This window comes from Solanum dulcamara, chromosome 12 (genome assembly GCF_947179165.1).
Source record: "Solanum dulcamara chromosome 12, daSolDulc1.2, whole genome shotgun sequence".
Lineage (NCBI taxonomy): Eukaryota > Viridiplantae > Streptophyta > Magnoliopsida > Solanales > Solanaceae > Solanum > Solanum dulcamara.
The window spans coordinates 7,481,009-7,625,187 of record NC_077248.1 but is presented as its reverse complement, the minus strand read 5'-3'; the positions used below and the strand labels follow the sequence as shown (position 1 = coordinate 7,625,187).

General features: G+C 33.8%; 12 protein-coding genes, 1 long non-coding RNA gene and 1 pseudogene across 20 annotated transcripts; 7 read left to right on the top strand and 7 right to left on the bottom strand.

Moving 5' to 3' along the window:
* The first annotated feature begins 5,585 nt into the window (after positions 1–5,585).
* LOC129877266 (F-box protein PP2-A15-like) lies at positions 5,586–9,498 on the top strand. Its single transcript, XM_055952753.1, has 3 exons — positions 5,586–6,104; positions 6,818–6,936; positions 8,788–9,498. Exons 1-3 carry the CDS (start codon positions 5,796–5,798, stop codon positions 9,233–9,235), a joined length of 876 nt encoding a protein of 291 aa, XP_055808728.1. The 5' UTR covers positions 5,586–5,795; the 3' UTR covers positions 9,236–9,498.
* A 14,843-nt stretch (positions 9,499–24,341) lies between these two features.
* Positions 24,342–26,287, bottom strand: LOC129876240 (cytochrome P450 76A2). Its single transcript, XM_055951614.1, has 2 exons — positions 25,272–26,287; positions 24,342–25,153 (listed from the first exon to the last, which is right to left on the bottom strand). The coding sequence occupies exons 1-2, from the start codon at positions 26,184–26,186 to the stop codon at positions 24,548–24,550; spliced, it is 1,521 nt and encodes a 506-aa protein (XP_055807589.1). The 5' UTR covers positions 26,187–26,287; the 3' UTR covers positions 24,342–24,547.
* Positions 26,288–39,588: 13,301 nt separating this feature from the next.
* Positions 39,589–42,735, bottom strand: LOC129876677 (60S ribosomal protein L24-like). The gene is made up of 5 exons (XM_055952166.1): positions 42,637–42,735; positions 41,342–41,417; positions 41,112–41,213; positions 40,764–40,912; positions 39,589–39,994 (listed from the first exon to the last, which is right to left on the bottom strand). The coding sequence occupies exons 1-5, from the start codon at positions 42,645–42,647 to the stop codon at positions 39,838–39,840; spliced, it is 495 nt and encodes a 164-aa protein (XP_055808141.1). The 5' UTR covers positions 42,648–42,735; the 3' UTR covers positions 39,589–39,837.
* A 3,575-nt stretch (positions 42,736–46,310) lies between these two features.
* Positions 46,311–52,868, top strand: LOC129876382 (putative disease resistance protein RGA4). Of its 8 annotated transcripts, none has more exons than XM_055951805.1 (9): positions 46,311–50,153; positions 50,428–50,507; positions 50,762–50,840; positions 50,921–51,093; positions 51,481–51,564; positions 51,708–51,801; positions 51,900–52,170; positions 52,301–52,419; positions 52,536–52,868. In XM_055951805.1, exon 1 carries the CDS (start codon positions 46,417–46,419, stop codon positions 50,149–50,151), a length of 3,735 nt encoding a protein of 1,244 aa, XP_055807780.1. In that variant the 5' UTR covers positions 46,311–46,416; the 3' UTR covers positions 50,152–50,153; positions 50,428–50,507; positions 50,762–50,840; positions 50,921–51,093; positions 51,481–51,564; positions 51,708–51,801; positions 51,900–52,170; positions 52,301–52,419; positions 52,536–52,868. The 8 variants fall into 8 exon arrangements, with proteins under 8 accessions (XP_055807780.1, XP_055807779.1, XP_055807781.1 ...); XM_055951804.1 differs by having other exon boundaries at positions 51,881–52,170; XM_055951806.1 differs by lacking the exon at positions 51,708–51,801.
* Positions 52,869–56,609: 3,741 nt separating this feature from the next.
* LOC129875552 (uncharacterized) lies at positions 56,610–57,872 on the bottom strand. The gene is made up of 2 exons (XM_055950861.1): positions 57,270–57,872; positions 56,610–57,188 (listed from the first exon to the last, which is right to left on the bottom strand). The coding sequence occupies exons 1-2, from the start codon at positions 57,870–57,872 to the stop codon at positions 56,610–56,612; spliced, it is 1,182 nt and encodes a 393-aa protein (XP_055806836.1).
* An 11,476-nt stretch (positions 57,873–69,348) lies between these two features.
* LOC129876530 (putative disease resistance protein RGA3) lies at positions 69,349–73,122 on the top strand. Its single transcript, XM_055951985.1, has 2 exons — positions 69,349–72,746; positions 72,977–73,122. Exon 1 carries the CDS (start codon positions 69,357–69,359, stop codon positions 72,594–72,596), a length of 3,240 nt encoding a protein of 1,079 aa, XP_055807960.1. The 5' UTR covers positions 69,349–69,356; the 3' UTR covers positions 72,597–72,746; positions 72,977–73,122.
* An 8,013-nt stretch (positions 73,123–81,135) lies between these two features.
* LOC129876626 (CBL-interacting serine/threonine-protein kinase 14-like) lies at positions 81,136–83,433 on the top strand. The gene has a single exon (XM_055952110.1). It carries the CDS (start codon positions 81,500–81,502, stop codon positions 82,796–82,798), a length of 1,299 nt encoding a protein of 432 aa, XP_055808085.1. The 5' UTR covers positions 81,136–81,499; the 3' UTR covers positions 82,799–83,433.
* Positions 83,434–90,409: 6,976 nt separating this feature from the next.
* Positions 90,410–96,474, bottom strand: LOC129876228 (uncharacterized). Its single transcript, XM_055951597.1, has 6 exons — positions 96,319–96,474; positions 95,092–95,201; positions 93,757–93,953; positions 92,392–92,589; positions 91,254–91,313; positions 90,410–90,735 (listed from the first exon to the last, which is right to left on the bottom strand). The coding sequence occupies exons 2-6, from the start codon at positions 95,198–95,200 to the stop codon at positions 90,574–90,576; spliced, it is 726 nt and encodes a 241-aa protein (XP_055807572.1). The 5' UTR covers position 95,201; positions 96,319–96,474; the 3' UTR covers positions 90,410–90,573.
* A 1,388-nt stretch (positions 96,475–97,862) lies between these two features.
* LOC129877253 (protein LURP-one-related 10-like) lies at positions 97,863–100,230 on the bottom strand. The gene is made up of 2 exons (XM_055952743.1): positions 99,714–100,230; positions 97,863–98,443 (listed from the first exon to the last, which is right to left on the bottom strand). The coding sequence occupies exons 1-2, from the start codon at positions 99,981–99,983 to the stop codon at positions 98,069–98,071; spliced, it is 645 nt and encodes a 214-aa protein (XP_055808718.1). The 5' UTR covers positions 99,984–100,230; the 3' UTR covers positions 97,863–98,068.
* A 9,722-nt stretch (positions 100,231–109,952) lies between these two features.
* LOC129875550 (probable fatty acyl-CoA reductase 4) lies at positions 109,953–111,757 on the top strand. Its single transcript, XM_055950860.1, has 8 exons — positions 109,953–110,133; positions 110,224–110,327; positions 110,448–110,612; positions 110,728–110,790; positions 110,876–111,090; positions 111,196–111,357; positions 111,456–111,521; positions 111,694–111,757. Exons 1-8 carry the CDS (start codon positions 109,953–109,955, stop codon positions 111,755–111,757), a joined length of 1,020 nt encoding a protein of 339 aa, XP_055806835.1.
* A 1,384-nt stretch (positions 111,758–113,141) lies between these two features.
* On the bottom strand, positions 113,142–113,540 carry LOC129875549 (uncharacterized; annotated as a pseudogene).
* Positions 113,515–115,678, bottom strand: LOC129876094 (splicing factor Cactin). Its single transcript, XM_055951407.1, has one exon. It carries the CDS (start codon positions 115,565–115,567, stop codon positions 113,540–113,542), a length of 2,028 nt encoding a protein of 675 aa, XP_055807382.1. The 5' UTR covers positions 115,568–115,678; the 3' UTR covers positions 113,515–113,539.
* Positions 115,679–122,033: 6,355 nt separating this feature from the next.
* LOC129876093 (uncharacterized) lies at positions 122,034–124,403 on the top strand. Its single transcript, XR_008763306.1, has 3 exons — positions 122,034–122,277; positions 123,062–123,112; positions 124,082–124,403. It is a non-coding gene; the product is annotated as an uncharacterized LOC129876093 (long non-coding RNA).
* Positions 124,404–128,661: 4,258 nt separating this feature from the next.
* LOC129876008 (uncharacterized) lies at positions 128,662–143,806 on the top strand. Its single transcript, XM_055951288.1, has 24 exons — positions 128,662–129,155; positions 130,178–130,249; positions 130,685–130,728; positions 130,820–130,931; positions 131,049–131,120; positions 131,574–131,636; positions 132,256–132,333; positions 132,419–132,511; positions 132,684–132,803; positions 133,961–134,047; positions 135,000–135,209; positions 135,289–135,336; positions 135,915–136,157; positions 137,407–137,510; positions 138,472–138,716; positions 138,981–139,049; positions 139,143–139,207; positions 140,103–140,272; positions 140,372–140,450; positions 141,703–141,958; positions 142,261–142,306; positions 142,495–142,603; positions 143,399–143,461; positions 143,577–143,806. The coding sequence occupies exons 1-24, from the start codon at positions 128,838–128,840 to the stop codon at positions 143,655–143,657; spliced, it is 2,847 nt and encodes a 948-aa protein (XP_055807263.1). The 5' UTR covers positions 128,662–128,837; the 3' UTR covers positions 143,658–143,806.
* Positions 143,807–144,179: the final 373 nt, after the last annotated feature.

Below are 144,179 nucleotides of genomic sequence, written 5' to 3'. Positions count from 1 at the left end.
TTCGACTCGACCTCAACTCTAGTCAGTCTCCAGTTCATAAGATTTCAAGGTGAGCTATCCTTCTAGCTGGCGATGGGCATGGTGTCCTTAGTTTTCGGATACGTTATGTTATTTATTTATTTGGTGTTTGATAATTCGAGACTTAGTTTTGGAATTTAGATGTCCTTCATGTGATGACTTTCAGGTTTTGGGGAAAATGTATTTATTTGAGCTTCCGCGTTATTGTCATATTTATTAGTTGGGGTTTGTATCGTTGGTTCTCCCACCCAGGAGGTTAAGTGTAGGTGCCACTCATGGCCCATTTTGGGTCGTGACATTATTTTCATCCTTTTCATTAAATCTTTATGTGATTATGAACATATTTTAGGGTATATTGGTGGAGAAATAACGCTAAAATAAGAAAATATGACCCTAGGATTCTTCACATAAAATCTTAATTTGGGGGGCGAAGATTATTCTTTCCTCCTCGGCGAAAGAGGGCAAAAAAGGTGTGTGGGAGAAAGAATTCAAAAAGGAGATTGCCCATTTGCTTCCACTGACTTACGTCGTGAAAACCTGAATAAGAATCCGTTTTAGCTAAAATTTGACAGGTGACTTTATTTTATCATAAGTAAATATAATCGGAAAAAATATTTTAAATTTGACTTCAATGACTCGGGATGACTTTTTGACCCAATTTTTGATTCAAAAATAAATATAGCAATATGGGTGTCATTGGATTCGTATTCTTATGAAGATTATATATTTGAACAGATTTTGATCGTTCAAAAGCGTTACGAAAAGATCAAGTTTTAAAGTGATTATTCAATTTAATTGAGGTTTAACCCTAGTTTTGAAATTCAGAAAATATGAGAGTTGACATGTTAAGTGACATCAAGATTAGAAACGTGTTTATAGATTTGCTTAATTTTTTGGGTTTATGCTAGACATATGGTAATAAGGGTGTTAGTTTCGAAAATCTTATTGTGATTATTTATTTGACTAGATTACGTTGATTTGGAGGCCCAACGAAAAGGGAAGGCTCAAATCCCGGAGTGGTTGCTTGATTAATTAAGGCAAGTGAATTTCAAAATCTCAGTTTAAACTTATAGATGCTTGTATTTCCGTGTTGTGTGTACTGGGGAGTAATGAGAATTGGACTGGGTTATTGACTGTATGATTGGCCTTAAAAATGGAGATGATGGGTATAAAATGGTGATCTAATGACATGTATTGGTGGAATTGATATGTTGTGATTATGAGTTTATTTTGGACATGTGAAATGACTATGTTGATGTGAGATATAAAAAATTATTATTGTTGTCATGTTATTATCGTGAATTATATGAACATGAATTGATTGCATTGGTTCTGACATAATGTGTTGAGACTAAAAATGATATGAAATAAAAGGGGTCGGGCCACACGCTCCGTGGCAGGTATTATGAAACAAAGGGGCCGGGCCACACACTCCGTGGCAGAATATGTATATTGAGGGGACGGGTCACACGCTCCGTGGCAGATTACATGGATAGAAATGCCTCCCATGGGTTCCGAACTATAATTCAGCGGATGTGTACTGATAGGACAGATATGCATCTTCTCATTGCATTGCATCGCACTTTGTTGATATTTGTGAATTCGTGTTTACCCCTTTATTGCTCTGTATATGCTGAACTTGACTTGATATGATTCATTGATGAGACTATTAATGAGTATTCGTGGACTGTATTACTGTTATTATTGTACAAGTGGAAAGTTGGACTGGTTTTATGCAGCTTGTAGTTAAGGAGGTTCGGTTGGGAGGACAAGAATACTTGTATCTATTGAACTTTGCTTAGTTTTAGTTGTCCACTTGCTGAGTACCGTGTTGTTTGGTACTCACCCCTTGTTTCTACACTTGTGTAGGTTGTGAGCTCGGATCTGCTTGATCTCTTAGTGTTCTCTACCACGTCTGAGGCTATCATTTCGAGTGTTGAGATAGCTGTTACATCCATCTAGCGGACACCTCTTACTCTTTTAATATGTTTTAGTCCTATTCTAGAGACAAAGACATTGTGACTGTATTTTTCTTTCGTACTTCGTTAATGTATTAGTGACTTGTACACATGACAACCAATCTTGGGGGAGTTTGAGTTTATGTTACGTGTTTTCGGTTAAGGTAAATTTGATTTAGTTTCTTTTCTTCCGCATCTACTTTCCATTGGGTATTAAGCTGACTTGTCTCGGTGGATTGAGATGAGTACCATCACACCCGAATTCGGATCGTGACAAATTAAAGTTCAACACTAGCTTCTAATAAGATAACCACTAGGACGGTTAATTTTTTTTTTTGGGGGGGGGGGGGGGGCAGACTCTAGCTATAGACTTCCATTATTATGAGACAATACTTATTTGTTAAAGAATTAGGACCACAACTAGTCATAATCGTTTAACATAATAAATATGTAAACAAAAAGAAAGGAAAAAAAGACTGGTACATAATTGGTCAACTTATATAAAAATAGGCCAAATTAACGTACTTGTGAAAAATGTGTAGTGGAGTAGTAAAAGGAACAACGTTTAATGTTCTAAATCTTATAATTAAAGAATTTGAAACAAAAAAGAAACGAGTGATATTTTAATTTGTTAGATTAAAAATAATACGTATTGTATAATTTTTAAATAATATTAAATAAGATGAATAAGTATAAAAATACTTATTGATATTATTAATGTCATAATTTACTATGTATAAGAATAATACTGAATAGAATATATAAATAATATATATATATATTATATAAAAATAATATTGAAATAGAATATTACTATGTATAAAAAATAACATGCATTTTCTTACCTTGTAGTATTAAGATGTAATTTTATTCTAACTTAATTCATCTTAATATCTTATGATAGATAGAAGGAATAAAACGCATTTCATATATGCGATTTACATGTCTCATATGCTTTTATTTTTTTAAGTTTCATTATATATAAGAAGACTGTGATGGATTTTAGGAAAGTTAAAAGGTAAGTCGATATAATACAAATTATTTTAAAAAAATATTATTTTTCCGTTAAAATTTCTTACTAAAAAATATTTGGTGCCTATTCTTATAGATATTTTGATTGAATTAGTAAAAAAAAAATTAGTACTTTTTTTGTCCTAATATATACGACTCATTTTTCTTTTTAGTCAGTCTCAAAAATAATAATACATTTTGTATATAATAACAATTTAACTTTTAAATGTTCATTTTACTCTTAATGAAATGATTTATAACCACAAACATCTATTACTTATTTTACACCACAAGTTTCAAGTCAAACTACATCACATAAATTGAAACGGAGGGTCACACGAAAAAATTAGAAAGTTACTCAATATTTCAGCGAGAATGTATTTTTCATCGTACATTTTTTCAGTGAGCTATTTCGATAAAAACGAATGAAAAAATCAAGTTAAAAGTTTAGGACCACAATTACTCGTAATCGATTAATATAATAAAAATGTAAAAGAAAAAAAACTGGTACGTGATTGGTCAACTTATATAAAATTACTAAATTAGGCTAAATTAACATACTTGTTAAAAATGTGTAGGAGTAATATATATACACTAATAGAGGAACCAAGTTTACTGTTTACCATTATTAAATCTTATAATTAAAGAATTTGAAACAATTGTTATCTTTGATTTTGGCTAATAATCATCAACAAAGGTTAAAGGTGTAAATAAAAATAGGCAAATTGGGGCGTAAAATATTTTGTATTCAGGATCATACTTCAAGGAATGTGATGTAAACAATTTATCTTAATAAAAGTATTAATGACTGCTCCACGACTCAAACACAATACACAAATATTTAAGTTTATATCTCCTTATAGTATTTGGTTACTTTAAGATAATATTAGTTTCATTATACAAAGACAAAATTAATTTTGTTTATCTACAAAATACTAGTAATGTACAATGTATATTAGTTTCGTTTATCTACTAAATACTATGAATGTACAAAGTTCATCGCGTATCATATCTGGATTAAACATTAAGGTCTAATAAGAAATTTATACATATCCCTTCTGTCTCAATTCATGTGATACAATTTATACTTCTCTTCTGTCTCAATTCATGTGATACATTTTGTACTTCAAAATTTAAACGAGTTTTTTTTAACGTAGTATTTTATATATTTTCTTAAAAATATTTTGATTGCCATTTATTATGATACGAGAGGATCAATCACTTCTTTTTCGCATAAATTACTGAGAGAGCATGTAGAATAAAAACTTTGCGTTAATTGGAGAATTAGTTTTCTATGATATATTAATCTTTTATATTCACATTATCATTCTTCGTAAGCATCGAAGGACCCGTTCTTTAATTAATTGAAATTAGTCCTTTTTTTCTTAATTTACGTTTGACTTTTGATTTTTGAGTCCCCATAGCATTTTTAAAGATATTTTAAATGAATCAACGAGAAAAATAATAATAGTATTTCACACAACAAAATTAGAAATTTTTCACTATTTCAAATCAATTTTTTAATTGATTCAATAAAAAAAAAATTGATAATATAATTTTTCTATTAATTCGCAATAGAAAATATTTTTATTTTCAATTGTAAGCAAAACCTACTTAATTACATCATTTTTCAATAAGTTTCATGTGATGCACGACTCACAAGTTCTTTTCAAATAGGCTAGTGTTTGTTTTTATTGGAAAAAAATTGAGCATCCAATATAAAATTAATTAATTACTACTGTTACTAGCTGTAACCAGAGTGTCCCTTTTTGTTAGCAACTTTATATAAGAGTACTTATTACTAATTAATTATATAATATATTCTTCAATGCCAAGCAAAATAAAAATAAAAACTTGCACATACCTTCTTAAAATGAAAATTGTTAAAATAACTAAACGATATACTATGACTTAATTATGAAAAGACTTTCAATATTATAATATTTACACCTCCTGTATTATTAAAATCATACACTTATACCCCATTACGATGTTGTTTCTGTTTTTTTCAAAACATTTGGGGCTCGTTTGCCATTACGATATAATACCATGATTTGAAATTAAATTGATTTGAAGTTAAAATTTATTTGGATATGAAATTTAGATTTTTTAATTCTAATATAATCTTATTAAATGATCAAATTATAGTTTATAAATAAAATATTAAATATTCTAAGACGCCGCATTGATGAATGACATATCTCTACGTTTCTTTTACAAATAAATTGCTTATGATTATAAAATTCCAAATTATCGAAAGTAATGAAAGGATTACACAAATCTCATAGTGTTAAGAGTTAATTATATTTTATCCTTATTATTTTTTAAATTATAAAAATCTCTTAAATTTGGTGGAATCCTGATACATCACGTAAAATAATATATTCGATTGATATATCACGTAAAGTGATGTATGTATTCAACGTTTTGATACATCACGTAAAGTAATGTAGTGACGTATCCAATTAATATATCGCATAAAGTAATGTATAGAAGAGAGTATTTTTTTAATTTTTTCAAATGATAATATTTTTTTAAAAATATAATAAAATAAATTGTGTATTTAGAAATTTATTCCATACAAAAATTTAGATAGAAATCTTTACTATAAGAAAAAAAAAAAAGAGTCTTCAATAAGAAAAAAAATTCTCGCTTGATCCATTCCTTGTTAATCACCTCCACACTCCGCCGTTCTCCGCCTTCACTCCACCACTCTACCTCACCGGCGGCCACCGCATCACCACCGCTACAAACCATGATTTGACACAATTGTCCCTGCCCTCTCAAAGGTAAAAGTTCCATAATCGCATGGGCGCATCATTATCAAACCTGACGGAAAACGGGTCAGCCAACGGCTGGCCGGGGCTCGGTGACATACCGGAAAATTGCGTGGCGTGTGTGTTTATGTACCTAACTCCACCGGAAATTTGTAATCTAGCTCGGCTTAATCGTGCTTTTCGTGGTGCCGCTTCTTCTGATGCTGTTTGGGAGTCTAAACTTCCTTCTAACTATCACCACCTGCTCGACCTTTTGCCTCCGCAAAATTACGACGGTCTCTCCAAGAAAGATATATTTGCTCTCCTTGCTCGTTCCGTGCCGTTTGACGATGGCAATAAGGCATGTATATATTTGTCAAGTTCGTTATTTCTGTATATTTATATATTTTTTTTCATTTTGAAGGTTTGAAGGATTTTCTGCTTTGGTGGTAAATAAATACTTGTTAAATGGGGGGTTTTGGGTCAAAATTTATGTTGGGTGGAGACTGTTTTTGATGTTATAGCTGATATATAATGTAGTATTCAAGTTGAGCTGGAGTGAAAATCTATGTTTAGTGGTTAATGTTCAAGTTTTAGCTTTCAAGTTTGCTTCTTTTTTATTGTGAAACAGTGTTATCACTTATTATTAATGCATTATTGACCCACATCGTAATTCTTTTGGTAGTTCCTTCTTTCCCATGTCTTTTATGAGCAAACAGGTGAGTGGTGTTGGCTAACTTATAACTATGTTTTTTTTTCCTAAATTGATAATGACTAGGTCAGGTTGCTATGATTATAGTTTTTTTGGGATGGTATTTTCTTCCAATTATTTTCATTTGCTTGTATCGGGAGGTATTGTGAAATTTGAGGTTCGCATGGTTTAATTCTCTGCATAGTGCTTTTCGCGTCACACTTGCTCTTGAGGTCTGGGAAGGGAAGTTTGAGGAATAAGTTGATCTTTTTTATGAAGTTGAATTTGTTTTGTTTTGTGAGTTGAACTTGTAGCAACAATATTTTTGAGTGAAGTTTGATTTCACTAAGCTGTATGTTTTTGATGGGGGGGATGAAATGCAGGAGGTATGGCTGGACAGAATAAGTGGAAGGATTTGTATGTCAATCTCCTCGAAAGCAATGTTGATAACTAATGTGGAAGACAGAAGACACTGGAACTGGTTTCCTACAGAAGAGTCAAGGTTAGATTAATTGGTTGAACTATGTGTAACAATGTCATTATTGAACTTATTGTTGTAGTGATAAAAATGATTTTGGAGTTTTAAACTGGCTGGACATCCTCTGATGAGATGATATTAATAACTAGTTTCTTTCCCCAGTGAGCATTGGGATTTCCCCATGCATCATCACAGGATAAATTTTTTATGAGCAATACATGTGAAAATGAGGTTTTTTTTAATGTTCTTTATTTGATTTTTAAAAATACTTTTCATGCTAACTTACACACCCCTTGTCTAATCCACTTGGCAAACTGTTCAGCCCACAAGCACACGTTGCCAAAGTAACTATCCCTAGTTAGGTTGGACCAGATTGGCTCAAACCAAGTGTTGTAGAATGAATTCGAACCTAAAACTTCCAAGTTGTTACTCCCTTGCCTCAATCACCAGACCAATCCCTTTGGGACATATGAAAACAAGGTTTATACATCCAGCATGAGGTGTAAATGAATAAAAGATAACTCAATTAGAATAGTAGTTATTTAACTTCCAGCTCATTCTCTCACTAAACCCGGCAAATAGACAATGCAGGAGCGGATTCTTAAGTGGAAAACATTCTGATTTGCCTTCCAATATATTGTGTTGACACTGCTTGACTTTCTATACCCTCCTACTTGTATGCCTGATTTGAGTCATTAGTGGATTGCTTTTAATCTTTTTTTCTACCAAATGAGATTGTACTTCGTAATGAGTTCTAAGGAAGGGCGTAGTTTAATCAATCTTTTGTAGTAAATATACAGAGTGTGTGAACCTATGCTCTATATGGTATTAGTTGGATGCAAATGTGGTAATGGATTAGAATACTCGGTGCATGCATGCCACTTCCTCTTGCTTCTTCTTTGCATCCGATAGCCATGGTATATTCCTAAATGACCTGAAACATGAAATGAAGTTATAAGATGCCATTTTGCATCCATTTGAGAAATTTTTGAAGCAATGTTCTCAAAAGGATCTGAAAGTGTTTCCCCACCTGAAGGAGACTAGAAAACAGCAAATCCATGCACTGAACCAGTCTTGTAAAATATTCTCCATTTTCCCTCTTTAAAGAAATCATGCACCCTTGCCTCTGAGTGCATTTACATGGATTTTCTTCATCAGTTGATATGTTGGTGTAGTTAGATCTGAGACAGAAATGTACATAATAGGGGAAAGAAAGAAAAATGAGCTAGAATGTTGGACCTAGATCATTATTGCTTGTGCTGGATAGTATGAGTTTTAATTCTTGGCTGTAAAAGAGATGATATATTGATAAGTTTATCAGTTGTAGTTAGGATGTTCCTAGCTGCATGACTTTTTGACTAAGCTCTGTTAGGATTTTATCGGAGCATTTCTCTGTTCAAAATGTCCTCTTATTTTTATGGTTAAAACTGAAGTTGACCTACTTTTTGCTTTTCTAATTTTGATTGATACTAGCTGATTGAGTAGCGACAACAATTGGCTTCCATGTCTCAGCCTTCTGTCAATCAGCTTTCTTTCTTGAGAGTATGAAACCGAACCATTGGTATCAGATTGTTACTGCTTGCAACAGTATGCTAATTTATAGGGTGAAATATATGGTAATCTCATGGATATGAGACGTTTGTCCTTTCTATTCTCTTTGTTGCAATGTATGCTAGTTTATGAACTCCGAGCTTTCTTCTCTCAGAACTGTTCATGTTATTCTTTATCTGTGTGTGTGTGTCTTGGGGTGGGGAGGTGTTACAGACCGTCGTGCTCAGCTATTGTCTATACATGAAGTACTAGTTTTTCCCTCTTTACTTTTGCACAACTGATTGTTGTTGATGATTAGGGTTCGCAAATTTTGAACTGTTGCAGATTCCATGTTGTGGCGTATTGCCAGCAGGTATGGTGGTTTGAATTAAGTGGCGCAGTGAATTTTCCTTTTCCTCCGGGTATATACACTGTAACATTCAGAGTTCACCTTGGGAAAATATTTAAAAGACTCGGCCGGCGTGCTTGCAACTTTGAGCATACTCATGGATGGGATTTAGGGCCAGTACGTTATGAACTGTCTACTTCTGATGGGCAACACGCAGTTAGTGAGTACTTTCTAGATGACATTGGGCAAGACGACCCAAATGGGAATATCAGGCGTGGGAGCTGGATTGAGTACAAGGTGGGTGAATTTATCGTCAGTACATCAGATCCTGTGACGGAAGTTAGATTTTCAATGAAACAGATTGACTGTACACATTCCAAAGGCGGGCTCTGTGTTGATTCTGTATCAATTACTCCCAGTGATCTGAAAGTCTATCCTAGATAAAGGGGTTTAAAGTATCTGTAAGTGACATGTTTTCTTGCCAATGCTCCCAGAGAATTTTATATGGTTCCATTATACCGCCTAAAAACATTACATTTGTGAAGGTAGTCATTGTAAAATTCTTTTTTTGCCTTAGTTATGTCTTCTCTCGTCATGTAAATGTTACTGTTTTGTACTTGATCCAGTTTTGTTGCATAGAATACCGTCTGCAGAAGATTAAGAAAAGATAGTTTGCTCATTTTTTCATTAGAGAAAAGGTCCAACTATTCTAGTTTTTTCTTGTACAGAAAATATGGTTCAATTCTTCCATGAGAAAAAGGACCAAAATTGTCCCTTATCTTTGCCTTAAGACTCAAAATGATCCTCATCCATTTGTAGGGAGCACTAATAGTCTTTTTTTTTGTAAAAATGGTGCAGTTATAGTCTTCCAAACATTTTCCGTCTAAATTTACAACGTTTAGCTCCTTTTGTCCATTCATTAAGCAACAATGAAGGTTAATTATTAAGGTTAATTTTGAGCGGTAGGATTCATTGTATTCACAATTAATATCAGCCTCAGATACTGATTCGACTTATCAATTTATAGATATATTAAATCATTATAGAAAATTAAGATATCGATTATTAATTTAATTGTTAATTTTTTTATTAAAATGAACATTGAAACACAATCAAGGTAAATAACATCTGTGCAGTATGCAACATCCAAAATACTATATATTATAAAGCTAATATATTATCAATATCCAAGTTAAATATGCATATCGAGAAATTCTAAAGAAAAGATAACGAAAAAAACTCAATGTATAATATCAATATCCAAGTTATTCAATATGACTATTGATATAGCACAGCAAAACATGTAAATTGTCTAGAATTTTAGAAACACACTTCAAGTTGAAAATAAGAGCTTGTTATTATAGATTAAGCGTAAAATTATAATTTAATATTTATTATCGGGTTATCGATTACTTGTTAAGAAAAACCATAAATCGTTATAGAATCGATAATTCACAAAAAATAATAATAATTTAAATCTTTTCCGAATTGTAAATTCTTTGAGCTCGTGAATCTTTCGGAAACAACATTTCTATCTAAGAAGATAAATGTAAGATGTGTGCATATTCTATCCTTTCCATACCCCACTAATGAGACTATATTGAGTATGTTATTATTTTTACTGAATCATAAATTTAATTACTTATTATTGATAAATCAATAATATTTTATCAATTTGAGTTATTGATTTTGATTGTGTTTAATTTAAACAACTCTACCAAAAGATTGGACACAACATCAATATAAGTATATAACTATATAAATAAATCTGCTCATAATATTATGGAGATTATGGATAATGAGGAATTTTTTTAATTTAATTTAATGGATGATACGCAAGTGAGCGACTTCCGTTAGTGATTGACGGAAAATATTTGGTAGACTAAAACTGCACCATTTTTACAAAGAAGGACTATTAGTGCTCCATATGTAAAAATGAGTATCATTTTGAGTCTTAAGGCAAAGATAAGGGATAATTTTGGTCCCTTTTCTCACCCCCTGAATTCTCTCACTTTTATAGCATGTTTTACGATTTAGCTATGTTGTTTGGATTGTTCAAAAATGTTGCCACATTCTTATCCGATCCTCCAAATATATAGCTTTTTCGATGATCCGCCACATTCAACAGTAATTTTTATTAGTCTGAGCAACATATCATTCCGGTGCTTTAAAATCTCAACTTTGGTAGAATCCTGTTGTTGTTTACTATAGTCTTTTTGTTGCGTGGTCTTTTGTTATTATGACATCTTGATCTTTAACAACCTTTTCTATGTGCCGTGGACTCTGTTCACTTACATTTTTTGGTAAGTCAATGTGTTTTGAACTACAAGAATATGCTGTCTTTGATTGTCACATCAGATGGTGATATTTTTGTGTTTCTTTTGTTTTTTTCTCTATAGAAGTGTACTGTCTGTCTGAGATGAAGTTGAGGGAAACAACAACAGTTGTTTCTTTTGGAAGTGTGTTTGGTGGAAAGAGATTGGTATCAATGAGGCAAAATTTATTATTGATACAAGGAGGGTTGATTCATTTTGCTTTTAAAACTGAATCAAGTCAAAGCATTATTCATCATTTAAAAAGATTGAATTAAACTAGGTTGGAAGAACATGTTGAATTTTGGCTTCATACATACATTAACTCTTTAAATTTGTAAATAAATTTTATTTAGACATTCAAATTGCAGCTTGTTATTAAATTTAGCATCTGAGCACATGATAAGATACTTTTATTAGACACTTTTAACACATGATAAGGTGCTTCTATTAGACACTTTTAATTCAAATTTTAATTATTTTTGTTTGCGCGTATCCTCAAGTGTCGTTTAGGTAATTATGTTAACTACTTAAAATATATCAATCATTTTTAATTATATGCATTAACCTCAATTGAAACAAGCATGAGATTTTCCAGATTACTTATGCTAATGAGTATTGTTAAAGAAGATAACATATTTTTAAGTGTTTAACTTATTTACATAATATGCCATTGAAAATATAAACAATAGTTTTTTCAAAATTTGAATCGAAAAGTGTAAAAGGAACAATTTATCCTTGTTAGATACTCAACTAAAATAATGCACCTGAAAATACCATAGTTTTTTTAAAATTTGAATTGAAAATATCTATAAAAAATGCACTTTTGTTATAAATTAACTAACTTGAATCTTATAAATTAACTAACTTGATAATTTTATAAAGAAAGAAGAGCAAAAGAATATATATATAGAAAGTATTAATATAGAGAGAGTAGTAGAAATTTTCTTCTATTTTTGTGTGTATTCTTACATTGCAAGTGATGGTTTATTTATAGCCAAAAAAAAAATGAAGTAAAATATCACTTAAATTAAACAAATATTTCAAGTGGACAATCCACACAAATAATTCAAGTGGACAATCCACAAATATTTCAAGTGGACAATCCATTAGTCCATTTGTTCTTTAACACTCCCCCTTGGATGTTCACGTGAAATGTGTCTTAATTTTTTTTCTTTACAAGAAATATTATACATAGTTATTCTGAACATCCATGGATGTTGTGCCTCGTTAAAACCTTACTAGGAAAAATTCAGTGGGAAAAAATCTAGTGAAGAAAAAAGAGTACACACATCTGGTAATACGTCTTGAGTACTGCCTCATTAAAAACCTTATCAGGAAAACCGGGTGGGATAAAACCTTGACTAAAGAAAAAAGAGTAAAACGCGTATTTTGCTCCCCCTGATGAAAACATCACTTAACATCTCGAAGACGACGCATTCCAATTTTGTATCTCATTTTCTCAAAGGTTGAAGTTGGCAATATCCCTGGATGAGTGGACGCTAACGTGGCAAAAGAGCTGAAGATAAGGTCTAATTAGGAATTAAAAATACCGTAATTCAAATGTGTATTGAATAAACTATGACAGTTCCGGGGTCCTGAGCAAGGCAAAAGTTAGAAGTCTACATCGGAATCGATTGAATCCAATAACTTTAATTTAAATTAGGAGTGTCAAAATGAGCTCAAATATAAGTAATCTATTCAATCCGTCTAAACTTTTATGGGTTGGGCTCAAGATAATTTGTATTGGGTTCAATCTCAACCCATTCAAGTTTTAACCCATTTTAAAAGAATTTTCGAGTCCAACTTAATCTCCAATTTTAAGTTTCTTTATTTGCATTGGTATAATATATGTTCTCATATTAAAGATATGAATTACTATCTATTTTATATCTTTTAGGATTAATCTATCAATTTGTAAATTTTTATTTTTATTTTCTTTAGTTGAAATTCAAATTGTGGTTATACAAGGTAAATAATAATATGTTAAAATTATTGAGACTAAGAGGGTCAAATTGGGAGGGTCATGACTCAACCCGAATTTTAGCCCAATTGAGCCCAACTCATTTGAGCCCAAAGTAAATTTGAGCGGGTTATGACCCAACCAGATTTTTATTTCAACCCATTTTAATATTCTCAATTTCAACCCAATCCGCCCATTTGACACCCCTAATTCAAATCATATGTTTGTGTTAAGAAACTCACCAAATATAAACAAAAAATAATTTTAAAACTCCATTACCAGTATCTATATCGTTATTCTAAAATTTATAACCTATAAAGTTAAAATTTTAATTCCATGCAGCGGCTATGGTTTCGAGCTATATGTTATGTCTGTGTCAAGTAGATATGACCTTTGATTTTTCTTTTTGAAAAGCGGCTATGCTTGTACATTTATGTTAGTTCAAAATTCTCAATGCCTCACTAATATTGTCAAAATCTGATAAATTTACACAAAACTTGTTTCTTTGCTTTACCGTACTATTTATTTGACATGATAACAGACATACTTAGAACAATTGCGATCACTATTCATAAAGTAAAATGATAAGAAAATGTTGTAAATTGGTATCCAATAATTGGCACTTGACACAAATTTCTTATGCTTAAATCTATTTTTGAGATACATATCATACTTATTTAATTTTCATTACGTAATTTGATTTGTCATGAAATTTAAGAAGAATCAGCTTATTTGATAGGCCAAAATTCAACCCAATCTGCCCATTTAATATTCCTAATCATATTCTATTTGGAGGAAAATTCACACCAACAAACACTTGGACCAATTTATTAATGGGATTTTTCCTCCCATTTATTATCTCAACTATCCCAAATTTAACTCCGCTCATTTAACACTTTTAGTCATACTCAAATTCAACCCACTCGGTTAACACCCCTAGACTCGTAGTCTATTCAAAATTCTATTTGCAGGAAAATTCATAACAACAAACTCTTGGATCAATTTATTAATGGACCCTTTAACATTAATATTGGTAGGGGCACGCCAACGCAAGCCCCTCTATCATAGATTATGACATAGGCTCAATCATTTGGATCGACATTAAGTTGGTAACATTCCAAAGTGTTGGAAAAAAGCATCGACTAATTTTCGTCCCTTCCGGATCACCTTCAAGCTGAAAATAATAACAGAGAAATTTAAAGAGAATAACAATAACACAAGATTTAACGTGGAAACCACGGACCACCCAAAAATATATTCACTATATGAAAAATTGTTACAACCATATAATATACAATATTTCTCTCACACGCTCAATTCCTAAAATACTATTTCCAAGGAGATCTTTAAGAGAATTAGCTCTAAACCTCTCCTATAGTATACAAAAAAATAAATTTTTGGTGATGTTGTGTTCATGGTGGAGATGCCTATTTCTAGGCAATTTAGAAGCATGATTGGTGCTTATGAACACATTTATGCCACCATATTTGACAAAATGTATGAAAATAATTAGCCTTCTTTCTTGACTTTCACCAACGAAATGCCCACAATTTTGATATTTTTCTTCTTTATTGAAACAAATACAACAAATCTTCACCTTTGAAAATGAAGAAAAATATAACTCGTTGGCTTTTGCAGTTGTCCAACTACACATAACAGAATCAGTTCTTCACCTGATTCTAAACTCGGCCAACCATGCGCAGTTGCAACCTTCTCATTATCTGCTACCGAAAATCATAATTCTAATATCAAGAATTATCATACCCCGACCATAAAGAGTACATCCACTAAGATTGAAAAACTAATTCAAGAATTTTCACTTGAAATTACTTCCCAATTTCAAGAATTTCAATTTCGGCTCATGTCGAAAAACTTGCTAATAACTTATGGTGCAACCCTCTTGTTGATTTCTTGAGAATTCATTAGCCATCGATATTTTTTCCACCATACACCTTGCATCACCTATCAACCAATACCCATATGCAAACTTGTGGACCAACTACCAATTAAGCATCCTCTTCCATGGCAATTCTAAAGGTAGCATTCATGCCATTAGATTTTCATCTTTCTTACAAAAGAATATCATCCCCATCTTCTAGGGAGACAACATTGATAGCATTTTCTTTGGAGCTTCCAGCTGAACTAGCCCCATTATTTGGACATTTACTCTTAATATGTCCCGGTTGACCACAATCCCAGTAAATGACCTTCTCTTTTGAGCTTTTATTTTGCTTCTATTTTTCTTTAACAACAAGTAGGGCTGAACACGAAAAATCAAAAAACCGAACCAAACCGATAATCAAACCAAACCGGAAAAAAAAACCGACATTTATTTGGTTTGATTTGGTTTGGTTTTTAAATTTAAAAACCGACTATATTTGGTTTGGTTTTGGTTTCAAGTCTAAAAAAAACCGAAAAAACCAAACCAAACCGACTTTATATATACATATTTTAAAAATTAAATTTGTATATATATGTGTGTGTTTAAATTTTTTTATGAAAAAAATACAATTTATATTGAGTTTTTATATTTTTGATCTTGAGCCATTCTTTTGAATTATACTAAATAAAGTAAAAATAAATAAAATATAGACTTCATACGCAGAAAAGCTACTCACAATTACAAATAGTAAAACTTTAGGTGAGTCATTCTCTATTATTAAACATGTATGCGTCAATCTTGGCTAGTAGCTACTAGCTACAATGAAATTTATAATAAGAAAATACTTTTGAAATTTATTTTTTGTTTATTCAAATAGTGACTACAAGGTATTTTAAAAACCGACAAAAACCGACAAAATCGATAAAAACCGACAAAAACCGAATAGTAAAAACCGATATAGTTTGGTTTGGTTTGATTTGACAATTTGAAAAACCGACTCAATTGGTTTGGTTATTTTTTAAATAAAAACCGATCCAAACCGAACCGTGAGCACCCCTAACAACAAGTGCTGAATTTTTTTGAGATTTTTCCTCTCCATTCTTCAATTTTTTTTCCTCAGAAATTAATTTGCTCGTCATTTTCGAGAAAATCACAATTTCCTTTTCATACATTAAAATGGATTGCATGTGCTTATAGGAAGATGGAAGAGACCAGATGAATCGAAGTGTCTTGTCTTTATCATCAATTTTCACTCCAGTAGATTTCAATTCAGAAACAATCTCATTCAAGATGCTTAGATTATCAGAAATAGTTGTACCTTCATCCATTTGCTATTTATGAAATTGTTTCTTCAAATATAGCCTATTTGAAATACTTTCGATTTTGTACAATTCTTCAAGTTTCTCCCACAACTCCTGTGTTGTAGACAATTCAATCACATTAGCAAGAATATTTTTAGCTAAACACAAGCGAATCTGACTTGGCGCTTTCATGTCTAGCTCTTCCCATTCTTCATCACTAATTTTGGATTTTTTTGAGTCTCCGCTGCTTTCAGATTTTTCTGAACCCTTGTCATCTTTTCCGCTAGTTGGTCTCCCTTTCAACACCTTGTGTAATTTAGATTGGATTAACACATCCTTGACTTGCACTTGCCACAAGCCAAAATTAATTCTCCCATCAAATTTCTCAATCTCAAATTTTGTCCCCATCTTGCTTATTAGTACTAATAAATGGACAATAGCAATAAAAAGTACCCACTAAATTAGTTCTCAGGAAAGAGAGGTGGATCACAACGGATACACTTAAGCACCAAGTTTTTCCTTAGCCCGAACCTCTTTAGATTCTACTTATTTTCACCATTACCAAATATACAAGTACCGCAAAGCAGCTCCACCAGAATAGCAAACTCCACCAGAATTAGACTCCACTTGTTATTCCACCAGGACAAAACATCTGCTTGAAAATAATAATTCTAATTGAGAAATTTTTACTAATGTGGAAGATCAGACAAAGTTGCAACCACAGAACATACTAAAATTTCAAAAGAATTATTCTACACCTAAGGCTCTGATGCCACTTGTTGAAAAAAAGCACAGACTAATTCTCATTCCTTCTGGACCACCTTCAAGCGGAAAATAGTAACAGAGAAATTTAAAGACAATAACAACAACACAAGATTTAACGTGGAAATCCAATGCGGAAAAACCCACGGACCACCCAGAAAAATATTCACTATATGAAAAATTGTTACAACCATATAATACACAATATTTTTTTCACACACTCCAATTCCTAAAATATTATTTTCAAGGAGATCTTCAAGATAAAAATATCTCTAAACCTCTCCTCTAGTATACAAAGAATTGAATTTTTGATGATGTTGTGTTCATGGTGGAGAAGCCTATTTATAGGCAATTTAGAGGCATGGTTGATTCTTATGAACACATTTATGCCACCATATTTAACAAATTATGTGAAGACAATTAGCCTTCTTTTTTGACTTCCACCAACCAAATGCTCGCAATTTTAATATTTTTCTTCTTTATTCAAACAAATACAACACAAAATGCAATGAAAGTCACCAGCCTAAGCTTGGATTTTATTGATCGCCCATTAACCTCGTCCAGGTTAGTATGTTTCTCTATTAGTCCAGTCCTTAATCCTAATCACAACAGGCAAAATCCAACGTATATAAATCAGTTCACGGAACTGCAATATGATATTTAGGATTAACCATGAGAAAATCGAAATAAGGTTTGATTACGCAATCAATAAATTCATATGACAAGACGAACATACCTAGTTGCAACTTGCAAGCCTAATATGTTGGAGGGAGGAAGCACCACAACTAAAGTTTGATATGATGAAAATAATGAAAATAAATTAGACACGAGAATTTTACGTGGAAACCCCTCTAACTGATAGAAGGGAAAAACCACGGGGTAGAAGGATCTCACTATAAAAATATGGAGTACACAGCTCTCAAATACAAGGAGAAAACAATAATAAACACTTCTCTCTTGTAAAAGGAACAACTACTAAAGAGGACACTCAAAAAGAGCAACCTTCTCTTGTTTGTGCCCGAGCTCCTCCAGTAACATCTGCATCCATATTGCCTCTTTGCTAGCTTGTGTAGCTGCTGCATATTTTGCTTCCGTCGTAGATGTAGCCACGATAGATTGTAGTTTTGAAACCCAGCTTACAGCTCCTCTAGCAAGAGTAAACACATAACCTGTGATGGACTTACTTTTATCAAGATCACCTGCATAATCTGAATCAACATAACCTTTAACAGTAAAGTCTGATCCTCCATAACACATTGTAACATCTGAGGTACCCTTGATGTATCTCAGGATCCTCTTAATAGTATTCCAATGCTCTCTTCCAGGATTAGCCATGTACCGACTAACCACTCCCACTGCTTGTACAATGTCAGGTCTTGTACATACCATGGCGAACATTAAACTTCCCACTGCTGATGCATACGGTACTCGAGACATCTCCATCCTCTCTGTTTCATTGCTAGGACTCATACTTGAGGATAACTTGAAATTAATAGGAAGTGGGGTAGAAATTGACTTACAATCTTGCATCTTGAAGCGTCTCAAGACTTTCTTCAAGTAGTTCTTTTGAGAAAGCCAAATCTTCCTATTATTTCTGTCTCGGTGAATTTGCATCCCTAAAATCTTGTTTGTTGGTCCCAAGTCCTTCATTTCAAACTCCCTAGCCAACTGTGCCTTTAAATTTGTGAGACGATCTTTGTTGGGGCCTGCTACCAACATGTCATCAACATACAACAGCAAAATAACAAAATCTTCATCACCAAATCTCTTGTAATAAACACAAGGATCTGAACTATGTCTGTTATATCCAAGGCTTATAATGAAGGAATCAAATATCTTATACCAACATCTCGGCGCCTGTTTGAGATCGTATAGAGATTTGTTCAACTTGCAAACCAAGTTCTCTTTTCCCTGTTCTTCAAAACCTTCTGGTTGGAGCATATAAATTTCTTCTCCAAGTTCTCCATGAAGAAATGCAGTTTTGACATCTAACTGCTCCAAGTATAAGTCAAATGTAGCACACATCGCCAGGCCCACTCGAATTGTTGTGAGTCGAACCACCGGAGAAAATATCTCGTTGAAGTCTATACCTTCTTTCTGAGCGAATCCTTTCACCACCAATCTTGCACGATACTTCTCCACTTGATCATTACCATTGCGTTTGATCTTGTAGACCCATTTGTTTCCAATGGTCTTCCTTCCTTGTGGTAATTGAACAAGATCCCATATTTTATTTTTATGAAGAGCTTTAATTTCTTCTTGCATTGCTGCCACCCACAGAGATGATTCTTGGCCTTTCATAGCTTCTTGAAAGGTTGAAGGCTCTCCATCTTCTGTTAATAGACAGTATGCAATATTACTCTCCATAGAATAATCTGAGTGCCAAGTTGGTTCTCTTCTCTCCCTAGTTGACCGTCGAACTTCTGGAGTTTCGATCTCAGCTTGCTCTTGTTCTTCGTGCTCTGGTGCTGCTTCAGAAGCAACTGGAACTTCTTCTATTTCTTCAACTTCAACTGTAGTAGTCTCTGATTTTTCTTTTGAAGTGCTACCTTCTTTTGCTTGTATCTTGTTTTCAACAAATACAACATCCCTGCTGATTACCACCTTGCGGGCTGTGGGATCCCACAAGCGATACCCCTTGACTCCATCAGCATACCCTAAAAAAATGCATTCTCTAGATTTTGGATCCAACTTCGATTTTTCTTGGGTGTTGTACATAACATAAACAGGACTTCTGAATATATGTAAGCGAGAATAATCAGCTGGTTTTCCTGTCCACATCTCCATTGGCGTTTTCAGATCAATTGCGGTTGATGGTGACCGATTGATCACATAACAGGCGGTTTTGACTGCTTCTGCCCAGAATGGTTTTTCCAACCCTGTAGTTGCCAACATAGCTCTTGTCCGTTCCAACAAGGTTCTGTTCATCCGCTCTGCTACTCTATTTTGTTGTGGAGTATATGCCACCGTGAATTGCCGTTTAATACCTTCTTGTTTACAGAAGTTATTAAATTCATCACCAGTGTATTCTCCTCCATTATCTGTCCTCAAACACTTGATCTTTTTCTCAGATTCAAGTTCCACCCGCGCTTTGAACTCTTTGAAAACTGGAAAAACATCTGCCTTCCTCTTGATTGGATACACCCAACTTCTCCTGGAGTAATTATCGATGAATGACACGAAATATTTCGCTCTTCCTAGAGACTCCACCGGTGCTTGCCAGACATCAGAGTGAACCAGATCTAGTATTTCCTTGCTTTTAGCAGAGGAACTGCTAAACTTCAGTCTATTTTGCTTGCTGGTAACACAATGCTCACAAAAGGGTAGTGAAACCTTTTTGAGCCTTGGAAGAAATTTTTGCTCAGCAAGAATCTTTAAACCTCGTTCCGACATATGGCCAAGTTTACGATGCCACATCATCGTTGATTCTTCAAATGAACTTGCTGACGCGGTTGATGCTTCTCCTTCTTGGTGTGTTTCACCTTTAAGCACATATAGATTTGCCGCAAGTTTTTCCGCTTTCATCACTACAAGCGCTCCTTTGGATATTCTCATGACTCCACCATGAGTCTTATATGAACATCCATTATCATCTAATTGTCCTAAAGACAATAGATTCTTCTTCAAGTCTTTTACATGTCGTACCTCCTGGATGGTGCGAACCGTGCCATCATACATCTTTATTTTGATGGACCCAATACCAATAACATCCAAAGCATGATCGTTTTCCATGAACACAGACCCTCCTGAGATAGGATTATATTGATGGAACCATTCTCTTCTGGAAGTCATGTGCCATGTTGCTCCTGTGTCCATGATCCAGACATCAGCGAAACATTTTCTGCCTTCATTATTTGATATTGCCTCACTACATAAAATATCGCCATCATTCGAGGTACATGCAACATTCCCTTGAGCATTTAATGGGCTCAGGGTTTTCACTCTTCTTCTTGAACCGACAATCTTTCTTGAAGTGCCCTTTCTTGCCACAGTTGTAGCACTTGATATTCTTCTTACTTCTTGATTGAGATCTGCCATGATTGTGACTCCCATTAGGGCCACGTTCCGTTGGTCTTCCTCTCACCATCATCAAGACTTCAGCTTGCTGCGAACTTGCTTGTCTGTCTTCCTTATTTTTGCGCCTATTTTCTTCTTCCAAGACAGCGGCTGCAATTTCATCGAAAACTAGACTGTCTGTATTGTTCGTCAGGTTGATGATGAGTTGATTATACGAGTCAGACAGACTTTGAAGTAGAAGCTCCGCACGTTCAGTACCCTCTATTTTGCAACCCATTGTTGTAAGTTGCAAAAATAGAGTATTCAAAGTATTGATGTGTTCAGTAACTGACATGGACTCTACCATTCGAAGAGTATACAATCTTCTTTTTAAGAAGATTTTATTATGCAAAGACTTGGCCTCATACAATCCCTTAAGAGTATCCCATATTTCCTTCGCCGTCCGCTTTTCTGCCACACTAGACAACACTTGATCAGCTAGTGCCAAGTGTAGATCAGCAATTGCGTTGCTGTCTATGTCGTTCCACTTGCTGTCATCAACAAAGTCTGTGGGCCTGCCTTCAATTGCAGCTAAGCAATTGTCTTTTCTCAATATCGCTTTTATTTTCATTTTCCACAATGAGAAATTAGTCTCATTGAACTTTTCAACGTCAAACTTTGTTGTACTCGACATTGTTATTTGCTTCACACTCTTCTAGATTGTTTCTGAATATTTTTGCGAACAATCGTGACAAACTGTACCATCACCGAAATTTACTATTCACGTGAATAGTACTATTCACCGAGTTTTACTATTCACGAAAAGTAACTATTCACAAATAGTATCTTCGCATAAAACAGACAGAATAACCGAGGGCTCTGATACCACTGTTGGGGGGAGGAAGCACCACAACTAAAGTTTGATATGATGAAAATAATGAAAATAAATTAGACACGAGAATTTTACGTGGAAACCCCTCTAACTGATAGAAGGGAAAAACCACGGGGTAGAAGGATCTCACTATAAAAATATAGAGTACACAGCTCTCAAATACAAGGAGAAAACAATAATAAACACTTCTCTCTTGTAAAAGGAACAACTACTAAAGAGGACACTCAAGACTAAAATATTTATCTTGGTGTATAACTCTCTTTGTATTCTTACTCTCTCTTTCTGGGATGGGATAAATGAGGGCAAGAGGTCTTCTATTTATAGGAAACTAAAAATGCGTAAAATCCGCGTATTGAACCTTCCTTTTTGACTACGTGTTCAAAACGCGTTTTGTTCCTTTTTTTTGACTACGCGTTCAAAACGCGTTTTGTTCCTTTTTTGACTACGCGTTCAAAACACGTTTTGTTGACTACGCGTTAAAAACGCGTTTTGACTATCTTGCATAATATACTCCTCAACTTTGTTATTTAGAGCTGATATATCATTCATTATAAAAATGATCCACATCTATCATTATAAAATTGACTCACATATACCCTTTATCATTACAAAAGTGGCTCACATACACCCTACCTTTATGAAAGTGACAAAAATTAACTTTAAATTAATTTTTCAATTTTTTTTAAAAAAATCATGTATTTAATCATTTTCACGCATAAATTATTTTTTGACTTTGGTTCTTATTATTTGAGTTTCGTATTCTTATTTTATTTTTTTCTTTAATCTTTAGTATAAAAATAAGAAAAAAAGTGTGAATGAAAGAAGAGAAAAAAAAATTAAACTAATTTTCTTGCGGCTATATTGTAATTTAGTTTTTATAACTATAAAAAAAATTGGGGCATCTATGATAACTTTTATAAGAAAATAAGTGAAAAAAATAAATTTGATCATCAAATAATAAATTCAAATTAGCCGTTGAATTAAAAAAAGTAAAAAAAAAACATGTGAGAAGGATCAAATATACCCCTACATGAACTATTATTTTTAATAAAAAATAACAAAAATTAATTTAAAATAATTTTTTTTTTCATTTTCATTAGAGGAAAATGGTATATATGAGTTATTTGTGTAACAATAGAGATATATATGAACCACTTTCCTAACAAGGGCTTTAAATAGCAAAGTTAAGGAGTATCACACCCTTTCCCATATATAAGTTATAAATAAAAGATACAATAATTTCCCTACTTTGTGAGATTACACAAATATGTTATCGTAAGATACAGTCATTTGTGTTGAATTACTGTTTTCGTTTAATACTCTATGACCTTCATTACTTCGTCTTCTTAATCATGATTTACGTAGAAAAAGAAGATGACTGAAATATACTGAAATATGTCAATTGTTTAGATGATTTTTTTGAGAGTTAAACATTAGGCATAATACATAAATAGGACTTTAAACTTGGCTTTAAATTTTAAGTTGGACCTTGAATTTTCATAGTGCACAAGTAGGCACTTAACTATCCCACGCTTAAACAAAAATCACTCGACGCCTGCAGCCTAAACGCGTGTAAGGCAAACGCTGTGACGTGGATTTATTAGCCATTCAATGGCTGCCAACTAATTTACACGTAGATTTTAAAATTTAAAAATAAAATAGAATTATATACAAGGGTAAGGGTAGCGTAAAAGACTTAGAAATATTTTTACTTTTTCACTCACTATTTTCTCAAAATTGCAAACCCTAACTATAATTTCTTCGCAAATCAAAGGAAAATTTGTCCAAGATTTGTGCTTTCAATTGATATTCTTGGATGTTTGCCTTTTCTTCTTCATCAATTTAATCCATGTATGATTAATTTTTTTCTTTTGAAAGTTTATTATTGATAGATTGTAGAATCTTTTTGAGACCATAATTGTAAATTCGTTCCTTCTTATAGCTTTGGTCATATAGGTCATCTTTATTATAGCTTTTTTTCCACAATGACAAAAAAATTAGAAGCTATTTTCATTTAAAAAGATCAAAAATGGTGAAAAAAAGAGAGCAAAAAAAGCTTGAGTATAAAATTAGAAAGAAGAGGAAAAAATGGGATTTTGATTTGAATAAATAAACGATATATATAAAAGGGATTCATTAAGGGCAAAAGTGTCAATTCAATTTTGTTTTTACTGTTGTTGGCCTCCAATTTTACTCCGAATGCGCGCAAATTGAGTGCCTTACAAGCGTTTTGTCAGGTAGGATTTCAGTGTTTTTTTGTTTAAGCATGAAATAATTAAAATGTCTACTTGTGTACTATGAAAGTTCAAAGTCCAATTTAAAATTTGAAGCGAAATTTAAGGTCCTATTTTTGTATTATGCCTAAATATTAACATGACCAACGATTATGTACATGTTAATAGTATTAGGAGTCTTGTAGAATCTGTGTCAAAAAAAATAAAATTGCTTCAAGAAATTGATTATTTATTACTTTATCATCCACATCGGATTCCTCCAAATTACAATCTTATTTAACAAAGATCTACATCTATGATTTTGTACTAGCAGAAACTCCAGTTAGCACTACAGATACTTACTATAAGGAAAATATGCAAAAATACATAATTATAAAGACAAATACTTGTTGGCTAGATTAGATTGATGAATTCTCAAGCCTTTTTTGGTATCACTTTCAAAGAGTTGCGTTTTCTAGCTGTTACTCCCAAGCTTTCATCCATATTGATAGATTTAGGAGAGACACCATCAGGAAGCTCCCAATCGAATTCGTGAAGCAACGATCCCAGAGCAAAATGCATCATTCGATTGCCTAAAGGCAAGCCAACGCACATTCTTCGTCCAGCACCAAATGGAATTAGCCCATAATGCTGACCCTTCACGTCTATTTTCGAGCCAAGAAACCTCTCGGGCTTGAAACTCATAGGTTCGTCCCAGCATTCAGGATCTCTTCCAATCGCCCAAGCGTTTACCAAGACTTGAGTGTATTTTGGTACGTCGTACCCCATGAACTTGGTGTCTTGAATTGTCTCTCTTGGAATCAAGAAAGGGAGAGAAGGATGTAAGCGAAGTGTTTCCTTTATTACAGCTTGCATATAAGGGAGATTGTCAATGTCTATTTCTTCAAACTTGCTGTTTACTCCAATTACTTTTGATATCTCTGTTTTCACTTTGGCCATTGCTTGTGGATGGCGCAAAAGCTCTGTCAGTGCCCATTCTACGCTGCTGCTCGTCGTCTCTGTACCAGCTAAAAACAATTCCTGATATGTGTAATCCATTTAGTATATAAATTATTGATTGACATACGACTAATTGAAATGAAATTATTAATGTTGAAACGAGAAGTCTAGAGATTTTTTTTAAAAAAAAAAAACTTACCAGCACGAATATTTTGATCTCATGTTCTGATAATTTAGCTGGTTCATCTTTTCCAGTGCCCTCAAATTCAAGCAAAACATCCAAGAAATCTCTCTCCTTCTCCATACCTTTGTTTCGTTCTTCCTCGCGTTCCTTGAGAAACATAGAAATGATCTCCATGGCCTTCCCCATGTCTCGCGTCATCTTCTTCCTCAAATTTTGTAAATCGAACTTCCTAAGAAATGGAAATATGTCAGAAACATTAGCAATACCTGTCCATTCATTGATTCCCTTCATGGCATTGAAGAACTCCGAGGCCTCCTCTGATTCTGGATCAGCCAGGTCTTTCGACAGAATCAAATTCCCCAGCATATTAAACGACGCAAGGAACACAAAACGTGTTACTTCAATCCCACTTCCCTTTTCAGCATAATTCGCTGCTTTCTCTATCCATTTTAACATATTATCCACACATTTTCGCCTTACTGGCACTGTTTCACTGATTTTTTTGTGTACAAACATTTCAACAGTACATATCCGCCTTTGAAAACGCCAAAAGGAGCCATATCTGCCTAAAGCCAAGGACCCTTGATAGTAACTGTGTGCCTGATTTACATCAGGTATGAATCGATCCGCAAATGAAATATCATGGTTCTTGAATAGTTCTTCAGCAGCTTGAGCTGTTTGAACAACCATACTGTTGGATGTTCCAAGTTTTAACCACAAAACAGGGCCATATTTCTGTTTTAGAACTGACATATTTTTGTATGGCTCTGTTCCTAGTTCAAACATGTTACCAAAAAATGGTAATCCAGGTGGTCCTGGAGGGAATTTGTAAGAACTTTTAGTAGTCTTTTTCCGAGAAAAAAATAATAGGATGAAAGCTGGTAACAAGATGATTGAAGAAAAAAACAGATAGCTCCATTCCCATTCCATCTTTTTTTTTGGTGACTTATTGGTTTGCTGTAAATTATGGGATGGAAGCTCTTATTTATAATGTTATATTGCTTCCCATTTGAACTGTTGGCAAAACAAAAATAGTTCAAATGCGTACCGAATTGGAGGAGCTAGAGGCCGCTGCACCAAATCTTTAGCGTCAACGCCCAATAAACTACAATAACTTAATTATCACTAAATATATTTTTTTAAAAATAAATCGACAATTACCACTGACAATTGTATTTTAGTACTCTTTGTAAACAGAGGCGGAGCCACATAGTGGCAATCTTCTTTCGGCGAAAAAATATACTATTTATATACGGTTAAAATCATTTTTTTTATGTATATATAGTAGATGTCGATCCTCTCTTCGACTAATTCATGTGTCTACTTCTTTAGATTTTGAATCCTTTTATTGAAAATCATGGCTCCGCCACTATTTATAAATGCTCCTAAAACTTACAACGTCATTAGATTAAATGACAATTAACTAATGATGGTAAAAACTTTAACACTTTTTATTAATATGCATATTTATTATATTTAAATCATGTATTTATATTTAAAAAAACTTATTAAATATGTATAATAATTAAATTCAAAACTCAATTACTAGTCTCCAATGTCATCCTAAAATTTAGAGCCTTCAAATTTTGAGTTCCGTTGGGCGGCTGAGCTCTCTAAGCTATATAATATATATTAATGTCTCTGTCAATTAGATATGACCTTTCAACTCGTTGCTTGTATTATCATTGCTAGTTTAAGTGCTTAACATTGTCAATGCTTCGTTAATGAAAAGTCAATGATAAATTATGTCCACAAAAGCTTTAGCCATTTCCTAATATTTATCTCACAAAATAACAAACAGTACTTAAAATAATTGAGATCACTATTCATTAAAAAAAGGATGGCAAAATGTTGCAAATCGGTATATCTCCACTAGCACCTAACAATGATATGATAAAATTAGATAAGCACTAAAATTTCTTCATTTTAAATCCATTTTTTTAGATCATATCAATACTTCTTTTATTTCAGTGATATAATTTGATTCATCATGAAGTTTTCTTTAGAAAAATGAAAAACATGAAAAGTTTATGATCTTAAATGAATCATAATATTTGTATGACTATTGAAACTTCTCACTGAGAAATAAAATAACAAGTTTTAAATTATTCAATATAAAAAATGTATAATTATTGGACAGATCATTAATAAAAAAAAGTTAATTGTCTATTGGGTGATTTTTTTTTTCTTCTACAAATAGCAAAAGGACTCGAAATCCTTCTATTAAAAGCAAATCGTGAGCAAGTCGCTTTCGTCGATTGCTATGTAACTAATGTTAGACATGGCCTATGTTGAAGTAAATCCTTTGATAAGATATTAATTAATTCATAGAAATCGTTGACCGACAAAGGTTATGATAGGCTGAATAGAATTGTTTCATTTTTAAATTATGATTTTGAGATTGAACTTTGAATATATAAAAAAAATAGCCACCTGAATTCGAATTAATTAAAGCTTTAATGTGTGTCGAGAAATTAAAAAAATAATCAACGAAATATTACACGTATCTTCTTTGAGATTTTCACATATATATACTAATGCGTACTTGCTTCGTTGTTCAAAATCAAGTAAAGATCTTTTTCTTTCCTTAAAGGGTTAATAATATTTTTGATCCCTCAATTCCTGATAAATTCTTATTTTAATTTTTATAATATTTAATTAAACACATTAAACTTTTAATTAACTGAATAATTCAATTTAATCCATTTGCTTCAACTAAAGACTAAAAGTACTACTATTCATTTAATTTACAAATTTGAGCTTATGGCAAATCTATATTCTTATATTTAATTGGATCATCAATCTAATTATCATCCACCATTCAAACTCTTTCATATGATTTTTGTTCCCTTAATTAAATTTAGTTGTGAACACTTATTTTAGTTTAACGATAAAAGATCATTACTATTTCAAAGGTTTAAGATTCGAACTCTGAATATAAAAAAATTTATGTTTAAAAAGTACTCTCCTTAAACGAATTTTATGCAACATAAATTCGAATTAGTCAGAATCCCGAGAAGCTAAAAAATTTAAAATAATAAATTAGCAAAAAGAAGTCCATCAATCTTTAGAATAATGCTGATATGTTTAGAAGTATTCAATTCATGGGGAACAATGATCAGGCGTGGTTCTCTATTATCCACATAAATTGAAGTTCTTCTGGAAGGGAAAGGGAAAGGACAAGTCGATGATTGCTTGAGGTTGTTTTTTTCTTCTTTGTTTTAAAATGGAAACTTACCTAAATATACAATATTAAAAAAATATTTACTATTTATAACAATAAAAAAAAATTACTGAACACTTATAATACAGTTTTAATACATATTGCAGAGAACTATTTATAAAACATATATAATATAAGTTTTATAGATGAATAATACATTTATCACATATTTTAATAGACTTATAATACATTATGTCAGTTTCTTACTATACAAACATAATATATATTTTAAAACACTTATAATACATTTATATTGTATGCATAATTCACTTTTAATACAAGTGTAGATTTATCATAATATTGTTATGTATTGCTATAAATGGTAATAAATAAAAAATATCGCTAAAATCAATAATTAATTTTTTAAAAATATTCAATCAAGTAATTTTTCTTTTTAAAATCTACTTTTCCAGGCCCAAGACCATAAAAATGAATACCATGTTTGGGCCCCCAAATTGATCATAGAGATCCCATCAGCATAAAGTTCCTTTAGTGATGTCAATTTATCCAGCTCTGTTGGTAAAAATTCAATGTTTGAGCAGCCTAAGATGTTAAGTGTCTCAAGACATTTTAATTCACAAATGCTATCTGGAAGGCTCTTTAAGTTCCGGCAAATCTTTAAGGTTCAAAATTATTGAGCAATCCGATGTACTAAAACTTTCGTTATGCATAAAATTCAAGAAAGGGACCAACTACAAAGGCCTATTATACGCAATTTTACCTTATATTTTTTTCAAAGACTATTTTTAAGACTTGAATCTGTAACCCCTCCAGTCGAGTGATGTGTCATTATTTATTATAACATATAGACAAAGCTCAAGGCTATGCCCTTCTCAATCAAAAGTATAGATGATTTATTATCCTTTCTTTGCATAGCGCTTGAAAATATCCCTTGGATTTTGAACATTGGCAAGCACACAACTTTACAGGCTTGGTTTCAGTTATTCTTTTTCCCCTTTCTAGTCTATTAATAACAAAAAATGGAGTTTTCCACTTCATAAAATTAAAAAGTACAATAGTTTTGACTACTCTAATCTTTTCGATCATGATTTTTCTTTTAAAGGACTATAAAGGATTAACCGACAACAAGTTCTCTACCTCATAAAGGCCGTTAAAGATTTGGTACCTTCCTCTGACCCCACTTTGCATTGAGTTTGACATTAAGCGATCCATTTAGCGTTGATCAGTACATAAAGAAACTACTTGCTCCGAGTCAATCTATGAAAAGTAACTTATTAGCCCATTCATATTTAGTGGAAGAGAAAAATAGGTCATTGATAATATGATGAAGACCTTTCCACCTTATAAATTATATCATTCCTTGTTGGAGTTGGTCACAACACATGTAAATTAGGTCCTCCTATTTGTTGGAATCCCTCTTCAATAGGAATTTAGTTTGAACAACTAAACCTCCAACGCTACTGAAGACATAAACGCAGCAAATAAAGAAAGCAGAAAAAGGAGTGAAACCTTACCTTTTTCTTGTTGAATCCTTTGTGGAACTGGACTGAAACACGCGGCAAACAAATAAGGAATTGAAAAGGGGAAATTACAGGAAAACTTGTGTTACTAGAAAATCCTAAGAAAAAAAAGGAATCATAATTCTAAACAAAAGAGGACAACTATGAATAATTCTAGTCCCACGATAGAAAGGTAAACGTAAAAATCAAACAGATGCATAACAAAGCTTTCAGGTGAAAAATTAGTCCCAAATCAACCGGCGAAATCACAATCATCCCAGAAAAACTAGATGATTTATGGGTTGTAATGACCCGTTAGGTCATTTTGACAATGAATCCTCCTCCTTCCATATGAGATCCTTCCCGTAAAATTTTAATGGGTTATTTGGACTATTTGGTAACTTTGATTAATTAGTTGAGAGATAAATTTAGAGAATTAATTTAATTGATGGGCTAAAGTGTTAATTTATTTAATATCTTATACCACTTTTCTTATATTTATTAAAATAGGTTAGTAGGATTTGTAAAATTTAATACATAATTAGTTTGGAAAAGAAAAAAAAATAATAAAAGAAAAGAAAAAAAAATTATATATAAAATCTGATGGCCTAATGCCATCAGATGTAAGGAAGAAAGGAGAACAACGCCGACGAACACTGGGAGAGAAAAAAAATACGGAGGAAGAAAGAAAAGAAAGGGGAAAAGAAAAATAAAGAAGAAGAGAAAAATAGGGATTTTTATTCCAAAGCGTCAAGGTAATTATTCTCATCCTTTTCATTAAATTTTCATGTGATTATGAACATATTTTTAGGGTATATTGGTGGAGAAACAATGTTGAAATATGAAAATATGACCCTAGGGTTCTTCATATAAAATCTTGATTTGGGAGTCGAATAACGATCCGTTTTAGCTGAAATTTGACATGTGAGTTTATTTTATCATGAGTGAACATAATCAGAAAGAAAATTTCCGATTAGACTTCAATGACATAGAATGAGTTAGTTCCCGAATTTTGATATATTAAGATAGATAATTAAATATTAGGTATATTATATTTTATGAATTCCATTAAATTTATGATATTGGAGAAATTAGAACCTAACCCTAGGCTTAAAATTTGGAAATATGAGAGTTGACATGTTATTTGACATTAACATTAGGAACTTGATTATAGATTGGATAGGTTTTGGGTCTAGGCTAAACATATAATAATATGGGTGTTGTTAGTTTTGAAATCTTATTGTGGTTATTTATTTGATTAGATTATACTTATTTGGAGGCCCAACGAAAAGGAAAGGCTCAAGTACCGGAGTAATTGCTTGATTAATTAAGGCAAGTGAATTTCTAAACCTCAGTTTAAGCTTATAGATGCTTGTATTTCTGTGTTATGTGTATTAGGAAGTAATGAGAATTAGACTGGATTATTGACTATATGATTGACCTTAAAAAAATGAAAATGAGGGGTAGAAAATGGTGATCTAATGACATGTATTGGTGGAATTGATATGTTATGATTGTGGATTTATTTTGGACATGTGAAATGACTATGTTGATGTGAGATAGGAAAAATTATGGTTGTTGTCATATTATTATCATGAATTATATGAACATGAATTGATTGCATTGGTTCTGACATATTGTGTTGAGATTGAAAATGATATGAAACAAAAGGGGTCGGGCCACACGCTCCGTGGCAGGTATTATGAAACAAAAGGGGTCGAGTCACACGCTCCGTGGCAGGTATTATGAAATAAAGGGGTCGGGCCACACGCTCCGTTGCAAGATATATGTATTGAGGGGATGGGCCACACGCTCCGTGGCAGGTTACATGGACAGAAATGTCCCCCATGGGTTTCGGACTGTGATTCAGCGGATGTGTACCGATAGGACAGACATGCATCATTTCATTGCACTGCATTGCACCTTTCTGATATTTGTGACTTTGTGTTTACCCTCATATTGCTCTGTATGCTGAACTTGACTTGGTATGATTCATTGACGAGACTATTGATGAGTATTTATGGACTGTATTACTGTTGTTATTGTACAAGTGTAGAGTTGGGTTGATTTTATGCAGGTTGTAGTTAAGGAGGTTCGGTTGGGAGGACAGGAGTACTTGTATCTATTAAGCTTTGCTTAGTTTTAGCTATCCACTTGCTGAGTACCGTGTTGTTTGGTACTCACCCCTTGCTTCCACACTTGTGTAGGTTGTGAGCTCGGACTTGTTTGATCTCCTAGTGTTTCCACCACATTCGAGGCTATCATTTCGAGTGTTTGGGTAGCCGTTACATCCATCTAGCGGACACCTCTTATTCTTTTATTATGTTTTAGTCCTATTCTAGAGACAAAGACATTGTGATTGTATTTTTTTTGTACTTCGGTAATGTATTAGTGGCTTGTATACGTGACAACCAGTCTTGGGGGATTTTGAGATTATTTACTTATTTTTGACTAAGTTAAACCTTGTTTTATCTCAATTACTTCCGCATTTACTTTCTGTTGGTTATTCGGCTGACTTATCTCGATGGGTTGAGATGAGTGCCATCACACCCGGATTCGGGTCGTGACAAAATGGTATCATAGCCTTAGGTTCATAGGTCTCACGTGTATACAAGCCGAGTCTAAGTAGAGTCTTGAGGATCGGTACGGAGACGTCTGTACTTATCTTTGAGAGGCTATGAAGACTTTTAGGAAATATCTTCACCTTTTGATTCTCTATCGTGCGTCCTTGATCCGATTTATTTTCTATTGCCTCAATCCGTTCTCTCACATATAGTGGTGACTCTTACTTGATTTTATGTGCGTGTAGTTGAAAGGTCATCATGTGATCTAGGTCTAATTTGGGGGTGGAAGTAATAAACTTATGAAAAGGGTGTCTGGTGAGATTTGTAATGCACTGCGATTTTAAAAGAGTAAGTAAGGTTATGGTTCAATAATGTAATTTGAGGATATGGTATAGGAAGAGGAACAATGGTATGGAGGATTATATGAGTCTTATATTTCTGGATAGTGGTTAAGAATCGAGAATGATGCTTGTTTGGCCTACTCGATGTTTGAAGTGGTTCTACAATTGAGAATGGTATAATTAGGGGAATGTCTATGTTGTGAGCATTGTGCCCTCAGAGACTACATACCGTGAAGTTCGTCGTGAAAGAATGAGTTACATAGTGAGTAATGAGAATGATTTTACGTTAATCGAGATCAGAATTTCTACAGCGATTTGATAGAGTGGATGTATATTAGGAAGGGTTATTATAAGTCTACTACCGCAGTACTTGTGATTATTTGGTTAGGGTTATGAGTTGTGTTGCTTCTGCTATTGACCTTACCTAATGAAGAGTGATATCGAGTTCGACTGGAAATTGAAATGTGTTGGTAATGTATGACAGTTACGTAATGTTTAGGAAGATGTAGACTATCTAGGTATGATCTTTATGGTGGGTATGATTTATTGTAGTGGTGGATCTATCAAATTTTCACGGTGTGATACTATTGGTATATAAAAACAAATACATAGATTATCAAGTGTGATTACTAACTACACAAGGAGTTATCAGTTGTATCATCTTCTCATGTGATGAGATTTGATGTTGCATTTACATTTGAAAAACCAACTAGTTTGTTACTACGGACGCTTGGGGTAAGCATTGTTTATAAGAAAAATCTTAGTGGTGGATTTTGGTATGATTAATGCGTTTAGGTTGTGAAGTGTATCCTAAGAATTCTAAGTGAGAACTTGTAATTTAACCATAAACTCTAAGGGAGTGGATTGATATCAGAATGATAAGCTTATGGATAAAGAAAGTAGCAGTGAGTATACTTGTGTGAGAGTGCACATAAAATTGGGTTATTCCATTGGATTTGATTGGTATAACTGGGTTTAAGGTGTTTTGTCGATTGAGAAAGTTGACTTCGAGATGATGGCAATGGTTATTGAGCATAACGGTAATAAGAATTTGTGATGTAGTATGATCAGGACACAACCATACTTTAAGGATTTTTGGTTAAAAGATTTGACCTTTTCGAACTCCATTTCTGCTAAATTGTCACTTGAACGAATTTGTTGGACATCTATTTCACCCTTCTTTTGAAGATCATGAATGAATTTTTTTTTGGTGAAATATGTTTTGTTCTGTCTCCTTTGATGTATCCTCCCTTCAGTTGAACTCCATATCTGCTAAATTGTCACTTGAACGAATTTGTTGGACATCTATTTCACTCTTCTTTTGAAGATCATGAATGAATTTTTTTTTGGTGAAATATGTTTTGTTCTGTCTCCTTTGATGTATCCTCCCTTCAGTTGAGCTATATATGCAGTATTGTCTTCATACAATATTGTTGGAGCGTCTTTGGTCAAAAAAAGGCCACATGTTTCTTGAATGTGTTGAGTTATTGATCTTAACCAACACATTCTCGACTTGTTTCATGAATGACTATTATCTCTGCATGATTTGAGGAAGTGGCAACCACAGTTTGCTTTATTGAACGCCATGATATAGTTGTACCACCACATGTAAATAAATAGCCTATCTGCGACCGACCTTTACATGGATCAGATAAATATCTTGCATCTGCGTAACCGATCACTTATGATATGGAATCATTTGAGTAAAATAATCCCATATCAATGGTACCTCGAAGGTATCTAAATATATGCTTAATTTCATTTCAGTGTCTTCGTGTTGGGGAAGAACTAAATCTTGCTAACAAGTTTACTAAGAAAGCTATATCTGGTCTAGAATTGTTGGCAAGCTACATTAATGCACCAATTGCACTAAGGTATGGTATTTCAGCCCCAACAAGCTCTTCATCATTTTCATAAGGTCGAAATGGATCTTTATTAATATCAAGAGATCTCACAACCATTGGGGTACTCAATGGATGTGCTTTATCCATATAAAACCTCTTTAAAATATTTTCAGTATATGTTGACTGATGGACAAATATCTCATTTGTAAGATGTTTAATTTGTAGACCAAGACAAAATTTTGTCTTTCCAAGGTCTTTCATTTCAAACTCCTTTTTCAGATATTTTATTGCCTTTGAAAGTTCTTTCGGAGTTCCAATAATATTCAAATCATCAACATATACTGCTATTATGACAAATTCAGATCCAGACCTTCTCATAAAGACACGAGGGCAAATTGGATTATTTTTATATTCTTCTTTTAGCAAATATTTGCTAAGACGGTTGTACCACATTCGCCCTAATTGTTTCAACCCGTACAACGATTTCTTAAGCTTTATTGAGTAATTATCTCGAGAATTCTTGTATGCTTCAGGCATTTTGAATCCTTCGGGATTTTCATAAAACTATCGTGGTCCAATGAGCCATATAAATAGGCAGTGACCACGTCCATTAAGTGCATTTCAAGCTTTTCATGAACTGCCAAATTCATTAAATATCTGAAGGTAATTACATCCACTACAGGGGAATATGATTCCATATAGTCAATGCCAGGTCTTTGCAAAAAATCTTGGACTACAATTCGTGCTTTATATCTTACGACTTCACCCTTTTCATTTCGTTTACGCACTAAAACCTATTTGTACCCTACTGGCTTGACACCTTCAGGTGTTCGGATTATTGATCCGAAAACTTTACGTTTTTCAAGTGAAGTTAACTCTGCTTGAATCATTCCACCTTGGCCAATCATTTCTATGTCTGTATTCATCGATAGATTTTGATTCAAGATTCTTATCTTGTTGCATTATTTCAACGGCAACATTATAAGCAAAAATATTATCGACCATAATATCATTTCGGTTCCACCGTTTTCCTGTCGAGATATAACTTATTGAGATTTCTTCATTCTTATTATTTTCAGGCACTTTCCTTCAAATTATAATCATCTTGATCATTTAGTCCTTTTTTTTTCGAGGATTTTTGTTTTTGGAACTAATTGGTCTTCCACGTTTTAAGTGTGGCCTAGACTCATTTGCTTGAACAAGTTGTCACATCAACTCGAACTTGAGCATTAGCAGCTAGGATATGCAATTTAGTAACCCGTGGAACGTTAGTAAATGCATCCGGCAGTTGATTTGCAATATTCTGTAAATAAATCATCTTTTGAACTTCTTGCTCACATTGATTTGTTCGAGGATCTAAATGAGATAGTGACAATGAATTCCAATCTATCTCATTTTTCAACTGCTTATGTTCTCTCCCTAATATTGGGTATACTGATTCATCAAAATGACAATCAGCGAATCTTGCCGTAAATAAATCTTCAGTCATAGGTTTCAAATATTTTATAATAGAAGGAGATTCATACCCAACATATATTTCCAACCTTCTTTGGGGACCCATCTTTGTGCGGTGCGGTGGAGCAATTGAGACATATACCGCACATCCAAATATTCTAAAATGGGATATATTTGACTCCCTTTCAAACGCCAACTGTAATGGGGAAATTTCATGATAATTTGTTGGTCTTATACGTACAAGTGTTGCTGCATGCAAAATAGTATGCCCCCATACTGAAATAGGAAGTTTTGTCCTCATTAACAATGGTCTAGCTATCAATTGGAGGCGTTTAATCAATGATTCTGCTAGACCATTTTGAGTATGGATATGAGCGACCGGAAGCTCAACTTTTATTCCAACCGACATACAATAATCATTAAATGATTGAGATGTAAATTCACCAGTATTATCAAAACGAATTGTCTTTATTGCATAATCTGGAAATTGTGCTCTTAACCTTATAATTTGAGCTAACAATCTCGCAAAAGTCATGTTGTGAGTTGATAATAAGCACACATGTGACCATCTTGTAGAGGCATCTATCAAGACAATATAATATTTAAATGGTCCACATAAAGGGTGAATTGGCTCACATATATCACCCTATATACGTTTCAGAAACGCAGGGGATTCAATCCCAACCTTAGTTGCTGATGGTTTGATAATCAGTTTTCCTTGGGAACAAGCAACACAAGAGAATTCCTTAGATTGAAGAATTTTCTGATTCTTCAAAGTGTGTCCAAGTGAATTCTCAATAATTCTGCGCATCATATTATAACCGGGATGGCCCAACTGGTCATGCCAAATGATAAAATCATTAGAATCAGTAAACCTTTTGTTTACAATGGCATGTGATTCAACAGTACCAATATTTGTATGGTACAACCCAGGAGAAAGTGCAGGTAATTTTTCGTGCACAATTTTTTTCTTCATATTTATTGTAGTAATATAAAGATATTCAATCTTTTCTTCACTTGCAGTCTCAATATGATAGCCATTTTGGGGAATAACCTTGAAACTTAACAAGTTTCTTTGAGACTTACTACAATACAATGTATTATCAATTATCAATATCGTTTCTCCAGGTAGTAATAAAGTCATTTTTCCAGAGCCTTCAATCAATTTTGTACTATCAGATATTGTATTGACATGGGCCTTTTTCATAATCAAATGACAGAAATATTTTTTTTTCTTTTAATATCGTATGATTGTGGCACTATCCAAAAGACACATATCTTCATTATTCATCTTGAATTCAATTGAAGTCTGAGAAATTTTTTTATCTTCATAAAATTAAAATGCATTATAAGAAATAAAATAAGTAACAATAGTGCTAGAAAAACATAAGTCCCCCTTTTTTATTAAAAAAGTTAAATTATAATAATTTAGAATTTAAAAAATTATATGATTCAATTATGATGAATGTTACAATAATTTAGTTTATGGAATTATATTATAATAAATTTGTAACACAGAAAAATGATTGATAACATTGTAAAATAACAATATACAATTATCATAAAAATGTGGCCTTAATTTTTTTTATTATTATTATTATTATTATTATTTTTAAATACATAAACGTAAAAACATGATAATTCAAAGTACTTAAAAATGAAAACATATTGAAAAACATGAAATTAAACATCAATTAAGATCCTTAGAAAAATCTTCAACCTCCAAATGAATAATATCATTAAGGTCATTAAAATCACCATTTCTCAAAGCCAGATTTGCTTCAATATTATTATTATGCAAAGGTCTTGCCTGAACATTATTTTCGAACGCCAAGTGTGACTCTATCCGAGCATTAGAAGAAGAGGCACCACCTCTATTTACCTTTCTTTTGAAAGAATTTTGATAAAGTCTTACAAAATACTCAGGCGTTCGACATTCATTTTTTCAGTGGTCTTTCATGCCACAACGATGACAGTTACTTCTTGAAGGATCATTTTGTGAACTGATATTGTTCTCCCTTTTATGTTGACCACCACCACAATGATTATTATATCGTCTTCTGTCATTGCCACGTCCACGCACATTATTGTGGCCATGATTTTTATTTTGTCTTCTTTCAGACTGGTCATGTGCTTTTACCATATTTGTCTCCGAAAACGGAGCAGTTCCAGTGGGACGGACTTCATGATTTTTCATTAAAAGAGCATTATGTTGCTCCGCCACCAGAAGGCATGAGATCAATTCAGAGTATTTTTTAAAATCCTTTTCACGGTATTGCTGCTGTAATATTACATTCGAGGCATGAAAAGTAGTTATTGTCTTTTCTCACATGTCATCATCATTTATAGTTTTCCCACATAATTTTAATTGGAAGTTATTTTAAATACAATAAAATTATACTCAATTACGATTTTAAAATTTTGAAACCGTAAGTACATCCACTCATAACGAGCCCTTGGCAATACCGTTGCCCTGAGGTGGTCATACCTCCCTTTTAAGTCTTTCCACAATTCAAGTGGATCTTTCACTGTCAAGTATTCCATTTTCAGGCTTTCATCTAGATGATGACGAAGGAAAATCATAGCCTTTGTTTTATCCTGACTTGATGTTGTATTTCCTTCAATTATAGCATCACCAAGACCCTTAGCGATAAGGTGGATTTCAGCATCAAATATCCATGACAAATAATTTTTGCCAGAAATATCAAGTGCCACAAATTTCAATTTTGACAAGTTTGACATGATGAAAATTAATTTGAAAATAATAAAGACAACTTAAAAATTAAATTTCTTTAGTAGATATACCTGATATAAAAGTTAATTTTCTGAAAAATTAGAGTTTCGTACTGATAACGTGTTATAAATTAACTAACTTGAATGTTATAAATTAATATATAAAAAGTATTAATATAAAGAGAGTAGTAGAAATTTTCTTCTATTTTTGTGTGTATTCTTACATTGCAAGTGATGGCTTATTTATAGCCAAAAAAAAAGATGAAGTAAAATACCACTTAAATTAAACAAATATTTCAAGTGGACAATCCACAAATATTTCAAGTGGACAATCCATTAGTCCATTTGTTTTTTAACAACTTTATCATGTTAGTTACTCAACTAAAATAAATTATAGTTCATCTATCTAAATAAAATTTAATGACAAGTTCAAAGAAAACTTTAATATGCATTAGGCTTGATTTTCGATTGGGTTTAATTCAGTTTTATGATCTACCTTGTTAAACCACATCCACATTTAAACCAGTAATTACACAACTAAATGGCATATGAATTCAATCATGTTAAACACTATTGCTTCTTATGCATCTTTCCTTAATTAAATCATCATGAGACTAATTCTCATGAAGTAAGGAGGAAAACAAATATTAAAGAGAACTCAACCTCATCTCAAATTGCTGCATAATAAATTATTGCAAGTCTGCACACACAGTCGAAGAAACAGATTTCAAAAATATATTGTTTATGAGTCAAAAAACTACATCTGTAATAGAGAATGCACCCACACCCAATTAACACTATGTGGGGAATCAACAGCTGCATATTCAACCAAATGCAAAACTGTCGACGAGAAATTTGTCTGCAGATGTAACTATGAGATACTTGTAAATGAAGGTCTCCGCTTACAGTCTCTACAAACAAGGCACTCTATTACTAATAAGGAAACAACATAAACAGCAGCTTAACGCTTTCCTCCACCGCCACCAAGCTTAGGACCTTTCGATGCACCTCCTTTGGACATATTGCCCTTTCCTCCAGCTTTCTGGGACTTGGCTTGAACCTCTGCTTTCTTAGCCTTCTTTTCATCCTTAGTCTTTTTGATCCTTTCCTTAATTTCACTACACAAAATCCATACACACAGATCAGTTTATCCCCATTACACCAAAAAAAACAAAAACGTCTCTAACTTAAACTTCTCAACACTAACATCATAAGTTACTGTGTCCTCGTACCAAGATAATAATACCAAGCATTGTGTAGTACACATAAGGCTCTAGGAGTTTTTTTAAACAGATTATTTTTTGATCAAGAGAAGAAATGGGTTAGTTCATGTTGGGACCATATGGAACAGAAGGTGCTTGGAAAGTATGAGCACATCTGTAACGATAGCCACCATTAATTTCCCAGACTAGTAACTGTGTTAACCACATGTGAAAATGTTAATACCTGACTAAGTCTGGTACAAGATACTTACTCTATTCCATATTAACTGAATTTATGAGACAATACACAATAAGGAAAAAAGTTTAGGACATAAATTGAACACCACTTTCCACTTTTACCCTGTTAGTAATTGTCAAACTATTCTTGAAAATAAAAATAAAAACAATTCAAAGTAAAATCATAAATGTGAGCAATTACTCTCTTGAACTTATCACCTAGAAAATGTAAATGAAGGGCAAGAATGGAAAAAAGTTCAAACATACGTCTTGAACTTTGAACAATTCACTTATTTTGAACTTATGAAAAAAGCCCCAAAAATTCATTTAATGTGAAATAGAGGGAGTAAAAGATTATCAGATAAAGACTGTCCACAAAGCCACCAACTATCGGCAAGTTGCTCGCGTGCACACTGAAAAAATAAATCAGGAATTAGTAGAAACTAACCGAAGAGCAGCCTCCCTGGCAGCATCTCGAACTTCTGGCCTTTCAGTTCTCTTCTTCTGGATTACCTCCAAGGTTGCACCCACAATGGACCTAGAGTAAGGCTTCTTGGTGGTACGTCGCCTCTTCTTAGCAGCTTCTTGTGCAATATCCTATTGTAAACAAACACAGGTCACAAAATTAAATTAGGTCATTATAAGCAATTACAGGGAAGTCATAGAAATGTTCAGCACCCCAATGCACGTTTTTCAGGTAAAACTAGACAAGTGGAAGAAAGGGCATATTCCCTAGTAATAGTTTAGATCACAGGGCAGAACAAAGTCACTGTTCTTCAGAGTCAAGAAAACTCACCTTCTTGTGTTGCTTCCTATACATAGCTGTCCAAGTGAGTTTGGATGGCTTTAACTTGTTGTGGAAGTAGTGTTTGCATTTTGAGTTGACGAATAGGAACACCTAAAAGGATCAAGAAATCAATAAAGTGAGCGGAAACTAAGCACGATTTTTCCTCCAATTCCAAAGAAAACAAGCAAATTTATCCTAGATAAAGAGAAGTGTAGCATTTCATCCTGTTGAAAGAATACCTGAGAATCTGCACGAATAAATCTGATACCTCTCCCAGGGTAAATCTTGGCACCACTGAAACGACAAAGTTCTGTCCTGAAATTGATGTAAAAAGACAACAATGATTCATCAACTTTGGATTTATGGTTGTAGAATTACCAGGGAAAACCCAAACTAAAGGAAACGAGCAAGCTCGAGATAATTCCATTCTGAAATTATGCATGATTTCATGTAAGATTCAGTTGAACAATTTGCATCGAGTGTACACTACTATTTATATGTTCACCTAGTTGAAACATAGCAGTTGATCAAGAAAATAACTGCCAAGTGCAGTCCGTCAGCAAGGCAGTTCACATCTGATGGTGGCTACAGTTTTAGTAGCTCAGGAGTTATTTAAAAGAACTAATGTGGTTTGAAATCAATCAGTGCAACAAGGCACATAACTATGGAGCAGTGGAAAGGTGGATATTACCAATACTGCTTAATAAGATTTTAATGTAGTTACAAGGTCAGACATTCTGGATGGAACACGTCCCTATCTATCCCCTCATCTCTGCAACATAATTCCCCTTACTCTAACTAAAGACCAGAACAGACCAGATTATCAAAAGAACAAAAAGAACCCACAAAAAACCATGGAGGATCACTCTAGAAATAAACGATGTTGAACCTAAAATTAGAAGACCACATCAGCAGTCTATGCATGAATATTCTTTCAAATAAGAAAATAAATTGCAACTAGAACTAAAGCTTAGAGAGAAAGCTTCGGCCTCATCAAATCTAACTATGAATTAGAGTGTTCACTATGAAAAATTAGGGTGTTCTTGAATGGTGGAAAATGCTCAACCCAGAAAAATATTCTCTTAAAGTAAAAAAATTACACACATAATAAGAGCTCAAATCATAATTTAGACATAGTTACAAAACCTAGAATACTCAAAAGTACACCATCCAGCTATTTTGGAGAGTCCGCGCAATACAGCTCATTGTATGATTGAGAAATGTCTGCTAATGATCCAGAAAAAATGATTTTCTAAGTTATCTTTTCCACCCGAAAATTCTACTCCATAACAGACATACATCAAATCTTAAGCGAGCTCCGTTAGAATTACAGATTCTCACCAACATTATGAATATAAATATGAATTTTTTAACCGTTCCAACGTCGATCCATCTCCGTGAGCTAAATCTAGTAATTGTAGATACCATTTATGAATAATTACAAAGTTTTCTCAACGAATACTACATAAATAAAGAGCAATCGAAAATACAGAATATACAGATGAATGCGAAAGAGAAGGGGAAGAAATTTTACTTGAGAACCATGGTTGATGCTGTTGCGAGCCGCCCTCCGTCAATGAATTTGAAACCCTAATGAGCTACCAATTTATAAGAATAGAGGTTAAAGGGCCCAAAAGATGTGAAGGGCTTATCTGCTGGTTCACTTATTGGGCCTCTTATAAAACTTTAAGCCCATCACAACACAAACCCAAATTTAAGTAGAAGAAATTTCACAAATAGCTACTGTAAGTATCTTAATTATGCTCTTTAGCTACAGTTTGCAATATATTTATGTGATATAGTTATAGTTTAAGCTGTTTCATTTGTATAATTAGCGGATGAGTTTGTATAATTGAGCTATTTTTATATAAACTCGAAATAACGAATTTATGCAGACACAAGCATCTGAACTTTAAACAGTTATATAAATTATATTATACAAAAGTTATATAAATTATATCATACAAATTTTAAATTATACAAGCGTGCGAATTATTCAATCTCGAACCGTAATTAACGCTAAATATTAGTAGCGAATTGTAAATTCGCTAAACTAAAATTATGTTAACTAATTAACTAGTATATATTTATTTATTCGCGTAATTTTCTCTTTTAGATATTTCTGCTTTCCAAAGAATATGTCAAATGACGAATATGTCCTCTCTTAATACTTTTAACAATGATTCAAGGCATTGCAAAAGACTGCTCTAAAGTTTATTCATTTAACATGGCAGATCAAATTTTGCTGCAAGTGCAAAATAAAATTATCAACATTTCCATTGGGTACTGAACAACCCTTCATGAAAACAAATACTAGCAAAAGTTTACGTACAATAAACATCAAAATGTTTCATTTCATATACCCTCATCGTCCAACAAATGCTGTATATTTACGTTTTTTGTTAATATATTGAATTAATTTTTTTTCTAAAACTATATTTTTTAAAAATTCCAAAAATGAGACGTGACGTTCAATTTTGGAACGGTATTATTATTTCCCTCTCAATTCTCTTCTATTTCTTTCTCTCATTTTCTAACCCGTCTCATGATTGGAACTTGGAAGACATTAATGGAATTGTAGTATTTCAGGATCAATTTGCCTATATATAATTCTTTCAATGCAATGGTTGGCTTTAGAGTTTCAGTTTTTTTTTGTTTTGTTTAATTTTTAAAGGTTATAAGACAATATAACGTCTCTTATTAAAAAAAATTCTTGACATTTTCAGTTTCTCATTGATATACAATCCTTTTATATTATATAAAATAATGATCATTATTAGAACCTACTTGAAAATTAAAATTTTACTTCAATTTTCAAATTCCTTTTTATGCCTTTTTTTTCTTTTTCTGAAAACTCTAGTAATTTTGTGTGTTTTTTTGTGAAAAGTGAAAAATAATTTTTAAAATTACGTGAATAAGCAAACATATACTGATTAATTAATTAACATAGCTATAGTTTAGCTTATTTACAATTTGGCACTAACATCTTGCGTTAATAATGGTTCGACTTTGTATGATTCACACGTTTTTATAATTCAAAATTTGTATTATATAATTTGTATAACTTTTGTATGATGTAATTTTGTATAATATAATTTGTATAAATGGTTAAAGTTTAGATGTTTGTGTTTGTATAAATTCGTTATTTCAAATTTGTACAAAAATATCTCAATTATCCGCGAATATACAAACATGCGAACTATACAAACCCGCGAATTATACAAACTAGACAGCTTAAAATTATAACTACAACCCGCAAATATACAAACTATAGTTAAAAAGCCTAATTAAATTTATTATAATGATTGTTTGCGAAATTTTCTCTTTCAAAAAACAGCTCCAAAGCCCAACTGCTCTCTTTTCTTGTAGAAACTTGAACTTTTGGGCTGAGTTCGTTATCAAATTGACCATTGATATTTGGACTTCCCAAGTAGTGGGGAATATGATTTTTTGTTATTAGGTAATCTTGGATGTACTCTCTATATAACTTGGTCAATCATTTTCTCTTGAGTTAGGTTCATTGTTACAGATTGAATTAGTTCTTGTTTTCGAGAAAATAGTAATAATTAAAGTCTATTTTGCTAAACATACACACATAATGACAAGAAGTTTATAGTCAATTTCAAATCTTGGCATTTTTACATTCTTCTCTTGGAGAATGAAAAGGTTGGATGGTGAAACACTACTGGTAATTATAAATGAATGGAGGAGAAATTAAGGTGTGATAGTTGTAATGAGTCGATGAAATGTTGAAAATTTAATCAAAGTATTTTGGGTAACTTGGGCAAAAATAGGTACCTCTCCGATATAGGTGGAAGAATGACACTTTTGAATCAATTCTAATAAGTTGAGGACATTTTTGAATCTTTTTCGTTTTGAATATGACAAACCAAATAATCGGAGAAGGACCAAAAATGTCCCTCAACTATTTGAATTGATACAAAACTACCGTCCGTTTACTTTTCGACCCATAAATATCCCAAACGTCAATCTTTTGACTCAAAAATATCCTATTTTCTAACAACCCACACTTATAAGGTGGATGGAGGGCACTATTATACCAAATCTCATTGTTTAAAGACATTTTAGGTGCTTCTTAATTAAAATAATTTGAAATTACTTAATATATGTGCTCATATGATTTACCTGATTTTGGGTTCCATCGTTAATTAAAATTAAAAATGGGTTAGTCCTCTACTCTTTGCACTCACCTCCCCACTCCCTTCCTCTCCCTTCCACCTTTTTTTTTTCTTGAATCTTGTCCAATATTTTAAATTTTAATTTTATTCAACTAATGACAAAACAAGGGAGAAAAAAGAAGGAAAGTAACGACGATATTCATTTATAAATAATAAGTTTAACAGAAGATGATTTAATTAAGCAATTATGTACGTCTATTGTGTTTTTCTTTTGTGTGTATTGAAAATTCAAAATAAAAGAATGAAAATAATTGTTCTCCTATTCCCACCCAACCTCACCATGATAATAATACAAACTAAAAGAATATGAACACGTAAGTTCATTTCAAATTTGAGTCTTTGATATCTTAATTAAGAATAAGATATTAAAAATAAGAGAGGGAATGAACCAGGTAATTGGATATTTTACAGAAAATTTTATATTAATAAAAATAATAAACTTTTATAAAGATAGACAATCAGATGTGACGAGTATGAATTTTAATTGAATTTTTAATAATGAGTTGGGTTATAATACATTGAGGGTTGAATTAAAATAGGCCAATAAGAAGATATCATAAAATTAATATTTTTTAGTATTAGTTTCAAGCGAATCTAGTCAAAATATGAGTAATACGTGATTTTATTATTTATTTGCGAAGGGTTTAAATTTGAACTAATCAGATTAGTTAATTTAAAAATAAATATTTAATAATTTTTCTTTAGGGGATCTATTAAAAATAAGGGTAAATATGAATCAAAGAATTAATATGAAAAGTATTTTTGAGCCAAAAGAATGACGTTAAGGATATTTGAGAGCCAAAAAATGAATAAAATATAATTTTATACCAATTCAAATAGTTAAAGAACATTTTAAGTTCTTCTCGAAACAATCAATAAAAAATAATTAGTGCATAACAAATTCTAGCACGTATTCAAACCATAATACTATTTCTTAGAGAGATATTTGTGTCATTGGAGTCATGACTACCACTCATTTTTTTCACTGTTCGAATTATTGTATACTACTATCAATTATTGTCCTTTTGGTGGTCCATAAACAACTAGCAAAACAAGACTTGGGAAGACTTTGGTGAAGGAGGACGAAGACGACTTTGTGAAGGAACAAAGCAACGATGGCCGATCCTGTAATTGGTGCTACAGTTCAAGTTGTGCTTGAGAAGCTGCTTTCTCTCACTATTGAGAAAGTCAGTAGCTCAAGGGACTGCAACAAACATCTCAGAATGTTGACACAAAATGTATCCATCATTCAAGCTTTCATTCATGATGCTCAAAGACGACAAGTTGACGATCAGGCTGTCCAAAAATGGCTCGAGATGCTTGAGAGAGTTGCTGAAAATGCTGAAAATGTGTTTGACGAATTCACATATGAATCTCTCAAAGCACAAGTCCGAAACAGCCCAATGAGAAAGGTCAGTGGTTTCATTTCTCATACTGCTTTTCAGAGCAAAATGTCTCGAAAAATAAAAAACATCAATGAAGAGTTGAGGGCTATCAATGAGTTAGCCAAAGACCTCGGTCTCCAATCACTCATAGTTCCTTCTCAGCAAATACTACCGATTCGAGAAACAGATTCCTTAGTAGTTGCTTCGGATGTCGTTGGTAGAGACAAGGATGTTGCTGAAATTAAGGAGAAGATGTTGAACATGAGAATGGAAGTTGTTCTGTGCGCCATTCCCATAGTGGGCATGGGGGGTTTAGGGAAAACTACTATTGCTAAGAGAATTTTCAATGATGAACAAATCAAGCAAAACTTTGAAAAGAGAGTTTGGTTGTGTCTACCTGAAATGTCAGACACTAAGAGCTTTCTTCAACAGATCCTCGAATCGTTGACAGAGAGAAAACTTGAGGTCCAAACCAGGGATATAATAGTCAAGAAACTCCGAGATGAACTAGGAGGAAAAAGATATTTGCTTGTCTTAGATGATTTGTGGCGTGTTGACCTTCCAGTGTGGGATGAGTTCATGGACAGCTTGAGAGGAGTAAACACTTCCACAGGAAACTGCATTCTTGTGACGACTCGTATGAAACTGGTGGCGTCCACAGTAGCAGCAGTGGGTCCTCATATGTTGGAAAAATTAACAGAAGATCAATGTTGGTCTATTTTCAAACAAAAAGCATTTGTTGATGGGGAAGTACCGGAGGAAATACTGAGCGAGGAGAACAGGATTGTTGAAATGTGTCAAGGTCTACCGTTGGCAGCAAGTGTGTTGGGAGGCCTCTTGCGCAACAAGGAGAAACATGAATGTCGGGCAATTCTTGATGAAAACCCCCTTGTTGCAGGTGAAGATGATAATGGAGAAAATAGCTTAAAGAAAATCCTAAAACTCAGTTATGTTTATCTACCATCTCCATATCTAAAAAAATGTTTTGCTTACTTTGCAATGTTTCCAAAAGATTTTAAGTTTGAAAAGGACCAACTAATCCAACTCTGGATGGCAGAAGGATTTCTTCGTCCATGTCAAGAGACCACTGTGATGGAAGACGTCGGGAACAAGTTCTTCCAACTCTTGCTGCAATATTCCTTGCTGCAAGATGTTGAGCTAGATGTGTACAACAATATAACACTCTGTAAGATGCATGATTTTGTGCATGATTTGGCTGGAGATATCTTAAAGTCTAAACTATTTGATCAAAAGAGTGTTGGAGGAGAAAATCTTTCTCAAGTTCGATACTTTGGATGGGAATCACCAAGTGATCAAATAGATAAGATAAACGAGCCAGGACGTTTGTGCACATTGTTCTGGGAAAGAAATATATCTGAAGATATGCTGTTGAGCTTTCAGTTCTTGAGAGTTTTAAATTTGTCCGGATCTTGGATGGAGGAGTTGTCAGCCAAAATCGGCAAGCTAATATACTTGAGATATCTTGATCTCTCCAACACTGAGATCAAAGACTTTCCCAACTCCATTTGCAAGCTCTACAATTTGCAAACATTTAGAGTCAATGACTGTCCTTCACTCAGGAAGCTTCCAGAAGAAATGGCAAATATGATAAGTCTGAGACACATATATTGCAGCTGTGATTACCTATCAGGAATTCATGATCAGTTTCAGATGCCACTTAATATGGGGCAATTGACTAGTCTTCAGACGCTACAGTTTTTCTGCGTAGGTTTAAAGAAAGGTCGTCAAATAGAGGAATTAGGTCATTTAAAAAACCTTAGAGGTGAATTGACGATCAAACATCTCCAATTGGTCGGAAATAAAGAAGAGGCTCGAAGAGCATATTTACAGGAGAAGCCAAATATCTACAAGCTGGCATATTTATGGTCCCATGATGAATCAGAAGGCTGTGAGATCAATGATGAGCATGTGTTGGATGGTCTTCAACCGCATCCTAACTTGAAAACATTTGAAGTGGTGAACTATTTGGGGACTAGATTTCCTTCATGGTTCAGTGAAGAATTGCTACCAAATTTGGTCAAGTTGAAATTAAGTGGTTGCAAAAGGTGCAAAGAAATTCCATCGCTTGGCCAACTGAAATTCCTTCGGCATCTTGAGCTGGTAGGATTCCATGAGTTGGAATGCATTGGACCTGTTTTATATGGTGTTGAGGTTAGCAATATTGGATCAAGCAGCAATATCCAAGTGTTCCCGTCATTGAAAGAACTAATATTGGGGGATATGGCTAAACTTATTGAGTGGAAGGGAGATGAAGTTGGAGTAAGAATGTTTCCTAGGCTTGAGAAGTTGAGGATTGCAGTGTGTCCACTGTTAAAAAGTACTCCAAGTCACTTTGAAATCCTCCGTGAATTAGTGATTGAATGCGTTGACAGTGAAATGCCATTGTTGAACTTGTGCAGCAACTTGACATCTCTCTTAGAGCTTAGAGTATATAAGGTGAAAGAGCTCACTTGTCTTCCCGATGAGATGCTACGCAACAGCGTTTCTCTTCAATACCTATCGATCTCAGAATGTGGAGAGTTTCGTGAATTGCCACAAAGCTTGTACAATCTCCATTCTCTTGAGACTTTACGTATTATCCGCTGCACCAATTTCAGTTCTTTTCCTGCTCCCAGTGGAGAGAACTATTTGACTTCCCTCCGAAGTCTTGAGTTACGGAATTGTGATGGATTGGCCAGTTTACCAAGTGGAATGCTAGAGCAATGCCTGTCTCTACAGTCTTTGTGGGTCAGCAACTGTAAGAACTTAGTTTCCTTGCCTTTACAGGTGTGGGAAATGCCCTCACTTTCATATTTGGACATATCAGAATGTCCCAAATTGATTAGTGTACTCACAGGGGGCCTTCACCTTCTCACTGGGTTACGGCATTTGGGAATTGGTCCTTTCTCAGAGATGGTGGATTTTGAGGCATTCCAATTGATATTTGATGGCATTCAGCAGCTGTCGTCCCTTCGTCGTTTGGAGGTGTCTGGAAATACGCAGTGGGATTCTCTGCCCTATCAGCTTATGCAACTCTCTGCCCTAACAGAAATCACAATAGATGATTTCGGAATCGAGGCTCTTCCTCATAGACTTGACAACCTTACTTCTCTTGAAACATTACGTCTAATGGGGTGCCATCGGCTACAACATCTGAACTTCTCCGATGCCATGCCCAAATTACGGGTTCTGTTGATACTTGATTGTCCATTGTTAGAAACTCTGTCGGATGGGCTCGGCAACCTTGTTGGTTTGGAAGAGTTGAGTTTATGGTACTGCGAAAAACTAGAGCATCTGCCATCCAGAGATGCCATGCTACGCCTCACTAATTTATGGGACCTAAAAATTGAAGATTGCCCACAGTTAGAAGAAAGTTGCACCAATCGGATTGGCCCAAACTCCCAGTGGTCCAAGATTTCCCATATTGGACGGATTAATTCTAGGTGGAACCATAATTCAGTATAGACGTAAGTCTCTGTTTCTCTTTCACTTTCTGAGTCCATTTTTTAAATATAATTTTCCACGAGTTCCAGAAAAGAAGTTCTGTATGTAATTTAATACTTTTTCCTGCAATTATTTTGGCATAAAAAAGAATACAAGATTATCAAACAATTGCATCTGTGCTATGCTATCAGCATTCTGTTTGTCTACTTCAACCGAACTCTTCTTCTTCTAATTCTTCGAGTATGGTATATCTTGATATAATTTAATCATGAAAATTTATGTGTGTTTTCCTTATAGGTAACTAGTTCCAAGGTCATGCTAGAAAGTCGCTGTGGTAAATCAAGCCAAATCCCTTGAGCGGCAGACAATTACGTTAGGTAAATTTTCTTATTTAATTTTTAGGCACTTTGTAATTTACTAGTTTTTTGTCTTTCTTTTTGTTGGGAACCAACTTTTGGAGACAATCACGTTAGGTAAATTTTCATATTTAATTTTTAGGCACTTTGTAATTTACTAGTTTTTTGTCTTTCTTTTTGTTGGGAACCAATTTTTGGAGGTCTATGCTGATGAATACGACATTACCTTCCTAAAAAAAGGGTTTAATCATGAAAATTTATGTTTCTGCTCATAGGTTACTAGGTACGTCGTTGTGGTACATCAAGTCACAATCCATGGGAAGCAATTACGCAATTACGTAATCATGAAAACAAGTTTGTCAAGTTCTTTTTTGCATTCCTTTTTTTCTCATGATGCAATTCAACTTTTTAACGGGGTTTGTTATGTTTCACAGAGGAACCACCACTTTTATTTTGTATGAAGAAGAGAATCTTCAGCTGTAGACTCGTTACGGGACACTTTCATGAGTATTTGGGTACTGAACAACCTTTTCTGGGAACTGAAATCTACATATGAAACATCAAAAAAATTCAAAGCATTTAGGGTGCCCAATGAGAAACTACACGGGTCTGTCCTCTGTCTTTGCATGACCCTATTTGCCTTTTATTTGACCAAAAAGTCTGATAACTACTCTCGTGGAAACTTGGTATATTACCTGTTCTAACGCAAACATAACTCCGGAAGCATTTTATTGCTTACAAATGAGTTTTGGCATTTGGACCAGATACATACTATATTTCATTAATTTTTCAAATGATTTCCTATAGTATGACCTTCCTTATTTCTTAAGGATCTTTTTCTATGAAATTGTGTAACTGTTAGAACGTAAGCTGTTAGGGAGAGACTACATTAGTTTCAGTCGATTTGGTGTTTATTTCCATATAATTCTTCTTTCCTTTTTCCTTTTGCCACAAACTTCAGTCCATATAATCCGGTGTTTTACATTGATGATAGGAGAGGCAAATTTAGCCCTTGAGAAGGACATGAATGGATTGACCTGTTTGAGGGATTATATATGAGTCATTCTTATAACGAGAGGTATATGAACTCTAAATGACAAAGTTGAGGGTATTTCGGACCCTTTTCCCTTTTTATATTATCACTAGTAATTGCCTCTAAAAAAAATATCTTCTATCAATTAAACTATTGTCATTACGCTAAAAAGATCATTTTTGGTGTAGTGTGATTAGATAGGAACAAGTAATTCAACTGGTGCTCTCAATAATGACTTGAATGCATTGCAAATTTATTTCCTTTTTGCAGAACTTTTAGAATGTAAGCTGTTAGTTTGGTGCTTCACTCAATATGATTCTGTTATTTTCCTTTTGCCAGAGCTTCATTCTTTATAATTCAGTGTTTTTCATTGATGATAGGTGTGTTTTTTGCACTCTCATAGTATTAATGTCTGATTCCTCCCGTCTCCCAACATGTACGAAATAAGAAGAACTTCAGTATTTGTCATATCTATTCTGGTGCTATAATGAAGATAATGAACAAAATGGATGGTCAGGTGCCATTGAAATCTGTTTATGAGGTATTCAGATTGGCACATTTGCTTCAGTAGTGACGTGGCTGCACGAAGCTTGAATACTTTTTTTCTCAACTTCCCCTAAATATCAGGTCTTGTATATGGTAGAAATCTATGTAAGTTTCTTGATAGACTCACTAAAGAATAATCCTTATGTCTTCTGCAATTTTCTGGTTTTATTTTCATGCTTTAGACCGTACAACTTTAAGAATATATGACACACTTGTCGTTACTTTCACTTCACAGGACAATTTCTCCATTCAATTAAACTTTTGCGATTGAAGGACAAAGACAGTTGTCATGGATCTTATTGCAAAGAGTGACCCATTGGCTCTTAAAATGTCCTTATTTGTTCATCTTAACAGGTTTTGCTTTCTCCTTTTTTAGTGGTTACATGTAATGATCTGCTTCTCCATACTCCAAGGAGGAAACGTGTGCCATACTGACTTTTTTTTTTCTTTTTCCATTTCCTGTGTTTCAGATACATGTATGAACCTTGTCGAAATGGTACTTGTGGTAGATGTGTTTCAGTGTCATAATTGGCAAGGGAAATTGCATTCTGTAAACTAGTTTGCATTTGGCTGAAACTGGATTGGAGATATTATTTCCCAGTTTGTATGTGGAAAATCCCAGAAAAGGGTCCAAAGTGAGTGATTAAGTTTTGTTGCGTAGGATAATCAGTTGAGCTTTCCGAGTATCCAATGGACCAGTCGGAATGTTAGACCCTAATTTGATAGCGAAAATATTATCCTTCTACTGCACTTTGTTTTGATAGAGATATAACAGAGATATATTCTTTCACTTTTCATTTCTTGTGCTGTTTTTTCTTTCTTATTCTTATTGAATCTTTCTTAGTTTCTGTGCTTCTAGTTTTCTACTAGAAGACTTTGTTGAATTTCTACAAAAATTGTTAAAATTAAAGAAGGAAGAGGCTGAGAAAAGAACTTTCTGTGTGTTTTATTATATAATAGTTGTAATAGAGACAAGAAGGCATGGATCTCATTTGTCCTATTTGTACAAAATTTATTCTACTTGCCCATAATTATATGGGCATAACTATATTTAATTGTATAAGTCCAAATCCCAACTGTGGGAATTTTATATGGATGAGAGGCTGCCACGTTTTGTGTCAAAAAGGAAAGGCTGAAGAGTTAAAACTCTTCAGCTTCCTTCTTCTTCTTTATTCTTTTGTGCTGCTTTTTCTTCCTTCATTTTCTTTTTCTTTCTTCACTTTCTTCTTCTCTGCTTCTTCTCTATTGCAGGGTTGTTCTGGTTGTTTTCCAACATCCCCCTCAAGTTGGAGGGAAGAGTCATGACCCCCAACTTGTGTAGAATTGCCCGGTGAGGAACCCCAGAAAGGGGCTTAGTGAAGAGGTCGGCAAGTTGTTCTTTGGAGGGAACAAATGAGAGGGTAATCAAATCGGACTGAAACTGTTGGCGCACGAAGTGACAATCTAACTCAACATGTTTGGTGCGCTCGTGGAAGATCGGATTGCGAGCTATATGGATGGCAGCTTGACTATCTGAGTGGAGCGGAATTGGAAGTGAAATTGGAGCAGAAAGATCTTCAAGAAGGCGAACTAACCAAGTAAGTTCAGCAGTAACACGACGCATGGATCTATATTCTGTTTCTGCGGAGGAAAAGGAGATCGAGGTTTGTTTCTTCGATTTCCAAGAGATCGGAGCTCCTCCGAGAGTAATGAAAAAACCACTGACCGATCGGTGAGAATCTTTACAAGATGCCCAGTCCGCATCGCAAAAGGCCAGCAAAGAAAAAGATGGATTGGAAGACAGCAGTATGCCTTGACCTGGATCGGAGCTCAGGTAGCGTAAAACGCGTAAGGCAGCCGAGAAATGTGACAAACAGGGTCGTTGCATGTTTTGACTCAGAGCAAGTACATCAAAAGATAGATCTGGGCGAGTGTTGGTCAAATAATTCAATTTGCCTATCAAGTGACGATAAAGGGTGGGATTATCCAAGCGAGGACTGTCATCAGCTCGAAGCTTGAAGGAAGGATCCAGTGGAGAATTAATTGTAGGCAGATGAGAAACATTGAATTCATAAAGTAGGTCCATGGTAAATTTGTGTTGATTCACAATAAATCTGTGATCTTCTCGCAAAATTTCCATGCCAAGAAAGTGGTGAATTTCTCCCAGGTTCTTAACTCTGAACTCTATATTGAGGAAGCATTTGATATTCTCGATTTCATACAAATCATTTCCTGTGAGGAGAATGTCGTTGACATAGACTGCTAAGATGGAAATAAGTGTGCCATTGTGTTTAAAGAAGAGAGAGTAATCGTTTAAAGAGGAGGAATATCCTTTGAAAGCTAAGGCTCTTGCAAGTCGAGCATACCATTGCCGGGAAGCTTGCTTTAAACCATTTAAGGACTTCTTCAAGAGACAAACATGATTAGGGCTAGGAGGTGTCAGTCCTGCGGGAAACTTCATAAAAACCTCTTCTTGGAGGTCACCATGCAAGAATGCATTGTTGACATCCAATTGTGAAACAGACCAGTGCTTCTTAGCTGCAATGGTAAAGAGGCACCGGATAGTGGTCATTTTCACAACAGGTGAAAAGGTCTCTCCATAGTCTATACCTTCTCTTTGTATATCCCCCCTCACGACTAGTCTGGCCTTTAATCGTTCAATGCTACCATTGGAGAGATGCTTTATTTTGTATACCCATTTGCAAGGTAAAGCTCTCTTCCCTTTAGGCAATAGGACAACATCCCAGGTTCGATTGGTTTCCAAAGCCTGAATTTCTGAGTTCATGGCCTCTCTCCATGCTGGATGTTGGGAAGCCTGGCTATAGCAACTAGGCTCAGTAATATTAGAAAGGGAGTGAAGTAGTTGTTGATTGTGGGGGGATAGGGAAGAGAAGGCATAGCTTTTAGGCTTAGGGGAGTGACCAAAACAAGTGTTCCATAGATTAGTGCATATCACACTATTGCAAATGTAATATTTTAGATATCCAGGTTCATGAGACATCCTGCTAGACCTCCTTGGTAAGTCTGTTAGAGGCACAGGGGTAGAAATATCTGATGATGTAGGTTGAGCTGTAGTATCTGATGATGTAGGTTGAGGAAGTGTGAATTCAGATTGTGGACTGTAATCAAAAGTATTAGGTGGAGGTACTGAGGGTGCAGCTGGGTAAGAGGGATCATTAACAGGTGGTGCTGAGTGACTGTAGAAATTAGGATCATGTTCTGAGGAAGAAGGGGAGTTGAAAAAGATAGGTGTGTGTGAGCTATCAGATGAGTTGAAAGGAAAATGTGATTCATGAAATCTGACATCCCTGGATACAAACACCTTTTTTGTATCAAGAGATAACAGCTTATACCCTTTCTGTTGTAGAGGGTATCCTAGTAAAACACAAGCAGTAGCCTTTTCATCAAACTTGTTTCTTCCTTGTCCCAGGGTGGAAGCATAGCACAAACAGCCAAAATTCCTTAAATAGGTTTCTATTTAAGCAATACCTCATAAGGTGTCTTTCCCTTTAGAACACTAGATGGCAGTCTATTAATGATATGAGTAACAGTTAAAACAGATTCTCCCCAGTAGGACATAGGCAATTTGGATTGAAACATCAATCCTCTGGCAATTTCTAAGAGGTGTCTATGTTTTCTCTCAACAGTTCCATTTTGTTGGGGTGTAGCAACACAAGATAATTGATGTAAGATCCCTTGATAAGCAAGAAATGCTGATTTTTGTGCCCCTTTCCCCAATTCCAAGGCATTGTCAGATCTGATCATTTTAACCCTTACATTGAATTGTCTTTCTACCATAGATAGAAAATTCTTTAGTACAGGAAAAACATTACTTTTAGTACTTAGTAAGAATGTCCATGTCCCTCTACTGTAATCATCTACTATGGTGAGAAAGAACGTGAAGCCATTGTAAGTATTACACTTGTAGGGACCCCAAGTGTCTATATGAATTAGATCAAAAATATGTGTGGACTTTATGCTTCTAGCAGGAAAAGGTTGTCTAGTTTGTCTAGCTCTAGGACAGATGTCACAAACAAAATCAGAATTGGACTCATATGAAAGAAAACTTAAATGTTTCATTGCTGAAAATGGAAGGTGTCCCAACCTGACATGCTAAAGTTTTACATTTGGAGTAGCATTAGCATGTACTGAATTAAAAACTGAAAATGGTTGTGAGATGGGATCTGAAGATACATGATTTGAATTGAAAACACTTCTAGACTTGTCACTATTGGAATCCAATAAATAGAGTCCCTCTCTAACTTCACCAAAAACTTGAGGACTCTTCATTGAAAAGTCCTGCAAGAAACATCCAGTAGCAGTGAATAGGACATCATACTGAAACTGAACACAAAACTTGTGAATTGAAAGTAAATTATACTTAAAATCTGGCACAAGTAGTACATCAGTGATGACCTGTCCTGAAAAAATGGGGATACTGCCTGTATGAGTTACTCTTACCTTGAAGGAATTAGGTAAGTTAATGTTCAAAGGCATAGGAAGAGGATTTAAAAATAAGAAGGAATTGGGATCAAAACACATGTGTTCTGAGGCTCCTGAATCAATTATCCAAGTATCTTGTTTAAGATTAGTGGGTACAGAGTTTGAGTATTTAAGAATGGTATCAGCCACTGCATTTGCATCATTTCTGCAACGTGTTGCTTGCTGAATTGTTCCTCAAAATTTCCATCATTGATTCCAAAATCTGTCTTCCCAATGTCTTCATCTGCTTGTTGAGTCAAACTTGTGTTTGCCTTGATCTGGGGTTGATAGTTCCTGGAGTTGGTGAACTTAAAATCTGCAGGGAATCCATGCAGTCTGTAGCAATCATCTTGCACATGCCCTGTTTTCCCATAATAAGTGCATGATAGATTTGGATCATATCTTTTCTTACCCTTAAACTTGTTCTGTGGCTTGTCATATCTCTGATTCTGGCTTGAATTTGTATGTTTCTGATATGTGTTTGTTCCCCTTACTGCTTGATGTTTGAATCTCTGTGCATTTCTTCCCTGTCCACTAGCCATGAATGCTGCAAACTCAGCAATTAGTTTGTTATTTTGTTGTTTTGCTTGACCTACTACCATAAATGATCCAGAATCAGAGATACAATTTGTGTTTGCATACACTTCCCTTTGATTTTCATCCTGCAAAAGTAAGGAATATGCAACATCTATTCCAGGTAAGGGATTCATCATAAGTATGTTTCCCCTTGCCTAAGCATATACATCATTTAATCCCATTAGGAATTGAATCAACCTTTGATCTTCTAGTGATTTTGTTAATCTTGCTTTCCCATTACAAATGCATTCACATGAGCAACACACAATCACATTTATCCCATCTAACTCATCCCATAATCTCTTAAGCTTGGTGAAGTAAGCTGCAATGTCACTATTCCCTTGTATCATACCTGTTAATTCCTTTTGTAGGTGGTAGAGTTTGGCACCATTTGATTTGCCAAATCTCTGTTCCAGGCTGTTCCAAAGTTCTTTTGCAGTCTTGGAATTCATTACACTATCTGCAATATCCTTAGATAGAGCATTTGATATCCAACATATGATCATATCATTGACACAATTCCATTGTTCAAAATCTGCAGATTCCAGTTCTGGAGCCTTGTAGGTTCCATTGATAAAGCCAAGTTTCCTTTTGGCTGATAGAGATAAAAGGATGGATCTCTTCCAACCTGGATATCCTCTTCCATCAAAAATATTATTGACCAGAATCATACCAGGTGAGTCTGAGTTGTTTAAGTAATATGGATGGCTGCTTTCATATGTGGTTCCTTTCTCACCACTTCCTGACTTGACTTGAGTTGTTTCAGGCATTCTGTTTAACTAGAGATTTTGAAGATAATATTGATGTCTAGAGATTTTGAAGATGGTATTGATGTCTCTTACACAGATCTGGATTGAGCTTAGAAGCGCTCTGATACCATGTTAAAATTAAAGAAGGAAGAGGCTGAGAAAAGAACTTTTTGTGTGTTTTATTCATAGTATGTATATTTGCTTATATAGAAATATATAATAGTTGTAATAGAGACAAGAAGGCATGGATCTCATTAGTCCTATTTGTACAAAATTTATTCTACTTGTCCATAATTATATGGGCATAACTATATTTAATTGTATAGGTCCAAATCCCAACTGTGGGAATTTTATATGGATGGGAGGCTGCCACGTTTTGTGTCAAAAAGGAAAGGCTGAAGAGTTAAAACTCTTCAGCTTCCTTCTTCTTCTTTATTCTTTTGTGCTGCTTCTTCTTTCTTCACTTTCTTCTTCTCTGCTTCTTCTCTATTGCAGGGTTGTTCTGGTTGTTTTCCAACAAAAACACCTATACCGAATGAAATATTTTTAAGGACAGTGTACATGCCTTATCAGATGCATGGATCTCAGTTTACGTAGACGACCCAGATTAGTAGAAGTGGCCCAGATTAATTATTCAGTTAGTAGGCTAGTTGGATTGTTTCTTTGGAACAGTTAAGTTTATAGAACTGCGAAAAACTAGAGCATCCGCAAATGAACAAGTTGATATTTTTAATAGAATCTAACCACAAGCACAATGATGTACGTTGTAGAAGAAAGAAATAAAAACTACAAATCTGCAAATAAATTGACAAGTTCTCTAGTGATTCCAGATTGTTGGGGGAGGAAGCACCACAACTAAAGTTTGATATGATGAAAATAATGAAAATAAATTGGACACGAGAATTTTATGTGGAAACCCCTCTTTTTTTTTTATAGAGGGGAAAAACCACGGGGTAGAAAGATCTCACTATTATTTCTTATGGAGTACACAACTCTCAAATACAAGGAGAAAACAACAATTAACACTTCTCTCTTGTAAAAGGAACAACTACTAAAGAGGACACTCAAGACTACAATATTTATCTTGGTGTATAACTCTCTTTGTATTTTTACTCTCTCTTTCTGGAATGATCTAAATGAGGGCAGGAGGCCCTCTATTTATAGGCGGAAGAAAAATGCGTAAATGCGTTTTTCAAAAATATGTAAAGATTTATTGGCAACAACCAAGTCAAAAAAGGGTTGCTGCCAACTTTGACAAGTTAAAAATGCTGGCAGCCCTTTTTGACTTCTCTTCCTCTAGCATTTTCTAGCACAGATGAGTGTTGATAGCTGGGTGTTGGTTCCCATTATTATTCAGAAAAAATAAATTAAAGAAACTAAAAGTTTTCATGAGACTTTGGAGTAGTGAAAGTGTCTCTTCTTCTACACACCCCACCTATGTTGTCTTCTTCATTTATTTATTTTCATCACCTTTCCATACTCAATTTTTGTCCACCCCACCCCCATCCCCATCAGAATCCTCTTCCCCTCCCACCCATCATATTCTATTTTAACTCTTTTTCAATTTCACCATCTTTATTATACTCAATATTTCTCTTCAATTTTGTTGGTGGTTGATAAAATTGATGATTGAGTTTAAAAATAAAATATAATCGTGGATTTGTTGGTGATGGGTATTGAGTGGCAAAGAGAGGGAATTGAAGGTGGTGAAGAAGAAGAAATTGATAATGGTGGTGGTGGGTTGTACCTTTTGATGGTGATAAATTTGGTTATGGGTGTTGAAATTTGTGGTGATTCTTTACAATTTTGTGGGACGACGATGATAGTGTGATTCCAATAATGAGTTTAACTGTAGGTGGTGAAATTTGTGGCGGCTATTTTGATTTTTGATAGTGAAATATATGGATTTGGTACTAATATGGTGGCCATAGTGGTGTTCATTGAAGAAGAAGAAGCAATTGAATGACATAGAGATTATTTTTTTTTAAATCAGACGTGGCATCTTCCCTAGATATTATTGTTGAAATCATTCGGGACAAGTTCAAGGGTGAATATATGTCTTTTCCGAAGAAGAAGGTGAAAAGCTTTCCTCATGAAGTAGTAGGCTGAATTAAGTAGGGTACGGAATCATTTAGTGAGACGTAATTTTACTTTTAGATAATGGGTAATTTGGTCTTTTAATTTCTGAAGGATATTTTCATAATTCAACTTTGCACCTTTGATGCTTTCCAGTTTTAATAATACTAGTTTAGAATACCTACTTTGTACGTGTACATTGCATCAATTAATATAAAGCGATAAAAGCAATAATTTGTTTGAGAAAAAGCTATTAATGTTACAATAAACGCAACATAAGTTTAAATAATAACAATGGATGTTATTATATTGATACAATGATTGAATTTGATATCTTTTGAAAGTTTAAATATGATGGATTTGATTGAATTAGTTATATAGTATTTATAACACACTATAAATTATTCTTATTAAACACTTTTAATTTTTATTTATTTTTTGCCTATTCTCAAGCGTCTATTATGCAGTTTAATTAATCACGTAAATATGTCACCTCCTTTGAAATAAACCTAAAATTCTATGACTTATTGAGGCTAATGTGTATAATCAAAGAAGGTGATAAAATTTGAGTAAGAAGTGTCTAATTAGAATACTTTATCATGTGCTCAAACGCTCAGTTAGAGCATACCGAATTTCAAGAGCAAAATTTTAATCAATTTTAAGGGACTAAATATTAGGAACTCTTGTGTCTTACAAATAAATAAATAAGTAAAGATTTAATAGTTATAACTTCAATAAATTTCAAAACCCTAAACATTAGGATAATAATAATTCTCAAAAATTTTGTTCACTTTAAATGTTACTTTGATATCAATGCAGCAAAATATGTTATTGTAATTCTCTTGTCCTTCAATATAATTCACGTGAGTGTTATATATCATGTTATTGTATCACATTCATAATAATATTCATTAATTTTTTTTGCGAGAAGTAGATCTCACAAATGTAGGACTTTTCAGCGCGAATTTGAATTTCAATGTGGATACTGGACACTGTATGAAAAATAAAAAAAAATAAAATCTCACAAATATTGACAAAAAAAGAAACGTACATAATTTTTTTTGTAACAAAGTAAATTACCTGTTTCATCTCGTGAACAATTTAAGTGAAATGGAATCAACTTTTTTTTCTTCTCACGAAAATAAGATTCTGAAATCAAAAGTACATGTCATGGACCTAGCCAAAGGTCCGTTGAACAACAATTTCAATTAAATTAAAAAAATAGAAACAAATTAAATCACAATTAGTACAAAAACACTTGAATGAAAATACATAAAAGAAATTCACAACAATTGACATGTATAAAAATAATTAGTAGGTACTTCCTGTTGTAAAATGAGACTAAATTAACAATTTAATAGTGAAAGAGAGAGTAAATAGGAGAACAGAAGAAGAAGCAAAGCAGAATATTTGTTTTTTTTTCTTCACGACTGTCAATTGCCAATTCATGGCAATGTATATATAGGTGTTAATTTAGTGGGATGCCCACTTTTAGTGGGCCCCACTTTAATATAAAAATGTGGTGGGCATTCCACTTATATGTGGACACTCCACTTAACACTCCCCCTTGGATGTCCACGTGTAATGTGTTTACATAAAAACACTTTACAAGAAATAATATACTAAGTTATTCTGATGTTGTGTCTACATATCTGATAATACGTCTTGATTGCTGCCTCATTAAAAACCTTACCAGGAAAACCCAATGGGACAAAACCTTGGTGAAGGAAAAAAGAGTGCAGCGCGTATTTACTCCCCCTGATGAAAGCTTCATATGATATTTTGGAGACGGCGCATTCCAACCTTATGCCTTAGCTTCTCAAAAGTTGATGTTGGTAATGCCTTTGTGAATAAATCTGCAAGATTATCACTTGAACGAACTTGTTGTACATCAATTTCACCATTCTTCTGAAGATCATGTGTGAAGAATAATTTTGGTGAAATGTGTTTCGTTCTGTCTCCTTTTATGAAGCCACCTTTCAATTGAGCTATACACGCGGCATTGTCTTCGAATATAATTGTGGGTATTTTAACATTATTTTCTAGACCACATCTTTCTTTGATGAACTGTATCATCGATCTCAACCACACACATTCTCTACTTGCTTCATGAATTGCTATTATTTCAGCATGATTTGAAGAAGTAGCAACAATGGACTGTTTTGTAGATCGCCATGATATAGCAGTTCCTCCGTGTGTAAATAGATAGCCTGTTTGAGATCGGGCTTTATGTGGGTCCGATAAATAACCTGCATCTGCATAACCAATAAGGTCTGCGCAACCTTTGTTAGTATAAAACAAACCCATATCAATCGTACCCTTCAGGTATCGCAAAATGTGTTTGATACCGTTCCAATGCCTTCGCGTTGGGGAAGAACTATACCTTGCTAGCAAATTAACAGAAAATGTTATATCAGGCCTAGTTGCGTTAGCAAGATACATAAGTGCACCAATAGCACTGAGATATGGTACTTCAGGACCAAGAATTTCTTCATCCTCTTCTGGAGGTCGAAATTGATCTTTTTCTACTTCAAGTGATCGAACAACCATTGGAGTACTTAATGGATGTGCCTTGTCCATGTAAAATCTTTTTAAGATTTTCTCAGTATAGGCAGATTGATGGACAAAAACTCCGTCTGCTAAATGTTCAATTTGCAGACCTAGACAAAGTTTTGTCTTTCCAAGGTCTTTCATTTCAAATTCTTTCTTTAGATATTCAATTGCCTTTTGGACCTTTTCAGGGGTTCCAATGAGATTTATGTCATCAACATAAACGGCGAGTATAACAAACTCTGATTCCGTTTTCTTAATAAAAACACATGGACAAATAACATCATTAATATAACCTTCATTTATTAAGTACTCACTTAGGCGATTATACCACATACGCCCTGATTGTTTCAGACCATATAATGATCTTTCGAGTTTTATTGAGTATACTTCCCGAGACTTTTTACATGCTTCAGGCAATTTTAATCCTTCTGGGATTTTCATGTAAATTTCATTATCAAGTGAACCATAAAGGTAAGCTGTAACCACATCCATTAGGTGTATTTCAAGATTTTTATGTACAGCTAAACTGATGAGATATCGAAATGTTATCTCATCCATAACCGGTGAATATGTTTCTTCATAGTTGACTCCGGGTCTTTGAGAGAATCCTTGTGCAACAAGGCGTGCCTTATATCTTACAATTTCATTTCTCTCATTTCGTTTTCTAACAAAAACCCATTTATAACCAACTGGTTTTACACCTTCAGGGGTTTGGACTATAGGTCCAAAAACCTCACGTTTAGCAAGTGAGTCTAATTCTGATTGAATTGCCTTTTGCCATTCTGGCCAATCACATCTACGTCGACAATCTTCGACGGATTTAGGTTCAAGACTTTCACTATCTTGCATGAGGTTAATTGCAACATTATATGCAAAAACATTATCCACCGTAATTTTTGATCGATCTAAATTTATCTCATCACCGGTAGAACTTATTGAAAGTTCCTCATTCACTCGAGTCTCGGGTTCACTGATTTTTTCAGGAATATCAGGATCACTCAAACCTTGACCTTCTTCAGGAAGTTCGTGTGTAGTATCATCTTTATTATTTCTTACGCTTCTTTTTCTAGGATTTTTATCCTTTGAACCCAACGGTCTACCACGCTTCTGGCGTGTTTGAGATTCAGAAGCTATGATACTTGTAGATGATCCTTTTGGGACATCAATTCGGATAGGTACATTCACTGCAGGGATATGTGACTTAGTTATCCGTTTCAAATCAGTAAATGCATCTGGCATTTGATTTGCTATTTTCTGTAAGTGGATGATCTTCTGGACCTCCTGCTCACATGTGCGGGTGCGTGGATCAAAATGTGATAGTGATGAAACTTTCCACGCAATTTCTTTTTCTTTTTCGGGTTCCTTTTTCTCTCCCCCTAATGGCGGGAAAATTGTTTCATCAAACCGACAATCTGCAAATCGAGCAGTGAATAAATCTCCAGTCAACGGTTCAAGGTATCGAATTATGGAGGGTGAGTCAAACCCAACATATATGCCCAACCTTCGTTGAGGGCCCATTTTTGTACGTTGTGGTGGTGCTACAGGCACGTATACCGCACAACCAAAAATTCTTAAATGGGCTATATTTGGTTCATGACCAAATACTAATTGTGACGGGGAGTATTTATTATAATGAGTCGGTCTGAGACGTACAAGTGCTGCTGCATGTAAGATAGCATGACCCCAAACACTAATTGGCAATTTTGTTTTCATTAGTAGAGGTCTTGCTATTAATTGTAGGCGCTTAATAAATGACTCTGCAAGGCCATTTTGAGTATGAACATGAGCAACAGGATGTTCAATTTTTATCCCAATTGATAAACAATAATCATTAAATGCTTGGGATGTAAATTCTCCAGCATTATCAAGGCGAATGGCCTTAATTGAATAATCTGGGAATTGCGCTCTCAATCTTATTATTTGTGCTAACAATTTCGCAAACGCCAGGTTGCGAGATGATAATAAGCACACATGAGACCATCTAGATGATGCATCTATTAGGACCATAAAATATCTAAACAATCCACTAGGTGGATGAATAGATCCACATATATCTCCATGTATACGCTCTAAAAAGCCAGGAGATTCGATGCCAACCTTCAGGGTCGATGGTCTGGCAATTAATTTGCCTTGATAACAAGCAGCACATGAAAATTCATCATTTGTAAGAATCTTCTGGTTCTTTAACGGATGTCCAGTTGAATTTTCAAGAATTCGTCTCATCATTATTGATCCAGGATGACCTATTCGATCATGCCATAGCACAAATATATTTGGATCAGTAAACTTCTGGTTTACGATCATATTTGCTTCAATTGCACTAATTTTTGCATAATATAGGCCAGATGACAGAGTTGGTAATTTTTCCAAAATATATTTCTGGCCTGAGACACTCTTGGTTATACCAAGATATTCAATATTCATTTCATTTAGTGTCTCAACATGATATCCATTTCTGCGGATATCTTTAAAACTTAACAAGTTTCGTGAGGATTTAGAAGAAAATAGTGCATCTTCTATAACAATTTTTGTTCCCTTAGGCAGAATTATAGTAGCTCTTCCGGAGCCTTCTATCATTTTTGAATTACCAGAAATTGTAGTAACATTAGCTTTTCTTCTAAGTAAATTGGAAAAATATTTCTCGTCTTTAAATATAGCATGTGTTGTTCCACTATCAATTACACAAATATCCTCATGATTTATCATTGATCCAAACAAGATTTGACGCATTTCCATATTTTCTTCACAAAGAAATAAAGTAAATATTATAATTAATACATAATTTATTATACAAAATTTTATTTTATTACATGGATCTAGAAAAATACAAACATAATATTTAATAAATACAACAACAAAGATAATTTTTTAAATATTATCTGGCTTATCAACATTCATATTTACTTCTGGAAAATTAAAGAAATCAGCTACATCCAGATGCATGGGCTCAATATTGTCCTCAGAGATAAAATTTGTCTCTGGATTATTTTCTGCCCTCTTTAACGATGCCTGATATAGCTGAACCAAGCGTTTTGATGACCGGCAAATTCGCGACCAGTGCCCCACACCTCCACATCTATGACATATTGTTTCTGAATTATTCTTCGGTAAAGCTTCTGGCTTTTTACCCTGCCTTTTATATTGCTGGTTATTTCTCGGTGCCAGCCGAGCATCATGATTAAAATTTCTTCTTTGATTACGACCACGACCACGACCACGACTGGGGCCATGGCCTCTTTCTCGTTGGTTAGAATTTGCCTGATTCACTTCAGGGAGTGGCAAAGAACCAACGGGCCGACTATCATGATTTTTCATTAATAATTCATTATGGCGTTCAGCAATAAGTAAGTGAGATAATAATTCAGAATATTTTGTAAAGCCTTTTTCGCGATATTGCTGCTGCAGGAGCATATTCGCGGGTGGAAATGTGGAGTATGTTTTTTCAAGTTTATCTTGTTCCGTGATTTCATCTCCGCATAAAGTTAACTGAGCTATAATTCTAAATAAAGCAGAATTATATTCAGTTATATTTTTAAAGTCCATCAGTCTCAGATTTAACCAGTCATAACGTGCTTGTGGAAGCATGACCAACTTCAGGTGGTCATACCTTTCTTTTAAATTTTTCCACAATTTCAAGGGATCTTTTAATGTAAGATATTGTAATTTAAGACCCTCGTCAAGATGGTGGCGGAGGAAAATCATAGCTTTTGCACGGTCTTGACTAGATGCCGTGTTATCATCTTTGATGGTGTCTGCCAGACCCATCGATTCAAGATGAATTTCGGCATCTAGTGCCCATGAAGAGTAATCTTTTCCAGAGATATCCAAAGCAACAAATTCAATTTTTGAAATATTTGCCATTTTATGAAAATAAATTTAAATAAAACTCTTACCACTTTTTGTTACCTTGAAAAATTAGCCGGAGCCTCGTGCTGATAACGTGTTGTAAAATGAGACTAAATTAACAATTTAATAGTGAAAGAGAGAGTAAATAGGAGAACAGAAGAAGAAGCAAAGCAGAATATTTGTTTTTTTTTCTTCACGACTGTCAATTGCCAATTCATGGCAATGTATATATAGGTGTTAATTTAGTGGGATGCCCACTTTTAGTGGGCCCCACTTTAATATAAAAATGTGGTGGGCATTCCACTTATATGTGGACACTCCACTTAACACTTCCAAGTTTTTTATTGCTAGTGGAAGTGAGTGCCTAACTTGTCCTGTGCACTCGTGTCCGAGAAGGCTTTGAAAACCGGATGTAAACGTCTCCTGATTCTTTACATTATCAGAGTTAAAAATTTGTATTTTACAAATTGAAGTTTTCTTTGGCTATTATTAATTTTCTTATTGGATAGTCTATAAAATAGGAAAAAAGACTAACGAAAAACAATTATTTCAAAACCATATAAAGGAATTAAAAGTAAAAGAAACGGTGAACTAAATCAATTTTTTTTTTACCATATGTTACATAACCACATAAATATAATTTAAAGAACTTACAAGGGATATCAATGGAGAATAAAAAAAATATTAATAAAGTTTTAAACCTTTTTAAATTGGAATACGTAAATACTATAATATGTTTACTGCTTAATGATATACACGGTTGTTTTTCCCATTTAAACCTACCTTAATTGGACTTCTTCTTTTTAATAGGAATATTAAAATAATAACAATAAGTTTCCTACTTCTAAAAGACTTTCTCGACACATGAATAAGAAAAATATTTGTATAAAATTTTAATCAACTTTAAACTCCTAATTATTTTAGTTGAAATATTAAAAGATAATTAGATAATTATATAAGAAATATAGTAAATGACTATTTTGTCTATTGCAAAGTCTTTTAATGAAGGGCAAAAAGTTCAATCAATATTTTAACGGTCTTCATGCTTTTAATATAGTACTAATTTAGAGTACGTGCGTTGAATGTGTGTGTCGCAACAATAATAATAGGACGAACAAATTGCTCAAAAAATATAGTCATTTACTAATTTAATAATTTATGAAAAGCTATTAAATTGGATGAGTGTGTGTATGCACGTTAATGCATACATGCAACACACTCGGAACCATAAGATGACAACTTTTCAAGGTGAAGCCTCAAAACACAAATAAGAGCAGCATGAATAGAGTCCAACACTAAGTTTGAAACAAAACAGTTGAGTGCACCTACAGAGTCATCAAGTCCAAAGGAACTCGATGAAACAATTGGATTTTTGTAAATTTGTACCTGGACTTCTGGATCTGCCCCTTTATAGACATACAAATCATGAACGAAAGATATAAGATGTGCAACAATAATTATTTAGTATTTAGATCTCAATGCAACATTTTAATATTCAAATGTGTATTCAGACCCAGAGACCTCTAAATCTTAATGCACATCTTAATATTAAGATGTGCATTCACATTCATACGTCTTAATCTTAAAGAAAATGAATGAGGTCTTAATATCAAAAAGATGTGTATTTAAGAATTTCTACAAAAAAGACAGTTCACCACTACTCCTTCTACTTTCACTCACCACTTACAACGATCATTTCAACCACAACTACCACCACCGTCAATCATTACCACATACAATCCACAACCACCACTACCGTAAATCATCAAAATCAACACCAAAATAAATCACCATCACCATTAGTCATCATTTGCAATCATCACCACCGATCATTATTACATTGACTCGTTACTATAGTTAATTACCAACATTAGTCAACATTATATATCACTAACCGCCATTATCATTCACCACCACCATTAGTAATCAGTATCGTTCCATTACTAATTATCAATCGCCACCAACAACAGCCACAATTGATCACTACTGCCAACTACTATATTATAAAGATATTATCCCAAGCACCATCATCAGTCAACAATATCACAAATCGATATACCCAATCACCATTGTTAGTTATCACCCCCACTAATTGTCATATAAAAGTTTTAAAATATTTTATTGGTATAATACTAGAACAAAATTTTATATTTATTATTTTTAAACAAAGACAAAATTTATACATTTAGATCTTGATTGAAAAAATAAACAATCTTAATTATTTAGTATTCAGATCTCAATGCAATATCTTAATATTCAGATGTGTATTTAGATTTATGCTTCTAAATGTTAATGCAAATCTTAATATTCAGTGCATTCAGATTCAGATATTTTATTCTTTTATCAAAAGCCTTTCTCCTAACCTACGAAAATGTTAACTATTAACCTACTTGTCTTTCTTTTTTCTTTTTATGTCGTGTGAAACTTTATTTTACAAAATAATTAAGTAATTATATTAGGAAAATAACAAAAGACAAATTTGTCTATAAATCTTTTAATGAAGGATAAAAAATCCAAAAAATATTTCTAAATAGGGGTGTTCACGGGTCGATATGGATCGGTTATTGATCAAAATCAAAATCAAACCAATTTAATTGGTTTTATAAATTATCAAAATCAAACCAAACCAATTAAAATATACATCCATCGGTTTGGTTGCTATCAGTTTCGATTTGGTTTGGTTCGTTTATTCGGTTATTAACCATACACAAAAATAAAAGAAATGATTCATTCAAAAGAGAAGAAAACAAAATAATTCATTCAATTTTTTTTTTATCACGCCATTTTGGATCTCATAATTCTTATACCAGAACTTTAATTATGTTTAACTTCATGCTTATATTGTTAGCTAATCCAATGTGCTAAACAACATAAACTTACTGAATAATGCATAAACTAATAATATGATTTTACAAATAAACGATGTATCATATCTTACTATTTTAAATTAATGTGCTGTATTTTTTGCATAAAAAAATATTCATAACAAATTATATATTATCTATATATAATTATGCTTTTCGGAGCAAAATGTCTCGAAAAATAAAAAACATCAATGAAGAGTTGAGGGCTATCAATGAGTTAGCCAAAGACCTCGGTCTCCAATCACTCATAGTTCCTTCTCAGCAAATACTACCGATTCGAGAAACAGATTCCTTAGTAGTTGCTTCGGATGTCGTTGGTAGAGACAAGGATGTTGCTGAAATTAAGGAGAAGATGTTGAACATGAGAATGGAAGTTGTTCTGTGCGCCATTCCCATAGTGGGCATGGGGGGTTTAGGGAAAACTACTATTGCTAAGAGAATTTTCAATGATGAACAAATCAAGCAAAACTTTGAAAAGAGAGTTTGGTTGTGTCTACCTGAAATGTCAGACACTAAGAGCTTTCTTCAACAGATCCTCGAATCGTTGACAGAGAGAAAACTTGAGGTCCAAACCAGGGATATAATAGTCAAGAAACTCCGAGATGAACTAGGAGGAAAAAGATATTTGCTTGTCTTAGATGATTTGTGGCGTGTTGACCTTCCAGTGTGGGATGAGTTCATGGACAGCTTGAGAGGAGTAAACACTTCCACAGGAAACTGCATTCTTGTGACGACTCGTATGAAACTGGTGGCGTCCACAGTAGCAGCAGTGGGTCCTCATATGTTGGAAAAATTAACAGAAGATCAATGTTGGTCTATTTTCAAACAAAAAGCATTTGTTGATGGGGAAGTACCGGAGGAAATACTGAGCGAGGAGAACAGGATTGTTGAAATGTGTCAAGGTCTACCGTTGGCAGCAAGTGTGTTGGGAGGCCTCTTGCGCAACAAGGAGAAACATGAATGTCGGGCAATTCTTGATGAAAACCCCCTTGTTGCAGGTGAAGATGATAATGGAGAAAATAGCTTAAAGAAAATCCTAAAACTCAGTTATGTTTATCTACCATCTCCATATCTAAAAAAATGTTTTGCTTACTTTGCAATGTTTCCAAAAGATTTTAAGTTTGAAAAGGACCAACTAATCCAACTCTGGATGGCAGAAGGATTTCTTCGTCCATGTCAAGAGACCACTGTGATGGAAGACGTCGGGAACAAGTTCTTCCAACTCTTGCTGCAATATTCCTTGCTGCAAGATGTTGAGCTAGATGTGTACAACAATATAACACTCTGTAAGATGCATGATTTTGTGCATGATTTGGCTGGAGATATCTTAAAGTCTAAACTATTTGATCAAAAGAGTGTTGGAGGAGAAAATCTTTCTCAAGTTCGATACTTTGGATGGGAATCACCAAGTGATCAAATAGATAAGATAAACGAGCCAGGACGTTTGTGCACATTGTTCTGGGAAAGAAATATATCTGAAGATATGCTGTTGAGCTTTCAGTTCTTGAGAGTTTTAAATTTGTCCGGATCTTGGATGGAGGAGTTGTCAGCCAAAATCGGCAAGCTAATATACTTGAGATATCTTGATCTCTCCAACACTGAGATCAAAGACTTTCCCAACTCCATTTGCAAGCTCTACAATTTGCAAACATTTAGAGTCAATGACTGTCCTTCACTCAGGAAGCTTCCAGAAGAAATGGCAAATATGATAAGTCTGAGACACATATATTGCAGCTGTGATTACCTATCAGGAATTCATGATCAGTTTCAGATGCCACTTAATATGGGGCAATTGACTAGTCTTCAGACGCTACAGTTTTTCTGCGTAGGTTTAAAGAAAGGTCGTCAAATAGAGGAATTAGGTCATTTAAAAAACCTTAGAGGTGAATTGACGATCAAACATCTCCAATTGGTCGGAAATAAAGAAGAGGCTCGAAGAGCATATTTACAGGAGAAGCCAAATATCTACAAGCTGGCATATTTATGGTCCCATGATGAATCAGAAGGCTGTGAGATCAATGATGAGCATGTGTTGGATGGTCTTCAACCGCATCCTAACTTGAAAACATTTGAAGTGGTGAACTATTTGGGGACTAGATTTCCTTCATGGTTCAGTGAAGAATTGCTACCAAATTTGGTCAAGTTGAAATTAAGTGGTTGCAAAAGGTGCAAAGAAATTCCATCGCTTGGCCAACTGAAATTCCTTCGGCATCTTGAGCTGGTAGGATTCCATGAGTTGGAATGCATTGGACCTGTTTTATATGGTGTTGAGGTTAGCAATATTGGATCAAGCAGCAATATCCAAGTGTTCCCGTCATTGAAAGAACTAATATTGGGGGATATGGCTAAACTTATTGAGTGGAAGGGAGATGAAGTTGGAGTAAGAATGTTTCCTAGGCTTGAGAAGTTGAGGATTGCAGTGTGTCCACTGTTAAAAAGTACTCCAAGTCACTTTGAAATCCTCCGTGAATTAGTGATTGAATGCGTTGACAGTGAAATGCCATTGTTGAACTTGTGCAGCAACTTGACATCTCTCTTAGAGCTTAGAGTATATAAGGTGAAAGAGCTCACTTGTCTTCCCGATGAGATGCTACGCAACAGCGTTTCTCTTCAATACCTATCGATCTCAGAATGTGGAGAGTTTCGTGAATTGCCACAAAGCTTGTACAATCTCCATTCTCTTGAGACTTTACGTATTATCCGCTGCACCAATTTCAGTTCTTTTCCTGCTCCCAGTGGAGAGAACTATTTGACTTCCCTCCGAAGTCTTGAGTTACGGAATTGTGATGGATTGGCCAGTTTACCAAGTGGAATGCTAGAGCAATGCCTGTCTCTACAGTCTTTGTCGGTCATCAGGTGTAAGAACTTGGTTTCCTTGCCTTTACAGGTGTGGGAAATGCCCTCACTTTCATATTTGAGTATATCAGAATGTCCCAAATTGATTAGTGTACTCACAGGGGGCCTTCACCGTCTCCCTGGGTTACGGCATTTGGGAATTGGTCCTTTCTCAGAGATGGTGGATTTTGAGGCATTCCAATTGATATTTGATGGCATTCAGCAGCTATCGTCCCTTCGTCGTTTGGAGGTGTCTGGAAATACGCAATGGGATTCTCTGCCCTATCAGCTTATGCAACTCTCTGCCCTAACAGAAATCACAATAAATGATTTCGGAATCGAGGCTCTTCCTCATAGACTTGACAACCTTACTTCTCTTGAAAGAATAGCACTAGAGAGGTGCAGACGGCTACAACATCTGAACTTCTCCGATGCCATGCCCAAATTACGGGTTTTGTGGATATCTGGTTTTCCATTGTTAGAAGCTCTGTCGGATGGGCTCGGCAACCTTGTTCGTTTGGAAGAGTTGAGTTTATGTAACTGCAAAAAACTAGAGCATCTGCCATCCTGAGATGCCATGCGACGCCTCACCAAATTAAGGATTCTGGAAATTCATGGCTGCCCAAAGTTAGAAGAAAGTTGCACCAACTCCCAGTTGTCCAAGATTTCCCATATTCCAAATATTGTAGTAGGGGAGGCCGGAGGATGATTCAAAACTTACGTAAGTCTCTGATTCTAATTTTCCACGAGTTTCAGAAAAGTAGTACTGTATGTAATTTAATACTTTTACCTGCAACTATTTTGACATTAAAAAATGCAAAATTATCAATCAATTGCATATGTGCTATGCTTGTCCACCTGAACCGAATTGTTCTTCTTCTTCTAATTCTTCTAGTATGGTATATCTTGCTATGATTTAATCATGAAAATTTATGTGTATTTTCCTTATAGGTTACTAGTTCCAAGGTCATGCTAGAACTTCGCTGCGGTATCCCATGAGCGGCAGGCAATTATGTTTGGTAAATTTTCATTTAATTTTGTATCAAGAAGAGAATCTTCAGCTGTAGATTCATTACGGGACACTTGCATGAGTATTTGGGTACTGAACAACTTTTTCCGAGAACTCTAGTCTACATATGAAACATTAAAAAACTCAAAAGTGTATAGGGTGCTCAATGAGAAGCTACACAGGTCTATCCTCTTTCTTTGCATGGCCGTGTTAGCCTTTTTATTCTCCATGTAAGTTTTTGCTATTTTATTTGACGAATAATTACTGATATCTACTCTTATTGGGACTTGGTATTTAACTTTTTATGAAATTGTGGAACTGTTAGAATGTAAGCTGTTTTATCCCTTTTGCCAGAGCTTTATTCTTTATAAATTCCGTGTTTTTCTTTTTCACAGTATTAATGTCTGACCCCTCCCCTCCCCTCTCCCAACTGGTACGAAATAAGAAGAATCTCAGTATTTGTCATATCTATTCAGGTGCTATGATGAAGATAATGAACAGAATGGATGATCGGGTGCCACTGAAATATTCATAGATGCAGCTGGGAGGTTGCTGTGGTTCAAAGGCAAACTGGATGTGCACTATTAACAGCACCTCACACCGTCATGCCAGCCACGTCTTATTCTCCTAGATTCCTTTGGATAAGACAACTACGATTGGCATAACGTTGGCTTGTCATAACTGGTAAATGTAGAGAAGGAAAAATTGTCTTTCTGCCATGTGAATTTTCATATCCTATGGTACAAGGTTCCTTATTGATGAAACGCTAGAGGTAACAGAACCATTTCTCACAGAAAGCCACTCACATAAGCTTTGATCCAGACAGACTTCCTTTTGGACCGAAATGTGACTTCCCCTGATAGTAGAAGCTTCTTCGGTTTTTGTTGACCGTCTTCAACAGTATTTCCTTTTTCCTGTTTAATTTTCAGGGGACAGATTGGAACATTTTGCTTCAGTAGTGATTGTGGTTGCATGTGGTTGCATGAAGCTCGAAAGTTCAAGGTAAGTTGGCAAATGGTGGCTTTTTAGATCAATGCTTTTTTTTTTCTGGAATGGTTTCTCTTTTCCCCCCAAATGCTACTTTTAAATCATCCTACTTATCTATATCTCATTTACTTCTCTTAGTACATTGAAAACTCTCATGGAACAATGCCAAGTCCTATATATGGTAGAAATCTATGCAAGTTTCTTAATAGACTCATAAAAGAATAATCTTTTTGTCTTCTGCAATTCTGGTTTTATTTTCATGCTTTAGAGTTTAGACAGTAGAACTTCTACGAATATATGACACATTTGTTGTTACTTTCACTTCACAGGAAAATTTCTTCGTTCATTAAAACTTTCGTGAATGAAGGACTTCAACAAAGATAGTTGTCATGAATCTTATCGCAAAGAGTGTATGCCCCATTGGCTCTTAAAATGTCCTTAGCAATATCTGTTCATCTTGATATGTCTTGCTTTCTCCTAAAATCTCTTTTTTTAGTGGTTACTTGTAATGATCTGTTTCTCCATTCTCCAAGGAGGAAACATGTGCCAAAACTGACTTTTTACTGTTTCCTGTGTTTCAGATTCATGTTTGAAACACCAGCATGGACCTTGTCGAAATGCTGCTTCTGTTGGATGTGTTTCAATGTCATCATTGGCAAGGGAGATTGTATTCCGTAAACTCATTTGCATTTGGCAGAAAGTGAATTGGTTATATTATTTCCTTGTATGTGGTGTTGGATATTTTAAAATAATTTGAGTCATATTAATTAGGACTTAAGCGCTTATGTCATCAAGATGACAAATATACTTAAGTCTCTACTTAATGACTAAGTATATGATTTTTCTTTGTCCACATGTTCTAATTTCCTTTGGCTCCAAATTTTGTTAGTGTAGTGTATTCCATTGCCTCATCTCTCACCGCCTACACTCATCTATAAGGACATTTAAGTAGAAAAAGTGTAGTACTTAGCCAACTTCTAACTCCCTCTTCCGACTTGCTTAATTTTGTAGTATTATATTTTGTTGATTCTTATATTTTTTAATTAATTAGAGAAAGCTTGTTTAATTCTGGGGAAACATTTCACACTGCTGAAATAATTTCTTAGGACAGTGCCTAGCACGACTCAAGTATTATTTATATATATATATATTACTTATAATATTATTGTAGTAGTATTTATCTAAATATTCATATTATTATTTTGATATTAATATTGTTATTGAAACAAAGAATGTTGAATTCTTTGAACATATTTTTTCACTATATGATTTTGTTGATTCTTATATTTTTTCACTATTTTTTCACTATGATTTCTTGTACTCTGATGTATGTTATTTATGGTATTTATGTTATTATCCAATAATAATATCTACTGTTTTTTGTGCTTTGATTATACTATTGTTTGGATCGTTTTCGTCATCTACTTATTTACTCTAATATTCTTGTCTGACCTTTTTCTATGCTTTCATTGAGCCGAAGGTCTTTCGGAAACAGTCGTCCTACATTGGTAGGAGTCAGGTCTGCGTACACTCTACCCTCCCCAGACCCCACGATGTGGGATTTCACTGGGTTGTTATTGTTGTTGTTGTTGTTGTTGATAAAATTTCTCATGCACCTATTGAAAGAAATAGTGAGTATTTCTAGTATTGAGGAACTTAGAAGGAGTAAAAGGCCTAGGAAATGATATTTTTCTTATGGAAATGATTTTCAAACTTTTCTTATAGACAGTGAACCATTAAATTATTCTAAAGCTATATCCTCTTCTGATGCTAAATTTTGAAAAGAGGCAATAAAAATTGAAATTGATTCAATTATGAAAAATAATACATGAATTTTGACTGATTTACCTCCTGGTGCAAAACCTATTGGTTGTAAATGGATTTTCAAAAAGAAACTTAATCCTAATGGATCTATAGATAAATCTAAAGCTCTGTTAGAAGCAAAAGGATTTTCTCAAAAACAAAATATTGATTATTTTGATACTTTTGCACCAGTGACTAGAATTTCTTCTATTCGAATTTTAATTGTCTTAGAATCAATTCATAAGCTTTTTATTCATCAAATGGATGTAAAAACAACTTTTCTAAATGGTGATTTAGAAGAAGAAATTTATACGGTTCAACCTGAAGGATGTATTATTCCTTGACAAGAAAATAAAGTTTGTAAATTAATTAAATCTCTTTATGGTCGTAAACAAGCTCCTAAGCAGTGGCATGAAAAATTTCATCAAGTCTTAATGAGAGAAGGTTTTTCTTCTATTGAAGTGGATAAATGTGTTTATACTAAAATGGTAGACAATGATTATGTGATAATATATTTATATGTTGATGACATGCTTATATTTGATACAAATTTAAATATTGTGCAGAGTACCAAATTATTTTTGTATACTAATTTTGATATGAAAGATCTGGTGAGATAAATATGATATTGGGAATTAAAGTTATAAGGAGTGAAAATGGTACATTGTTATCACAAGAACATTATGTGGAGAGACTTCTTAAGAAGTTTGAATGTTTTGATGTGACACATGTGACCACTCCTTATGATGCTAACCCTCAATTGAAAAAGAGTAAAAGATGACCCAGTTGCTCAATCTAAATATGCTCAGATTATTGGGAGTCTGATGCACTTAATGAATTTTACTAGACCTGATAAAGCCTATGTTGTGTGTAGACTTAGTAGATATACTCATAATCCCGATAAAGAGCATTGGTCTGCACTAATGAGACTAATGAAATATTTAAGAGGAATCATGAATTATGGTATCCTGTATAGTGGATTTCCTTCACTAGTGGATATGTGTTCACCTTAGGTGGTGGTGCAATATCGTGGAAATCAGCTAAACAAACGATCATTGCTAGATCGATTATGGAGTCAGAGTTTGTAACTCTAGAGCTAGCTGGTTTTGAGGCTAAGTAGTTAAGAAATTTCTTAGCAAATATCTCTTTGATAAAGGATGTATTGCCTCCTATATCTATGCACTGTGATTGTCAAGCCGCAATTGCTATTGCAAAGAATAAATCCTATAATTGTAAGAGTAGACACATGAAATTGAGACATGATGTCATTAAGCAGCTGCTAAGAGATGGAATAATATCCATTGATTATGTGAAGTCAGAATTGAATTCGGCCGATTCTCTGACTAAACCTCTGGGGAAAAAATTAATTCTCAAACATCGAAAGAGATGGGGTTAAGGCCAATATGATTGACAATAGAGATGGTAACTCAACTTATGTGATTGGAGATCCCATGAAGTAGGTTCATATGGGTAATAACAAATCAATATTGACACTGCACACTAACTGATAGTGCTTGAATTGCTACTAATTATGAGGAATGAGTTATTAACTCTTAATGAATTCATAGTCCGTAAGGTGTATTTAGAGCACCGGGCTGCCCTTAAGGTGTATTCAGAGCAGTATACACTTGATGAATTCACCTATATGAGAAGTGGAGTGAGGCCTCTCCTATGAAACCTTGGCCTAGTCTCTAGAGCTCTCATGAATAATCAGGCACGCACATGGCCTATTGGCGCAAAACTTTGTTGAACAACAAACTATGAGGATTAAAATGTGATTGATAGAATCTCTGACTTACAATAAGAATCATTGGTTCATAGAAATTTTATATTTCACCAATAATTCTGTAGGTTAAATTTTGTCAATTTAAGTTTGGTTCATAGTCTAAAAGACACCAAACCTATAACATTTTGATCATACAAAATTAAGCAAGTCTTGTTTTTATTTCAATCTTATTTTAAAATATGTGGGAGATTGTTGGATATTTTAAAATAATTTGAGTTATATTAATTATGACTTAAGCGCTTATGTCATCAAGATGACAAATACACTTAAATCTCTACTTAATGACTAAGTATATGATTTTTTTTGTCCACATGTTCTAATTTCCTTTGGCTCCAAATTTTGTTAGTGTAGTGTATTCCATTGCCTCATCTCTCACCACCTACACTCATCTATAAATTAGTTGTAGTCTTGAGGACATATAAGTAGAAAAAGTGTAGTACTTAGCCAACTTCTAACTCCCGCTTCTGACTTGCTTAATTTGTAGTATTATATTTTGTTGATTCATGTATTCTCTAATTAATTAGAGAATGCTTGTTTAATTCTGGGGAAATATTTTACACTGCTGAAATAGTTTTTTAGGATAGTGCCTAGCATGACTCAAGTATTATTTATATATATATATATATATATATATATATATATATATATATATATATATATATATATATATTACTTATAATATTATTATAGTAGTATTTATCTAAATATTCATATTATTATTTTGATATTAAAATAAATTAAATAGAAGGATCTATTTAATTTTCAGTACTTCTATTTTGCTAAATAATAAGTTATATTATTATTGTGAAGTTTTTATTGTTTCCCAACAATTATTATTTACCTATATTTTCCAACATGTGGAAGACCCCGGAAAGGGTCATGAGTGATTAAGTTTTGTTTCACATGATAATGAGTTGAGCTTTCCGCGTATGCTGAAATCAGAGTCCAATGGACCAGTCGGAACGCCCAGCCCACAGCTCCTAAAATCAGTTATCCTTTCATGTTGGTCTAATATTAAACTGACACTGTTGAATACCATTCAAAGTCAGTCTCTATTAGAGAAACAACTTATGCTAGTCACTTTGCTAGATTTCGTATGGTTGTATGTTGTAGCGTTTCTTGGAGTCTTTCTGGCACACTCCTAGAAGTTGTTGGTTAGCTCTTGGCCGTCTGGTCAAGAAACGTCTATAAAGACGTGTAGAGATGCATTATTTCGTGGTAAGAATTGTAACTTCCCATAAATTTCCCTATGATGATTGCTAGTTGCAATTGGACAGTACGAATATCCCTCTTGCATGATGGCATTAAGTAACTCCTATATATTCTCGAAAACTCTTATATATTCTCGAGCACGCTGGAGAATTTAGCTAGGACAAGATTAATCCAAGAAAATGTTTTTGTTAAAAACAAAGGTGCTTTTAGCTTTCAAAAGCTTGACTAAATAGGCTATAAGGAATAGCTCAACCGTCACTATCATACTATTCTATTTAAAAAGGTATGCTTTAAAATAATTGAATTAAATTGAACTAAACTAATTAATTGTAAAAAGGTTGAATTTGATGAATCAAAATAAGTTAAAGTGAATTATTAACTTGTCCAAAAGTTATTTGGACTGAGATGAATTGAGTTCAATAATCAGACATATCTCAATCCGATCAACAATTACAAAGTATTTTATTTGTTTTTATTTGGAATTCATCTACTTATCAAATAAAATTAATAAAAAGTCCTTAGCATGAATATATTAACATATCAAACACACATTTTCTAAAAGTTTTTTTGATAAGATTTTAAAGTTAATTGGGCTACATAGCCAAGTTGAGCTGATCAAATGTATACTCCTTTTGTTCACTTTAACTTGTTTAATAGTTTAAAAATAAATTTTTAATTTTATTTATAATTTTTAATATATCAAAAAAAGATAATTATTAATTTTTATTTTACTTCAATATTAATTATTTATTCCACAAATTATTTTACAAGATCTAAAATCATATATCAATTAATATGAATATTATGATAAAAATTTATATTAATTTATCTCTTAAGAAGCATGGAAAAATGAACAGAAAAGGTATTAACTAGACGGATCATTAAAAACTTAAAAGGATTCCTCTTCATATTTTGGGATAATTACCTAACAAAACAAACTTCAAAAATTCAATTATTCTTTATAGTAGTAGTAGTTTGAGAAATTACATTAAATTACTCTCAAACTTTGTAGCCAAATTTACTTTAGCACTTTAATTTTATCGAATATTTAAATATCTCCTATTCTACATTCAAGTAAATTAAATACCATCTCAAGATTATAATACCACGTCATTAATTTTTTTATTTCTTTTTGTTTATTCACCATTTTTTCCCTTTTTCTTGAACACTTTTTTATTTATTTATATACACTAACTAATTAATCCCTAAAATCATGTGAGTCCATCTTATTTAACAAGGAGCTTCATCATCGTCAGTATCCCCAAATTGAAGGTAAATTTTAAAAAATTGAAAATAACTCCTTTCAGCAATGGCGTCTTTACCTATAGATAGCCTCAGCTTCATACCTTTTAATAACAAGATTTGTATCTACATCAAAAATAAAATGGAAAAAAATTAAAAATGTCCTTAACGTATTCGAAATGGTTCACCCTCCCATCTATCCCTTCAACATTTTTTTAGGTTTAAAATTGCCCTTTATTAACAGCACAATGACATAGCAAAGAATGAATCATTTAATTAGATAAATGGCCTCATCTTATTGGTCCACCTAAAATTTTAACCCAGCCCAACGACCCATCTACGCTACAAAACTCAAAAGCACCCAGGAACCCGTTTCATATTTGTTGGTAACCATCCCATGACACAAATCTTTTTTGGTAGGTTAAAAAAATAGTGAGTCAAAAATATAGATTAGTGATTGGGAAATTTCAACAATCAAATCTCATTATTTTTTCCTACCTAGAAACCTAACTTTGAGGTTTCTAATTGATATCATCAATAACATCAAAGGGAACAAAATTTTCCTATAAATAGGCACTCTTGCTCATTTGTTAAACACACCAAGATAGAGAGAAAAATATTATAGATCAAAGTGAGGTATATCATAAACCATAAAAAATAATCAATAAAGAAAAATAGAGTGTGAGCGATATTTTAATAAAGTGAAAAACCAAAAGAGTGATATTTTTTTGACATTGCCTAACTTTTGTCAGTTTGAAATTGAGAAAAAAACATTTCTTGCCCTAAAAAAAAAGTTTCTCAAATATTATGCTTCTATTTTATTTTTAATAATAAATAACTAAAGATTGAAAAGAAAATGTAAGAAAAAAAAACTAAATAAAATGGAGAATATTTTTATAAAAAAATAATTTATTTTTAAAAATTATACAATAAATATAATTTTAAATATGACAAACAATAAAAATTACTTTTATATAACTTATTGAATGAGAACTTATATCCAAACTAACCGACCTAGCTAGTTACATTTTTCCTAGAACTTTCTAGTTCAATCATTTGTGTTTCCCCCTCATGTTCCATGTGATTAGCAATTAATTTGTCTTTGTTAGATCTGCGGTTGGCTAGACAACCTCCTGTAACTAGGTTTGTCTTTTTTCCAACGAGTAACGTGGTTAATTTGAACACGATTGATTCCACATTTTTGTTTTAGATTTACTTTTACATCCGCTTCTGATTATCCTTTCCCAACCTCTACTTGTTCAACAACAAAAAAATATCAAGCTTTCCGCGTTGACCAATCCCCCATTCGAATATTCTATCTTCTGCGTAGAAGCTACGGTTTGGTTCTTGATTTTGAGCAATTTGATTGCTTTGATGCAAAAACAAGAAGAATTTCCGGAGGGATTTCGTCCTGTTTTGGTCTCTGGGTTTAGTAATGCCAGAGATCTTACGTGAGGAAAGCAGTTCATCATCATCAGCCACCGCCGGCGCCGGCGATTTCAAGCTTAACCTTTTTGGAAAATATGAGGTCGGAAAACTTCTGGGCTGTGGTGCTTTTGCCAAGGTTTATCATGCCAGGGATGTGAGGACAAGACAGAGCGTGGCGATTAAGACGGTAAGCAAGCAGAAGATATTGAAAGGTGGTTTCACGGAGCATGTTAAGAGGGAGATTTCTATTATGCGCAGGTTGCGACATCCTCATATCGTTCGCCTTCATGAGGTACTTGCGACGAAGACGAAGATCTATTACGTTATGGAATTCGCTAAAGGTGGAGAGCTGTTTACTAAGGTTAGCAAAGGGAGATTCAGCGAGGATCTCAGCCGGAGATATTTTCAGCAATTGATCTCCGCCGTTGATTATTGTCATTCTCGTGGCGTGTATCATCGGGATCTGAAGCTGGAGAATCTGTTGCTTGATGAAAATTGGGATCTCAAGGTCACCGATTTCGGGTTAAGCGCAGTAACGGATCAGATCCGACCCGATGGATTCCTCCATACGCTATGCGGAACTCCGGCATACGTAGCTCCTGAAATCCTCGAGAAGAAAGGATACGATGGAGCGAAGGTGGATATATGGTCATGTGGCATCATTCTTTTTGTGCTCAACGCCGGTTATTTACCATTCACCGATGCAAATCTAATGGCGATGTATCGGAAAATCTACAAAGGCGAATTCCGTTGCCCTAAATGGACCTCACACGGATTAAAACTGTTGCTGATCCGACTCCTCGACACGAATCCCGAGACTCGAATCTCCATTGAACAGATTAGAAACGATCCCTGGTTTCGGAAAGGTTACAAAGAGGTGAAATCGCATCTCGGTGATGAATTTGAGTTAAAAAATAGTTCCGAGGTAAATCGCGACGGCAAATTTCTAAATGCGTTTCATATAATCTCGTTATCCTCTGGTGTTAATCTGTCTGGATTATTGAAGAGTCTAGGAGGCAAAGACACAGTAGATGTTGATAGGTTTGTTTCAGCAGCGTCACCGGAGAGAATAACACAGAGGATTGAAGAGATTGCAAAGGCAGAAGGGATGAGAGTCACTGGAAAAAATGGCGCCGGTGTGAGGGTTGAGGGGCAAAATGGGAAATTTGTTTTAGCAACGGAGATTAACCGGTTAACGGAGAAAGTGGTGATTGTAGAAGTTAAAAGGAAGGAGATAGGAGCTGGACCTGATCGAGAAATATGGAAACTGAAATTTAAGCCGCAGCTTAGTGAATTCTTTTTGTGAATTCTTTCATGGTCCAATTGTTATTACAGCATTCTCTATAGTAGAATTCAGACTTCACAGGAAAAAGAGATTTCGAAATCTCTTTGACTTCAGCTACTCGACTGACTAAAGCTAAAAGGAGAAAGGAATATAACGCTAGTTGTAGTATAGATCGAGGAATGTGTGTCGAGGTGGGGTGGATAAGTTTCTAAAGGGGGCAAGAAGAGAAGAAGTTACTACATTTTTGCGAATAGGAATTCAAACTACCATGTCAGGTTTGGGCAAAACCTGGTGTACACTATTTTTATTTTTATTATTGTGAAGAGTTAGTAGAATGTATCATAATTTGTGCTCTCTGTAAACATAAGATACAGAGAGGGAGATAATTACCAGGTTATGTGTATATTTTTATAACCTGGTAATCTGATTTCATGATAATCTCATTTTTCATAGTAAAATGATTATTGTAATGAGATCATGGATTTCAATAGGAATATCCTTTTCGGGAGAAGGATTCGCTTTTTCCTATTTTAACTTTCCTAATTGTTTGGTTTTGTATGACAGTTGGGATAGTTATTGTATGAGATTTATTCAATGTTAGATTTATAGACGGTTAATAGATTGATATGAATATAATGAACTATTCAAATATAAAATTATTTATGTTGTAAAATAGACTAGATTAATAATTCAGAAGGAGAAAATTAGAACAAAATAGATTAAGAAAAATAGGAGAAAGTATATGTTCGTATTTCTGTATCTTATTTCACCTCTTCATTTGCATAGAATATGCACATTTTATAGTCATGAAGAAGTGTCAATTTGTTGCCTAACTTGCTCAACTATCCAAATGGGTGGACTCCACTTGGATAGATACATCCATACATAACACTCCCACTTGGATGTCTATGTATAATGTGTCTCCTTAATAATTTTATAAGAGATAATATACATAGTTATTTTCAATATCCATAGATGTTGTGCCTCGTTAAAATCTTACTAGGAAAAAACCCAGTGGGAAAAGCCTAATGAAGGAAAAAGAGTACACAGATCTGGTAATACGCCTTGATTGTTGCCTCATTAAAAACCTTGCCAGGAAAACCCAGTGGGACAAAAACTGTGGTTAAGGAAAAAAGAGTGCAGCGCGTATTTTACTCCCCCTGATGAAAACTTCATTTGATATTTTGGAGACGGCGCATTCCAACCTTATGCCTTAGCTTCTCAAAAATTGATGTTGATAATGCCTTTGTGAATAAATCTGCAAGATTATCACTTGAACGAACTTGTTGTACATCAATTTCACCATTCTTCTAAAGATCATGTGTGAAGAATAATTTTGGTGAAATGTGTTTCGTTGTCTCCTTTTATGAAGCCCACCTTTCAATTGAGCTATGCACGCGGCATTGTCTTCGAATATAATTGTGGGTATTTTAACATTATTTTCCAGACCACATCTTTCTTTGATAAACTGTATCATCGATCTCAACCACACACATTCTCTACTTGCTTCATGAATTGCTATTATTTCAGCATGATTTGAAGAAGTAGCAACAATGGACTGTTTTGTAGATCGTCATGATATAGCAGTCCCTCCGTGTGTAAACAGATAACCTGTTTGAGATCGAGCTTTATGTGGGTCTGATAAATAACCTGCATCTGCATAACCAATAAGGTCTGCGCAACCTTTGTTAGTATAAAACAAACTCATATCAATAGTACCCTTCAGGTATCGCAAAATATGCTTGATACCGTTTCAATGCCTTCGCGTTGGAGATGAACTATACCCTGCTAGCAAATTGACAGAAAATGTTATATCAGGCATAATTGCGTTAGCAAGGTACATAAGTGCGCCAATAGCACTGAGATATGGTACTTCAGGACCAAGAATTTCTCCATCCTCTTCTGGAGGTCGAAATTGATCCTTTTCCACTTCAAGTGATCGAACAACCATTGGTGTACTTAATGGATGTGCTTTGTCCATGTAAAATCTTTTTAAGATTTTCTCAGTGTAGGCAGATTGATGGACAAAAACTCCGTCTGCTAAATGTTCAATTTGCAAACCTAGACAAAGTTTTGTCTTTCCAAGGTTTTTCATTTCAAATTCTTTCTTTAGATATTCAATTGCCTTTTGGACCTCTTCAGGGGTTCCAATGAGATTTATGTCATCAACATAAACGACGAGTATAACAAACTCTCATTTCGTTTTATTAATAAAAACACATGGACAAATGACATCATTTATATAGCCTTCATTTATCAAGTACTCACTGAGGCGATTATACCACATACGCCCTGATTGTTTTAAACCATATAATGATCTTTGTAGTTTTATTGAGTACATTTCCCGAGACTTTTTACATGCTTCAGGCAATTTTAATCCATCTGAAATTTTCATGTAAATTTCATTATCAAGTGAACCATAAAGGTAAGCTGTAACTACATCCATTAGATGTATTTCAAGATTTTTATGTACAGCTAAACTGATGAGATATCAAAAAGTTATTTCATCCATAACTGGTGAATATGTTTCTTCATAATTGACTCTGGGTCTTTGAGAGAATCCTTGTGCAACAAGGCGTGTCTTATATCTTACAATTTCATTTCTCTCATTTCGTTTTCTAACAAAAACCCATTTATAGCCAACTGGTTTTACACCTTCAGGGGTTTGGACTACAGGTCCAAAAACCTCACGTTTAGCAAGTGAGTCTAATTCTGATTGAATTGCCTTTTGCCATTCTGGCCAATCACATCTACGTCGACATTTTTCGACGGATTTAGGTTCAAGACTTTCACTATCTTGCATGAGGTTAAGTGCAACATTATATGCAAAAACATTATCAACCGTGATTTTAGATCGATCTAATTTTATCTCATCACCGAAAGAACTTATTGAAAGTTCTTCATTCACTTGAGTCTCGGGTTTACTGATTTCTTCAGGAATATCAGGATTACTCAAATCTTGACCTTCTTCAGGAGGTTCTATTGTAGTATCATCTTTATTATTTCTCACGCTTCTCTTTTTAGGATTTTTATCCTTTGAACCCAACGGTCTACCACGCTTCTGGCGTGTTTGGGATTCAGAAGCTATGATACTTGTAGATGGTCCTTTTGGGACATCAATCCGGATAGGTACATTCACTGTAGGAATATGTGACTTAGTTATCCGTTTCAAATCAGTAAATGCATCTAGCATTTGATTTGTTATTTTCTGCAAGTGGATAATCTTCTGGACTTCTTGTTCACATGTGCGGGTACGTGGATCAAAATGTGATAGTGATGAAATTTTCTATGCAATTTTTTTTTCTTTTTCGGGTTCCTTTTTCTCTCCCCCTAATGACGGAAAAATTGTTTTATCAAACCGACAATCTGCAAATCGAGCAGTGAATAAATCTCCAGTCAACGGTTCAAGGTATCGAATTATGGAGGGTGAGTCAAACCCAACATATATGCCCAACCTTCGTTGAGGGCCCATTTTTGTACGTTGTGGTGGTGCTACAGGCACGTATACCGCACAACCAAAAATTCTTAAATGGGCTATATTTGATTCATGACCAAATACTAATTGTGACGGAGAATATTTATTATAATGTGTCGGTCTGAGACGTACAAGTGCTGCTGCATGTAAGATAGCATGACCCCAAACAGTAATAGGCAGTTTTGTTTTCATTAGTAGATGTCTTGCTATTAATTGTAGGCGCTTTATAAATGACTCTGCAAGACCATTTTGAGTATGAATATGAGCAACAAGATGTTCAATTTTTATCCCAATTGATAAGCAATAATCATTAAATGCTTGGGATGTAAATTCTCCAGCATTATCAAGGCGAATGACCTTAATTGGATAATCGGGGAATTGCGCTCTCAATCTTATTATTTGTGCTAACAACTTCGCAAACGCCAGGTTGCGAGATGATAACAGGCACACATGAGACCATCTAGATGATGCATCTATTAGGACCATAAAATATCTAAACAATCCACTAGGTGGATGAATAGGTCCACATATATCTCCATGTATACGTTCTAAAAAGTCAGGAGATTCGATGCCAACCTTCAGGGTCGATGGTCTGGCAATTAATTTGCCTTGATAACAAGCAGCACATGAAAATTCATCATTTGTAAGAATCTTCTGATTCTTTAACGGATGTCCAGTTGAATTTTCAAGAATTCGTCTCATCATTATTGATCCGGGATGACCTGTTCGATCATGTCATAGCACAAATATATTTGGATCAATAAACTTCTGGTTTACGATCATATTTGCTTCAATTACACTAATTTTTGCATAATATAGTCCAGATGACAGAGTTGGTAATTTTTTCAAAATATATTTATGGCCTGAGATACTCTTGGTTATACCAAGATATTCAATATTCATTTCATTTAATGTCTCAACATGATATCCATTTCTGCGGATATCTTTAAAACTTAACAAGTTTCTTGGGGATTTAGAAGAAAATAGTGCATCTTCTATAATAATTTTTGTCCCCTTAGACAGAATTATAGTAGATCTTTCGGAGCCTTCTATCATTTTTGAATTACCAGAAATTATAGTAACATTAGCTTTTCTTCTAAGTAAATTGGAAAAATATTTTTCGTCTTTAAATATAGCATGAGTTATTCCACTATCAATTACATAAATATCCTCGTAATTTATCATTGATCCAAACAAGATTTGAGGCATTTTCATATTTTTCTTCAATAAGAAATAAAATATGTATTAACACATGGTATATTACATAAATTTTATTTATTTACATTGACTAGGAAAATACAAACATCATATTTAATACAGATAAAAAGAAATATATTTACATATTATTAGTTTTATCAATATTCATATTTTCGTCCAAAAAATTAAAGAAATCAGCTATATCCAAATGCATGAGCTCAATATTATCTTCAGAGATAAAATTCGTCTCTGCATTATTTTTTGCCCTTTTCAGAGATGTCTGATATAGCTGAACAAGAAGTTTTGATGACCGGCAAATTCGGGATCAGTGCCCACAACTCCACATCTATGACATATTGTTTCTGAATTATTCTTCGGTAAAGCTTCTGGCTTTTTATCCTGCTTTTTATATTGCTGGTTATTTTTCGGTGTCAGCCGAGCATCATGATTAAAATTTCTTTTTTGACTATGACCACAACTGGGGCCATGGCCTCTTTCTCGTTGGTTTGAATTTGCCTGATTCACTTCAGGGGGTGGCAAAGAAACATCGGGCCGACTATCATGATTTTTCATTAATAATTCATTATGGCATTCAGCAATAAGTAAGCGAGATAATAATTCAGAATATTTTGTAAAGCCTTTTTCGCGATATTGCTGCTGCAGGAGCATATTCGCGGGTGGAAATGTGGAGTATGTTTTTTCAAGTTTATCTTGTTCCGTGATTTCATCTCCGCATAAAGTTAACTGAGCTATAATTCGAAATAAAGCAGAATTATATTCAGTTATATTTTTAAAGTCCATTAGTCTCAGATTTAACCAGTCATGACGTGCTTGTGGAAGCATGACCAACTTCAGGTGGTCATACCTTTCTTTTAAATTTTTCCACAATTTCAAGGGATCTTTTAATGTAAGATATTGTAATTTAAGACCCTCGTCAAGATGGTGGCGAAGGAAAATCATAGTTTTTGCACGGTCTTGACTAGATGACTGGTTATCATCTTTGATGGTGTCTGCCAGACCCATCGATTCAAGATGAATTTCGACATCTAGTGCCCATGAGGAGTAGTCTTTTCCAGAAATATCAAGAGCAGTAAATTCAATTTTGGAAATATTTGTCATTTTATAAAAATAAAATTAAATAAACTCTTACCACTTTTGTTACCTTGAAAAATTAGCCGGAGCCTCGTGCTGATAACGTGTTGTAAAATAGACTAGATTAATAATTCAGAAGGAGAAAAATAGAACAAAATAGATTAAGAAAAATAGGAGAAAGTATATGTTCGTATTTCTGTATCTTATTTCACCTCTTCATTTGCATAAAATATGCACATTTTATAGTCATGAAGAAGTGTCAATTTGTTGCCTAACTTGCCCACCATGAAGAAGTGTCAATTTGTTGCCTGACTTGCTCAACTATCCAAATGGGTGGACTCCACTTGGATAGATACATCCATACATAACAATTTAAGTATTATTGATATTTTCTTTTCGGTTTTTTAATTTTTGACCGGAGTAAGTTATTATTTAAATCAATTTATCAGAATAGTAAAAATAATATGAAATTTTACAGAATTGGATAAACGTACTTGGTAGTAATGTTTTAGATATTATTTTATTTCAAAAAAAATTAATGGCAAAAAGAAAAATATATGACAAAGTAAACAAATATAAAACGTTACTGTCAAATATGTTTTATTAATTCGTTATTCACAAATACGTTTTAAGGCTAAAATGTTACTGACAGTAATGACTTTTTTAAAAAGTGCAGAGGCGGAAAATCACCTAATTCACTTCACTTAACCACAAGAACATTCTGATATAGCAAAATCAAAGTTCAACAAGAGAATCTAAGGTTTATCATATAGCTACTCCATTAAATCATGCTAGCTTCAAAAAAATCAAGAAATTCAGGAGGAAAAATAGAACCCAAAAAGCGACACAGTTATGCCGAAAAAAAGGAGAGAAAAATGACCCATTACACTCTACTCAACCACAAGAACATTATGAAACACCTAAACTAAAGTTCAAAAACTCAATCTAAAATTTCATCATATAGCTAATAATACATTACTAAACCTCTAATAAGCCATACTAGCTTCAAAAAATCAAGAAATTAAGGAGAGAACAAAAAATAGAAAGTCACACAAAAATCATACACACAAAAGATCATCAAAATTTACGGGGCAATTAAATAAAGACAAATTTACATTCGCTAAAGAGTCATTACTATCTGTAACATTTTAGCCTTAAAACGTGTCGGTGAATAACGAATTAATAAAATGTATGTGACGGTAACATTTTATATTTGTTTACTCCGTTTGACATTTCTCTTTTTGCCATTGATTTTTTTAATAAAATAATACCTAAAACGTTACTGCCAAATACTTTTATACTAATTTTTGTAAAATTTCAAAAAAATATACTATTTTAATAAATTGATTTAAATAATGACTTATTTCGATCAAGAATTCCGATTCTTTCCTCTATAATGGAGATTTAACCACAATATTGGGTTTCCAAATTAGTGTAAAAAGAAATATTTTGTATCATTATTAGACTTGGACCTTTCTAAAACGGCTGAGGTATTTCAAATTATTTGTGACAAAAATAGGAAAAATCGCTCAAATTATTTCAATTTAAACCTTTGACAAAACCAAAATGGAGTTTGAATTTAAAAGATATTTCTGCATTTTCAAATCAAGAACAAGGAAGAGTGGATTTAGAGAAAAAAAATTGTAACTTTCATGCAACTAAACAAGGGGATTTAAGAAAATTTTGTCAAAAGGAAATGAATTATGAAAGTGAGTTACTTGATCTATATTGATCATATATTTCCGAACTGAGGACGGGTTATTAAATCCCTCTAACAAGATCGCAACCCTTTGTTCGATTGTTCTTGATGCATATAATGAAATCGAGTATTGAAAAATATTTTTTGACCTGTATACTTGGAATAGCAATTAAGAACGTAACTTTTATTAAATTGAGCTTCTTCCATAAACGTCATTGTATATAAAGAAGAGATAAAGTTTACACATACACAAACAAGGCACAAACTGAAAGATGGTAATCCAATTGTTTACATACAATACATACCAAGCTAGGCTCAGCAACCTGTCTTCACTTAAGAGGCAGAATGCAGTGAAGTTTGCATCTTTGGTAATGCTTCCTCTTTATCAATAGCAGGCTGACAGGCATGCAGAATAGTGCATACGTCATTTTTCTCCAGAAAATTTTCCGCGTTAATGAGGATTACTGGTGCATATTCGAAGACCATTTTCTTGCACTGCAGAAAATCATGAGGTACAAACAAAAAGGCGGTGAGACAGCGTAGGAAGAAAGAAACATCAGTATAGTTACCAAACAGCCTCGTATCCTTCCATATAATAATCATCAAGAACTCAAATAGTTCTCTAGGATACAGAAGTATTGCAAGTAATATATAATAAGACCCAGGCAATTACTCATCGAAATAATCATTTTCAGAGAGCAATTAACGCTTGTAATCAAGTATTACAACATGTCTAAAAGTAAAATAAAATGGATCACTAGAAATCCTTTGCAAACTACCTCCTTAATGAGGAAGAAACATTAATTGTCGTTCAAGCATTTCATTTCTTTTGACAGTTCCGCGTAGTGACACGTAGGATTGAAGAAGTTTTTTAAGGACGCCAAAGGTCCAAACCAAGTACCAATAGTTGTTTAGAACTATAACAAAAGAGCTACCGGAGACGGAATTAGGGAAGTAAGAGCAAGCATTAAGGTACAGCTACGACAGTGGGATTAGTTTCAGAGGGTATTTACCTTATTGGCGTATTTTTCAACAGATTCACATGCCTTCAAGAGCAACTGAAGTATGTCTAACTGAAAGTATAGGAGAAGCAAATGAGTTTAGTGAAGATATTCACAAGTGAATTTATTCTGTTGCATAAATCCATACTGTCACTTACCAAATTATAAAAGGTAAAAATAAACAACCACTTACTGTCCCCATATACATCTATGGGTTAATGACATTTTCTCATAGAGTGAAATGTAATAAATTATCTGACCTGTTAGATTTTAACCCGTAAATTTTATGACATTTTTAGGTATAACAAGCAATTTAGTCGTTTTAGTTACTAACCGTGCTCAACAATATATCTCCAGGGTATCACACCCAAGGGCGTAGTCTAGTAATTAAAGAGGTGGAACAAAAACCATGAGAATCAGGATTCAAATCCTAGTAGAGGCAAAATCCATTAGGAGATCTCATTCTATCTGCCTAAGTTTTTGAGGGCTAAGTTATTCGGTATCTGTGCTACTAAGAGGTAGTAGGTACCTGGTGGAATAGTCGAGGTGTGTGCAAGTTAAACTAGAGTCCAAGACACCACCACAACATAGATAGACGCACAATCACTAGCACACACACACATATATATATATATATATATTATATATATATATACAACAACAACAACAACCCAGTGATTATATATATATATACACTTATATATATATCCTATATAAATAACTTGCAACTAAAAAGAAATGCTAAACATTTTTTACGCACCCACAAAGTTGAGAAAATAGGAATTTTCAAGTATAAAGACATTTGTACCTTATCAAAAAACATGTACATAATTGGTAATATTATGTAGCTTCCTACGCATTATGAAGGATTCTAAATGAACTATCATTATTTGCAACACATTTGCATTTTTTTATAAACTTCACCCATGTTGGTTGTTTTTTCAAGATACCACATCAGTGGTACACATTTGCAGTTTGAATTGACATTTTTGTGTAGCATTTAGAGAATCAGATTAACCGCCTCCGGCCTTTGCAATAGTGCAGACTTCTTAAGTTATTATAAGTGGACCCTAACCCTGAAAACATGGTTCCTTTTTTTCTTTTTCTCTATAGTTCGGAATAAAATGTATATAATGAAAGTCAAGAGTACCTGGGTGTCAGGATCTTTCAGTTTTGATAGTGTCTCGCTAACCACTTGATGGCATAAGTCACAGCCATTTTGGGAGAACTGTTGAGAGATGGAAACCACTTTCCGACAAAGGTCAACCTTTTGGCAAATGTCGTCAGGTTTTATACTGGAGATCTCTAAGAAGAAGAGAGGGACATATTTATCCACCATGGCAGTGCACTACAAGCAAATAAGAGAAATTCACTTGCAAATTGATGTAGCAAGAAACAAAAAAAAATCATATCAACGTTGTTGCATGCAGATCCTAAAGATATCAAGCTATTGCTTAAGCCTTGCTTGACGCACACTTAAACCTTAAAGCTAGCGCAATACAGGCTGAGCACTTCGCCTCACTTAAAAGGCGCTTTCGTGCAGGTGCTAAAGTGTCAAGGCATCACCTAATTGCTAATGGACTCCGACACTAAACAACAAATATAGACAGCAAAGTGATGCATTTATCGCAAATGTGTGTGTTTGTGTGTGTGTGTGTGTGTGTAATTAGGAATTATTAACAATTAATAGCACTCACTCTAGTTGTGATTTCTGCATAAAGCCCCACCAAAAACTGGGAACTTTTTTATGCTTTCGCCTTTGATATTGCAAGGTATTATTAATCTTTTCATAAACAGTCGTATAAAGCCCCACTGAAAACAATCTAGCTCAGGCTCTATGGATAAAATCAAAAGACACACTCCACTAATTTATCAGTTCTCTTCATCCTAATAGGGCTAATGCAGGCCATTCTGGATTTCAAAAGAAGCCAAATAGTATCCAAAGAAAATGGGATACTTTAAGGAGCGGCCTATTTAAAACCTGCATGATGAACTATACTCGTAATAAAAATGGAAAGGAACATGGGAAGCAGGTCTCAGGTTCAAATCCTAGCAGAGATAGAAAAACTAGGTGATTCATTTCCATCTATCCTAACCTTGGTGCACAGAATTCCCTAGGACTGGTGGGAGGCAGTAGGTATCCCGTGTAATTAGTCGAGGTGTGCAAAAGTTGGCCCAGACACCACGGTTATCAAAAAAAATTGGGAAGCGGGTTCAGTGTGTGCTGTCTGGGAATTGCTTTTAACCCATAATCAGAGTAGTCGTTCTTTCTTTATTGTGAATAAGATAATTGATATCATAAAAAACTGAGTTAAACATTTAAGGATGTCTCAAATAGAATAACCCTATTGGATGAAATGGATAAGCACATTAAAAGAAGACTTCTGCTATCTTCATGGGTGTGCATCAAGAGTTACATTTAGAAATCATTTAGATATGCAGTAAATTAATCATTTAGACAAAATATTAAATGGTCAATAGATCATACATGGGCATTAAGTCAAATTACAAGTACCTCCTGCTTGTATATTGGCATCTTTGAACAGGTCGTGAGAAGTATGTCAAATATCTTTGTCTGGGTCTTGTTATTAGCAAGGTAACCAAGTGCAGTAGCAGTATATTCTTCACACAACGTGCATAATCCTTTACTATGGCTGACATCTTTCAGAGGCTGAAGTTGTTTCTGTGCCTGTAGGTTACTTGTCCACAATGCTATTGCAAGAAAGCCAAGATTAATTTTTCCATATAAAAGTTTTGATGTAAGTACTCCTTAATCAATCAAGTAAAAATAAATAACTTCACATAAATATAACAAGATGATAGCATCTGCTACAGGAGAATATAGTGAGACATAGATTAGGCTAGTAAGCATGAATATAAGAAATCAACCATAAAAGAGTAATAGGATGGAGAAATCACCTACATGCCCATCTAAAAAAATCTTGATAATGGAGAATAAACAGACAATATATCGCGGTAATTAGCTATTTGAAGAACTTGCAAATAAGCATCCTATTCAAGAACCTTTTGCTTAAAGAGAACATACATTGTGCCCCATTTTTTTGGAGTAAACTGTTATTATGACCTAGATTACCAAGCAAATAAAATAAAACATTTGACCTTTTCCAAGTATGTATTTCCACAAACTATTTTTCTATTTGATAATACAGGCCATATCTGACATTATATACACACATACAAAAGGAAACTTGATGTCGATATTATTATAAGTCATATGACGTATTACGTTTTTCCTGTGAATGTCTGCTAACCCATCCTAAAAAAAAAAGGAAAAACAAACCCAATTGAGTTGAAAACAGAGAAGAACCTCGTGGCAAATAAAATGATGGTACTTCCTCATGAGGCTGGTTGGTTGGTAATAGGTGCAGAAGAAAACAAAAGAAAGATCTTGTGTTTAGAGCAACATTAATGTTGCAGTTAAAATTTAGAGGCCTGAGGAAGAAAAACTGGAAGAGAAAAGTCATTGCTGTCAGAGTTTTTAAGAACTGAAAATTAGTCAATGAATAAACTGCAAGCAAATTCAAAGCTTAGCTTAGGAAATGCTTTCATTAACAAAGAAAATCCCAAACTTTAGTAAGACATCTATCCTGGAAAATGAAAGAGGTTTTCATTAATTATAGGTAGGGCACAACCATAGAAGTACATCAATGTTGTTCCCAGAATTTGTAAATTTTGTGGCTGCACAATAACTATTTAGCACAGTCATCCTTTTCCTACGTGTGTGAGATTTAAGGCTATTCTATCACTTCACAATCCATATTACAAAAATCATATCCCAACATAATATTAAAGACACTGGGCACTGGTAACACAAGAATAGGAGAAGTACCTGAAACATCCTCGGTTTCTATAATAAGGAGGTCAGGGACTGCTAATTCTCTAGCTGTACAACACACAGCACCAAGTAGGACAAGAAACAGGCAGACCTTGACATCCATGCTGCCAAGTGAAACAGTCAAACTAGATTCAAAAAAAGGATAACAAAGTACAAAAAAGAGAATCAAGCGAGAGATATGCTAATATTAATCAATCAATCGATCAACAATACCTCAATCCCAAATTAGTGACGGATCAAACAATCTAACTTTAACTTGAATATTTGACAATCATATCAATCAATTATGCCTCAATCCCAAATTATTGACGGATCAAACAATCTAACTTTCACTTGAATATTTGACAGTCGGATCAATCAATTACACCTCAATCCCAAACTAGTGACGTCAAACAATCCTACTTTCACTTGAATATTTGACAGTCGTATCAATCAATTATGCCCAATCCCAAATTATTGACAGATCAAACAATCTAACTTTCACTTGAATATTTGACAGTCATATCAATCAATTACGCCTCAATAGCCTCAATCCCAAATTAGTGACAGATCAAAACTCCAACTTTGCTCAAGTATTTGACAATCATGTCCAAAATAAATAATAAGAACAACAATCCCACATACTTTTACTCTTAAGCAGAAATAGCTTAATCAAACTACTACAATTCTCAATTCCAATAAGCTTTAGATTCCTCCTCACCTCAAAAAGTTCTCATCTTTTTGAATTTACCAACTTGATTGAAACTAACACCCCACCCCCACCCAGTAAAAAAAAAAAGAGAACTTACTTAACTGAATCAAACAAAACTCAATATATTATGACTTAATCGAAACCCAGATCCATTAAAGAAAAAGGGTGTCTGTCTACTACAACTCTCAGCTCCAATAAGCTTTAGATTCCTCCTCACCTCAACTGATTGAATCGACCCCCCACCTCCTACCCAGAAAAAAAGTCAAATTACTTAACTCAATCAAACAAAACCCAATATATTACAACTTTAATCGATACCCAGATCGATTAAAGAAAAAGGGGTGTCAAAGATAAGAACAAACCCCATAAACAATTAAGAAAAAAGAAAAAATCCATCGAAGACAATGTCTATACAGATAGGACTATCGATAAAGAAATCATCACACAGAAGGAAAAAAAAGAATTAAATCTAAAAAGAAACTATATACGGAAGGATGATGAATGAGAAAAAAATGATGGAGAATGTTTACCTGGAAAAAGGGGGAAGAATTATGAGAGTAAGTGACAAATACAGAAAGTAGTATCAACTATTAAGGTTCTTCCTTCAAGAAACAGCAACTCCCCCCTTTCTTGTAGGCAAATATTTTTGGTATCCAACTGGTTTTTCTTTTAAAAAACTATTTTTTAAATAGAGATAATGAGGGAGAAGGAAAAGAAATCAATTGTGACATGTTGATCATTAGACATTTATGGCTTGTTTGGCCAATATTTTGGTAGGACAAAAAAGTTTATTTTTAAAAAATTGAGGTGTTTGGTTAAAGAAAAGCAGAAGTTGTTTTTAAGAAATTGTAATAGGCATTTGTTTAAAAAAAATATTTATTGAAAAAAGTACTTTTGAGAAAAATACACCTAAAAATACCTTTTAAAAGTTTGGTCAAAAACTAAGAGGTTGTTTGATAGATGATTTGTAGGTGAGTTATGCAGATATTAAATCATACATAAATAATATCATGTATAAGTTATAATGAAATCTATATATTATTTTATACATGATAGAAGATGGAATAACTAAACATGCATAAAATAATGGAAAAATTATCTATATACATATCTTATTTTATCATATTCTCTAAAATTCCCTATCATTTGAAAAAATTACAAAAATCACTATTCTCTCCTATTCTCGGATACATCACTTTACGCGATGTATCAGAACGTCGGATACATTACTTGATGTATCGGTCGGATACCATTTTACGTAATGTATCAATACGTTTTAGAATGTATCTGGATTCCACCAAATTTAAGGAATTTTTGTAATTTGAAAAAGAGTAGGAATATGATGTAATTAGTTCTTAACACTATGAGAATTGTGTAATCCTTTCTAAAATAATACATAAATTTCTTCATAACGAATCTCCATATTACTAAAATCTGTATAACTCTAACCAACTGCCAAACGACCCCTAATTATTGCTTAAAAGTATTTTTAAATTTTTTATTGTCAAGCATTAACTGTTTCTCACTAAAAGTACCTTTTTGAAAAAGAAAAAACATTACTCTTTAAAATAATTTAATTTTAAAAGTTTGGCCAAATAAACGTTTGGTATGCAACAAATATACATAATTTTGGATAAAAAAATTAATATTGTATTATCCCTTATTTGGTTACTAATTTTAAAATAAATTATATCACAATTACTAATCAATATTAGGATAAGTTATTTGTGATAGTGAATCATATAATAACATTGAAATTAATTATCTTAAAATAAAATAATAAAAAGGATAAAAACAACCCGAAGGCCCGTCGAACCCTTCCTTTTTGTCTTTTTTTTCTTTTAACTTAATATGCATTTTATACACAATGAAATGCAATCTCAAGACATTACAATCCATAATCTTTCTGATAAAAAGTAATCCAAAGCAAGCAAGCAAAACAACATTCATTGTTATCCTACATAGTTAGATCTGACAATCAAGTTTAATTAAGATACATAATGAATCCTACATAGTTAGATCTGACAATCAAGTTTAATTAAGATACAAAAAGTATATCACATAAATTGACGAAAGACAAAATAACTTACTACCTAATGAAACGCAGAAAAAGTACACTATAGCATTTCATAATTTGTCTGCCTAAAAAGCTTCCAACCAAAATAGTGCTACACACTTATACAACACACGCAAATCTAACAATAATCAAGTATATACTCCCAATTAAAGCCAAAATACGCTAATATACATCAGATATTGGCAACGTTAAAGATCATAATCTTAATCTTGACCTGATCGATCCTCGTTAATCTCTTCCAGAATCACAACCAGAGCAACAACAAACGCGTAATCCACGTTCGGATACACAGTGACTCCAAAATTTTCTTTCCCAAGTAGTATACTTTGAGCAGTGTGTTTCCTGTGCATTTGTGCAATTATAGTAGAAGAATTTCCAGCATAAATAACACATGATCTTTCCAACCAACTGCCTTCAATTCTGAAATCACAAACATCTTCTTTTGTGTTGTGTGCTAAGAAGACATCCAATTTAGTCTTGAATTGAAGAAGTGAAGACTTTTTTACACTAAAAAGGAAGTCTTTTGAGTCTGTGCTCTCTCCTCTGTAGACTTGCCATCTCCTATGGGCACTCAACATCTGGAAAAGGCGAAATCGCGAAAAAAGAAAATTAAATTAATAAATGTCATGATGAATTCCTCTGTGTAGCCGAAGATATTCCTGGATCATGTAAAACCTTTGGGGTTCCATAAAATCTAATAACAATGACTAGCAGTATGGTGAAATATGATAAAAAGATAGACTAGGTAGTCTTCAAAAACTAGTGTGGCGGGGGAAACTAACACACAGTTTAGTGAGCTACAAAAACTAGTTTTCTGATTTTAATGTCACAAAGAGTAAATCTAGTGACCATCGCGTGAAATTAATCCCAAATTTGTAAAGAAAATACCATAGCTAGGTGTTAACACAACATTTTTTACATTGCATCAACACATGTCTGAAGATGCGGACTACCTGCACCTTGACAGAAAGATCCTATGAAGCTTCACTGAGAGATTTGGATGAGAGTTTACATGGTTTAACAATTTATAGGTGTTAACACAACATTTTTTACATTGCATCAACACATGTCTGAAGATGCGGACTACCTGCACCTTGACAGAAAGATCCTATGAAGCTTCACTGAGAGATTTGGATGAGAGTTTACATGGTTTAACAATTTATTTGTTTGTGGAATTACTACAAACAACGTACAATTTTTCGTGATTAAGGATAAATTTACTAGGTAAAATATGCTACTAACAAATGAAAAATATCAATAACAAAGGAGCAAAATTGAAAATTTCCGTTGAATATAGGTGCATGAATATTTTATGAACTACTTACTTCTTAACTAATATTATTTCTCATCTGTCAGATCCCCCATCCTCTGTCGGCTCTGATTAATAGATTATTACGTAGTATTTTTTATACTGGACGTACAGTCAAATATCGTCACATAAATTAAACAAAATTTGTATTAGATATCATGAATACATGATATACTATCCTTATTTAGAAAAATGGCAACAAAGATGTATATACTAGATATCATTCATTCCCTCTGATTGAACATGCTTCCTAATTTACGTAATTTGCTTTTTTGAGGGAAAATGACAAAGTTTGAGAAAAAAATTAAAGAAAAAATGTATACACATTATATACTACGAATCGCGTCAATTCAACAGATTATATAATTTCAATGAAAAAACATTTTTGACATAGTTTAAGGTCACACGTCTTAAAAAAAAAATCATATACTTTGTTGTTAAATTTTGTATCAAATTAAAATATGACAAACCAATTGAAACAGGGCAAAAAGTAAATAAAATATAACAAAATTTACTAGTGGTAAAGAATAATTAATTACCTTTTGTTGAAAAGTGATGAGAGGGTTACCGGCAGCATCAAGCAAAACACGTCGATCACGAAGGCTAAAGAACTTGCCCTTAACCTTAAAAACGATGTTTCCATTGACATCGGTAACTCCGAAAGCACCTTCAGACAAAGTCATAAGTTTCCTTACGATGTTCAAATCAACTGGATATGGAGCACAGAATTGTGGGCTTATTATTGCCACCTGATTTGCAACCGGCATAGGCATAGCCATCTGAGGAGGATAATTACTTGTTCCTGCCATACTTAATTTGTTTTGTACTAAAAATACAGATGATTTTTTGGACAGATTTAGAGAAAAAGACAAGGATTTTTCAGTTTTGTGAGTTTTGGGAAATGGAATTGAAGTAATTTTATAGTGGAAATTGTTATTGATTAATGAAGAAGAAAAGATAGGAAAGTGGGAAGATGGTCAGGGAATATGGAATAAACTATAAAGTTCGTCAAATCAAAGTAACCATTCGTTTTACTTTTGGTCAGGGTTACGCGTAAGAATTAATTATGATATTTATGTATTTTTTTGGTATCTCAAGATAATTCATAGTCGGTTATAATTTTTGTTGCCGTCTCTATCCTTTAGATGAGGATTTTATCTTTATTGAAAAAACCTCCTTCTGTATAATAACCACCAAGTCATACCAAAAATATAAACCGTATTAATCAAGTTTTATGCCATAGGTTTGACTCACAAGACATTATGGAAGGATCAATTTATAAATGTATTTATCTTTTATCCGATAAAAAATAATACTTCCTCCTTTTATATTAATATTAGTTAATCATTTTTCATTTTATATGGTGCTTAAGAAATCATAAATAAAAAAATAATTTTGCTAATTCACCTCTTAAAATTCTTGAAAACTTTACAAATAAATATGAACACTTTCAAAAAGAATTAATTGTAATAGTAATATAGAAAAAAATTAACTAATATTTTTTTGATTTAGTAAGGTGGACAATTAATATGAGATAAATATTTTTAGTATAATGATCAATTAATATGAGACGATGAGAGTACATAACTTATATATGTATTAATTATACGAATTTCTAAATTGACAATCAAACATTATATTAATTTTAAACATAAATAACTTATTTTTTATCTTCCTACCAAATATCGTATAAATTAAACGAAAATTAATACCAAACAATCCCTATTGGAGTGTTTGGAATCGTTCATTTGTCGGCGATTTCAACGCGTATGAAGCGGGGGGAATATTTATTGTCATTGTTATCTAAATGGGTAATGCACTTATTAAATAATATTCTTACAACATTTTATATGTTTTGAAAAATATTTCTATTTATTTTATAGATAAGATTTACTTTTTCTATAGTTAAGGTCATATTTTCTCTATTTGTTTGCCTTATTTGTCTTTTTAATTTATTTTATTGATCTTCTTTTTTAATTTATTTTTTAAAAAAAATAGTTTATACCATATCTACATATACACTATATAAATATTTATACAATATTGATACATTATGTATACACTACATAACTATTTATAAAATATTGATACATTACGTATACACTATATAATTGTTTGTATATTATATATATATATATATATATATATATACCATTCAATATTGATAGATGAAAAAAAATTCATGAAAAAAGTTTTGAGAAAAAAAGGATATTTTTTATTTTAAAAAAATACAGCAAAAAAACAATAAAAAATAAAAGGGCATGCTGCAAAGGAAAAAAAAAAGGGGAAACGAAGCAAAAAAAGCCTAATAACCTTGAGCCGAAATTGAGTTTTGTAGTGTTGAGCAATTTGGGCTCATGGCCTCTTTTTGGCTAAATAGAAATATGGTTATATTTATCGAAAACTAATTACTTTATTGTATATATTTAAAACTATTCCTAAAAAAAATTAGCTATTCTTACCTTACATAGTAAGAAAAAGAGAAAAAAATTCAACTCCCTATGTTCTTGTTTGATAAAAGCATATATAATATGTCATATTATGGATCAACTTTCTCAGATTTTATTCGTCTATAAAGCCATTTTGCTAAATATAATCTTCTAAGTATAAAATAAGTTGTAAGCTAAGGTTCTTGTGATTGTCCCATATCGTCTCGATTACGTGGTAAAAAATAAGTGCAAGGACTTGAGACAATTCTCTGTTTTTTTGTTTTTTTTTTAAAATTTGATTGGCCTTCATTAATTATGGACATGAAAAAAGTTACCATTAAAGTTTGGTATGTTATAAAATAAATTAATCTAACAATTTAAGAAGGAAAAAATATGAGAAAGAGAAAAAAGAAGATTAAGCCGTGTATATTTCGGTATCTATGCGTCTGTATGTTTTTTCGTTTTGTTGCCAAAGTTGACATTATATAGGTAAGAAAAGGTGGGCAATTTGCCCAAGTGGACATCCACTTGCGTAATGCTCCCCTTGGATGTCACGTGTAAAAAAAATTACAAGAAATAATATACATAGTAATTCTGAACCCCATAGACGTTGTGTCTCGTTAAAACCTTACTAGGAAAAACCTAATGGAAAAAGCCCAGTGAAGAAAAAAGAGTATACACATCTGCTAATACGCCTTGATTATTGCCTCTGGGACAAAATCTTAGTTAAGGAGAAAAGAGTGCAGCGCATATTTTACTCCCCCTGATGAAAACTTCATTTGATATTTTGGAGACGACGCATTTCAATCTTATATCTTAGTTTCTCAAAAGTTGATGTTGGCAATGCCTTTGTGAATAAATCTGCAAGATTAACACTCGAACGAACTTGTTGTACATCAATATCACCATTCTTCTAGAGATCATGTGTGAAGAATTATTTTTGGTGAAATATGTTTCATTTAGTCTCCTTTTATGAAGCCACCTTTCAATTGAGTTATGAACGTGGCATTGTCTTCGAATATAATTGTGGGTACTTTGACATCATTTTTCAGGCTGCATTTTTCTTTGATGAACTGTATCATCGATCTCAACCACACACACTCTGCTTGCTTCATGAATTACTATTATTTCAGCATAATTTGAAGAAATAGCAACAATAGACTGCTTTATAGATCGTCATGATATAGCAGTTCCTCTATGTGTAAATAAATAGCATGTCTGAGATCGAGCTTTATGTGGGTCTGATTAATAACTTGCATCTGCATAACCAATAAGAGTTGTACAACCTTTGTTAGTATAAAACAAACTCATATCAATAGTACCTTTTAGGTATCGCAAAATATGCTTGATACCGTTCCAATGCCTTCGCGTTGGGGATGAACTATACCTTGCTAGCAAATTAACAGAAAATATTATATCATGTCTGGTTGCGTTAGCAAGATACATAAGTGCACCAATAGCACTGAGATATGGTACTTCAGGACCAAGAAGTTCTTCATCCTCTTCTGTAGGTCGAAATAGATCTTTTTCCACTTCAAGTGATCGAACAACCATTGGAGTACTTAATGGATGTGCTTTGTTCATGTAAAATCTTCTTAAGATTTTTTTAGTGTAGGCAGATTGATGGACAAAGGCCTCGTCTACTAAATGTTCAATTTACAGACCTAGACGAAGTTTTGTCTTTCTAAGGTCTTTCATCTCAAATTCTTTCTTTAGATATTCAATCGCCTTTTGAACCTTTTCAGAGGTTCCAATGAGATTTATGTCATCAACATAAACGGCGAGTATAACACACTCTGATTCTGTTTTCTTGATAAAAACACATGAATAAATAACATTATTTATATAACCTTCATTTATCAAGTACTCACTAAGGTGATTATACCACATATGCCCTGATTGTTTCAGACCATATAATGATCTTTGCAATTTCATTGAGTACATCTCCTGAGACTTATTACATGCTTCAGGCAATTTTAATCCTTCTGGATTTTCATGTAAATTTCATTATCAAGTGAACCATAAAGGTAAGTTGTAACTACATCAATTAGATGTATTTTAAGATTTTTATGTACAGCTAGACTGATGAGATATCAAAATATTATTCCATCCATAACAGGTGAATATGTTTCTTCATAGTTGACCCCGGGTCTTTCAGAGAATCTTTGTGCAACAAGACGTATCTTGTATCTTACAGTTTCATTTTTCTCATTTCGTTTTCGTACAAAAATTCATTTATATCCAACTATTTTACATCTTCAGGGATTTGGGTTACAGGTCCAAAAACCTCACGTTTAGCAAATGAGTCTAATTATGATTGAATTGCCTTTTGCCATTCTGGCCAATCACATCTACATTGACATTCTTTGACGAATTTAGGTTCAAGACTTTCACTATCTTGCATGAGGTTAAGTGTAACATTATATGTAAAAATATTATCCACCATAATTTTTGATCGATCTAAATTTATCTCATCACCAGTAGAACTTATTAAAAGTTCAAATCTTGACCTTCTTCGGAAGGTTCTTTTGTAGTATCATTTTTGTTATTCCTCACACTTCTCTTTTTAGAATTTTTATCTTTTGAACCCAATGATCTACAATGTTTCAAGCGTGTTTGGGATTCAGAAGTTATGATACTAGTAGATGGTCATTTTGGAACATCAATCCGGATAGGCACATTCATTGCAGGGATATGTGACTTAGTTATCCATTGCAAATCAGTAAATGAATCTGGCATTTGATTTGCCATTGTCTGTAAGTGGATGATCTTCTGGACCTCCTGCTCACATGTGCGGGTGCGTGGATCAAAATGAGATAGTTATGAAACTTTCTACGTAATTTCTTTTTTGGGTTCCTTTTTATCTCTCCCTAATGGCGGAAAATTTGTTTCATCAAACCGATAATATGCAAATCGAGCAGTGAATAAGTCTCCAGTCAATGGTTCAAGGTATCGAATTATGAAGGGTGAGTCAAACCCAACATAGATGCCCAACCTTCGTTGAGGGCCTATTTTTGTATGACGTGGTGGTGCTACAGGTACGTATACCGCACAATCAAAAATGCGTAGATGGGCTATATTTGGCTCATGACCAAATACTAATTGTGACGGAGAGTATTTATTATAATGTGTCGGTCTGAGATGTACAAGTGTTGCGGCATGTAAGATAGCATGACCCCAAACAGTAATTGACAATTTTGTTTTCATTAATAGAGGTCTTGCTATCAATTGTAGGTGCTTAATATATGACTCTGCAAGGCCATATTGAGTATGAACATAAGCAATAAGATGTTTAATCTTTATCCTAATTGATAAGCAATAATCATTAAAAGTTTGAGATGTAAATTCTCCAGCATTATCAAGGTGAATGGCCTTAATTGGATATTTTTGGAATTGTGCTCTTAATCTTATTATTTGTGCTAACAACTTCGAAAATGTCAGATTGGGAGATAATAAGAGGCACACATGAGACCATCTAGATGATGCATCTATTAGAACCATAAAATATCTAAACAATCCATTAGGTGGATGAATAGGTCCACATATATCTCCATGTATACGCTCTAAAAAGGCAGGAGATTCGATGCCAGCTTTCAAGGTTGATGGTCTGACAATCAATTTGCCTTGATAACAAGTAGCACATGAAAATTCATCATTCGTAAGAATCTTCTGGTTCTTTAACTGATGTCCAGTTGAATTTTCAAGGATTCGTCTCATCATTATTAATCCAGGATGACCTATTCGATCATGTCATAACACAAATTTATTTAGATAAGTAAACTTTTGGTTTACAATCATATGTGCTTCAATTGCACTATTTTGTGCATAATATAGGTCATATGACAAAGTTGGTAATTTTTCCAAAATATATTTCTGGCCTGAGACACTCTTGGTTATACCAAGATATTCAGTATTCATTTCATTTAGTGTCTCAACATGATATCCATTTCTGCGGATAACTTTAAAACTTAACAAGTTTCTTGGGAACTTAGAATAGAATAGTGCATCGTCTATAACAATCTTTGTCCCCTTAGGCAGAAATATAGTAGCTCTCCCGGAGCCTTCAATCATTTTTGAATTATCAGAAATTGTAGAAACATTTGCTTTTTTTCTAAGCAAGTTGGAAAATATTTCTCGTCTTTAAAAATAGCATGAGTTGTTCCACTATCAATTACACAAATATCATCGTGATTGATCATTGATCCAAATAAAATTTGAGGCATATCCATATTTTTCTTCAAAAGGAAATAAAGTAAATATTATAATTAATACATGGCTCATTATACAGATTTTATTTATTTACATGGACTAGCACGCTGGATTTACAGGTTGTACTTTTCTCGTTAGTCCATAAGGATCGGACACCCATATTCCGGGATCCAACCCCGAAACTTAGAACGGCCGGCCTATTTGGACGATAAAACGGGGAGAGGGGGAGTCGTGCCCATTCTCTATCCGGACACGAGCAAAAATATCATTTAGTACACACAAATCAAAAATAAATTATTTAAATATTATTAGGCTTATCAATATTCATATTGTCTTCTGAAAAATTAAAGAAATTTAAGAAGATTTAAGAAGGAGAAAATATGAAAAAGAGAAAAAAAAAGATTAAGCCGTGTATATTTATGTATTTGTGCATCCGTATGTTTTTTCGTTTTTGTTGCCAAAGTTGGCACTATATAGATAAAAAAAAAAAAAAGGCAAATTGACAAGAAAAGGTGGACAATTTGCCCAAGTGGACATCCACTTGCGTAATATGGTATACATTATTATTGAGGAGACATTTTCATTTAATAAATAAAATAGAAAAAAATTGAAAGCTATGACAGAAAGAATAATTGCTTGACATTATGGACGAGAAGTTGTAAGTTATTTCTAACATTTAATCTCTACCAAACATTTTACATTTTACTCTTTTTCTTATTCTTTGTTCTTATATACTTCTTCCGTTTGATTTTTATTTGTTTACTTTGAATTTTACATTTTTTAAGAAATAATAATTAATTTATGTATTAAAAAATAGTAATTTTTAAAATATATTCAAAATGACAAATAAAAATTAAAATTTATTTTTAAAATACTATGAATTTTGGGTCTACATCAATTCTAAAACCACATAAAGTGACTTTCTCATCCGTATTTAGCCATGTTGGAACTAAACACAATTTGTAATAATCTCAAATTGTAACCTAAAAAAGAACTTCATGTAGAAGTGTATTTCTAAATCAAAGAGAGGTCCACAATAGTAATTCAGTTCTGTTTCAATTCTTCTTTTGCCACAAACATTTTTCCACCTTTTTTAAGTTGACTCTTTCAAAACAATGTAGTGATATTTTAGGAAGATGAATATTCTATGGCAACTATATAATAGCCCCTTAATTATTAACCATAAAAGAGAAAGTAGTGTGGATGTCAGAAGTAGAGCCAATATTTTAAGTTTATAAGTTATGAATTACAAATGTTTTTTACTTGTTAGATTCTCGATATATTATTTATACATATTAAATGAACTTTTTGAGCTTAAGTTACTGAATTTTGTCGAATATGTAACCACAATACTGCCTTGGTCATTTGTGATAATAAAGATGGACATTTCTTCATATAACAGATCTCCTGGCCCTTCTCTTGGATACGATTACAAATAATTGGTCTTCCATATCACCTCAAATTCCAACATGAGAGGGAAAAAAAATGACAATCAGAATGGACGTTTTGACAAGAAAAACATGATCAAGTCTGCTATTAGAAAGTATTTTATAAGGTAAGGGTATGATTTATGAACATAATACCCTATCTGATTGGCCCTTTCTCCGGACTCATCTATAACGGGCAACAGCTTAGTACACCAGACTTGTTTCATCACGGTTATTTCTATGTCTTGCTCAATTATATTTACTACTTATTGTAATGATCTAGAAGTGCTCATCATCTTTGTTATGTGGGTATTATTAGGTAAAACCCTATAAAATTCATAGCACTTGCACCATTTAAGAGTATCATTACACTTGATTAAACTTTTTCTCGTCAAGTATAAATGTAGGACTTGGATATTCCACACCCAATACTTGAAACATCAAACAACAACCATCTTGTAGAAGGAAAATTAAGGAGAGGTTTGAACAAGATGGAGAAGCAAGGCGCGTGCACTACTAACTCATCTGTGTTTTTGCCTTATGGAGCTGAATGATGAGTTAGTTCTTCATGTGCCCTTCTTCCCCATCATGATCACTCTGCATTATCATTATTATTATCAGTAAAATCGACTGCCAAGCAATTTCTTGCTGCTGAACTTTCTACACAATGACAGACAAGTGACATCTCAATATTGGAGTCGTGTCAACTTTGAAACCACAAGTTCAAATATTACCTTGGTACGAGCTAAAAAAAATTCTTACTTAAATTTCATGCTCAATCAAATATAGTCATAGAGAATGAGATAGCTGTAGAGGCAGTATATCTTTTCTTATTTAAGTAGATGAAGAAGTTGTGCTATACTATAGTATATATACTACTATGATTATTTTTTTCCTTGATCAAATATCACAAGAAGACATAGCTTTACAGCTAAATGATTTTCTTTTTAAGGTCACGAGTTAGATTATTACTTTTGTTACGTGTCAAAAAAAAACAACTTAAATATAGCTTTAAAAAAAATGTGCCCATTACATTAGAACTCTACTATGTCAGCTGAGAAAATCTGACAGACTTTAGTATATCAGCAATGATCTTCATTCTTAAATGGATGCAAAATGGCATCCTTATTACTTCATCTCATGTTTCAGCTCACTTAGGAATATAACATGGCTAAAGGCATAGTTATTCAGTCATTTTGAACCTTAAAGGCCAGGTTAGGTTTCTGAAGCTCTGAGAAGTTGAAGAAGTAGGCTCACTTGCAAAGAACAGGGATGGCTACTTGGCAACATGTGCTTGTGGAATGAAGAGTTCTCTGAGTGGATTAGTCAAGGTGTGCGTAAGTTAGCCTGACCAATATTTCCAAAAATCAAATAAACATTAAAATGTGTGATTTCACTGGGTATGTTGTTGAAAATAAAGAACATTGAAAAATTAAAACCTCATTTTCACATGTATTGCTCATAAAAAACTTATCCTGTGATGCATTGGGAAATCCCAGTGATATGTAGTCCAACTCACTGGGGAAAGAAACTAGCTACAAATGTCATCTCATAAGAGGATATCCAGACAGTTTCAAACTCCAAAATCATTTTAACACTGCAACAATAAGCTTAATAATGACATTGCTAGACATAGTTTCATTAATCTAACTTGATTCTTCTGTAGGAAACAAGGTCCATTGTCTCCAGTCTTCTATATTAGTTATCAACATCACTTTCGAGGAGAATGACATACAAATCCTTCCACTTATTCTGTTCAACCATACCTCCTATAAACATAGCAAATTCAACTTCATAAAGAAAATCAACTCATTCCTCAAACTTCCGTCCCAGACCTCAAGAGCAAGTATGAGGTGAAAAGCACTACGCACAGAATTAAGCAGTGGGAGCCTCAAATTTCACAATTCCTCCCAATACAATCAAATGAAAATTAATTGAAAAATACCACCTCCAAAAACCTATAATCATAGCAAGCTGGTCTAGACACTATTGTTATCAATTCCGGAAAAAACAATAAAATTATAGTTTTCCAACACCACTCACCCATTTGGTCAGAGAAGACATTGGAAAGAACTAACAAAAGAATTAAGATATGGTTAAATAAAACATTAAGGATAACACTGTTTCAGAATCAAAAGGCAGCAAGGTAGAGGGAGCAGCATAAAATACGAACGATTAACCACTGAACAAAGATTTACACTCCAGTTCAACTTGAAAGCTAAACTTGAATGCTACACACATATCAGTTATAACATCAAAAACTGTACCACTGTTTCCAAGATTTCTCAATGGCTTCTGGAATAATTGTTAATCATGAGAAAAGTTCTGCATATTTTCGAGGCATGAGTATGGTTACTCATGAAAGGATACTATATATGTTGGGGTTCTCTAAAGGGAGTCCTCAAATCAGGTACCCAGGGGTCCCTCTTAGTATTAAGAGGATGTCAATCATTCAGTGCCAGCCTCATCTAGATAAGCTAATTGGTAGAATTGGATCTTGGACAAACAGATTCTCTCTTATGCAAACGATACAAGGAACCCTGAAAAGACTAACTTTAAAAAGTTGTCAGCCAACAGTGACTTCATTTCAGCAATTAGCATAAGTTAATCAGAACTCCAGATTTGTATCACACTTTATGGCCAGTTGACAAAATTCTTCCTTCATGAATGAAGATCACAATACATGCTGGCCTAACAAATACATAAACAAGAAATGGATAACAAAGCACTGAACTTTGCAACAAACGGTGTGCTACTCTACAGTATGAATTTAATCGTGTTAATTTCCTTCACCTCTAGCTCACATTCTTCATCAATGGAATCGTGTTGCATTGAGGAATTTCTCGAGGGCAAGACCATTTTCATCACTGGTGCAACGGGCTACCTAGCAAAGAGTACTTTCCCTGTCTCTCCTTTAGGTTGCACTAATAGTGCTTTGTGAATAATATTAGTATTGCTACTGCTTCTATTGTAAATTCTTGTAGTTCTCTCCAAGAAGATACTCAGAGTCCAACCAAATGTGAAGAAGCTCTACTTGCTAATGAGAGCTCCAGATTCAAATTCAGCTAAACAACGCTTCAACAACCAGGTATATACTACCAAACTCCCCCTGCTCCAGCACATTAGACTACCCGTCCGTAGTCATGCATTACCAAATGAGAATTCAAGATTATCAGAGTTCACTGCTCAATATGTTGTTTAAGTGCAGATTATAAAAACTGATCTGTTAGGAGTTCTGAGGGAGAAGTTGGGCACCAACCTACATGGATTTCTAGAAGACAAGGTTTTCCCAGTTGCAGGGGATATAGCTTGTGATAGTTTGGGGATAAATTCTGAGCTGAAAGATGAGATGTGCAGAGAAATAGACATAATTGTAAACTCAGCTGCAACAACTAGATTTGATGAAAGGTAGATATAGAATGAAATTCTTTCCTTAATTAGAACGAAAAGGTTCATTCCATATTTTTGCTGATATGATACTGCAATAGGGACCAATGTATCATGTTCTCAAATTTGCCAAGCAGTATTCAAAACTTATGATGCTTCTCCATGTAAGCACAAGTCAGCTCCATCATATATATACGTGCTTAACCAAATTTCATTATCATGTGACTTCTTTGACGCTATTAACTTTAGCGTAAGGACTGGTTATTTTCAGCCTATGTTTGTGGGGAAAAGGAAGGATTGATACTAGAGAAGCCATTCAGCTACGGTGAGACGCTTAATGGAAGTTCTCATTTAGACATAGACGTGGAAAAAAAGTTGGTAGAGGAGGCACTAAAGGACCTCCAAGATAGGAATGCCAGAGAAAAAGAAGTTACATTAGCCATGAGAGCTCTAGGTATTGAGAGGTAAAACGATTCATAAAATCAATCTACCTCATCAGTCATCAATCAATATATCCCTATTCTTTTATAGGGTTCATTCAAGACAAGTATGCATATATGATTCTTCAGGGCAAGGCTACATGGATGGCCAAACACATACTCATTCACAAAATCAATGAGAGAGATGCTTTTGGTACACCTCAAGGAGGATTTCCAACTCATAATTCTACCGCCAACAATTATATTGAGCACCTACAAGGAGCCATTCCCTGGATGGATTGAAGGAATGAGGTACGTAATAATTATAGTACCATTTATGCACACAAGGAAATTAAAGAAGAGTAATTCTTCTTAGTAAACCAATATAATCTGCTTCTTCCTTCCCACAGAACCATGGACACGTTCATTGTTAGCTATGGTAAAGGAAAACAGGAAGTTGCAATACCTAGACCGAGGTATTGATGGTGATTTTCTAATCTTGCAGAACAGAATGTGATACAATGAGATAGAATGCAATAGAAACAAAGACAGGGAACGGGGGATTCCTTTGTCCAAAATAAGAAGTGGTGGGTCAATTTTCATAAATTTAATCATAAATGTGAAATACTTATACAAATAAAACTGTAGGAGAGATAAAAAAGATGCAGGGTCGTTTGTCTGCTTGGCTAGTCAAGCATGGGCTAATTCATAGATCTTTGGGCTTTGATTACCAAGGAATAGATTGCTCAACCGTACTTTGGCTATCTTACGTGGACCGGTTTTTTAGCAAGGTACAGAATGTATCGTCAAATATTCAATATGATTCCACAAATGGGTGGCAGAGAAACCATAACAGATGTGGTATGTGAGTCAGTCATATGTATATATAGTGTATGCCTTATGCCAGCTGGTATAAATCAGTTCATCTACATACATTTTGAGTTTCTAAGTATTTACTAATTCCTTAATGCCATTTTGTCTAGATTCCAGCCGATATGGTTGTGAACTCAATCATTGCGGCTATGGCAGTCCATCGAAATCCATCTTCCCGGTACAGATGTTTACCATATTAGCTCATCTAGGAGGAAACAAATCAAAATTGATGATTTTATAAGAATTGGCGTTGATTATTTCAAGAAGAATCCATGGATTGACAAAAGAGGAAAGCCAGTAAAAGTGAAGAAATTTCACTTACTGGATAGTATGGATAGCCTTCACAACTACATAGCAATCCACTGCATGCCATCATTAAAGGTTAGCTTTGCATAGTAAAAGAGAGAAAGATCTCGATAGGCAGGAGCGATGTATAGTAAAAGAATACAGAGGTGTTTATGAAAGTTGTCTTCAACATTGATGGCCTACCACTAGCTAAGTTTATAGTTTTAACATGTTTCAGATATTAGAGTGGGCAAACTTGATACTTTGGCAACATTTGCAAGCCCAGCAAAAAAACTTAGAAAGAAGGATCAATCACGTCATTCAAGTAGCTGAACTGTACAAACCTTACACGTTCTTTAAAGGAATGTGAGTTTATAATTCGATTTCCCTTCCTTTCTTCCTCTTAATTCTATGTTCATATTGATTTAGACAACCTTGATGTTTGAACGAACATCTGTATACTTGTTCATGTTTGATATTCTAACACCATTCATGCTTGATTTTTAGCAGTTTCGATGGTACGAATGCTGAAATGTTGTGAATGGCAACGAGAGAAAGTAATGGAGATGATACATTTAATTTTGATCCAACAACCAATCAATGGGAAAAATACTAAAAGGAAACTCACATTCCGGGATTAGTGAAGTACATTTTCTAAGAAAGTAGAATTATGCGAATAAAGGAGGTTCTCTCAACTTCCAAATAAAATGATGTGTTGCTGCTTGAATTCCATTATGTTGTTTTTAAATCAGTTAAAGAAACTATTATATGTAAGTAATACTGAAGCAATACTTTTATATATGTTACTTCCTTTATCAGAACAATATATAGCTAATTAGAAAACAACTAAAGAAAATTTGTTCCAATACTTATTTATGCATTTATAATCCAACACAGTAGTTCAAATTGAAGAAATGGATAATTAGTGGATAGATGTGTTAAGATGGATGAACCTTGTTGGAGTGAGAAGAAATGGCTTTAATAGCAGCTTTCATTGAAGCACCAGCAGAGTTAACAGCACTTTCAATATACTTTTTTGCAGCACTTGTAGCCACTTTCTCCATAAGTTTCCCCATATTTCTAGCTCTTTCAGCAACACCTACGAGGCTATCATACTCAGATTTAGCCATCTGATTCATTTCCTCTTCGAATCGGCAGAATTCATCCATGGCATCTTCCATTGCAGTGTTAAGATGATCCTCTGCTTCTTTCATGTAATTCTCAGCTTCTTCAATTTGTTTTTCTTAATCTAATTCCATGGCTGCCCAAACCTTGTAAGCCTCCACTTCGAAGAGCTTCATCAGATCATCTTCTATAGCATAAGGATCTAGACTCATCAACGACGGTATCTGTGACGCTTGAAGTTAAAGTACAAATGCAGAATCCCTCGGTCGAATATGCACTTGAACCCCTTTTTATGGGAGTACTCCCATTCTCTGTTAACAATTCGGAAAGCTATATCCTCATAAGGAGGGCCAGCATGGAATTTTATGATGCAAGTATCAGCACTATCTCCATCTTTCTCTATGACATAAGTTGGAGCTCTTGCTTTGTCAACAAGATCAGGATAGAAGATATTGAATTTGTATCCCTGCACAATCTTTGGAGGTGGGTTGTCATGATCATAATGAGTTTGATTATACTTGTTCCATTCATAACCAGTATGAACACGGTTGAAATACTTAGGCTTCCTTGGCCTATACTTGTCGTGCCACCAGTACACCTGTGAATCAAGATTAATTTCGTCATTTGAGCCAAATACTACATCCCCTTCATCCATTGCTCCCATAGTTTTAAAAGCCTTCTTCTCAAAATTGTCTTCCGCAGGAGTTGGTGGCAAAACCTTATCTTGGGCACGTCTCTCTTCCAAAACAGCCATACGTTTCCTCTCGAGTATTGCCCTGTCCTCTTCAGGATCAACTGCTTCTTCTTTATCATCCCCATGCATTAACACAGGCGAATAAGACCCAGCATCTTCATCGTCTCCTTCTTCCTCCTCCTCCACCTCCTCTTTCTCCTTAACCACCTCATTCAAGTCTGGAGACATGGCTCGAACATCATTTTGCTCATGATCGGTGTCCTCCTCATTAGTCCTCAATGTCTCTTCCACCTCTACATCATGGCTCTCCAATGGTTTCTCAAGATGTTCAAGATGTTCGCGCAGCATTTTCGCATGAATTTCCCTCAAACAAGCCTTAGCCTTGTAAATCTGAAGCCGTTTAAGAACAGCTTCCCAATATTCTACTACTTTAGCAGTACCAGATCGCATTTGTGATTCAATTTGTGACTGCAATGCTTCTAATTCACCATACCCTTTACCTTGTAACAGAGACTTCACATCTGTTTCAATGCTGGAATGCAAACCCCTCTCTTCTGCAAGCAATTCAGGTGGTAACTCCTCTCCGCGTACTCGTGCTTTGTCCATTGCCTCCCTTTTCCTAGCTTCAGCCAATTCCCAGTTACAAACCACCAAAAGGGCTTCCCAATACTGTATATGCAGTGGCGTTTCCCTATCCAAATCAATATGCAATTTTATATCCTCTTGAAGTTCTTCCATCTCTTTTATAGCCAAACCCTTGAACACCACATAAGGCTCATCTATTTCCACATCGAAATCTCCAGAAGGTTCTAATTGCTTGATAAGAACATCAATAGGCTTAACACGACCTTGACGAAGACGAATTTCGGTTCGTACTTTGCTCTGATCGAAATGAAACTCTTCTTCCTTCTTCTCCCAATCTTGGAACTCGGCCCGGGCCCTTTCTCTAGCTAGCATCTGTAATTCTTCTTCTCGTTGAGCTTTTTCAATTGCTCTTTCTTCTCTCCTTTTCTTTACCTTTTCAATTTCAGCCATTCTTTCTCCCTGCCTTTGCTTCTCTGCCTTCATCGAGAAGGTATCGAGCGGTACACCTCGAGTAACATCTCGTTCAATTTTTTTCCGCCAGACGAAATTTTCGTTCAGATTCGAATCTCCAAATGGATTTGAATCGTTTGAGTAACCAGAAACATTCTGCGTTTTCAGCTTCTTCGCTACTTTCGCTGCCTTCTTCTGTGCTTTCTTAGTCATATATAAAGCAATTTCTTCTTCAGTAATTTTCTTCTTTTTCTTCTTTCGCTCGTCGTCGCTACTCTCTTCGTTGGGATAATCATGATTTCTCGATCTGCTTCTATGACCTCGACTTTTGCTTTTGCTTTTGCTTCTGCTTGAATGGCGGCTGCTACTCGGCGGAGAACAGTCTGATTCGGACTCTATGTGAGAAATTGAATCGGAGTCTGATGCAGTGTCGTCGGAAGATTGGCGGCGGCGTCTGCCGGACTTGGACGCCGTCTTTCCTTTATTGCTACGGTTGCCGGAGGAATCCATATGCGGCGGCAGTATTAGCAGAGAAATAGAGATCGAAAGATTTCACAGTCGAATCGGGCTAGGTTTTGGGGATTTTTGCTTTTCTTCTTTTTAAAATCTCTCTACATAATATTAAAAGTAGGAAGGTCTTTAAATAGAAAAGATTTTTTTATTATGGTTAAAAATTTTATAAATCTTTTTCCAACTAAAATAAATTTGATAAAAAATATAGAAAAAGTGTCAAATATACTCTCTACTATTGAAAATAGTTTAAATATACTCCTCGTTAAACTTTTGAGCTAAATATACATCTCATGTTATACTTTCGATTTAAATATACCCCTCTCATTATACTTTGGTACAAGTTCACCCTTAATTTTAACGAAATAATACTTGAAAAATTCAAAATTAAATAATATATTCTCAATTTTAAATATCTGATATTTTTAAGAATAAATAAAATTTTCAAGTATTAATTTGAGTTTTTTTTCTTAGAAATGACAATACAATATTAATACGTGAACTTTCTAAGTATTAATTTTATTCTTTTTTCTTACAAAATGATAAAACAGAAAATACTGCAAAATTGTAAGGAAAAAAAGACTCAAATTAGCATTTAAAAATTTCATGTATTATTACTTGAAATTATGCAATGCATTCTGTATTGTCATTTTCAAAAAAAAACTCAAATTAGTACTTGAAAATTTTATTTATTCCTACAAAAATTATATATTTAAAATTTGTTTGAATTATTTAATTTTGAGTTTTTCAAGTGTTATTCCGTTAAAATTAAGAGTAAATTTGTACTAAAGTATAATGAGATGGGTATATTTGAATCGAAAGTATATCATGAGGGGTACATTTAGCCCAGAAGTATAACGAGAGGTATATTTAAACTATTTTCAATAATACAGGAATATATTTGACCCTTTTCCGTAAAAACTAATAGCCAAAATAGGTTAAAACCAAAAATCAACCATACAATAGACAATTATCATTTACTATTTAGAATTTTAAAATCAACTAAATTATGTGTATTAAATTTTTCCTTTTTAAATTATGTAATATAATAAAATTATACTAAAAATGGGTACAAAGAAAATATTGAAATAGGAAACCTTCGGCACTTAAAAATCCTCTAAGGTTTAGGTCTTTATTCTTTGTTATATATTACAATATTATTTTTACAATATAACTTCACCCTACTCTATTATCCCCCACAAAAAAAACTAATATTGCAAATTTCGTTATTTGTTTTTCCATAAAACTTTGAATTTTTTATTTTTATCTAATTTTATTTATTTATTTTATTTTATTTTACAAAGCCGAGGGTCTTTCGGAAACAGACATCCTACTTTGGTAGGAGTCAGGTCTGCGTACACTTTACCCTCTCCAGACCCCACGTTGTGGAATTTCACTGGGTCATTGTTGTTGTAGTGAATTACCAATTAATGATTTCTTAATTTTAACTAAAGATTTCCTTATATTATAAGTGTATTTTACCCTATTGAATGTTTTATATTATTTGAAGGTTTCCCGTTAATTGTATAAATTCACCAACCCTTTTAGAGATGCATTCCCTTAACCCAAGGTTTTTTCGTTCTTATTTGTAGTTTCACTTTGAAGAATATAATTCTCAAATAAAATAACAATGTCCGCCTTTATATGATCTTCTTGCTTGTTTCATTCTTTGGTATATATATATTTATGAACTCTCTCTTTTTTTTGTTTTCTTTTTTCCTTTCGCAGAAAATCACATTGTATATATGAAGTAAAGGAAAATATATATATATATATATATATATATAATAGACGATGACTTGTATTAGCTATTACTATTTGTTGTTTAATTTATTATATTTTGATTTTCACACTATTTTTGTTGTTGTTGTTGTTGTTATCATGTATGATTTTTCTTATTAGTTGTTATGTTTGCAATCTCTCTTGGATTCTAATAGGACTTTCTTTTGGTTATTTTTTGTCAATCTTTAAGTTTGTTGGAAAAACAACCTATGTACCTCACAAATATATAAGGTAAAGTATGTGTACATCTTATCCTCACTAAATTCTATGGGTGGAATTACATTGAGTATTTTATTGTTGTACTTATTGCATTTAAAAGAGGAATTACCTATTAGAAAATTTTGTTACAAAAGAGATGATCAAATTATATGTATAGTACAGTTAGAGATTAAATAGGTGAAGCTTGCTCGTCTTTTTGGCCAAGAATCACATTTTTTTTATAAATTTATAAAAAAAGTATTTTATATCTTATATATTGCTTTTATTTTATTTTTACATATATGAGATTTGATTACTTTTTTTGCAGGTGCTTTTTTTTGTTGAATGAAAAAATTTCATCTTCTTCATGATATTCATCTTTTGATCAACGGATAGAACTTCAATCTAGCAATTTAGTGAAAAAAATCTAAATAGTCCTCCACAAAATTATTGGCGAAAAGGTATAATTGTTTTTATTTTTCTCTTTTTTTTACTTACATGTAAGTAAAAATTTTATTGCATGAATTTTATTGTTAAAACTCGACAAGAATTTCAAATAATGCAAATTTTAGTATATTCTGTCAATAAAAATGCTGAACAAATAGCAGACACAAAGATAAATCGTATAAGACGAAAAAATTTAATTTAAAAAGTGGGGAAAAAATTAACAAAGAAGAAAAGCTGCAATAGAAAAAATACTCGATCATGTAGGAAAAAAGAAGTCAAATCATTGTGCAAATAGACTTTTTCATCAAACTTTCCTAATGATTCTATTTTCACCTCAATTTTGGTTAGTGATTTGTAGGATAGGACGCTTAATTCTCCACTTCAACAAAATGTTATTGAAAATGAAAAAAAATGCTCGAAATATAACCGAGACAATATAGAAAAAGGCTCTTCAAATAGTCATCATGATAAATATACTGCAAGAGAAAAATAATAATTTATATTTATGTATAATAACAAAATTAGGAATGAGTGATATGACACCTCTCTTTGGCCAAGAACTACAATTTATTTTTAATAATTTTTGGAGGCTTTTCTCTATTTTTCCTTATTTATGTGCTATATTAAAAATATTTTAAAAAATCACTCATTTAACTTTCTAAATTATGTTAAATATGCAAATTTAAGAAGCTAAAAGGTCATTTTTAATTTTCTTTAATGTAAAAGTTAATGGTCTTTATTTTCATCACTCCTATTATTTTTTATTATTATAACACCCAAAATAGTTAATAGTTATATTCATGACATTATTTGATATTCTATATTATAGTCCTATAAATTGAGATATTGTAAAACTTTGTTAAATGAGCACATAAGCATTTTAAGTTGTCATATTTTTCATGCTTATTATGTTGATAATCTGGTTCGATTTGAAGAATAAGACGAAGGCTATTAAATATTGATTGTGGCCTGTGAAAGTGAATGTCAAAAAGAGCTCAGAAAATTGTGCGTTGATTTCATATATTTTTAAAATATTTTAATGATTAAGATTGTAAGAATGATGTTACATTATTTATTTATTTTTGTAGTTCTCTCATGATTTCTCTTTATTTTGTATTTTATATAAAGTTTTGATTGTCGTAAATTTATAAAATTTTTGGATTCAAAATAATGATTTATGATTTTGTAGGACATAATTATCTTATTTTTGGCCTTCTACTTTCTTAAAATGTCTAAATATAATTTCTTTTCCATTAATTTTCAATTACAAATCTGTCATTATAAGTTTTAAATAAGACTAAAATCTACACAATAATGCTTGAGTTTCTTGAGTTTTCATCTTTATTATAATCTTTGGCTAAGAAATCATTTTATTTTCTTCTTCATCATCTTCTTCTTTTTTGACAATTTCTCTAATTTTTTTATTTTTATTGTAGAATAATAAATATGTCAATTAACCGTTCATTCATATTCTTTAATACATAATTTAATGGTCTTTATTTTCATTACTCCCATGATTTTTTATTATTATAACTCCTAAAATAATAAATAGGCATTGTAAAACTTCATAGAAATGCTCACATTATCCTTTTAAGTTGTTATGTTTTCGATACTTATTTTATTCATTCTTTAGTTTGACTTAAAAAATAATATGAAGGCTATTGAATGTTAATCGACTTGTAGGAATGGTGTCTATAAAAGTTTGAAAGATTGTCCGTTGATTTTGTATTTTTTTTCTTTCTATTTTTTAATGATTAAGATTGTAAGAATGATGTTGCACTATTTATTTATTTTTCATAGTTCTCTCTATGATTTCTCTTTATTTTATATATAAAAAAATTATTGTCGGAAGTTTAGCTTTTCTTTTGGTTCAAAATAACAACTTATGACTTTGTTGGAAGTCAACTAATTACTAACCAAACGTATTTCTCTATGAAATCAATTATACATTTGGATAAATATATATTGGTATCTTATCGTCTTTCATAACCGCACGAAGCGAGGACAAATTTACCAGTATATTATACCAACAAAATATTTTAAAATTTTTATATGACAATTGGTGGTGGTGATGATCTTTTTTTTTAACGGACCTTACACAAGGATCTCACCCCTAGTGGTGGTCAGGGGTTGAGACGAACACCCCCAATCCTTAACATAATATAATAGAACAAAGTTACAAAGAGGGGGCTTAAACCTTACCTCCGAAACTATGATGGTTCATAAGTCGATTAGTCAATATCCTTCGACTTATCCCCATTTACAAGATGAAGCAAATTTAGACTATGCATCTAAGAGAGTATTCCTCTCATTACAATAATTCTAAGAAAGCTTTAAATAAGGGAGACTCTCCCCTTACATAAATATAAGGAAAAAGTCTACCATTCTAGATAATGAAAGATAAAATAGACAATGGAACAACACTACATGAAGACCACATTTATGTAAATTTGATTGATGTAGTTGAGGATCTTGTTGATGAACCCCCAAGCAAGGCTCCAAAAAGAAGACCTCTTCATCTATGTGATAGATACAAGGGGCTCCAATGGATATAATCAACTCGACTGTAAGTTGTTGGATGCTGAAGAATTCCAAGTATGATACTACAACTCTGTAGTGTACCTGCACAAGAGTAGAAACTAGAATACCAAGGCCCCTAGGTACTAAGCACCTAAAAGAGAGGACTCTTCTTGATACAGATATCTAGGGATCTTTAAATGAAGGAAACTCTCCCCTTACAATGCAATAATAATAAGAAAGCCTTAACCTATGACCTATTCAAGGAAGCTTTAACTTAACATAAGAAATAACTAAATTGAATAGGGAAGAGCAGCCACCATTAGACATGGTGACTTCTGTATGAGATAACCAAATACAAAAATTTTAAGGAGGATGTTTAATCCTTTTCAGTCTCCTTGTTCTGAACCTAACCATGTCTATCTTCTCCAGTTTGTAGTACTCTTTGATTTTTTGTGGAAGTTGCTGATTGCTGAAGTAGTGTTGAGTGTGCTCCATCAGGTGACTTTGTTTGGAGAGTGTATCTGCAGTGAAGTTAGCTTTCCTGAATGTGTGTCTACAATAAAATGACTCCAGCAACTTGACCAATCTCTGCAGTTCTTTGATGTATTTTTGAATGCTCCATGGAGGTTTTATCTCATGTTTGAGCCATTTGACTAGCAGCTCTGAGTCAACTTCTTGGATCACCCTGCTGTAGCCATGTTGCAGACACCAATTAATGCCAAAGAATGCCGCCTGAATCTCAACTTGATTGTTGGAGCCATTGCTTAAAGGAGTGGCAAATGCAAAACTCAAAGCACCTCTATGATCTCTAAGAATTCCTCCTTCTCCTATCCTTCCAGGATTATCTATAGCACTTTCATCTGTATTAAGCTTAACAATGGAGGGATGAGGTCTGATCCATTGTACTTTAGTTACCCTTATCTCATGCTTGCACTTTTCAATCATAGTAACCAATTCTTTCCAATTCCTAGGCTAGTCAACATAAGGATACATAGTAAAAATCATCATATATAAGTCTTTGATAGTTGAGAAGATCACTCTAGTAGTACTGGACTTCTTTTCCCCATATTTGCTAGCACATATATTCTTCCAAACATTCCAACATATAAAAATGGGAGTAGCTTGAAGGATAAGTTGGTGAGCAGAGTTGTTAGTTTTAATAGTCCACCATTTCATAAGGATGCTTCTAAGGGGCTATCAATATGGAGTGTTACATCTCGCACCTTTGCGCATTCGGAAAGAGGAAAAAATATTTTTGGCTTGCAAAGAATGAGGTTGTGAATTATTTTATTTATTTCAATTAGTACCGGTGTGATGTTCATGAAAAAAAAATGGTGTGAAAATACGGAGGAAGACCGAGGGCAAAAAAAAATTTAGAAATTTTGGAAACTAATTTTGTGAATTACTAGTAAGACTTATAGTTGGGCTCAAAATAATAATAATAAGGAATAAGAGAAATTAGAGCCCAATACATGATATGGCCCAAGCCTTGAAAATTTATTTCATTAATTATATTGGCCCATCATCTATTTAGTATATGTGTCTCTAGAAGTTTCAAGACTTCCAAAGAGAGCTAAGTCATCTTCCAAGAGAAGAAGAGACCGATACTAGAGGAAGAAAAGGGAAAAAATTCCAAGTTTTTCAACTTTGATCCAAAAATCTTGTCTTCTTGAATTCTTGTCAAGTTTGAGGCCCTCTTCAACGTGGTATAATAAATTGAGCGAGAAAATTTCATTTGTGGCAAGTCGAAAATTGAAGAAAAGGTAAGAATTCTATCTTTTAATGTTATGGAAGAAGTCTATGTGTTGTAGCTAGTGGAATTAAGTGGAAATCATGTAATTATGATGTATGTGGGTGTGTGACCATGTGGGTGTGCAAGTGGGTGTGTGTGGTCATGTGGTGTGATGGTTGGGAGAAGAGAAATTGAACTTTATTTAGCTTGTTAGTGGTGTCGTTATGGCGATTATGGTGTAACTAAAAGTTTAATAATTCGAGATGGCATTGAAATTGGTTATAAGTTGTTATAGAGAATTATGTGATTTTAGTATAGTTTTTGTGTAATTATGGAAATAGAATTCTAGTATGTGGATTATTGTTATTCTTAATGAATTTGGAAGGAGACAATGCAATTTGGTAGTTTCGTTACATTCGTAGAAGTTTTGGGTGGATTATGGTTTTGGTGGAATTCTTACATATTGTATGGCATAATGTTAACTTCTTTCGAATTATGATTACGTGGTCTTGAGCTAGTAAATGAATATGAAATGTTGATATTAGTTTGAAGGTGAGGTGGAATAGAACTTGTGGCCTTATGTGACAAAAGAGAAGAAGAAGAAAGATTTTTAGTGTAAATTGTGCTTTGTAGTAATTGTTGATATTGTTGGTATGCTTGTGGGTGTTGTTGTTGATATTCTAGCCGAGTTAAATTCTCGGGGATGTTGAATTTATAGGGGAGGTGCTGCCCAAATTTTTGTAGGCAAGTAAAGGAAAAAAAATTGAACTCTTAAAGGCTTATAATTTACAATTGGTAATTGTGACCATTTGTAGATTTTGGAAGAAACGGGATTTGAATTTGAGTGAGCGTAAGAAGCGGATAAGGTATGTAAAGCTCCTATTTTTCTTGTTTTGGCATATCCTAAGTGTAGTAGGTTGTAATTTGAGTCTCGGAAAAAACTCTACTCATGAGAATCCAAGCTTAAATTTCCTAGAAATCCATTCGGTGAAATTGAATTAAAAATTCATGTATGTTGAAAGGAAACATGCAAATATCCGTAACTTCTACTTATATGACCGCATCATCCTACAACCTTGATAGATGACTCCGTAGGGCCAAATGTTTGAAATTTATGTACGCCACCTCGGCTTGGCCAAAGGTGGGCCCACTAGCTCCGAAATTCACCTAGTTGTCCTATCTAGTTTATTCTGACATAACATAAAGGGATAACTTTTGCCCATGAGTTTTCCTACAAGAACTAAGAATAAAATAATAATATCCTGATCGTCCCCTTATGTTCTAATACCCGTTTTGGGACTGTAAACATAATTTCAGAAATATTTGATATATATATGTGCTGCATTAGTTTCTCACTACTCCGCTCGTGCATATTACTATGATATCGTTCGCCGGAACCCGGGCCGGCTTTGTAATCGTGCGCCCTATAATATACTCGGCAGTATGATGTGTTACGGGTCCCGAGACCTCGCCATAGGGTCGGGTACCGTCTATGGTGACATGATGTGACATGGCATATGATATGTTCTGATGATATGGCATGCTGTGATGATACGATATATTTGGGGTTGGTACGGAGATTTGAAACCTTCTGGAGTATGATATGTTGTGGCACCAGCGTCAGGGTGGTGACCATGTTCTTATGCCTTATGCATGATTTTACTTGCATTATGTACATATGTTTTCAGTACAGATTTTGATGTTTTGGTTTGGTATGTGCTCCGTGTACCCTCCCTTTCAGTTACGATTTATATTCCTTACACGTGTGCTTTACATATTCAGTACATATTTCGTACTGACCCCCTTTCTTCGGGGGCTGCGTTACATGCCCGCAGGTATAAACGTTCTGGATCCATCGGCGTAGGCTGCATACCTTCTTCTACTATAGAGTGCTCTATTGACTCGGAGCCGCATTTTGGTATATGCCTTTCTGATGTACACACTCTTATGTATTTGAATATTTGGGTATGGCGGGGCCCTGTCCCGTTATATGTTTTCGTTATGCTTTGGTAGAGGCCTGTAGATATAGGTATGGGTCATGGGTCGTGTATGTTCGTTCGCGTATGATTTGTATCTTTATACGGCCCCTTTTGTTATAACGGCCAAAACGGCCCATATGTTTGTATATATGTACGTATCCGGTGACGCACCCTTCGTTGCCCCTTTTTGGTTTGATAAATTATTTTCTGCACACGCGGCTACTGAAATTAAGGATAGACTGCTATTCTGATTGAGACTAATATTAAATTGGAATTATTTTGTAATATGATAATTTAGTATGTAAGTTCGTTTGGGTGTCCTAATAGGGCACCAGTCGCGGCCCACGGGGCTGGATCGTGACATGAAGGATCCCCAACCAGCTGGAGAAGTATTTTCAGATGTGTTTAGTAAAGGTTCTAGATGCAAAAATATCATCAGTATTATCTAGGCCAGGTCTGTAGCAACAAGAGCAGGCTGAAGGTTCTCTTTCAAAAGTAGTAATTTTTTCATTTGTGGGAAGTTTGTACCTGAGAGTTCTCCATAGAAGAAAAAAAACCTTAAAAGGTATGTTGGTATGCCATGTAAGAGAATCAGTCATAGTTTTATTCTTCTTTCTTCTGACCTGCTCCCAAGCTAATTTGCAAGTAAAGTTTCCATGAGAGGTCAATTTCCAATAGGCCTGATCAGGGGCACTCTGTTGGCAGCTAATCTCAGTGTTCAGATCCTGTGCACCAAGTGATGAGGTGTATGGTGCCTCACCTTCTCTTCATTCCAAGATCCATGTACTAGGAACTCAGAGACTGTGTTGTTGTTTAGTCTAGGGAGGTGTTCACTGTGATTAGCTAAGGGTCCAACCCCTAACCAATCATCCCACCAAAAGCTGCAGTCACCAGAGTTGATGAACCACTGTATGTGAGGTTCTATGTCACTTCTATTTTTCATCATATGCTTCCAATTGAGAGATTATCCAGTGCTCCACTTTTTAATGACAGAATTTGCCCTTTGACAATATTGGCTTTGAGAAACTCACCCCATAAGGCCTCTTAGTCCTGAAAGTCCACCATTGTTTATATTAGAGAGAAAGGCATACATTCTCTAAATTTTTGACTCCAATACCACCTTCTTCATAGGGGTAGCTAAGTGTTTCCCAAGATTCCCAATGGTATTTCTTTTTCTTCTTGTCCCAACCCCAGAAGAAGTCTGCAATAAGGCATTTGATCTGTTTGAGAGTGGTTTTGGTAGGGGTAATTGCAGACAATAAGTGAATTGGAAGAGACTGTAGAACTGATTTGATAAGACTGATGACTAACTATGGTAATTGTGTGTTTCGATTTGGGATGGTATTGCTTGATAATAATGATTTTGGGGTAGTATCTTATGGTATAGTAGTTGACAGTAATGATTAACCATGATTGTTAGTAGTGTTGGTTGATAATTAGTAGTGAAACGATATTAATAACTAATGACAATGGTGAATGATAATAACAGTTAACGATATATAATATTGGCTAATGGTAGTAATTATCGATAGTGATTAGTGGACATAATAATAATTGATGGTGATAATTACAAATGATGAAGATAGATTTTGGTGATTGACGATAATAGTGGTTGTGGTTGGGCTGAGGATGATGGTTGTGGATGGTGGGTGGGGTGATTGACAGTGGTGATAATTGTGGCTGAATTAGTGGTTGTGAGTGGTGGGTGAAAGTAAATGGAATAACAGTGAATTGTCATCTCTGTAGAAATTTTTAAGTAGACATTTTAATGATATTAAGATTTTGTTATAGATCTTAATCATTCAGATATATTCAAACTCATTAAGTGGTTGTATAGTAAAAAAATAAATGCACTTATTAATGATTACAATCTCAATAATTAAGATTCCGGACCTTAAAAATAAACAGACCTAATGACTGGGATTTGAATGATTAAGATTAAGACCTTCAAGTGTGTATCTGCTTGTTCAACTTTATACAACCCAAAATTGAAGGGCATGACATATATTCAACCTAAAGCCAAGCTAAAAAGTACATTAATGTATTATGCCTTTTTATTATAAGTATGAAACATGGACAAATATCCGTTGCACTTTCTAAAGGACTATCAATGATGATAATAATTTTTTAATAATGATAATTCAATTAAAATGATAGAAACATTATTTGTAAAATATTGTCACTTGAGATACAAATACTAACGAAATTATTTATATTTGCATCTTCATAAGTTATGTAATAACATTTATTCCATCATTAATCTAAACAAATATTGTATTTATTTTAATCTTAGTTATTATTTTCAACAATTAATATTTATTACTTAACGTGATATACACGTGCAATGTACGTACACTAAATTAGTATATAAAAATACAATAACCGTAAATAAATATAGTATGAGCAACAAGTTGTTACTAACAACTATGCTCTATGGTTGAATAAATTTAGCTGAAAAAAGAAGAAGCAAATCATGCGATTTAGAGTTGATATATACTCGTTATAAAAATAACTTATGTATATTCTTATCGTTAAAAAAGTGGTTTACGTATACCTCTATCGTTATAAAAATGACTTACATATGCCCTTTTTCATCTAATGATAATGAAAACATTAACTTAAATATTATTTTTTTTAAAAAAAATCATGTAGGAATATGTATATATGATCCTTTTAACAAAGTAGGAATAATTTTTCTTACACATGATTTTTTAAAATTTCTTTGATACAACGTCTAATTTGAGTTTTAAATATGTCCCTTACAAATCTATTTGCTTATCATTATTTGACTTTCTTATTTTTGTTTAATTTTTTTTCTTTTCATATTATTTTAAAATTTAGTTAATGCGATAGAAATATTTATTGTAAATGTATAATATATGATATTAAAAGATAATAAAATAAAAATTTATATTAAAATATACATATTAAACAATATCAATAAAATAAATCTGAAGGAGAATGACGAAAAAAATATGTTTTTAAATTTGGCTTCAATTAACATCTATGTCCTCTGGTATAAGTAGATATATAAACTTGTATAACTTTGAATAAATAGACATACATGTGCTACATAGCATATAGGATGCATTGCTATATAAGATACATATATTTATTTATTTAATTTTATGTACATCCAAAATTGAAAGACATGATTATCAGTTAATGCCAAACTAAATATCATATTTATATAGGAAAAAGACATAGATTCCCTCCCTCCTCCCCCCTAAGTTATTCTGAAAAGTCGGTTGCACGCTTAAACTATCATGGTGGCCTATTACATGCTTTTACTACTTAAAAGTGAATTTATTTACCCCCTAAAACCGACGTGACAAAAAAATAAAAAATAAAGTAAAAACATAGCACATCAAATTAAAATTAAAGTAAAAAAAAATAAAACATCAAGATCACCCCACCCCCACGTCTCTTCTTCTTTATCCTCTTCTTCTTCATTCTTTATTTTTCATCACAACCTTAAAGTGTGAGACAACGAAACAACATCGGAAAACCTCCCTTCGGCCATCACCGCCGTTGCGGGTGAATCTTCAAGTGTCTTTGGAACATATGTGTCCTACCTTTGCTTTTCTCCACTTACTCTCCATTTTGAATCTTGATTTTTTCTTTCAAAACCCATAAAAAAGAAAAAGAAAAAATCTAGCTAAAATTCATAAATGATTGAACTTTAAGTCAATGGAGTTGATGAGAAAATCAAGATTCTTTTATAAAAAAATAAAAATTTGGTGCTCTATATTTAAGTTTTTGATAATGATGGTGGTGACATTTTGTGGTGGGTGACGAAGAAGAAGAAGAATTGAAGGTGATATAGTGATGATGAAGAACAAAGAATAGATAGTGAAGGTGACTGAACATAATTTTTTCGGTGAGATGAGAAATAAAGTGGGTAAGATTTAGTGGTAAAGAAGATACAATTATTAGAGAATTTAAATAATTAATTAGCGTAAAATATAGTTAGCAAAAAAAAAGTTAATTAATAAAAAAAGAAAATAAAAAAGATATAAAAAAATATAATTTCTGATGTGATGCTGACGTAGCACTAATGTAACTGCGAGTGATAACTTTTCAGAATAAATTCAAAAAGAAATTTATGTCTTTTCCCTATTTATATATTATACCTTATTTTTTTTTCCTTTGATATTAATTTGTTTTATCTCTTCAATATCAACTTAAATATTTTTATAAAAAGATATGTGTGACCGGTTCGCGCCGGCTAGTATGTAACTAACTATATTTGTGCAACAAATGGGGCCGCCAAACGTTGGCTGCCGGCCCAAATAAAGAAATGAATGAAGGAAAATTACATAAAACAAACTCATTAACTATTTATTCAAATCGAATGTACTATCAAAAATATTCATACGTCTATACTATTTATTCAAATCGTATGTACTATCAAAAATATTTATAAGTCTATCCCTCGTTTTATTCACTGAATCATTCCTGTTTGAATAGTAATTTTTTAAATATGTGGGTGCAAGTGTTCTTTCCCAATGAAGCAATTCAGCTTTCTGTGTCACTGCCGTCCTAGCACCATTTCTTTTTATACCCACTCTCACTCTTTACTCTTAACCTTCAATCCCCCAAAACCTCCTCAATGACTTCTTCCTTCTCAATCAATTCGATAACTCCTAATTCCAAATATCTCCGAGGCAATAGTAATTACTCTTTTCCGGCCACCGCAGCTTTAAGAGGAACTATAAATTTCCCCGTAAAGTGTAGTAGTAATTTGAGCTGTGAAAGGAGTTGCAGATTTGGGATAGTTAGGGCTTCTTCTATTGAGGAGGTAGTAGTTGATCATGAGATTGGTGACGTGGAGAGGAAGATTCTGAGAGTGGGACTCATCTGTGGTGGACCATCTGCTGAGCGCGGAATTTCGTTGAACTCTGCTCGATCTGTTCTCGATAACATTCAGGTGCATAACTCGATGTTCTCTTACGTGTATTATGAAAGGTGGCAGCTAGAGTAGGTTGAAGTCCAATCATTACTACTCCGAACCTAGAGTCAATTTGACTAATTTCTGAAGCTAAATAGAATAAGATTAATTTAATATTTTAAATTTAGATTTTCAAAAACATTATAAAAAAATACTTTATATTCTTAAAATGTTGTTCATAGCCATACAGTTTGATTCTCGAGAGGTGAAATGTCACAAGTAAAATTGAACGGAGGGCAAATGTTGAAGTGTGTTAAGTTGTTAGAGAGGAAAAACATTTATTTATGTTTGCTCTGTCTGACGCCTCTTTGTTTGTAGACTCTCTGTCTCTTTGATCACACATATTAAAATTCTCTTCGATAAATTAGTGATTGTGAGACTTCAAGCTAGGACCTTTGCCTACTTTAATACTGGTGTTGAATTGTGTGAGAATAGTTGTTTGATAGAGAACATACTATTAATTAGTTAGTTATATTTTCGTCATGACCCTCACGCGTGGGCTTGGGTCTCTTTCTTGATGAAGTACGTGAAAATTCTTTTTGGTAAATGAAGGTGGTGAGATTGATGACCTATGCTTGCTCTAGTGCCAAGTTCATCTAAAAGCTCATATTCTTAGACAAAGTGATCATACTATTCAACATATAGTTGCAAAGCACCGGTAGTTCTTGGTCTGTACTAGTAGGAAGAACCAAAACTTACAATGGCTCTCTATTCTGTAGAGCTAAGGAATTACATCATTTTGTCCTTTTCATACATCTTTTGAATGAGTTTTGCACTTCGTTTCAGATGGATGGTTTAGTTGATTAGTTGGGTGTTATTTGGCTGTCACAAGTTACGCATTAGAAGATGTAATCTAGTACTTTATTCCTTCTGTTGGTTGTTGCTAAGAAATGGGAGACTATTATGTTTTACTAATGTAATGATTCCGCGTGTGTTATCTGTATTATGGAAGAATATTCGTTCTTTCAATCTGTGATTTACTCTTTCCAGTGCTTGTGCAGGGGGACGATTTGCATGTTAGCTGCTATTACATTGATAGCAACCTCAATGCCTTTGCCATATCCACTGCCCAGGTCTGTTGTCCAAACCTTGTCTAATTATGCGCCATTTAATCTTTTTGGTATTGTCTGTTCCTTTCGCTACATGTTACTGTAATAACTGATCATTATATTAAAGGGAAACATCAAGCAGCATAAGAAAGCTCTTCATCAAGGTCTTCTATAAGCTAATCGTTCGTTTTCTCCTTTTCCATTCAATTTAATCCGAGAATTGGCTCATTACCTGTTAGTTTAAATTGGGCTTAAACCTCAGAGGATATTAATTTCTGCTTTCTCGCTCTGCAACATGAATCTTGGCCTTTGGCTTGGAACAATATGCATTTTGGAATACCAGTTCTCAGACTAAGTTTTACTCACTTATTGATGGTTTATCAGATTCTTCTAGGCATTAGGCATCTTCTATGTCTTTTGTGGTTTTGGCGCTTGAATCTTGTTAAATTTCACTTATAGGTATACTCAAACACTCCTGCTGACTTTGATTTCAAACTTGAGAGGTTAGTCATCACAGTAAATATCCGGGCTTGTTATATGGTAATTTTTTCCCTGCTTGTTATAGTTGAAAATTTTCTCATATTGTGTTTGCAGCCTTGCCCAAGGCTTCCGGTCATTATCTGACTTCACAGAACACCTTGCTTCTGCGGTGGACATAGTTTTTCCTGTTATACACGGTCGTTTTGGTGAAGATGGTGGCATTCAGGTTTTTTTGTACCAAAACACTCAAGAAATTCCACACAAACTAATTGTCTTCTGAGTTTGAAAGCTTAGAACGACCTCCTTTTCTCCTGTTTCACATGTGTCTAGATGCATTTTTCAGGAGCTATTGGAACGATCAAATATTCCATTTGTTGGAACAGGGTCCACTCAATGTCAAAAGGCATTTGATAAAGTAAAATACCTATTGCAGCTACTTTATTTTTGTTTTCTGATCTGGCATGTACTGTTTTTATCAGTTGAGAAAACTAGAATATATGTATTGTTTAGACTAGACATGTATTTGTTTGAAAAAAGAAACCTCTAATCTCGAAAATAACTTTTTATTTCATTTAAATTGTTTGATTGTACTTCAACTCTAGTAATCCTTAATTTGAACTGTAATCCTTTTCCGAAACCTTTGATCTTCATATTGTTTTTTTACTTGATTTATGACTGTGTTAAGATATATATTAATTTATGCTAAAATACATGGCAACAACTTGTTAACATACTATATTGATTATGTCAGCAAGAAATTGCCTAGGTTCTTCCATGGTGCAACAGGCTGCTGTCTGTAATGCATTATGCCTCCAAACTGTTCTTTGATTAATAGATGATATTGGTGTTTCTTCCAAATTCTTAACAGTATGATGCATCCCTGGAGCTTGACAGACAAGATTTCGTGACTGTACCTAATTTTCTCATACAGGTGTGATCTGTGTCCATTTGTGTTCCATAAATTTCTTAATTCTGCTTTTGACTTTCTCTATTTATGTGCTTTCTTCTTATTTGAAGTTTCCATATGCCAGGCATATGTTACCACTGTTGTAATGGTATTCCAGTTTATTTGTTTTTCTCTTCTTATTTCCGTCTTCAAACTTTGTTTGTTAAGTTTGACTTCCTTATCACATTTCTTAGAAACAGGCTTGAGCTTGCTCACTTGATCTAGTTGAGCTTGAATATTCACAGCTCAGCTTGATTCAGCTTGTTTCCCTCTCCCTTTGAGAATGATTACATAGTCTATCTTTATTTTACGTTGAGACTGGAAAAGTGTTCCTTTTGCTTCTCTAATTTATCCAAAAAAGAAAAATATCTTTTGCTTCTCTATTCATCTGTTCTTGGTTGGTTGCCGCTTTGTCTTGTTCCTGGTTGGTTCTCTTCTCACTCGACTGTTCCTGGATTTTCCCTTGTTGGTTTTCTAGTCAATGTAACCTACCAAGAAAACTGCTTTCTTAAATTATCATACTGGAAATTAGGTTTTTTTGTACACCCAAGGAGCAGAATTGTACGACTTCACAAAATTAACTGTGGTCTGGTCCTGCTCTTAGGGAAATGAAACGGATGAATCTGGACTGTCAAAGTGGTTTGAGCAAAATCTATTAGATATTAAGTCGGGAAAAGTGGTGGTAAGCATTCAATTGAACATTCATTTTGGTTTTCTGCAGCACTCTTGATCCATTATTTACCTTTAGGATTCACACAATATTGTAGGTAAAGCCAACAAGAGCAGGATCAAGCATTGGAGTTAGTGTTGCCTATGGTGTCACTGATTCTCTGACAAAAGCTAACGGAATTATTTCTGAGGCAATACTTTTCTTCTCCACGTCATTCTTCTTTAGTTTTACTTTGTTATACTTTCCCTCTTGAAAAGTGTTGGTTTGATAGTTTATTGGAAATTTAAGTCCTCTATATACCTGTTTGCAGTTTGTATTCAGGTATATATTCAATCAATAACCATTCTTCATTACTTTGGCAGGGGATAGATGACAAAGTCCTTATTGAGATTTTCCTTGAAGGAGGCAGTGAATTTACAGCAATTGTCCTTGATGTAGGTTCTGGTTTTGATTGCCAGCCTATTGTATTATTGCCAACAGAGGTATATAGATACTCTATTCTCTTTTGGTATTAAGTTTATTAAGAGGTTTATAATTCTAAAAAATAACACCGAAAGCAAATTGTGCCTCGGTTGCATGAGTACAATGACTGTAGATTTTCATTGTGCTGGGGTCTTAAAATTGCAGAGATATCAGATAAATAAATCCAAGAGTTAGGAACTTCGAACATTGTTGCCAGTTTAAAGTGCTATTGTCTGTTGACATTGATATTTGAAATGCTAGAAATGATGGGCACCAGTTTAATCTATTATATAAGCATTGCATAGGAAGATACTTTTAATTGCTTTCTATATATGTAAGCTTATCATGCATTTTCACGTAGTTCTCGATTACAGACAGAAGTTGACACAAAATCTTGTATTTGTATGATCGAGAGCCAAATTTCCGTCCAACAATTTTTATGAGCATGACAATTGTCAATAAGAAAAGTGATAGTCTTTGGTTTCTCAATTCTTTTTAAAAAAGGTAAAAAAAAAGGGTGGTACTCTTTGGTGGTGACATTATTGAGCTTATAGGGTTGAATTTTGATACCGATCTTTTTGAGCTCTACAAGTGTGCAGGACTAGTACTTATTTATATTGGTTCATCATGTATTTAGTGCGGAACAATTAGTTATGTCACATTTAGGCAATGTTTGTGCAGAAGTTACTGACATTCTGCTGCAGCTTGCTTTTGTGGGGCTATGCTAGTACTTGGAACTTGAACTTCATTAAGTTTTCTTGGAATGTCGAGGATGTTACTTTTTTCGGCAGTTCCCTAGTTACTTGTTAAAGTTTCTCATGTACAAAGGATCCAGTGCTGAAAAGTTTATCCATACAAAATGTGATTATTGGGAATAAATTTGTTAAAACTGCTGTTCTGCTATTAAATCAGCAAGGAGCGGCAATGCTAATCACTGTCATCATTGTTGTTGTTTTACTTCATGTCACACCAGTTATGGATCTCTTGTTAATGAGGATTCTGTGGGTCAATGGGAAGATCTTTATGTTTGATTATTGTTAATGAAAGAGTTGAAAGAGAGTATTTCTATCTGCCTTTTGGTCACAAGATTTCCAATCATCAAATGGAGTCACTGGCTAGAGCGATGAATTTCTCAACTTTCTTAATACTCTATATGTTTAATTTCCACCATGTTCAGGTGGAGCTTCAATCACATGGCACTGTTGATGTTAGGGAGAAAGATGCAATATTTAACTATCGAAGGAAGTATCTCCCTACTCGACAGGTAGCATAAATTTTCTGGTTGGTGGAATGTGCACATAAAACTCTAGGGACATGTATTTTGTTTTTGTTTCTTTTCTTTTATCTCTTTTTCATTTGTAAGCATAATGATGACATCCTCGATGTGATAGATAATAGCTTAGCATTGAAGGCATAGTTAAGTAATTAAGGTTGTTTCTGCCCTATATAAACACAACATTTTCTACTGTAGTTCTTTTTTTGAGAATGGTAACATGTATGTATATTGATATAAGCTTGACTACCCTCAAAACTGGGAGTTACCCTTACTTACAAAAGTGAGCACATAAAGAGTACTCCTATTCCTTTGCCATCTCACAAGGAATCTAAGACATCAAAAATAGAGATATGATCTTCCAAATACATCCCTTTACACCAAAAGTAAAAAAGTGCTAGACATTTCATTTTCAATTTCTGTATTACTACTACACTTATCTTCAAAACATCTCTGGTTCCCCCAAATTGTCCACCAGATAAAAGCTGGGACAATCTTCCATCTCTCTTTCTGACTTGATAGGTGTCCTTCACTCCAGCATACTAGCATCTCTGTGATACCTCTTGTCATAACCCAGAGAAGTCCTCTCAGAGCAGTAAATATTCTCCATAGTTGTAAAGTCACCTTACAGTGCAAAAAAAAAAGATGAATTGTTGTCTCTGCCTCACATCCACACAGATAGCATCTAGAACACAATTGAAATCTTCTCTCAGAGAGTCTCTCATGTGTTAGGACTACCCTCTTGCTCGTAGTCAAGTGAAGCAGGCCATTTTTGTGGTACTTTGACAAATATGGAATGATTGATTATGCAGAGGTCCTATGCTTTTGTTTATTTTTGATGGCATGCTTTTAAGCCTCTATCATGACCTAATTTCAAAGCTTAAACTGTGCTTATAAATTCTTCTTGCTTATATTAATCTAAACAGCCAGGCAAATATTGCAGGTTGCTTATCACACTCCTCCTAGATTCTCTATGGATGTGATTTCAAAGATCCGTGAAGGAGCTTCATTACTATTTCAGCGACTTGGCTTGCGTGATTTTGCTAGAATTGATGGTTGGGTTTTGCCACCTTCTACAAAATCTTCCACTTCCGCAGGAAACAAGTTTGGAAGGACTGATTCTGGCACAGTACTATTCACTGACATCAACTTGGTGAGATAGCTTACTGACCCTTCCTGTATTTTTTCATCAGTATTTTTCCTTGAACTGTATTGTACATTCTTCTCCCCAGATCAGTGGAATGGAGCAAACAAGTTTCTTATTTCAGCAAGCATCAAAGGTATTCCTAATGCTGGTCCTTGGTTTATTGCAGATTAACACAACCTGAAATTTTCCAGTCTGCTTCAGTATAGGCCCATCAATATGTAAATCTTGTGGTGTCATTTTATCTGTAAATCATGGGGTGTTAAGAAAGTTTCCATGCTGTAAGTGTCCGTGCAGAAGCTATCCCAAAGAAGAAAGTCCATTTGGCACGACTTTCCCTTAAGAAGAAATCCATTTGGTAGAAATTGTGTGTCAATATCATAGCTTGAATAAAAAGAAAGTAATATGTAGTTATTAGGTGTCATCTGGAACAACTCTCTAGTATCTTAAATATGGAAGTTCTGATTTGCGAACAATATCATATTCTTTCCCCCAGTCAAACATTCAAACACTTGCAGAATCCTTGAGAAGAAAAGCAGGGGATGATAGCATTCCCTGTATAAGAGAATTGGTGGATTTATGCAGTCAATTTGAGTAACATGATATTTACCAGTAGTACGACTTCTAATGAAGATATTTTACATATTGTATTCTATAAATTATCTAGTCCCAGTCTTGTTGAATCTGATGACTTAGGGCATCTTTTCGTGTCAGGTTGGATTTTCACACTCAAATATTCTCCGTACCATCATCCAACATGCTTGCTTGCGGTTTCCAGCTCTTTTGTCACATAATATCATATCAAGTCCGTCGAGAAGGAGACCAAAATCTTCATCAGTAACAGAAGAATTTATTAAACAACAAGTGTACGTCATCTTTGGTGGTGACACCTCTGAACGCCAAGTATCTCTTATGAGTGGAACCAATGTTTGGCTGAATCTAAGAGCATCTGATGATGTAAGTTTTCGTGTCTACCAGACTAATGAATCTTATATTCTGAAAGTAAGTACTGTGACTCAGGGACCAATTCCTTTTTATTTTTGAATTTTGTTTTGGTAATCCATAAAAGACAACCATTGACTATTGGAAAGAAATGGGTCTGAATAGTGTGGATGGATGTAGAGGATTCATATAGCCAACCCCAACTGGTTTGGGTTTGAGGCATAGTTAAGTACTATATACTTTAATCTGGTAATCTTTTCTTCTACCCCAGTCTCCCCTCTGTTGAAGGGAAATGCTGGTGTCCCACTTTTCTCTCTGGTGACTAAAGTCTCCTACCATTGTGGAGGGTTTACAACTAGAGCAACCTCTCATGTTGCCTAAGGGACTGATTCTTCAGTTTGTCTAGTATTATTGATTGCGGAAAGGCTAATCTTATGGAGGCAAATGAAACTACCAGAAGGTTTGGAAATTATCCATTATTAAGTGATGAATTAGGAGTTGATTATTTCAATTAATCCTCATTCATGGCCTCCTTTACTAAATTTAGGTCAGTCCTCTTGCTCCAATGCTGCTGAAATTCCAAGCGCTCCCATCTTGATTTAATTTGTTGAATTTGGGGAAACTAAGTGCTAGAAATTTACATTCAAAATCATGCCTGAGTGTCTTATGTATTACAGTACTCAAAACCGTCTTTACATTGGATGGTTTGGTGTTCTGATGATCCCTGCCATTTTCAAGCAAGTGTTCAGTCAATTACGTATTAAAATATTTTATTTTGGTCTGAGTCCTTAGGTTATCGACAAAAAAGAAGTGTCTAAGGCACTTCATTTATTTTTATCCAAGTCATTTTTTTGGGTCGGGAAATAACATGTTAGTTATTAGTTCAGGTATATCCGTATATGTGTCTGCAGATATTGACATAAGTTTGATTATAAAGTTCTGTTAATGTTTCACCTGTCTGTGGTTCCTGTCTATGCCGAAACTTTAATCTGTTCCTTCCAGAGGAAATCCAAATGTTAAATTGGTTGCCATCATTTCTTACATGGTATAATATCAATGACCAGATGTGTCAAATTAGAAGGAAATGATGGAAAATATCTCTTGCCTTCGGTAATGGTTAGTGTGAGTGTACAACTTCCTTGGTTTCTTGTTCGTCAAATGTTGTTTTCTCTCATTTCTTTAGCAGTTTAATTTGTAATGTTTTTTCATACTTTCCCAAATTTATCCTGCCAATATAATGATGTTGCAATTTTGCTGTCTGCAGCTTGAGGTGACACCGTGCTTGCTTGCCCCTTCAACGAGCTATTCTGATGTTTCAGACTCTGCTAAGCATGAAGTAGATAAGTCTAAGACAGTATGGACATTGCCGTAAGTATATTGCAATTGCAGTAGAACACAAGTAGATTGTGCATCTTATGTCCTACTTTACTCATTTCTTTTTACTTTTCTTGTCGCAACTGCAAGATAAACTTCTTTGTACTAGAATCCATCTTAGTTCATGCTATGGCAATTTAATAGTCCTGTACAAATTTCAACGCACTTCTATAATTCTTAAGCGTTCTTCTTCTTGTGCATTTATAGTCTAAAATAGAGCCTCATATTTTTGTTTGTAAGAGTTTTTAATAGGTAAATGCGATTTTATCAATTTGAAAGAAGAAAACTCGTGTCCATCCAAAACGTATTCTATCCTCTCTTTCCAAATTGTCCACATCACTGCATGAGGAATGATTCTTTAAGACCCTGTCACTGTTTTTCCTTCTAGCTTGATGCCATTTCATCAATTTCTTGGCATTCACCCAGCTAAATCCTTCTTATGTTAGCATTACGTACTAAAGTTCTGCAACTTGCAAAGCAACAGATCATCCACTTTATCTGCTGCGTATCTACACATGAAACACTAGCTGTATGCAAATGCTTCCTCATTCTTATATTTCTGCCATAATAATTACTCTCCATGCTGCAGCCAACCAAAATCAGTAAATTATGGTACTATGGGCTTTTATGGCACCCAGATAGACCCAACTGAAATTCCTTCCTCTTTTGAGAAATGTATTATAATGGACTTGATGGAGAATTTCCATTATACCTATCTTCTTTAGATGCTTCTTCCCGTGTACACTGTTGAAGCTTGTTAGATTTAGTCCATGAGCTACAAACGAGGGGATAAATATGATTAGACATAAAAGTATTGCTTCATGTGGCGATTTCCGAATCTTGTTGTAGCATAACCTGGAGGAAAATATTTTCGATAGTTTGGATGTAAGGTTGTCATCCCCCTAGTCTTGAATATTATCCTAGTGCATGTCAAACCCTTTTTCTTGGTGTACAGTTATTCCCTTTTGCTGAGGCATACTACAGAAGAAGTCCTTGACGCGTGTCTAGAAGCAATTGAACCCAATCGGGCAGCTCTGACATCTCACTTGCGCAACCAGGTTATGGATGATCTCACGAGAGGTCTGAGAAATCACACTTGGTTCAACGGGTTTGATATATCCGATGAATTACCGAAGAAATTTTCCCTGAAGCAGTGGGTCAAGCTAGCTAAGGAATCTGAGGCGACTGTTTTCATTGCAGGTCAGTAGATGTATACATGATTATACCTTTTCGGCAACTGTTAAAACCGCCTTAGTATGTCCCTTCTTTTACATATTCACTTTTGCTTCAGTAATCTACTACAAAATAAGTAGATAAAATAAAGTGGAGTATGAATTCAACTATATTCATCCTCGTGAGAAGAATAGCTTATTTCCATTCTATAACACTATCAACTTTTGTTAGATGTTATCATTTAATTTCTGAAAGTAATGATGACAATTGTGTTACTATTGTCGTTGACAGTGCATGGAGGCATTGGAGAAGATGGCACACTTCAATCTTTACTAGAGGCAGAAGGGGTTCCCTATACAGGTCTGTATTGAATGGTACATTTGAAAGAAAGGAGTGCAAGCCAACTTATAATCACTAAACTGTAGCTGCTTTCTTGCCCTTCTTATTTGGAAGGTCCTGGCGCCATGGCTTCAAAAACATGTATGGACAAAGTTGCAACCTCTCTTGCTCTACAACATGTGAGTTGACTAATCAATGTTCACATTTTTAACCGAGAAAGTATCCTCTTTTTCTTCACCCCTCTCATTATTCCCAGTATGAATGGAATCAAACATCAGTCAGTCTATTGTGATTAAAAGAGTTCAGTTAATGTTGCATTATTAGCTGCAAAACAAGCCTGTCATGGCCACAGTCAAGATAAATTTAAGCACAGCATATCTTATGCATAGGCACATTAATAGTGCTTTCTCCCTTTCTTTATAAAAAACACTAGTACTTTCTCCCTTTTTATTACCTGCACAAGTATTTCAATTATGCTATTGTTTATAAAGATGAACATTGCTGTTTAAAAATTTGTTTTGGTTATGACCTACTTAAAGACATACATGAGGGCACTTTTGCCTCAACCATGTTTTGATTAGTTTAGAAAGATTCAGAGACAGGTGCTTAGACAATGGCCATAAAATCTGGAGTATGGGTCAGTTGACCTGATTTGCTACTCATTGCATGTCCTGTATTTTAGTGAAAGAATGAGCTTCTATAATTGAGATATGCACAATTGAGCTATTGTGAAGTAGTAAATAAATGCCAGTTTACCACTATTAGATCCCAACTGCAACATACATAGAAAGATTACCCACACTTCGTGAAGGAATATATATATATATATATATATATATATATATATATATATGGGGTGTGGGGTGGTTGAAACCAAGAATTTAAAACCAAGGGCCTCGCCACTTTGGCTAGGGTTCATGCTTGAGTTATTTCTGATTAATTTGAAGTCTCTAATTTGAAACCTCTTTTGCGTGGACTTCATCTGCAAGTTATAAATATAGTCAACAAACTGATTTTGCATGAACACCTATAAATGTCTATCCCTTGACAAGCATAAAAATTCTCTCTGGATAGCTGACCCATTTTGGAGTCCTTACAATAAATAAAGATGTAAAGAAGAAAGAGGATCTGCTGAAAATGTCCATATCTGATCTCTGGCATGACTTGAAGTCAAAACTTCACTGTGACACTTTATGTGTAAAACCGGCCAGAGATGGTTGCTCAACTGGAGTGGCCAGACTGTGGTAGGCTTTTGTTCGTCTTCAATTCTGTTGTACTTAAATAATCTTGGATGCTAATCTTAGAAAATGCTTCTTGTTAACTTGACACTCTGCCTTATGCAGCTGCGAGGGGGACCTTGCCTTCTACGTAAATGCTCTGCAAGACTGCCTACCTCGTATTCCTCCTAACAGCCTGTCAAAGGTATATGTGGACTTATCTGTTATTGCTCCTCATCTGCATAGCTTTTCTTCTTAGTCATGGGCAGTATTTTATTTTCTCCAAAGCATAGTAGTCATAGTTCTGTTCATTAGTTTGTTCAATAGGACCGTGCTTGCTTTCATTTTTTTCAGCTGTAAACCCACATGTTTGCCATGTGCTTTTCCCTTTATTCTGCATCATTTATTGCATCAGTCCTTTCATGATATATATAAGCAGCTGTAAGTATCGTAAAATGAGAACATGCTTAAGAGATTGGTATCGCCTATCGAGGTAGGTAAACACAAAACATACAGTACAAGCCTGTACTAGAAAAGTCAAAAAATTTATATACAATTTCATTGTGTATTGTGTACAGCATGTAAAAAACCGTGTGAATCATCAATACAATATTTGATTCACACGGTCCGCATGGTAGTTCATACAATGCACCGCCCGCTCTTGTATTTGTAATAACTTGTCTTGAATTCAATTAAATGTTGATGGAAAAGAACCATAACTATGTAACTTTATTCCTAATAGATTGACCCTAAAATAGCATATCTATCTAAATTATAAGAAAGCCTATAGATGCTACAATTTCAGAAATTGCACACTGCAAATTTCTATTTGTTCGAGTATGTAAATAAATTGCAAATATGATCCAAGTAATAAATGCCCAAGTTTCTTTTGGGTCCCCATTCGAATACAACCCCACGCTTCATTAGCTCATACCGCCCCCGAAATGATTCCTATGGTTAAAAAGTAAATCCTGAAATTACAACTTTTGACCATAAGTATGAAACTCAAAAAATAGATTATAAGACAACTTTGAGCAGTTACATCCTTGTTTCTCAATGTATAATGAGATTTTAGACTTTACTTATATTTGTGGCTCTAAATTTTCCATAAACTACTGTCATCAAGGAGACTCAAAACAGTACAAACAGTTCTTAAACAAGTTATCAAGAAATTAGTACTCTTGGCTATAGCAGCCAATATTGTTACCATATTTTTGTTTTCTGATTTTCGAGCTTTTTGTCTCCCAATTGTTTTGTGAACTTCTCCTACTACTGGTTATTCTTCTCGTGTGACAGCTGTATTGCTTGGTTGGCTCTGTTTTTCCATTTTGATGTAATTTAAATTAATTCTCAGTCAATTACCAATCTGTAATGCTTTTTGCTTTCAACACCGAATAGTATGATTTCAGGATACCTTAAAACTGTTGTATCATATATTTTCTTGGTATCTGATGCAGGCACATGGAATGATTGAGATGCCATACCCTCCTCCAGAGCTCTTAATATTCGAACCTTTTGTTGAGACTGATGAGATAGTTGTTGCATCCAAATCCAGAAATGAAAATGCACACAATTTGCTCTGGAAAGGGGATAGTAGATGGGTAGAGGTCACCGTTGGTGTTGTGGGAAAACGTGGATCAGTGCATTCATTGACTCCTAGTGTAACCGTGAAAGAATCTGGAGGCATATTATCACTGGAGGAGAAATTCCAAGGTATCTCTTCATTGTAATTTTTGTAGTGTAAGGCCATTTATCGCTTCTAGTGATTTGGACTTTCTCAACGTCTCATTTATGCATGCTCCAATATGTAACCACAGTTCTATGCTTGTAGTAAAAGAGAAAAGAAAAGATAAGCAGGTAGATGGTCTTGCCCCTAGTTATTCTGTAGCCATAGGTTCATTGAGTAGAGTTTATTGATTCTAGTTGAAACCATTAAAATAATAAGCTTTGTGGGGGATACCGTGGTTTCTTTCCTGTCAAATGATGACTAAGACATTACATGGTTCTGTCTGCAGGTGGAACTGGCATCAATCTGACTCCACCACCACCTTCTATTATGAGGTTTGTCATGAAGATTCATCTTGTGGAAATTGTATTAGATATGACTACCAGATTTATGTCAATATACATTTCTACTTAAAAAGTAGTTAACAAGCCAGAAATTGTTCTTTACAAGATGTACTTTTCTGTGTCTCAAAATTACCTACATATTTCTCACAATTACTTTATTTCTTTTCCTTCTCAATCAGTAGTGCTGCCTTGGAAAGGTGTAAAAAGCTTATTGAACTTATTGCAAACACTCTACAATTAGAAGGATTTTCGCGTATTGATGCATTTGTTCATGCCGACACTGGTGAGGTATGGTATTGCTGAGATTCTTTCAATTGATTGAATAGTAATGGAAGTGAATTTAACAAGTAATTCACAGTATCATTAAGGAAAGGTGTCTTTTCCAGCAAGTTGCAGTTCATGATGTGCCTCTCGAGATAATTGTGCCACACTTGTTATGTTAATTCTACGAGTGCATAAAAATCCATGGTGAAGAGTTTTTACTATGTGGTTTAGAAGGCTGTAGTACACTACTAATATTTTCAAAGTATTCATCATGTTTGTTGGTCTCTTTTTAGTATAATTGTAGAACCAATTTGTTTTTCTCCCAATAAGTTGATACAAGTTAATGAAGGGGAGCCTTGGAGTAACTGGTAAAGTTGCTGCCATGTGACCAGGAGGTCACGGGTTCAAGCCTTGAAAACAGCCTCTGGTAGAAATGCAAGGCAAGACTGCGTGGCCCTTTCCCGGACCCCGCGCATAGCGGGAGCTTTAGTGCACCGGGCTGCCCTTTTTTTTAAGTTGATACAAGTTAATATTAGTGGTCGAATTCCCTGTCCGAATGGTTGTTTGCAGTTGAATTGGGGCCAAAGCAACCATTTTAGAGGCAATATTTATCTTCGAGTTAATTCAGTAGTAGAACTTGAAGAATCAGAACTTAATAAAAGGATCTCTGCGAACTGCAACTCTTAACCTGCCATACAATTGATAGAATTTGCTGCAAGTCAAACTAAAAGTGAAACAAAGAAAGGAGAGGTATTCAGATAACTATTTGCAGATGTATTATAAGATCTAATTGGAGGTGTCGTTGCTTTGCGGTTACAGGTGCTGATTATAGAAGTGAATACAGTTCCAGGAATGACTCCTTCTACCGTCTTGATTCATCAGGTGATATATCTGCTGCTTCTTCAATGACCCCATGGTTGCAATTTTGGACCAAGTTTATGCAATTCAAATATGTTAAAACTTTAACGACTGTTATTATTGTGTTTGTTGTATTTAGGCACTTTCAGAGAAACCTCCCCTGTATCCGCAGCAGTTCTTCCGCACATTGCTTGATCTGGCATCAGAGAGATCCATGTGAATATAATTATGTCAGAAGATTTCTGGGTGTTCTTTTCTTTCTTTCTAATCTGTTCTCCATCCATCATTTTCCTTCCTATGTATGTTAATTCAAGACTCTTTGTAAAATGTTGTGGAAGAAGACTTGCCTTTTCAGGATCTTGTTATCTACCAAGAGTGCATGTTGAAATTACAACAAATGCACATTGTCCCTCCTTTACCCCTATTATAGTCGATCACTCTGGTTTCTAAGTGTTAATAATTGAATTTTAAATATAATTTCTTAACCCATAAGACTTGATGTGTACATCCACCTCAGGATGCAAGACTTGAGTTACTGATAAATTACTTCATGGAAACTTATCAATATGTAACGTTCGGCCAAATTTATTTATAAATATGGTTAAAATATAGGAAAAATTATGTAATTAGAGGCGAGGGAGGTGAGTGAGATTTGTTATGTATCTCAAATACACGCGAATTCATTTGGATACAATGTCTCTAAGTAAATTACACATAATTTTGACTCTATGTATTTCGAGAT

Bases quoted from the DNA above. Each gene is read 5' to 3' on its own strand.
- LOC129877266 (XM_055952753.1), top strand. From the start codon at position 5,796: ATGGGCGCATCATTATCAAACCTGACGGAAAACGGGTCAGCCAACGGC. The intron at 6,105-6,817 runs GCATGTATATAT...GATGAAATGCAG, and splicing joins CGTTTGACGATGGCAATAAG to GAGGTATGGCTGGACAGAAT. The intron at 6,937-8,787 runs GTTAGATTAATT...GAACTGTTGCAG, and splicing joins TTTCCTACAGAAGAGTCAAG to ATTCCATGTTGTGGCGTATT.
- LOC129876240 (XM_055951614.1), bottom strand. From the start codon at position 26,186: ATGGAATGGGAATGGAGCTATCTGTTTTTTTCTTCAATCATCTTGTTA. The intron at 25,154-25,271 runs GTAAGTTTTTTT...TACACATATCAG, and splicing joins AGATCAAAATATTCGTGCTG to GAATTGTTTTTAGCTGGTAC.
- LOC129876677 (XM_055952166.1), bottom strand. The intron at 40,913-41,111 runs GTGAGTTTTCTT...TGTTTACAATAG, and splicing joins ATAGGAAGCAACACAAGAAG to GATATTGCACAAGAAGCTGC. The intron at 39,995-40,763 runs GTTAGTTTCTAC...GATTTTGTGTAG, and splicing joins GCCAGGGAGGCTGCTCTTCG to TGAAATTAAGGAAAGGATCA.
- LOC129876382 (XM_055951810.1), top strand. From the start codon at position 46,417: ATGGCCGATCCTGTAATTGGTGCTACAGTTCAAGTTGTGCTTGAGAAG.
- LOC129875552 (XM_055950861.1), bottom strand. From the start codon at position 57,872: ATGCCTGAAACAACTCAAGTCAAGTCAGGAAGTGGTGAGAAAGGAACC. The intron at 57,189-57,269 runs GTATATGCTTAG...TTACTTTTGCAG, and splicing joins TCCTAATGGGATTAAATGAT to GATGAAAATCAAAGGGAAGT.
- LOC129876530 (XM_055951985.1), top strand. From the start codon at position 69,357: ATGTCTCGAAAAATAAAAAACATCAATGAAGAGTTGAGGGCTATCAAT.
- LOC129876626 (XM_055952110.1), top strand. From the start codon at position 81,500: ATGCCAGAGATCTTACGTGAGGAAAGCAGTTCATCATCATCAGCCACC.
- LOC129876228 (XM_055951597.1), bottom strand. From the start codon at position 95,200: ATGGATGTCAAGGTCTGCCTGTTTCTTGTCCTACTTGGTGCTGTGTGT. The intron at 91,314-92,391 runs GTACTCTTGACT...CTATACTTTCAG, and splicing joins TGAAAGATCCTGACACCCAG to TTAGACATACTTCAGTTGCT. The intron at 90,736-91,253 runs GTAAATACCCTC...GATTTTCTGCAG, and splicing joins TTGAAAAATACGCCAATAAG to TGCAAGAAAATGGTCTTCGA.
- LOC129877253 (XM_055952743.1), bottom strand. From the start codon at position 99,983: ATGGCAGGAACAAGTAATTATCCTCCTCAGATGGCTATGCCTATGCCG. The intron at 98,444-99,713 runs GTAATTAATTAT...CGCCTTTTCCAG, and splicing joins TCATCACTTTTCAACAAAAG to ATGTTGAGTGCCCATAGGAG.
- LOC129875550 (XM_055950860.1), top strand. From the start codon at position 109,953: ATGGATAACAAAGCACTGAACTTTGCAACAAACGGTGTGCTACTCTAC. The intron at 110,613-110,727 runs GTAAACTCAGCT...ATACTGCAATAG, and splicing joins GCAGAGAAATAGACATAATT to GGACCAATGTATCATGTTCT. The intron at 110,791-110,875 runs GTAAGCACAAGT...TATTAACTTTAG, and splicing joins AACTTATGATGCTTCTCCAT to CGTAAGGACTGGTTATTTTC.
- LOC129876094 (XM_055951407.1), bottom strand. From the start codon at position 115,567: ATGGATTCCTCCGGCAACCGTAGCAATAAAGGAAAGACGGCGTCCAAG.
- LOC129876008 (XM_055951288.1), top strand. From the start codon at position 128,838: ATGACTTCTTCCTTCTCAATCAATTCGATAACTCCTAATTCCAAATAT. The intron at 130,250-130,684 runs GTCTGTTGTCCA...TTTCACTTATAG, and splicing joins TTGCCATATCCACTGCCCAG to GTATACTCAAACACTCCTGC. The intron at 135,210-135,288 runs GTGAGATAGCTT...TCTTCTCCCCAG, and splicing joins TATTCACTGACATCAACTTG to ATCAGTGGAATGGAGCAAAC.